Raw genomic sequence first — 138,720 nt, 5'->3', positions numbered from 1 at the left:
AGTTACTTTCATGCAGTCTTCTCTTTATGGTAGATTTGGATATTGATACGCCGACCTCCTGGAGAGTGTTCTTCACTTGGTTGGCTGTTGTGAAGGGGTTTCTCTTCACCATGGAGATTATTCTGTGATCATCCACCACTGTTGTCTTCCGTGGCCGCCCAGGTCTTTTTGCATTGATGAGTTCACCAGTGCTTTCTTTCTCAGGATGTACCAAACTGTACATTTTGCCACTCCTAATATTGTAGCAATTTCTCGGATGGGTTTTTTCTCTGTTTTCACAGCTTAAGAATGGCTTGTGTCACCTTCATGGAGAGCTCCTTTGACCGCATGTTTACTTCATAGGAAAACCTTCCAAATGCAAGCACCACACCTCAAATCAACTCCAGGCCTTTTATCTGCTTAACTGAGAATGACATAATGAAGGGATTGCCCACACCTGTCCATGAAATAGCCTTGGAGTCAATTGTCCAATTACTTTTGGTCCCTTTAAAAAACAGGGTGGCACATGTTAAGGAGCTGAAACTCCTAAACTCTTCATCCAATTTTAATATGGATACCCTCAAATGAAAGCTAAAAGTCTGAACTTCAACTGCGTCTGAATTGTTTTGTTTAAAATTAAATTGTGGTAATGTCTATAACCAAAATGAGAAAAATGTTGTCTCTGTCCAAATATATATGGACCTAACTGTATCTCTGTTCTCTAATTTTCTATATTTGTTACATGTATATTACATTGACTCGCATTGTGCATTGTGCAGTCTCCGTGTCCTCCCTGCTGATGTTGGACGCCATCTTACACTTTTCATGGCTGTTCTCTTTCTTGGCTGCGACATCTTATATTTTTCTGTACTGCCAGTCCCCAACCCCCTTTAAATAACTGAATACTTGGATCTGTAAGAACATTTCTTGTAGTATTGGAGGGAAGATAATTGATGAACTCCTCAGGATGTCATTGTTCCGGGTCCTGATACATCCGCGGAGTCACATTACGGGGAGATGTTATTACGGAGCAGCTGAGCTATTACATGTGCTGCAAAATGAGCAACGAATACAGACTGGAATAATAACCTGTCACCCAGCGGAAAATGAGCTAATTTTACATTGCAGGCAGATTTATTACTAATGATACACAGAACCTCATACTATCGGTAGACTGAAGGGGACATATGGATCATAAGAAGGGTCATAATCCCATCCGTACCTCCATGAGGGTAATAATGCCACCCGAACCTCCATGAGGGTCATAATCCCATCCTAACCTCCATGAGGGTCAAAATCCCTGTTAGATGTTTTTATATTTTGAAAAAAAAAATCTAACTTTTTTTTTAGTTTTCCTCCAGAGCTTGAACCTGTGATCACCTGTACCTACCTGGCGCTAGCTATTACAATATTCCAAAAAATGAATCAGCAGACATTATGTTAAATCGGTCGTTACACAAGCGCTAGAGTCCTAACGACGATGGTTTAATGGTCTGCACGATGCAGAGGGTTAGGTAAGGAGGTAATTAATGGGAGGACTACACTGCGAAAGGTGCAGGAGGAACGCTGGACACGTGCAATGTGGACAAGTGGAGAATTTTGTAAGATGTATACGTTGTAGTCCTAAGATTGTAAGCATGTCTCGCCCCAAATCTTTAACCTCCCAAATGAGATGACATCAAAGGTTTTGGCCTAAAGTGATTAAGATGGATGTTCTGTGAGAGCCTGGTCAGTGGCCTTAAAGAGGTTGTTTAGGCTCGGGACTCAAGTCTTTAGTCATTCTATGGGACTGTAGACTTGTGAAACCTCCGTGAGGGTCATAATTCCATCCTAACCTCTATGAGGGTCATAATTACATCCTAAACTCTGAGGGTCATAATCCCATCCTAACCTCTATGAGGGTCATAATTACATCCTAAACTCTGAGGGTCATAATCCCATCCTAACCTCTATGAGGGTCATAATCCCATCCTAAACTCTGAGGGTCATGATCCCATCCTAACCTCTATGAGGGTCATAATTACATCCTAAACTCTGAGGGTCATAATCCCATCCTAACCTCTATGAGGGTCATAATCCCATCCTAACCTCTGAGGGTCATAATCCCATCCTAACCTCTATGAGGGTCATAATCCGATTCTAACCTCCGTGAGGGTCATAATCCCATCCGAACCTCTATGAGGGTCATATTCCCATCCTATCCTCCATGAAGGTCATAATCCCATCCGAACCTCCATGAAAGTCATAATCTCATCCGAACCTCCATGAGGGTCATAATTCCATCCAAACCTCCATGAAGGTCATAATTCCATCCGAACCTCTATGAGGGTCATAATCCCATCCTATTCTCCATGAGGGTCATAATCCCATTTGAACCTCCATGAAGGTCATAATCTCATCCGAACCTCCATGAAGATAATAATCCCATCCGAACCTCTATGAGGGTCATAATCCCATCCTAACCTCCATGAGGGTCATAATCTCATCCTAACCTCTATGAGGGTCATAATCCCATCCTAACCTCTATGAGAGTAATTATCCAATCCGAACCTCTATGGTAACAGGATCACAACAAGGTCCATGCCGGTGAGTTCCTCAGCTACCAAGAGGGTTTCAACAGTTTTACCTGCTATGAAGTCCATTTGAGTAGTATACTTTGTACTGCAACATTACTTCATTTACCTCTTGGTAGAATAAAAAGTGTTTTGTTTGTATTTTTGGCCTTAAAACCTGCTGTAATGATCCTTCTCAAATAAACAGGAGCTCTCTTATGCTCCCCTATTTGTTAGCACCCGAGCATGGTCTGATAACACCTTATCTCGGCACATTTCCTCATCACTTGGGCTCACTTTTAAGTGTCTCTGTCCAAAGTTCTCTCTTTGTGCCTCAGTTTTCTATAAATAGTCACTGCCCAAAAAATGCTAAACTGACTGGGCAGAGCTCTGCATTGCAAGCATAGAGCTACAGAGTGAACGTATAATTAATGCCCAGGGGCATGAGTGTAGACCTGGCATAAAAGTGAGCAGCCTCCTTTTCCATTCCTTGAGAGTGTACATCACGGCCTCCATTCTCAGACCTGCTTCTGCTGGGTAATAAAATGCCATAAATTTTCCAGATGAGACAACCCCTTTAATTGTTGGCAAAAGTTTCTTCTGATATTAAGGGGGAGGAGGGAGATGCGTCTGCAGTTTCTTTTCCTCATCCTGCCAACATAACTCTTACACCACACCTGAGATTACTTATTTCGCCCATGCTTTGTCTAGAGACTCAAACAGTGCCCAGAAGGAACCATAAATTATCCACATAGAGCCATAAATTAGCCACATAGAGCTACAAAATACTTAATTATTACCATAGTTTGCCCTCATATTTTCACTTACCAAAGTCCACAGTGATTCAATTAGTAGCCACCTCTAAATGCCTGCATAAAGTCAAACATTGCCCAGAGAGTGCCATAAGTTGCCCATATGGAGCTACGTAGTACCCAGTGTGTGCCATACTTTTCCCACGTAGTTCTGGAGAACCTAGAATCTAATACTTTCCCGGGATTAAGCCATGGTGAAACAATACCAAATTTTTGCCAACATTATGCTGACCCCTAAAAAGTGCCCTTATTGAGTCCAATAGTGCCAGCTTTTCCCCAAGAAACCAGCACAATCAATTCACCCTATTCTTGGCCCATCTACTATTTAGCTCAGCCTCCTTGTTGCACTGTGAATGAAAGTTACACTGCCCCCGATGGCTGAAGCTGGTAAAGCTCAATCAAATCTTTAGTTTATTTTTTTTATTAATATTTTGGGTTGTTTTTGTTTATTTTTAATTGAAAAAGTGGTAATGACAATTCTAATATTTTATGATCAGAATCTTTATATCTTTTAGGCATGCTAAACCCCCATCTTATAGAATTCACATCCTTCGTGTGCCTCGGTATTCACCATCTATGCTGTATATAAAGACTTCAGTTCTCCGATGATGTTTTATAATATAGGATTTATGGCGTTTCAGCACGTTCACATAAAATTTCCACATAATAAGTGAATCTGTCACAATTATAATTTGTCGCCTCATTTCCCCAGAACAATCAATTTATTTAATGTTCATGGCTCTATTTTTATTCATGGTCACAGAGATCTGTAATTAAACCTGTTTTGTATTCTCGGGCAGCAGAAAACAAGCTTAATAGGACTGTAAATGGGATTTAACCGTGAGGCTTTCCGAGTCCGGAGTGTTACACTGATTACATTGTTCTCTGTGACTGCGTCATTTCGTCTTATTACAAAAAATAGTTCAACTTTATTGCTAATCACTTATAATAGGAAAGTTTGACCAGGCTCTAATGTTTGGTAAAATTGTTTGGATAACTGGGCATTTCTAATTCACAGTGTAGATATCATTACAAAAACAAGACCACAATCCCTTTTTTGCCAGTTGTAATACATTTAGGCTCCCCTCCTGATTTCTGTACATTGGGGGCGATGACTGGAATGTGGCTGGAGTTTCTCTTCTTCATGTGGGTCAGCAAGGGGGAGCCGAATACACTAAACAGCTCTTATGTCATCCCAGAAAGAGCCTGGAAGCCCAACTTCATAACTCTTCCCCTCTGTTTGCTATTAGTGTGACATTTGTATTGGTGCCTGCCCTTCCTGTCTCTGCTTCTGTCGCCATGCTCTTGTTCTAGGCTATAGTCCTAGTTCTGTGTATTCTGGAACTTGTAGATCTGTCCATACTGGGAGATATAGAGTTGACTTCTGTCCATGTTTGCTGCCTGCTGTATGGTCTGGGTGAGGTTGCAAGCTATTTAACCTCCTGAATTCCTGCTGCTCACTGCCAGTTATAATCTGACTTGTTTCTGTGAACTTCTTGTTCACTTTTAACCTTGTTATTTTCCCAATGGACATTCCTAAAATTGACCTCTGGTCTTGACTATGCTCCTTCATTACAATTTTATCACTACACCAACCTCATGGTTCTGACCAATACCAGACCATTCTCTTGCTCTGGTTTGTTCCTCTAGACGGCAGCTGTTGTGAACTCTATTTTTGAGGTTCCCTCTATTGGTCACAAGCGGTACTGTGTAGTGTTGTCTTTCTGCAGGTTGCAGCATCAGCTGATTCGTTATCCTTGGTTGGTTTCCAATTTAGCTCACCTGGATACTCAGTTCCTTGCCTGCTATCAATGTATTCAGTGCTCTTCAGATTCCTTGTGGCTACCTTGCTCCCAGTCTCTCCAAGACAAGCTAAGTTTTTGTTTGATCATTTTTTGATTATCAGCGTTCATTATGTTTTTAGTCCAGCTCGCTAAAATGTGATTTCCTCGCTTGCTGGTTGCTCTAGGGGACTGAGTTTCTCCCCCCACACCGTTAGTTGGTGTGGGGGTTCTTGAAATCTCAGAGTGGATATTTTGTAAGGGTTTTTTACTGACCGCATAGATTCCCTTTTCTATTTTCTGCTATCTAGTATTAGTGGGCCTCATATGCTGAATCTGCTTTCACCCCTGTGTATGTGCCTTCCTCTTACCTCACCGTTATTATTTGTTGGGGGCTTCTATATCTTTGGGGATTATTTCTCTGGAGGCAAGAGAGGTCTTTCTTTCTCTCTAGGGGTAGTTAGTTCCTCAGGCTGGCTCGAGACGTCTAGGATTTTTAGGCACGTTCACCAGCTACTTCTAGTGTGTTTGGATAGGTTCATATTTGCGGTCAGTCCAGTTTGCCACCTCCCTAGAGCTTGTCCTATGTTTGTTACTTAGCTGGAGTAATTTGTGATCCTCAACCACTAAGGATCATAACAGTATAGCAGGCCAAAAAGTGTTTAATGCATCGCAGAAGTGGGATAAAAAGAAGACCTGAGTACATTTTTTTTTTTTCCTGCCGCTTTTCCTTTGCTGCAGTCTGTTTAGCTTCTTTCATCCCCTTGAACTCTGGGTGGTTTTGAGCTCAGCTGCAGACATGAATGTTCAGACTCTGACTTCTAGTGTGGATCATCTTACTGCACGGGTGCAAAGTATTCAGGATTTTGTTATTCGTAGCCCTATGTCAGAACCAAAGATACCCATTCCTGAGTTGTTTTCTGGAGATAGATCTAGGTTTCAAAATTTTAAGAATAATTGTAAGTTATTTCTATCTCTGAGACCTCGTTCCTCTGGTGATTCCGCTCAGCAAGTTAAAATTGTTATCTCCTTGTTGCGTGGCGACCCTCAGGATTGGGCCTTCTCTCTGGCGCCAGGAGATCCTGCATTGCTTAATGTAGATGAATTTTTTCTGGCTCTTGGACTGCTTTATGAGGAGCCTAATTTTGAGAATCAGGCAGAAAAAGCGTTGCTGGCTATCTCTCAAGGTCAGGATGAAGCAGAGGTGTATTGTCAAAAATTTCGGAAATGGTCGGTGCTTACTCAATGGAATGAGTGTGCCCTGGCTGCAAATTTCAGAGAAGGTCTTTCTGAGGCCGTTAAGAATGTTATGGTGGGGTTTCCCACCCCTACAAGCCTGAGGCTTTAGCCATTCAGGTTGATCGGCGTTTGCGGGAGCGCAAATCTGCTCATCCTTTGGCGGTATTTTCTGGACAGAGACCTGAGTCTATGCAATGTGACCGAACTCTGACCAGAATTGAGCGACAAAGTCATAGACGTCAAAATGGGTTGTGCTTTTACTGTGGTGATTCTGCTCATGTTATCTCAGCATGCTCTAAACGCTTAAAAAAAATCGCTAAACCTGTCACCATTGGTACTATACAGCCTAAATTTATTTTGTCTGTTACTTTGATTTGTTCTTTGTCGTCCTACCCGGTTATGGCTTTTGTGGATTCGGGTGCTGCCCTGAATCTGATGGATTTGTCGTTTGCCAGGCGCTGTGGTTTTGTCCTGGAGCCTTTGGAATTTCCTATTCCTCTGAGGGGAATTGATGCTACGCCATTGGCTGAGAATAAGCCTCAGTATTGGACGCAAATGACCATGTGCATGACTCCCGTACATCAGGAGGTGATTCGCTTTTTCGTTCTGCATAATTTGCATGATGTTGTCGTTTTGGGTCTGCCATGGCTGCAAGCTCATAATCCAGTTTTAGATTGGAAAGCTATGTCTGTGTCAAGTTGGGGTTGTCAGGGAATTCATGGCGATACTCCTTTGGTGTCTATTGCTTCTTCCACTCCTTCTGAGGTCCCTGAGTTTTTGTCTGACTACCAGGATGTATTTGATGAGCCCAGGTCCAGTGCCCTGCCCCCTCATAGGGATTGTGACTGTGCTATAAATTTAATTCCTGGTAGTAAATTCCCTAAGGGACGACTTTTTAATTTGTCTATACCAGAGCATGCCGCGATGCGGAGTTATATAATGGAGTCTTTGGAGAAGGGACATATTCGCCCATCCTCTTCCCCTCTTGGTGCAGGATTTTTTTTTGTGGCCAAGAAGGACGGTTCTTTGAGACCTTGTATAGATTATCGTCTTCTGAATAAAATTACAGTCAAATTTCAGTATCCTTTGCCACTATTGTCTGATTTGTTTGCTCGGATTAAGGGTGCCAGTTGGTTCACCAAGATAGATCTCCGTGGTGCGTATAACCTTGTGCGCATTAAGCAGGGAGATGAATGGAAAACAGCATTTAATACGCCCGAAGGCCATTTTGAGTACTTAGTGATGCCTTTTTGACTCTCTAATGCTCCTTCTGTGTTTCAGTCCTTCATGCATGACATCTTCCGAGAATATCTGGATAAATTTATGATTGTTTATTTGGATGACATTTTGTTCTTTTCTGATGATTGGGAGTCCCATGTGAAGCAGGTCAGGATGGTGTTTCAGGTCCTGCGTGCTAATGCTTTATTTGTGAAGGGCTCAAAATGCCTCTTCGGAGTACAGAAGGTCTCCTTTTTGGGTTTTATTTTTTCTCCTTCTACTGTGGAGATGGACCCAGTCAAGGTCCAGGCTATTCATGACTGGACTCAGCCCACGTCTGTTAAGAGTCTTCAGAAGTTCTTGGGTTTTGCTAATTTTTACCGTCGTTTCATCGCTAATTTTTCTAGCGTGGTTAAACCTTTGACGGATTTGACCAAGAAGGGTTCTGATGTGACTAATTGGTCTCCTGCGGCCGTGGAGGCCTTTCGGGAGCTGAAGCACCGGTTTTCTTCAGCTCCAGTCTTATGTCAGCCAGATGTCTCTCTTCCCTTCCAGGTCGAGGTTGATGCTTCTGAGATTGGAGCAGGGGCTGTCTTGTCGCAGAGAAGCTCTGATGGCTCTGTGATGAAGCCATGTGCTTTCTTTTCAAGAAAGTTTTCGCCTGCCGAGCAGAATTATGATGTTGGTAATCGGGAGTTGTTGGCTATGAAGTGGGCATTTGAGGAGTGGCGACATTGGCTCGAGGGAGCTAAACATCGTGTGGTGGTCTTGACTGATCACAAAAGTCTGATTTACCTTGAATCTGCCAAGCGCCTGAATCCTAGACAGGCTCGTTGGTCGTTGTTTTTCTCCCGTTTCAACTTCGTGGTCTCATACCTGCCTGGTTCGAAGAACGTGAAAGCTGATGCACTTTCTAGGAGTTTTGTGCCTGACTCTCCGGGAGTTTCTGAGCCGGCTGGTATTCTCAGAGAGGGAGTGATTTTGTCTGCCATTTCCCCAGATTTGCGACGAGTGCTGCAGAAATTTCAGGCGGATAGACCTGACCGTTGTCCACCGGAGAGACTGTTTGTCCCGGATAGATGGACCAGCAGAGTTATTTCCGAGGTTCATTCTTCGGTGTTGGCGGGTCATCCTGGGATTTTTGGTACCAGAGATTTGGTGGCTAGGTCCTTCTGGTGGCCTTCCTTGTCGCGGGATGTGCGTTCCTTTGTGCAGTCTTGTGGGATTTGTGCTCGGGCTAAGCCTTGCTGTTCTCGTGCCAGCGGTTTGCTTTTGCCTTTGCCTGTTCCGAAAAGGCCTTGGACGCACATTTCCATGGATTTTATTTTGGATCTTCCAGTATCTCAGAAAATGTCTGTCATCTGGGTGGTGTGTGATCGTTTTTCCAAGATGGTCCATTTGGTGCCCTTGCCTAAGTTGCCTTCTTCCTCCGATTTGGTTCCTCTATTTTTTCAGAATGTGGTTCGCTTGCACGGCATTCCTGAAAATATTGTGTCTGATAGAGGATCCCAGTTTGTGTCCAGGTTTTGGCGGACTTTTTGTGCTAAGATGGGCATTGATTTGTCTTTTTCGTCGGCCTTCCATCCTCAGACTAATGGCCAAACCGAGCGAACTAATCAGACATTGGAAACTTATTTGAGATGTTTTGTTTCTGCTGATCAGGATGATTGGGTGACTTTTTTGCCTTTGGCCGAGTTTGCCCTTAATAATCGGGCTAGTTCTGCTACTTTGGTTTCACCTTTTTTCTGCAATTCTGGTTTCCATCCTCGTTTTTCCTCGGGTCAGGTTGAGTCTTCTGACTGTCCTGGAGTGGATTCTGTGGTGGATAGGTTGCAGCAGATTTGGAACCATGTGGTGGACAATTTGAGGTTGTCACAGGAGAAGGCTCAGCGCTTTGCCAACCGCCGCCGCGGTGTGGGTCCCCGACTTCGTGTTGGGGATTTGGTGTGGCTGTCTTCTCGGTATGTTCCTATGAAGGTCTCCTCTCCTAAATTCAAGCCTCGCTTCATCGGTCCTTATAAGATCTTGGAAATCCTTAACCCGGTGTCTTTTCGTTTGGATCTCCCAGCATCGTTTGCCATTCATAATGTGTTCCATAGGTCTTTGTTGCGGAGGTATGTGGTACCTGTGGTTCCTTCTGTTGAGCCTCCTGCTCCGGTGCTGGTCGAGGGCGAATTGGAGTACGTGGTGGAGAAGATTTTGGATTCTCGTATCTCTAGACGGAGGCTTCAGTATTTGGTTAAGTGGAAGGGCTATGGTCAGGAGGATAAGTCCTGGGTTGTCACCTCTGATGTTCATGCGGCCGATTTGGTTCGTGCCTTCCACGCGGCTCATCCTGATCGCCCTGGGGGTCTTGATGATGGTTCGGTGACCCCTCCTCAAGGGGGGGGTACTGTTGTGAACTCTATTTTTGGGCTCCCTCTAGTGGTCACAAGTGGTACTGTGTAGTGTTGTCTTTCTGCAGGTTGCAGCATCAGCTGGTTCGTTATCCTTGGTTGGTTTCCTATTTAGCTCACCTGGATACTCAGTTCCTTGCCTGCTATCAATGTATTCAGTGCTCTTCAGATTCCTTGTGGCTACCTTGCTCCCAGTCTCTCCAAGACAAGCTAAGTTTTTGTTTGATCATTTTTTGATTATCAGCGTTCATTATGTTTTTAGTCCAGCTCGCTAAAATGTGATTTCCTCGCTTGCTGGTTGCTCTAGGGGACTGAGTTTCTCCCCCCACACCGTTAGTTGGTGTGGGGGTTCTTGAAATCTCAGAGTGGATATTTTGTAAGGGTTTTTTACTGACCGCATAGATTCCCTTTTCTATTTTCTGCTATCTAGTATTAGTGGGCCTCATTTGCAGAATCTGCTTTCACCCCTGTGTATGTGCCTTCCTCTTACCTCACCGTTATTATTTGTTGGGGGCTTCTATATCTTTGGGGATTATTTCTCTGGAGGCAAGAGAGGTCTTTCTTTCTCTCTAGGGGTAGTTAGTTCCTCAGGCTGGCTCGAGACGTCTAGGATTTTTAGGCACGTTCACCGGCTACTTCTAGTGTGTTTGGATAGGTTCATATTTGTGGTCAGTCCAGTTTGCCACCTCCCTAGAGCTTGTCCTATGTTTGTTACTTAGCTGGAGTAATTTGTGATCCTCAACCACTAAGGATCATAACAGGCAGCCCTTCCATGGATGATGGAAGCAACCATCGGACACCATTGTAAGACCAGATACCTGTACAAGAGTTAAAGGGTGAAGGCCAGGGTTCTTCTGGTATCTGGCAGATGAAATGGCTTGAGCCAAGTCTGTCTGAGGTAGCCATTTTGAGCCTTAGGCTTCTGACAGATGTAATACTTAGGCCGGGGTCACACTTGCGAGAAACTCGCATGGGTCTCGCATCTCAATACCCGGCACTCAGGACCGGAGTATAAGGCTGCATGTATTTCTCTGCAGCTAAGCGCTCCAGTCCGAGTGCCGGGTATTGAGACTCATGGGAGTTTCGCGCAAGTGTGACCCCGGCCTTACTGTGTATAACTTTTTGAAAGTTTACAGAGAGCCTGTGAAAACATTGGACTACGAACTTCTTGGCCACTTTTTCCTTTTAAGATATATTACAAAGTTTAATATAGTATATTAATATATAGGAATGAATGAAGCTCAGCTGTTAAATATCATTGATTATTACAGTCTCCAGGAAGTGATTGGATAGAGTCCCCTCCCTCAGAAACCTGGGAGTGACAAGAGGGTGGCATACAGAGACTTATCAGTGTGTACAGCGCAACTATCCTGCCTTTTCTAAGCGTCCACCTATACAATAAAGCGGCCATTAACTCATCCACCTAATAATATTAATGAAATGACTCTGCTTACTCTGTCCTATTCTATACAACAAAACTGAAAAGGGAGCTTTAGTAGCTAGCAGGAAAACTGCATTATATCAAGACCTTTTTGTGTGGATAAGTACATAAAAATGACTAACATACTGTATAAGTAACAAGATGGTTCCCAACATCAAGCTTTCTTTTTTTTTTTCCTCCCTTTGGTTCAGGACAAATTTTAGCTGTAGAACCGCTTGTTTTTTTTTGTGGGACAAGTTGTAGTTTTGTATGATACCATTCACATTATTGTAAGATGAATTGGTGAAAAAAAAACACAAAGTGCACCACAATTTTTAGGGTTTTATTATTATGCTGTTTTCTTATATACATATATTTTACTAATTTAAAAAAAATCAAAATGTAAGAAAAAAATTGCGTTTGACCTATCCTGAGACTTGGTTTTTTTTTAGGAGCTGTATGATGAGTTATTTTTTTTTGTACAGTTGTCATTTTGATTGACATACAACTTTTGGAATGGATTTTATAGTTTTTTTTTCCCTTATGAAATAAGGCGCCCCCACCAAATAAAAAGCATAATGGCATGAATCATATAGGTCGAAAGGTAAAAATGAAATATTTGAAAAATTGGACATTTACGTATGCAGCGATAAGAAATATGGTTATTACATTTCTTGGGAATGGGAAAAAGAATGTGAAATAAACTATTAGATGTTTTTATATTTTGAAAAAAAAAAATCAAAATTTATTTTTTTTAGTTTTCCTCCAGAGCTTGAACCTGTGATCACCTGTACCTACCTGACGCTAGCTGTTACAATATTCCCAAACAATGAATCAGCAGACATTATCAGTGACTCACAAGCTTAATTGTGATTTTCTTTTTTTTAATTTTGATATATATATATTAAAAAAAAAACAATTGTGATCAAAGCTCCTAAGTAATACAGACAAATACATATCAAATACATTCATAATAAATGCAAAATAATACAAAGGATTTAACAGCTCGGTCTCTCGGAGTCCATCGCTCTCGGTGCGTTACTGTTAAATCGGTCGTTACACAAGCGCTAGAGTCCTAACGACGATGGTTTAATGGTCTGCACGATGCCAAATGTTAGGTAAGGAGGTAATTAATGGGAGGACAACACTGCAAAAGGTGCAGGAGGAACGCTGGACCCGTGCAATGTGGACAAATGGAGAATTATGTAAGATGTATACGTTGTAGCCCTAAGATTGTAAGCAGGTCTCGCCCAAAATCTTTAACCTCCCAAATGAGATGACATCAAAGGTTTTGGCCTAAAGTGATGAAGTTGGATGCATTGTGAGAGCCTGGTCAGTGGCCATAAAGAGGTTGTTTAGGCTCGGGACTCAAGTCTTCAGTCATTCTATGGGACTGTAGACTTGTGAGTCCTCACAAGTCATGTGACTGCAAGTTTGCACGCTTCTGGCCACATTCCGACTAGACGTGTCAGGTCTTGATCAATTGACTCATATTGAGAGATGCCGCACAAGTCTAGTCGGCATGTGACCGCACGTATGCAAATCGCATGCTTATGTTCACTCAACCAGCTGCTCACTCCCAGCTCCGTCAGTGTGACTGCAAACTTGAACCCCAAGCCTTGACAACCCCTTTAAAAAGGTGTATTTTTTTTTAGATATTTCAAGACTACCATGGGCAGGTTTTTAAAGAAGGAAAAATAAGAAGCTGACAATCCCGTAAAGGCCATTGAACTTTTTTTTGTTTTAAAAATGAATAATGGACCTAAAATAAAATAAAAAATCACCTACTGTACCCCCATTAGTTCCTTTCTTCTGCTGCTTGTGGCCACAGACTGGGTGAAGCAGTGACCCTCCACCACCTGGGCCAGAAGATCATCGGGGAACATTGGTAGCAGTGCAGAGAAGGAGTGGGGGTCCGGTATGTATATGGTTTGGGCAGATTGTTTATTAAAAAAAAGTGGACAATCCCTTCAAGGCTGCGGACTATTTTTTTTTTAAGAATGGGACCAGGACGACCGTTAAATTAAAAAACCCCTCATCTACCGGACCCAAGTTGTTCCTCGGCACTGTTGCCCGTGGCCACTGATTGGCTGCATCGTGACCTTACATCTGAGCCAATCCCTTCAAGTCTACGGACTATTTTTTTTATTTTAAGAAAGGGACCAGGACGACCCTTAAATGAAAAAAAAACCCTCATCTACCAGACCCGAGTTGTTCCTCGGCACTGTTGCCCGTGGCCACTGATTGGCTGCATCGTGATCTTACATCTGAGCCAATCTCTTCAAGGCTATGGACTATTTTTTTTATTTTAAGAATGGGACCAATTTGACATTTATGAAATATCTTAAAAATATTTTAGCAATGATAAAGTCCTGTGAAACCTCTTTAATGACAGCGAAACAGCAGGACCGCATGGCCATTTATAATGAAAATGCTTTTTGTTTTCCAGCCATGGAACGGGGACTATATTTTTGAAACAACCTCCAGTCCCAAAAACGACCTGGTGCCATTCCCATTTTTCATTTCATATGGATGAACATGTTTAGTGATGGCCCCATGGAAAAGTTTGGCAGCTCAGGGTCACAAGAGTTCTTGTGGTGGGATCTGGCCATAGGACTAACCTTCTGTGAGGAGAGTTGTCCACTTTTGGGGTCAATTTTTTTTTCTTACTTAAATGTATTAATTTGGGGATAAAAAATCACTTTTGTAATTGGGTTTCAATAAAACTTTTGCACCATTTTGCTTTTACAGGTTCTTTGTTTTCCTCCACAATCAACTTTGATGCAATCATGAATCAGCCGAGAGGAGTTGCGAAACAGGCAGATTAGAGTTACAAACTCCCTGTCGGACCATCATTATGAGCTCACTGAATGATTCTCGGTTAACTAATTCTGGGGCCAGCATTAGACAGTGCAGCACGAAGGGTATAAAAGGCAAATGATGCAAAATTGTTAATGGAACCCAATTGCAAAAAACGTTTTTAGCCATAATAATGGGTATTTAATTAACAATAAAAATGTCAGGAAAGCTGGAGAACCCCTGAAAGTGATTTTTTTGGTAATGATCTCCAAAGCTCTATTTTGCACTACATTACTATGAAAGACATGGCATGAATTTGTGACATGCGCTAATGTTAATAATTTCCTTACTTGTGTCGAGCCTATGGCTTATGTAGCGGATACGCAATGATTTTTCCCATTGTTGAGATGTGCATCGATGATCCAAAGTAATGAGATATTGGCTAAAATTCCATTTTTCTGTAGCGCTCGTAAACAGTCTGTCGGTGGCGCTGTCGAGAAGGGGCGCATCCACATGCTGTCTGGAGTCGATAGACCAGCACACATGCGGGGCTCTCTCCATTTATTTCTATGCACATTTGTGGATACCTCTACTTTACAGACATCTCAAAGGGTCTCCGTTCTCCAGATAGTGAGATAGGCCATAAACATGCCAGTTGGGAAGACCCCTTTAAAAAGCAAATCTATACAGACGAAAGTGATCCTATCTGTTCCTGAACTCATCAGATACTTTCAATAAATTCCGTATTTTCTCCTTTGCTTCTTAGGCTTAAGGCTGAATGGATCTGACAAATATTTGAAAACCATTTTTCTCAGAATTGTTCTAGGAAGAGTTGTCAGGTCTTGTCCTCTACCAACTAAAGGAGACAATACAACCAAGGAAAAAAACTCCTTCCAGTAAGGAACGAGGAATTTTTCTTTTTTTTTTTTTTTTAGATATACAGTACAGACCAAAAGTTTGGACACACCTTCTCATTTAAAGATTTTTCTGTATTTTCATGACTATGAAGATTGTACATTCACACTGAAGGCATCAAAACTATGAATTAACACTTGTGGAATTATATACTTAACAAAAAAGTGTGAAACAACTGAAATTATGTCTTATATTCTAGGTTCTTCAAAGTAGCCACCTTTTGCTTTGATGATACAGAATAATCTTTAAATGAGAAGGTGTGTCCAAACTTTTGGTCTGTACTGTATGTTTAGGCTTTCTTAAATTGCTCAAAAATCTACAATGTGTTGTAAACCTCTTGAGAACGTCAACCACCTCCAAAGTTAGGTACATGATCCAGTTGGTGGGCCAAACCAAAAATCGAGCAACATGAAAACGAGTTTTAGGGCTCCTGGATCTAGACCTCTGACATTAAAAATTCTAAGAGTGAGGCTCATTAATATGTCCCATTTTTTATATGACCCCTTTGGTGTACATGGCTTCATGGGCAAGATTCATAAACGGGCAGTGATTCATTCCCAGTTTACAAAATCAAGCCCCAGGAATTAACACCTCAGGCAGTCTATCCTGATTCCCTACGCCTTACAGAACCTTCATTGTTCTCTTCTAGTTATTTCTCATTAGCATACAATATAAAATATTTAATAAAAATTATCATGGAGGCAGCAGATTGCATAGGTCTTTCGATTTTCCATCTTTGATTCAACACTGAACCAAAAAGTCAAAGAGAAATATGGTTGTAAGCTCCACTAAGGCAGGATTCAATTAGGATGGAGATATCAATAAGTGTGGGACTAGTTTTCGACAGGATCTCAATAGCTTGATAATAATCTGGGGCTGCTTATAAGGCTCTGAAGATTGAGACCGAGAAGACTTATGGAGATATTTGTCAATGGTTTCATAGGTTGAAGGTAGACATAAGTCCATTGAATTCAACCTATAGCCTAAGATGGTGATGGTAGACCATAAAAGATGAGATCTACAAGAAGAACCTATGGCGGTCTATGAAGATGGAAGGATAGGAGACGTATGAAGATGTATATCTTTGGTGGCCAACAAATGCTGAAGCCTAATTATCTATGGTGGTCTAGGAATATTGAAGGTTATAAGACTTATTGAGATATTTATCTATGATTGCCTACAAAAGATAAAGCCTAAAATAATAATCTATGATGGCCTATGAAGTTCAAAGCCTAAAAGAGTTAAGGAGATGTTTATCTTTGGTGGCCTATGAAAGATGAAACCTCAAATAGTTATCTAAGGTTGGTTTATGAAGATTGAAGGCTAGAAGACTTATTGAGAAAATGTATTTATGGTTTCCTACAAATCATGAAGCTTAGAATAGTTATTTATGATGGTCTATGAACACTGAAGCCTAAAAGATTTATGGAGAGGTTTATCTTTGGTGGCCTACGAAAGATGAAGCCTAGAATAGTTATCTATGATGATCTGTCAAGATTGAAGGCTATAAGACTTTTTAGGACATTAAACTATGGCAACCTATGAAGGATTACGACTAGAGGATGTATCTATGATGGTCTATGAGGATCGAACGCTAGAAGACTTAGGAAGACATTTATCTATGGTGGCCTATGAAGATCAAAGGCTAGAAGACTTATGGAGATGTCTGTTTATTGTGGACTATGAAGGATGATACCTAGAATAGTCATCCATGGTTGTCTATGAAGATCGGATGCTAGAAGATTTTTGGAGAAAATGTGTCTATGGTTGCCTACAAAAGATCAAGCCTAGCATAGCTATCTGTGGTGGTCAATGACGATTTAAGCCAAAAGGACTTATGGAGATATCAATCTATGGTGGTTTACAAAATATGAAGCTTTGAATAACTTTCTATGTTAGTTTATGAAGATCAAAGCCTAGAAAACTCATGGAAGCGCTTATATACAGCAGCCCTTGAAAAATGAAGCCTATAAGACATATGATGAAATAAGTCAAATGAACATATGAATATATGGTGGACTGTAAAGACTGACACCAAGATGACGTAAGAATCTAGGATGGCCAATGAATCTATGACAATTCGGGGGTAGAAGACCTACATAGACTTATGAGTTTATGGTGGCCAGCAAACACTGAAGCCAAGATGACTATGTTTTCACGTAAGCCTAAAATGATATGTATATATAGGCATGTATGTTAGATTTAGAGCCTCTGAAGAATGGGTAGAAGCGAATTTATGATGGCTAATGAGGCTATGAAGACAAAACTTAGAAGGCATATAAGTACACTTGCCATCTTTCTTGGAAAATCCAGAAGGTAACCAGAAAAGGGTGACACCTCCAACATTCCTGGAATATTTGGCAAGTCTCTCAGGCACCAAAGAAGCCTCAAAAATAGCTGTCCCTGAATTTTTTCTGTGTGTTCCATCAAGTTTCAGACCTACCCTCATTGAAATGGGCATGTCCTGCAAAAAAGCAGACTGAAGCCTAGAAGACATGACTATGATGACCCACGAGCCTATATAATTAAAGCAATAGTAAACATATAGACTATATGGTAGCCCAAAGAGAAAAGATTTTTTGTTTGCCATTCCACTAATGCTTATACTTGCTATCACCAAACCATGCGTGTCAGATACATATTTCCTCTACAATGGTGGAGGGAGTCGAAGCCCACACAACTGTTTATTCATTAATTCAAGGGTATACCATTGTGAAATAGAAAAAAAGACTTGTTTCTATGGGTTACAGTGTATAGTCCTCTTGCAAAATTCTACAGACATGATTAGGAAGGCTTGGTAGGTCCGCCCGTAAAACCATTAAATCCACCATCCCCTCATCCCAGAACTGTGGGATGATATTTTTGTACAAACAATGGCTCCTCTACTTAAGACCGTTCACAAAAGAACATATTTAATTCTTTTTGGCAAAAATAAAGATCCGTACTGGCAGCCAAGATTTTACGCTGAAGATCTTTTTGAAGAGTTATAAATGCAAAATAAAGAATAAAACATTCATTCTTTTCCAGAGGAAGTCATGGAAAATTGCTCTTCTTTCTATCACTGTCATATGATTTCCATAAAAATCGATGATTAAGATCTAAGAGAAGGTCTCGGTTGGGTCAAGGACAACCCTCTTTCTGAAAAAAGTTGCATTAAAAGTGGAGCTAGCATTCCAAATAATTATAATCTTCAGTTTTAGACTGCGACCGTTGTCTTCTGCTTCCTCGTTGATGCTTTTCTATCTACCATTAAAGAGAAATTTAAAAAAATTCAAGAAGTAGAACATAATTTCAAGCATGGTTCGCAGCATGTTGTTATATTTGTATATTAGAGGGGTTATGTTCCAAGTTTGTATCGAAGACTTATCGACGGGACTCACAACTTTGTGTTCTCCTCTTGGCCGCCTGCCACCGAACCTTGGTGACTTGCGTATTGGTCCTCTGCCTTCGATGGCCAGAAATGTAGTAACATCAACCAGAGGGAATCCATCTGGTGAAAAGGCCTTCAGCCCATAGTGAATGTTTTTTTTCTTTTTTATTCTTTTTCCTGCCGATTAGTTAAAATTACAACAGTTCAAATAACTGATGGTTTTTCCTTCTCCCGGCAAAGAAGAGTCTACATTGTTCACCAACGCGTTTTGCCTGGCCTCGCTGATGAGGCGGCACGCTAAGTCCAGGAAGAGTTTCTCCACGTTGTCTGATTCTTTGGCCGAGGTTTCTAAGTAATACATGTTTTGGGATCCAGCAAATTCTTCAGCTCTTTGTTGGGAGACCTCTCTCCGCTCTGCCAGGTCGATCTTGTTTCCTGTATTTAGAGGTGAAGAACAAAGTGTGATGTGAAAATGTTTATGGTCCATGAAGATTGGAACAAAATAAAAGTGTTAATGTGAAGGAATTAAATTCTGTACCTATTAACACAGTATTGTTTTTGCTCTACGAGTTCTAGAAAACCAAATAGTGAGGGCGATCAATGAGCGCAACAGGCTGCCACGAGAGGTGGTGAGTTCTCATTCAATGGAAATCTTCAAACAGAGGCTGGACAGACATCTGTCTGAGATGGTTTAGTGAATCCTGCTTTGAGCAGGGGGTTGGACACGATAACCCTGGAGGTCCCTTCCAACTCTAACATTCTAGGATTCTATGAAATAGCCAAAAACTATCACAAAGCTGCTGTTGAAAGAACTGTTTTAGTATAATTATCCTTCTTATTTAGTACCTTGAGTACTCAAGGGTGTACTGAAGTAAAAAGGGCACACATTAGATATCTATTTTCGAACCTATGTTATTTATTTATTTTTTTACAAAAGCCTATAAAATAATCTTAAATTAAAGGGCAACAACACGTTTATAGACTTTTTTTTACTTAAATTCATGTATTCTTTGCTAAAAGCAAATTTGGCATTTCACTAAAAAATGTTGCACTGTTTGGCTATTACAACTAATTACTTTCTGAAGAACAAGTAGACTAAAAATCTGTCAGTAAGCTCATTTTGACGTTCATTTTTTAACTCTTACCTGTCTCTTTCATAACTCTTCTATGCTGTTTTATGACCACGGACCACATCAAAGTTGAGCTGAACTTTGATGTGGTCATAAATCAGTGCAGAGTAGCTCAGAAAAAGACAATCGTTACCAGCTCACCATCAGATGGGCTCACTTATGAATGTCAATTAACTCATTCTACAGCCAGCAGTGTTCAGGGAAACAAAAGGGTGCAAAAATGGGAAGCAAGGAAGTGTTGGCATGGGAGAAGGTGGGGTATACAATATGGTGGTTTTAGGGTTAGGTTCCTGACTTACCCACTAGCACAGTGATGACTTCATTATTAGCGTACTGTTCAATCTCCCGCAGCCATTCCGGAAGGCAGCGAAAAGATTCCTCGCATGTAATGTCATAGGTTAAAATCAACGCGTTGGCACTGCGGTAATAACTTTGGGTGATGGAACGAAATCTCTCTTGGCCGGCGGTGTCCCATATCTGGAGCTAAGGAGCCCAAAAGAAAAGAAACGCAGAGGACCATTAGCATTGCCAAAATTAACAGCGGATATACTTAAGCGAGTCTGCTTGAATAAAAAATACACCGTAAGCTTCGGCGGAGTCCAGCTGGCAGAGATAATACGATCCAGCCGCTCTGTTCCGCAAGATTTGTAGTGACTCTTAGGAAAATTTTGGACCAATTCAGCAAAACAACGAGCGACTTCTTTCAGATGTGCACAGAACAGGCAGGATCCGATTACGATTGCAAAATGGACACAAACCCCCATCAGCTCCCTGACGCCAGAATGAAAGACTCATCCAAAATAAAGCTGCATCTCTACCGCCACCTATTGGACACAAATAATCCATAATTCAAGCTGCCTCCAATAGGTGGCACTAGAGAGAGAGCTTTCCTTCTTCTGGAGGAAGCGCTATTTTGCATCATTTTCCCAGGGAGCATTGCCTGACCAGTAATATTCACTACATCAGCTGGCGGCCTTTATTAAGAGGCATGAGGACAAGACTCAGTAAGAAGCCGCAATCAGGTGCTCTTCTCTTCTTATCAGAAGTGTCAACACTAATGTCTTGATCTGTATAGTCAGAAAAGTTATGGTCCTGGCTCCAGCACCGAGCCTTGATCCCTTCTCCCATGACCGGCTCCCTCTGTACTAGTACGTGCCAGCTAACTCTAGTAACCTGTCAAGCAACTCTGTTGTCTTCACCCAAGGCCTTTTACGGCTGACTCAGGCAGCCATGAGTTGCTGGAGTATTCAGGAAGTATGGCACCTTGCTACCATGGCTTTTTTGCAGGATTTAGCCTCATCTTCCTCTTGACTGCTTCAGTCAGGTGGACATTTATTCTCCCTCTGCAACTCCTGCCTGCTTTCCTAGCTCAGTCCAGTGACTATTGCAGCTATTGCTCTCTGGGCTCTACTGTGCTCATCTCTGCTATCAAAGTACCAGTTTAGTTATTCGCTATTGTTTTGTTGGTGCTTTTACACACTATTATTCTATTTTTCTCCTGTGGTTAACCATATCCCTGCTGCAAGATACCTGACTGCATATACGTCTCTGCTATTCCTGTGATTAACCGTTACCTGCTGCAAGATAACTACCTACATATACGACTGTGCTATTCCTGTGGTTAACCGATACCTGCTGCAAGATAACTACCTGCATATACGACTGTGCTATTCCTGTGGTTAACCATTACCTGCTGCAAGATAACTACCTGCATATACGACTCCGCTATTACTGTGGTTAACTATTCCCTGCTGCAAGATAACTACCTGCATATACGACTGCTATTCCTGTGGTTAACCATATTCCTGCTGCAAGATACCTGATTGCATGCAAGTACTTCTCTACTACTCTTGTATGTATCTGTTGTACAGTTGCATCTAATGCTTGCTCATCTATATTCATGCATACTCTGCCGTCAAGGTTTTCACTAATGTAAATGCCGTCTACCAAGTACTGCTCTCCTATTCCGCTGCATCATCTCTAGCGGTGAGGATGTTATGTCTTGTGAGCCCTGCACCTAGTCGGTGCTGGCGTCACTGTGCCCTGGGATGGTGAGTGCCGACAACACTGGAATGGCACCGACACGGGAGGTGAGTATACTTTTTTTATTTTAACAGGGGCAAACATAGGGAATGAGAAGGGGTTGTCCTAGTAGTGGACAACCCCTTTAACACACTGCTTAAAATGTAGAAAAGTGTGTCTGTTTTCTTCTAGAAACAGCTCCACAACTATTCACCACTATACCGCACAAAAAATAATACTGCTATACTGTGCACATTAATTGTACCACTTTATAGTACACATAATACCACTGCTAATGCATACGCAAAATTACTACCGCTCTACTGTAAACATTTGTGTATGATATGGCTATATTATTGATGTGTACAGTATAGTGTTACCATTTATATGTACAGTATGATAGAGCAGTATTATTGATAACTGTATTTATTTCACATAAATTGTACCACTATACTGTACACATCAATAGTACAACTATGCTAACATACACATAAAAATATCTGCCAAACTAAAATATAGTCACTATATCGTACATATCAATAGTAACACTGCACTGTACACATAACACAATTATTATATAAGTATAAATAATGCTGCTATATCAAGCACATATATTACACCGCCATCCTATAGAGAGAAATTTATATCATAAGACTGTACATGGGTTGTCATGTATTGCAGCTGTGTTTCGAGAAGGTTTTTGTGCCTCTTTAAGGCAACTTTTTATTAAGGAGGAGGGTCCTAAATTTATATAATTTACCTATACAATATTGCATCATTTTCATGATATAATCGGAAATCTTACCTTTATTTTTTCACCCTTTATTTCCACTGTTTTAATCATAAAATCTACCCCGATGGTGGCCCCCTGGCCTGGTGGGAAGAGACCCTGTAAATGAAACAGACGGCCTATGAACGATTGATGAGTGCAGGATGCCCCCTTTACTTCCATATACCTGTATAAAACACATCAATCTGTACTTTTTCTATTACGTCCCTTATACAGGGACGAGTGGTACCTATGAAGGGGCATACTGTGCCCTTCCACTGCCAAATTATATCCAATGGCAAGACAGACTGCTCCTTCGGCTGCTTTCATACCTGTTCCTATGCAGAGCGCAGCAATCAGGATAAGTTTGTCATCAGCTACTGTGCTCTGCATAGGCAGCGACTGAGAAGACAGAAGCTGAGCAAAACAGTACTTAATCATGCGCAATGTGTATGTGCTGCGGTTTGTTCTCCTGCTGCACATTGCTTCGCGTCTCACACAGAGACCGGGACATACTGGGAGAACCGTGCCAAATTTAAAAGTGCCCACTATAAAAAAAAAAAAAACACAATAAATTTTATGTTTTTACACACTTTTTCCAACGCTAAGTAGGTCTTGGGATAGTGCTGGAATTAGGGACAGGTTTAGGGCTAGGGTTGGGGCTAGAGTTAGGATTAAGACTGGGATTAGTGCTAGGGTTGGGGCTAGAGTTAGAGCTAGGGATGAGCTGCAATTAATGCTTGGATTAGGGCTAGGGTTGGGGCTCAGTTAGGGCTAGGATGCGGGATAGGCCTGAGCCACAATTAAGGCCAGGATCAGAGCTAGTCTTGGAGCTACAGTTAGGATTAAGACTGGGATTAGTGCTAGGGTTAGGGCTACAGTTAGTGCTAGGATTATGGATAGGGATGAGCTAGAATTAAGGCTAGGACTACAGCTAGTGTTGGGCTACAGTTAGGGATTGGGATGAGCTACAATTAAAGCTTGAATTAGGGATAGGACTAGGGGTTGGGGCTATAGTTAGGGCTAGGATTAGGGATAGGGATGAGCTACAATTAAAGCTTGAATTAGGGATAGGACTAGGGGTTGGGGCTATAGTTAGGGCTAGGATTAGGGATAGGGATGAGCTACAATTAAGGCTTGAATTAGGGATAGGGGTTGGGGCTATAGTTAGGGCTAGGATTATGGATAAGGATGAGCCACAATTAAGGCTAGGACTAAAGCTAGTGTTGTGCTACAGTTAGGGATTGGGATGAGCTACAATTAAGGCTTGAATTAGGGATAGGACTAGGGGTTGGGGCTATAGTTAGGGCTAGGATTAGGGATAGGGATGAGCTACAATTAAGGCTTGAATTAGGGATAGGACTAGGGGTTGGGGCTACAGTTAGGGCTAGGATTAGGGATGAGTTACAATTAAGGCTTGAATTAGGGATAGGACTAGGGGTTGGGGCTAAAGTTAGAGCTAGGATTAGGGATAGGGATGAGCTACAATTAATGCCTTTTTTAGGAATAGGGCTAGGATTAGGGATAGGAATGAGGCACAATTAAGACTAGGATTAGAGCTAGTGTTGGGGCCACAGTTAGGATTAAGACTGGGATTAGTGCTAGGTTTGGGGCTACAGTTAGGGCTAAGATTAGGGATAGGGATGAGCTACAATGAAGGCTTAGATTAGGGATAGGGCTAGGGTTGGTGCTCCAGTTAGGGCTAGTTTTAGGGATAGGGATGATCCACAATTAAGAGTAGTGTTAAAGATAGTGTTGGGGCTACCGTTAGGATTAAGACTGGGGTTAGTGCTAGGGTTGAGGCTACAGTTAGGGATAGGCTTGAGCTACAATTAAGGCTAGGATTAAGAGTAGCGATAGGGTGGGGGCTACAGTTAGGGCTAGAATTGGGATTAAAAGGAATCTGTCAGCAAGTTTTTGCTGTGTAATCTGAGGACAGCATTAGGTAGTGGTCTAAAACAGAATTCAGTGAGTTGTCATATCTAAGGCTCTGTGCTTTTGTTTACTCACAATGAAGGTTTTATCACTAGGACATTATCATTTGCTATGACTAGCTGGTGTATGAGCACTCGTCCATCTCCGCCCCCTCCTGTGATAAGCAGCTCATTGTCTATAGACAATGTACATACAAAGCCTGATGTGGGCGGGGACAGCTTTCTCAGCTCTGCTGCATTGCTAAATCTAAGAAATCACCCTGTGTCATAACTGTAAACTAAGTGATACATCATTGGATTCAGCTTGCTCTCTGATCAGGTAGCATAAACCTGCAGACAGATTTCCTTTAAGACTGGGATAAGGGTTAAGGTTTGGACTACAGTTAGGGGCAGGGCTAGGGCTGGGATTAGGGTTAGGGTTACATTTAGAGATAGAGCTAGGGATTAGGGCTAGGATTACAATTAGAGCTAGGGTAATAAAATAGATCTATAAAAAAACAATTAATGGCATTAATAATAAAAAGTAAAGCAAATACAACAATGTCTAACTATTTATTCTTTTACATTTTATGTTGAATTATAGCAAAATGCAGAAAAAAAAACCCTAAAAAGGGCAAACGATAATTACAAGTGCTTCAATACCTGACTGGTGGAAGGGACTCAGGGAGCACTAACTATTCACAGGTTAGGAGGTGCAAAATACTTGACACCCCGCACTATGCCGGGTGACTCCCTCCTTCAGCATCAGACACCAACATATTACCGTAACATGGTGACAATAACATATGGCCATATCTAGTCAGAAAGTCAAGGGAAAACTATAAACTATATTAATGCCGCGATTTTTACCACCATTGGCCAGTGTATAACCGCCAACCATGACAATATCCATCATGGTCCTTACCTGAGTAAACCGCCGCACCAGACAGGTCTTCCCTACACCGGCGTTCCCTATGAGTACAATCTTGAATAGAAAGTCATAATCTTCCATACTCATTTACACAGCTGTGGAGGGAGAGAGGAGCGGTCAGTACATCGGCTACGGACTGAGCACACACTACGTCGCGTGGATGATGACTACGTGTCGCCTAATTCCGGGGCTGTTGTGAAATTGGACTGGGAACTTTATCCCTCCAGACAAACAGGACAAAGGTCTCCCTCCGCATCGACGCGCGTCGTGGGATTGATTGCACAGCTAATTATTGCATGGGGTTATGTAATTAGCACACATCCGGCCTCAGGAGGTTTCAAACCTCCAGTATTGCGTCTGTCATCGATGATTGTGATTAAAAAAAAAATGAGCATCTGCTTTTGGGAAAGCTGGGTGACAATCAATATGGACGCTACTAGAGCCTCGAAAGGATTCACCAGCCAACTTTCGAGTGGCAGAGATGCCCAGTTCTGCAGCTATATGTGAACACAGAGGCGAAATAGCACATGTTTAAGTAAATTTAATGTACAGGAGTCTGGGAAAGCTGGGTAACAATCAATATGGCAGCTACTACAGCCTCGACAGGATTCACCAGCCAACTTTCAAATGGCAGAGATGCCCAGTTCAGCTATATGTGAACACAGAGGGGAAATACCACATGTTTAGGCAAATTTGCTGTTCAGGAGTCAGGGAAAGCTGGGTAACAATCAATATTATTGTCATTGTAGGTCGCACTAGACTAGTCACCCAGCATTCCTAGGTAACAGGTGAAAATCTGACTATTCATGTAACAATATGGAAGCGTTGACCACATGATTAGGCAAATTTGCTGTTTCGGGAAAGCTGGGTGAGTGCACAATATGGCTATATAATGTTATAGGGCTCATAAAAATCATCACCCAACTTTTCTAGATAAGCAAGTTGAAAATCTGTATTGCGTGTAGCGATTTGGAAATGCTGGGTGCAAGATTACAAGATTAAACAAAGTTACTGTTCAGGAGTCTGAGAAAGCTGGGTGATAACAAATATGGTTGTCATTATAGGTCTCACGAGAGACTAGCCTAGCCTAGTTAAAAGCTGAGAATCTGCCTAGTCACAAAGCAGTCTGGAAATGTTGGATGTATGTTTACATAAATGCTGTTCAGGAGTCTAGGAAAGCTAGGTGACAACCAATATGGCTACTATTATAGATGTTACAGAATCATCACCCAGCTTTTTTAGAAACCTAATTGGCAGAACTGCTTATTTTTGGGGGTGAGAGACCAACAACCACATAATTAGTCAAGTTTGATCTTCAGGAGTCTGAGAAAGCTGGGTGACATACAATATTATTGTTGTTAGAACGCCTGGCTGCAGTGGAAAATCCGTGAAGTCATGAATCTATATGAGAATAGAGAGATGTATCCCCAGGTGATTAGGCAAATTGCTTACATTTTGCTGTGAGGAGTCTGGGAAAGCTGGGTGACAACCACCATTGCCGCCATTACATCTCTCACAGGGATTGTCATAGAGTTTCCCTACATAACCAGAGTGACAAATGTGCCCAGGCATATAGCCATATGGAAGGGTTACATGTATGACAAATTTGCTTTTCAGGTGTCTGGGAAAGCTTGGTGGCTACCATTATCCCACTTTCCTATATACTAGAGCAGCAAATCTGCCTAGCTGTATTGGAGAGAGGGGGATATATTCCCAAATATCTGGGCAAATTTACTACTCTGCAATCTGGGGAAGCTGGGTGAGATCTCCTATGGGACATTCTGACATATTGGATTCACCCAGCTTTTCCTAAAACAAATACAACTATTTAATGTCCAAACAAATCCATTTGGTCAGGGCAATACACCCATGAAGCAGTACGAGCGCTTGGTTTGCGCTTGTTTTTGCAGGAATTGTAGTGACTTTAAATGAGACCATTTATTTTACCATATAATGTACTGAAAATGAAAAAAAAAATTCCAAGTCCAGAAAAATGGTGAAAAAAACCCCTCTGACATTGCTGTTCTGGGTTTTACAGAGTTCATTGTGCACTAAAAGTGACCCGGCAACATGATTCTCCAGGTCAGTACAAATACGGCGATAACAAACGTGTCTAGTTTTTTTTATTATTATTATTACTATTATTATTATTTTAGAAAAAAATAATTAGAATTTAATTTTTTTATTTTTTTTTAAATTGTGTTGCCATTTTAAGAGAGCTCTAAGGGTACCGTCACACAGTGCAATTTTGATCGCTACAACGGCACGATTCGTGACGTTCCAGCGATGCATTTACGATATCGCTGTGTCTGACACGCTACTTGTGTTTTGCTTGTTGAGCTGTAGATTTTATTGGCATCATTTCGGAGTACCGTATATCTGATATTTAAAACTTTTTATTGCATTTGTGTGGTGAAAAATGACAATTCTGGCATTATTTTTCCTTACATTTTTCACCATTTGGATTAATTACTTTTATATACTGATAGATTGGACCGTTATGGATGGGGCAATACTGAATGTTTTATACATACATTGCAGTACGACGTCAAAAATCAAATAAAAACTAAAAAAAAAAAAACTTACGGAAAATCCAAAATATATCAAAAGTAAATTATATATAAATATATATATATACATAATATACTGTATTTTTATTCCAAGTTCCATTTTCCAAGTTTAAAATAAGAAGAACATATGACATTAAAAAAATTAAAAATGCCTAAATTATATCACTGCAATAGTGATATATATATATATATATATATATATATATATATATATACATACACACACACACACACACACACATTACTATTTCAGTACGCAGTGCAAAATAAAGTAAAATTGAAAATTAATACATAAAAATTCCAAATATATTACAAAGGTTAAAATATATAAATATACAGTATATATATATATACACACACACTGAAACATATATCATATACACACTCATATATATATATATATATATATATATATGTATGTATATATATATATATATATATATATATATATATATATATATATATAAAATACACACACGAATATATATATATATATATATATTATATATATATATATATATATATATACGCGAGGACTAAAATGGCAGCAACTGGGTACCTCTGTAGGCCTCCCGCTGCCATGGCAGCCCCTTATCACATAGTAGAGGTGCCAACAGTCACCTTTATCCCCTCCTTATATAAGAAGGTGCACCACAAGAAATGAGAATCCTCATCGCTGTGCAGCATTTGTGCAAGAAAACTCTGTCTGCTGTCCAAGCAGGATTGGCGCTATGGGCCCCTATACACAGAGAGGGCCCACTACTTGCCCCCTTTAGTATATGCTATAAGTGGTCTTCAGGGCTGCATGCGGTTTCACTTCTGGTAGCCAGTGACCAGACAGGAGAAAATGCAGAGAGCACGGCCGTAGTACACACCTGACTTCTGCCTCCGCGATGAAGCTTACAATTCAAATAACACTAGGTGGTGCTCAGCGGAAGAGACAAGGATAAGTGCACCTTCGCTTCTGTTCTCCTGCAAGGCTCTTGCCCAGCGCAGCCTAGAGTAATTCACAGTTCCGTAAGCGATGGCAGAAGCAGTCAGGCGGGTACTACTGACCGACCAGTGCTATGGATCAGCTCTTGTTCTGGGATCTGGCCATCCATCCTCACTTTCACAGGTTTATAATCTATACTGTGTCCTGACCCCAGCGTTACTGCATTCACTTCATCCTGCTCCAGGACCTGTGGTGATATCGCAGTCATGTGACCGGTCATGTGATCTTAATGTCACCACAAGTCCTCTACCCGGCGGGAGTCTAGAAGTCATCAAGAAGAGGAGACAGACTGGTAAGAATTCTACAGTGTCTGCCTGTCTATCTATATATCTATTGTCTATCAATTATCTATCTATCTGCTCTGTGTGTATACATATATGTGTGATATATCGTTTATGTATGTGGCATCCACAGTTATAAATCCCGGGAGCGCAGACGTGAGCAGTGTACAGTGTAAGATGTACTCTATGGGGACAGATTGATCTATTCGTTCTCTCCCGTTCGTTCTTCCTCAGCCGGTTAAAGAGGCCGGGAAACAAGCGCCAAAGGACTTCAATATTGATGATCACATTTGTTTAACAGCCTGAACTCAGCACATGTAAATGCAACATAAAGGCTTACATGATGGTGCAGTACAGTATGTAGGCATCTGGGGCCCCACTTTAGCCTTTTGACCAGGTCCCCACTTGACTAAAACCGGCCCTGCCAAGCATGACCCTGCGGAACTGGACGGAAGAGGGAGAGTTTTAGGAAGGAAGAGTTTAGATGGAACACTGGGTTATGTGACCTTGATGACGCAGTTCAGTACAAAAGGCCAGCACGCCAAAACGGGAGCAGATTTGATACCAAGTCAAGGAACAGGTGAGACGTGTGTCAGGGGAGACACTGAGGCCGAGATGACCGGCCATGGAAGAATATCCGAGGCAGCGGGTTGTGGTGCGACTGGAAGCAGAATCCAGGTGGCACCAGACGAGCCCCAGAACCTAGAGTACAATGTTCAAGACCCAAAAACCAGACTTCTGCCGGTCAAGACCTGGAGTCCAGACTACACCAGTCAAGAGCCAGGTCCCTCCCTTCATCTCACCAGGTACGAGACATCCGCCGTTGGACAAATATCGAAGATCCAGGAGGAGTCTCCTCTCGGAGTTGGATGCCTGTGGTGGTGAACGTGAGAGGAAAGTGATCCGGACTGTGGCTTAGCACTGACGTACGGTACAGGTGTTGGTCTGGGCTAGTACATCGGACGGAGCAGGGGCCGGTTGAAGTGAAGGTGGCCCAACGAGGAGGACTTGTGGCCTAACGGGGAAAAAATGGAAACTCCTGCCAGGGCCTGTGTTAGATAGAAGAAGAGATAGAGCTGTGGCCTATATCCATTGGGATTATTACTGGACTGCACCACATCGACCTCTACATTTTATCTCTTCTTGCCTTGGCTTTTATATAGGGACCTATGACAACCAATTAGATTCCAGCTCTCATTTCTCAGAGGACCTTTAGAAAATGAAAGCAGCATCCTTACTAGTTGCTATGGGTGACCTCTCCACTTTTCCGTATTTACTAGTTTTGATTAATTTCCAATGGTGGAAATCGAGGACAAAATCCAATTGTGAATAATCGGCGTGCTTCTCTGTCTTAGCCGCCATGTCTGCAGCCAGTACTGTGTCACTGATTGTATATAATGTCACTAATAAGAGCAGACAAACTCCTCGTCAATAAGCCGCCCCGGAAAATCCCACACGACCTGATTTCAATTAGTCTGCTAAGTAAATAGTTCGTATTACGCTGTCACTGTGATTAGTGTGATGAAGTACACGGCGCACCATGTCATTTAATACGACAAATGTCGTCTATCGGCAGGTAACCTTGGTAACAGTATTCAGAGGATGACGCCATCGGCATATAACACTGACAATACCCATCCAGAACAATGATGGAACTAAGCGGATGGATAGATATACAGATATCTTGGCCCTATCCTGGATCTCGTCATACCTAACAGACCGGACATTCAGCGTCTCCCACTCACACACCACCTCCTCACCTCGCCCCCTATCTGTCGGAGTCCCACAAGGTTCAGTCCTAGGGCCCCTGCTCTTCTCCATTTACACTTTTGGCCTGGGACAGCTCATAGAATCTCATGGCTTTCAGTATCACCTCTATGCTGATGACACACAGATCTACATCTCTGGACCAGATATCACCTCCCTACTAACCAGAATCCCTCAATGTCTGTCCGCTATTTCATCCTTTCTCTCCGCTAGATTTCTAAAACTTAACATGGACAAAACAGAATTTATCGTCTTTCCCCCATCTCACACGACCCCCCCAACGAACTTATCCATTACAGTAAATGGCTGCCCACTCTCCCCAGTCCCACAAGCTCGCTGCCTCGGGGTAATCCTTGACACTGATCTCTCCTTCAAACCACATATCCAAGCCCTTTCCACTTCCTGCCACCTTCAACTCAAAAATATTTCATGGATCCGTCCATTCCTAAACCAAGAATCTGCAAAAACCCTAGTCCATGCCCTCATCATCTCCCGCCTCGACTACTGTAACCTCCTGCTCTGTAGCCTCCCCTCGAACACTCTCGCACCCCTCCAATCTATTCTAAACTCTGCTGCCCGACTAATCCACCTGTCCCCCCGCTATTCCCCGGCCTCTCCCCTCTGTCAATCCCTTCACTGCCTCCCCATTGCCCAGAGACTCCAGTTCAAAACCCTAACCATGATATACAAAGCCATCCACAACCTGTCTCCTCCATACATCTGTGACCTCGTCTCCCGGTACTTACCTACACGCAACCTCCGATCCTCACAAGATCTCCTTCTCTACTCCCTTCTTATCTCCTCTTCCCACAATCGCATACAAGATTTCTCTCACATATCCCCCCTACTCTGGAACCCTCTACCACAACACATCAGACTCTCGCCTACCATCGAAACCTTCAAAAATAACCTGAAGACCCACCTCTTCCGACAAGCCTACAACCTGCAGTAACCACCGATCGACCAAACCGCTGCACGACCAGCTCTATCCTCACCTACTGTATCCTCACCTACCCTTGTAGATTGTGAGCTTTCTTTTGAGCTGCTTTATAAGTGTTTGGGTTTTTTTTAAGGCAAAAATGATTTATTCGTTGATTAATGAATTTTAAAAAAATTGTAAGAAAATCTCACAAAAAAAACGCAAAAAAAGAAGCATTCACAGACATTAAACTTCAAGAAAGATTAAGAAAGTGTTAAAAGAAAAATCTTTGGGACAAAAGAAAAAACCCTCAAGCTGTATCCACTTGATAAACTCATCATTTTTACCAAATTAACAAAACATCATGTGAACATACCCTTATCGTTCACGAGTTCTATTCGTGATAGCACTGATACTTATGATCACCTATGGGGATGTCACCTCCGAAAGAACGGTCCATGGAAAATTTTGGAGACATGCCCGATCATATCAAAATCCTCAATACAAGTCTACGGGTCCATGAAAAAAAAAATCAGACGGAACTCGGAAGTAATTAATCAGAAAGGAGAAGGTGGGGAATTTTTTTTTCTCCACGTATAAGAAAAACTGATGACACTCGGACCACACTCTGATCAAAGTCTGTTCAGAATGATCGATCTTTTACGTGGAATACACTGATGTCTGAATGAGCTGTCATCATTACTGCTAAAAATGACACATTTTGTTCTAAACCAGTTATTTATCTGCAAAAAATTCTGCCTGAAGATTGCGGGATATCAAACGAAATTTCCTTAAACCTTTCTATCAGCCGGCTGCGGATCCTTTCATACTAAGCCATCTACATCTGTACTTGTGACATACTGTAACATTAAAGATGATCTGTAAGAAATCTCAGTCGCCCTCGTTGTGACCACAGGCAGGATAAAGACTTCATGTCTGCTGCAATGACATAAAGAATATTTCTTGAAGATTATAAGGGCTGCACTAGGTTAGAAATGCATAGTTGATTCCTTTCAGAAAGAGCGCCACGCCTGTCCATACACATAAATAACACTGCAATCCGATAAACATAAATAGTATTGCATCATACACATAAGTAACACTGCTATCCAATGCGCATAAATAGCACTGCAACCCTATAAACAAATAGTACTGCATCGTACACATAAATTACACCGCTGTCCAAAACACATAAATAGCACTGCAATCCTATAAAAATAAATAGTGCTGCATTGTACACATAAATAAATAATTTAAAAAAACGGCATGGGGACCCCTCTATTCTTGATAACCAGCCTTGCTGAAGCTGACAGCTGAGAGTTTCAGCCCCCAGCTGTGAGCTTTGCCTGGCTGGTTATAGAAAATACACCGGGTTTTCCAGTCATTTATTTAGTTATAGCGCAGGTGGTGGGTGAGGAATACCCCCATCATCCGCTCCTGTTGTCTCTGTTCTTAGTGGCAGCAGGTGTAGCTTGATGGGAGTAATAGTCCCAAAAGCCCCCACCTGCTGTCATTGTTCTGACTTGAATATAACTCTCATCATTCTCCTCTGCTTGCACCGATCGCCGGGAGAGCAGAAGAGAATGAAGAGAGCGTCTTCAGCACCCGCCGCCGGGGAACAGCGCTTACTGTAGCGCTTCTTCCCCAGTGCCGATGCGTGTCACAAGGATGACATCAATGTGTGCTTTCTCCGTGTGCACATGTGCGGGACTTTTTGCGGCCCGTGCTGATGGGAAAAAACGGAAATGTCAGCGTGTTTTGCCCACGGACACACAGTCCATGGAAACACACTGACGTGCACAGACCCATTCATTTGAATGGGTCTACGTGTGTCAGTGTCTCCGGTACGTGTAAAAACTGTCACCACACGTACCGGAGACACTGATGTGTGAAAGAGGTCTAATAGACGGAGACTCGTGGATGGGGGGTCAGCCGTGCGCCATGTTCCCAAGCTGAGTCAGAAGCATCTGATTTCTCCTGTAATGAATCAATGAAGCATTTCATAGAGCGAAGAGTGTAAGGGTATAAATATCTTCCCGTAATTGCTAAACGGTGTCATGTAGCCGAGCGCGCGTTGCGCAGATTATGCCGTGGCTGCCGTTATTTCTTAGCTACTTTAATATATTGTAGTGCAGCGGTAGCGCCCTATGCAGTGATGAGACAGTGACCCAGCAAAGTTCCAACACAAAAGTCTCTTTAATGTTCAACTCACAGAAATACACAGTACAAGATATCCTCCGGATCGCAGCCGGGGAACCATATCCTTCAGTTTGCAGCCGATAAACACGCCAGTACACCTTTGACACCAGTAGCTGTGGGCGACTACACCGCCGCTGTGTACGTTGTGGGTGCTAGACCTTCCAGCTGCCTTAGCTGTTTGGCTCTGCTTGCCTGTGTTGCTTCACACAGGTGGAGCTCTGCTGAGCCTTCTGCTCTGTACTGCTGCAATCACCACACTGACACCGACTCTGAACCTGACACACCCAAACCCTATACCGCAGAGTTTGTAACTGGAATCTGTGGCCTTCAGCCACATGGAAAACCCGAGCTGGGAATGAAAATGGTTGCACCAATACCATACTGTAGTCTGTTTCAAAACACAAAAACCCTAAACCTGCCTTGGACAACCAACATGTCCAAGACCTATACTCACTTTTTATTCCGCATTGCATGGCCTCAATACGCCTCTGTGCGCATCCTGGGGGGAACACACAGCGACCCCTACATGTGACACCGGTCACTGCCTCACAATATTTAATTGGAATAAGCATAATTTACAATAATATACGCCCCTAAATAGTAACACTGACTGCAAATAATAGCAATTAAAGGGACTGTCAGCACAGAATGACTGTCCAAACCAAGCACAGGCACTTGGTGCACCATGGCGGAGCCAAATATCTAGGTGGAACTTCCCACCTGCTTTTTTTTCCTCCATCTGCACCACTCCCCCATCTCACCTCTTCTTTGATTGATAGCTCTGGCTTCATAGAGAGGGGTTGAAGATAGATGGAAAACAAGCTGGTGGGAAAAATAGAGCTTAACTGCAGTACCAGACAAGGCCACACAACATAGATGGCGCTGTGTCTCTCACTGCAGTAAAGCTGATTGCACCTGATGCCCGAGAGTCAAGTGGGTTGGCCACATTAGGGTGGGAGAGGGGGTAAAGAATTGCAGTTTCCAAAATGTATCCAGGGCACTCCTGGAAAACGTAGTTTGGTTTTAACATATTGGTAGACATCCAAATAAGTAACAATGTTCTTTGTGGTTTATCACACCAAGTGCAATCATTCCAGCCAATAGCCCGGCGAACCGCACCATAAAGGGGTGAAATTTAGCAAAAACACACCCAAAAACTGCCCATATTGGGGATTTACCTGGGTGGAGCTTAATGGTCTCAAAGTGGGAGTTATAAATGTTGGTAAGTAGACACAATGTAGACACATGTCAGAAACTTTTTGGGGTGAATTACTTAATTAGTAAGCGGGGGATATACAAGGTCCTTTTCCTTGTATACCTAGTTTTCCTGCTGACTTCCTGTCTGCTACGTACACATGGTTACATGTGTTCATATGGTAGTCACCGAAACAGGAAGTCAGGTGGGTCCCAGTCTTCTAGAACTACTGTAGCTCTCAGGGGGGCTCCGAGAAAAGGAATAAAGGTGGATCCCGGCACATATGTGACCCTAAATAATCAGATTCTACGTGGTTACGTCAATGGAGTTCCACTTTAATAAATCCAGACATTGGTATCAGGTGAGCACTAGGCGTTAAACCTCAGGATGTAAGCCTTCACTCATCAGGGTCCTCATTATACCTCGCCGAATAGTGATCATACCTTATAATTATTCTTCAGCACAGAGTGATCTCATTATGAAGTAGTTGCCTGGATACACACAATGCCGTATGTTCTACAATAAAAGGAACGTCGTACTGCGCTCTTAAAGGAGTCAGGGAATTCAATCTTCATGCGATTGATCCTATAGCAACGTTCATCAGGAGAGTGTAAAATGTGGAATACCTGGGATATGACTGCATTTAATAATCCACCAAAAGATTGCAGCAAGCACTGCAGGAGCTAAGATATATGCAAACATTGAATATGTTACATTTAAACTGCATTACTGCTCTACTTATAAAAGGAAGGAACTTATGGGCAAATCATGTGTGTGTGCCCATCAGCCATGACTAGACAGTGTCCTTGTCGTGGCTGGTGGGCACACACATCATAACATGACATAGTCACTGCCTTGTCATGGCTGGTGGACACACACATAACATGACAAAGTCACTGCCTTGTCTGGGCTGTTGGGTACAACACGATAAGGCAGGGACCACCAGCCACGACAAGGCAGCAACCTTTTTCTGCAGACACCCAAACCATTTTGATCAGATATGTGTGATGCCCCAGGGTCCTGGTCGTCACAATAGCAATGCTTTCCTCACGGGGAGAGTGATGTTACGTTTGGAAGCGATGAAGGACAACTCTTATCAGGTAACCACCATACACACAACATGTTCACACTCCAGGCCACAAGGGGAGCTTTTGATCCTAATCTCTAGGTGTCTCCCCTATATATATATTGTGGTTTGGAGGGAAAGATGGGAATTCTGTCAGAGGACAGAGGAGAGTGCAGACCGACGTAGAGTGTCAGAAGGTCTGAAGGGGCTGTGTAGTCTGATATACTACAGCTCCTAAAGAAAGAGACATACAGAAGGAAAGGACAATGTTCAGTGAGCGTGCAGGAGAGCGAAACACAGGAGAGGAGATATCAGGGGAGACCAGCTACGAGCAGGCTGCCTCCTTCTGAAGTGCAGATAACCAGTAGCCAGAACACCGAGGTTGTAAGGGACTCTAAGACTTGCAGCAGAGACCGACACAGTTACCTGTCCGCCACACACACCTGAGACACAGTAACTCATAGAGCCCGGGGCGTGATAGAGTCCCTGTAAAAAGGCTCAAGTTACATGTCATACAGGTATTGTCCTATCCTATATGGGGACAGAGAAGAACCGTGAGGACCTTATCTGAAGCCATAGGCAGTAAGGGACTACAACACCACCGCGCTAGAGGAAGGATTTCAACTCCACCTGGTAAAGGGGACTCTGGATTCACTTCCAAGCCGGCCGGACCCTGTCTACCCTGTAATCTGGTGCCCTGGACTGTGGCTGCCTGAAGTCTTCAGTAAACCAGGTAAAGAGACTGCAAACCTGTGTCCTCCTTCTTTACTGCGCCATTCACCATCTTCCATCTACACACTGGGAGCCCTGGGGATACACTTCACCTGTGGGAGGTTATACCATCTAGCTGCCATAACATCACCCCAGATGACCCCTTAAAGCAGCGCCGGTCCCCACTGACCGAATACCACAGGTGGCGTCACGAACATAAACTTTATTCAATTTCCCCTTTTACATGGGCGCCCAGGGCCACGGACCGGGTCGCCACCGTGACATCCCCCTGTGAACACCGGACCCGGTACCGGGTACCCCACGGCCCTGGTGGGCGACTCATGTGCCTCTCCTGGGCCAAAAGTGTACAAATTTAAAGAGCAGGTGGTATCCAGCAATGATTTAAAAAAAAAGCTTTCGGTTGATGGGAGAAGCTCAGCCAAAAATGGAGGCAGTCGTCATCACCAAATTTATTCTACAAAAAACTGACCCGAACCAAACAGAATGAAACAATGAATGAATATATACAAACCATCGTATTAATTTTCTATATCATACAGTCAAAGCAGCTTGCACATCTTCACATTTGCTTCATCCTATTAGGTTTTTTTTTTCTTTCTTTGTATTTCATATCACCGACATCCTGACATTCCTTTTTTTTCTTCACCGATACATAAAGTTAAAGGGGTTTTCTATGATTGCCGTCTATGATGTGTATTGATAGTCTATGCTTAGCGGGGTACATGTGGGGTGGGGGTTGCCTGGTTGCTAGGGAATCCCCACATGTAATCAAGCTGTCTAGTAGCCACATATCATCCAGCTGCGGCAAGGAAAACTAAATCTCCGAGCAGTCACAAATACTCGGAGACCACCCGAGCGTGCTTGGGAAAACCCAAGCAACGAGAACACTCGCTCATCACTAGTAGTTATATTCTTGTAAATAGGAGCAGTATTATCTATATATATAATTGTCTAAGGGTTTTTCCGTCTGTCTGTCTGTCTGTCTGTCTGTCTGTCTGTCTGTCTGTCTGTCTGTCTGTCTGTCCTGGAAATCCCGCGTCTCTGATTGGTCGAGGCCGCCAGGCCTCGACCAATCAGAGACGGGCACAGCATGGCGACGATGATGTCATAATGAAAATCCCGCGTCTCTGATTGGTCGAGGCCGCCAGGCCTCGACCAATCAGCGACGGGCACAGTATCGACGTAGATGTCATAATGGTTGCCATGGCGACGATGATGTCATAAAGGTTGCCTCGACCAATCAGCGACGGGCACAGTCTGCCGCGAATTCTGGAATCATCATTGTCCATATACTACGGGGACATGCATATTCTAGAATACCCGATGCATTAGAATCGGGCCACAATCTAGTAGTAGTTATATTCTTGTACATAAGGGCAGTATTATAGTAGTTATATTCTTGTACATAAGGGCAGTATTATAGTAGTTATATTCCTGTACATAGGTGCAGTATTATAGTAGTTATATTCTTGTACATAGGAGCAGTATTATAGTAGTTATATTCTTATACATAGGAGCAGTATTATAGTAGTTATATTCTTGTACATAGGGGCAGTATTATAGTAGTTATATTCTTGTATATAGGGACAGTATTATAGTAGTTATATTCTTGTACATAGGGCAGTATTATAGTAGTTATATTCCTGTACATAGGTGCAGTATTATAGTAGTTATATTCTTGTACATAGGAGCAGTATTATAGTAGTTATATTCTTATACATAGGAGCAGTATTATAGTAGTTATATTCTTGTACATAAGGGCAGTATTACAGTAGTTATATTCTTGTATATAGGGACAGTATTATAGTAGTTATATTCTTGTACATAGGGCAGTATTATAGTAGTTATATTCCTGTACATAGGGGCAGTATTACACTAGTCATATTCTTGTGCATAGTAGCAGTATTATAGTAGTTATATTCTTGTACATAGGGGCAGTATTATAGTAGTTATATTCTTGTACATAGGGGTAGTATTATAGTAGTTATATTCTTGTACATAGGAGCAGTATTATAGTAGTTATATTCTTGTACATAGGAGCAGTATTATAGTAGTTATATTCTTGTATATAGGGTCAGTATTATAGTAGTTATATTCTTGTACATAGGGCAGTATTATAGTAGTTATATTCCTGTACATAGGGGCAGTATTACACTAGTCATATTCTTGTACATAGTAGCAGTATTATAGTAGTTATATTCTTGTACATAGGAGCAGTGTTATAGTAGTTATATTCTTGTTCATAGGGGTAGTATTATAGTAGTTATATTCTTGTACATAGGAGCAGTATTATAGTAGTTATATTCTTGTACATAGGAGCAGTATTATAGTAGTTATATTCTTGTACATAGGAGCAGTGTTATAGTAGTTATATTCTTGTACATAGGGGTAGTATTATAGTAGTTATATTCTTGTACATAGGAGCAGTATTATAGTAGTTATATTCTTGTACATAGGAGCAGTATTATAGTAGTTATATTCTTGTATATAGGGTCAGTATTATAGTAGTTATATTCCTGTACATAGGGGCAGTATTATAGTAGTTATATTCCTGTACATAGGGTGTTGTGAAATTGGATTTTGGGCTCCCCCGGTGGCCACTGGTGGAATTGAACTGGTGTGCATCATCCTCTCTGTTCACCTGTTTCCATTATTTGTGGGAGTCGCTATTTAGCCTTGCTCCTCTGTCACTTCCATGCCGGTCAACATTGTAATCAGAAGCCTTTTTGTGCATGTTCCTGCTGCTAGACAACTCCCAGCTAAGTTGGACTTTTGTCCTTGTTTGTTTTTGCATTTTGTTCCAGTTCACAGCTGTAGTTTCGTTTCTGTGTCTGGAAAGCTCTTGTGATCTGAAATTGCCACTCTGATGTTATGAGTTAATACTAGAGTCTTAAAGTAATTTCAGGATGGTGTTTTGATAGGGTTTTCAGCTGACCATGAAAGTGCCCTTTCTGTCTTCCTGCTATCTAGTAAGCGGACCTCAATTTTGCTAAACCTATTTTCATACTACGTTTGTCATTTCATCTAAAATCACCGCCAATATTTGTGGGGGCCTCTGTCTGCCTTTCGGGGAAATTTCTCTAGAGGTGAGCCAGGACTATATTTTCCTCTGCCAGGATTAGTTAGTCCTCCGGCCGGCGCTGGGCGTCTAGGGATAAAACGCAGGCTACGCTACCCGGCTACTGTTAGTTGTGCGGCAGGTTTAGTTCATGGTCAGTTTAGTCTCCATCCTTCCAAGAGCTAGTTCTTATGTTTGCTGGGCTATGTTCTCTTGCCATTGAGAACCATAACAGTTTGACCGGCCAAAAAGGGTTAAATTAATTGACAGAGAAAGGAGAGAAAAGAGAAGTCTGCTGAAGATATTTTTTTTTTTTTTTTCCCTTCAGTTCTGAGTGTGCTTGTTATTGAATCTCTTGCAAGTCTGCCTATATTGCAGCCTTTCTCTCTCTCTCTCTCTCCTTCTAATCCTGGAATGGCTCTGTGTTCACCTGTTTAAAATGGATATTCAGAGTTTAGCTGCAGGTTTGAATAATCTCACCACGAAAGTTCAAAATTTACAAGATTTTGTTGTTCATGTTCCTATATCTGAACCTAGAATTCCTTTGCCTGAATTTTTCTCGGGGAATAGATCTTGCTTTCAAAATTTTAAAAATAATTGCAAGTTGTTTTTGTCCCTGAAATCTCGCTCTGCTGGAGATCCTGCTCAGCAGGTCAGGATTGTGATTTCCTTGCTCCGGGGCGACCCTCAGGATTGGGCTTTTGCATTGGCTCCAGGGGATCCTGCGTTGCTCAATGTGGATGCGTTTTTTCTGGCCTTGGGGTTGCTTTATGAGGAACCTCAGTTAGAACTTCAGGCGGAAAAGGCCTTGATGTCCCTATCTCAGGGGCAAGACGAAGCGGAAATATACTGCCAGAAATTCCGTAAATGGGCTGTGCTTACTCAGTGGAATGAGTGCGCCCTGGCGGCGAATTTCAGAGAGGGTCTCTCTGATGCCATTAAGGATGTTATGGTGGGGTTCCCTGTGCCCGCGGGTCTGAATGAGTCCATGACAATGGCTATCCAGATCGATAGGCGTCTGCGGGAGCGCAAACCTGTGCACCATTTGGCGGTGTCTACTGAGAAGACGCCAGAGAATATGCAATGTGATAGAATTCTGTCCAGAAGTGAACGGCAGAATTTTAGACGAAAAAATGGGTTGTGCTTCTATTGCGGTGATTCAACTCATGTTATATCAGCATGCTCTAAGCGTACTAAGAAGCTTGATAAGTCTGTTTCAATTGGCACTTTACAGTCTAAGTTTATTCTATCTGTGACCCTGATTTGTTCTTTATCATCTATTACCGCGGATGCCTATGTCGACTCTGGCGCCGCTTTGAGTTTTATGGATTGGTCCTTTGCCAAACGCTGTGGGTATGATTTGGAGCCTCTTGAAACTCCTATACCCCTGAAGGGGATTGACTCCACCCCATTGGCTAGCAATAAACCACAATACTGGACACAAGTAACTATGCAGATTAATTCGGATCACCAGGAGATTATTCGCTTTCTTGTGCTGTATAACCTACATGATGTGTTGGTGCTTGGATTGCCATGGCTGCAATCTCATAACCCAGTCCTTGACTGGAAAGCTATGTCTGTGTTAAGCTGGGGATGTAAGGGGACGCATGGGGACGTACCTGTGGTTTCCATTTCATCATCTATTCCCTCTGAGATTCCTGAATTCTTGACTGAATATCGTGACGTTTTTGAAGAACCTAAGCTTGGTTCATTACCTCCGCACCGGGAGTGCGATTGTGCCATAGATTTGATTCCGGGTAGTAAATACCCTAAGGGTCGTTTATTTAATCTGTCTGTGCCTGAACATGCTGCTATGCGAGAATATATAAAGGAGTCCTTGGAAAAGGGACATATTCGTCCTTCGTCATCTCCCTTAGGAGCCGGTTTTTTCTTTGTGGCTAAGAAAGATGGCTCTTTGAGGCCGTGTATTGATTATCGGCTTTTGAATAAAATCACGGTTAAATATCAATATCCGTTGCCACTGCTGACTGATTTGTTTGCTCGCATAAAGGGGGCCAAGTGGTTCTCTAAGATAGATCTCCGTGGGGCGTATAATTTGGTGCGAATTAAGCAGGGGGATGAGTGGAAAACCGCATTTAATACGCCCGAGGGCCACTTTGAGTATTTGGTGATGCCTTTTGGTCTTTCAAATGCCCCTTCAGTCTTTCAGTCATTTATGCATGACATTTTCCGTGATTATTTGGATAAATTTATGATTGTGTATCTGGATGATATTTTGATTTTTTCGGATGACTGGGACTCTCATGTCCAGCAGGTCAGGAGGGTTTTTCAGGTTTTGCGGTCTAATTCCTTGTGTGTGAAGGGTTCTAAGTGCGTTTTTGGGGTTCAGAAGATTTCCTTTTTGGGATATATTTTTTCCCCCTCTTCCATCGAGATGGATCCTGTCAAGGTTCAGGCTATTTGTGATTGGACGCAACCCTCTTCTCTTAAGAGTCTTCAGAAATTTTTGGGCTTTGCTAACTTTTATCGTCGATTTATTGCTGGTTTCTCTGATGTTGTTAAACCATTGACTGATTTGACTAAGAAGGGTGCTGATGTTGCTGATTGGTCCCCTGCTGCTGTGGAGGCCTTTCGGGAGCTTAAGCGCCGCTTTTCTTCCGCCCCTGTGTTGCGTCAGCCTGATGTTGCTCTTCCTTTTCAGGTTGAGGTCGACGCTTCTGAAATCGGAGCTGGGGCGGTTTTGTCGCAGAGAAGTTCCGATTGCTCCGTGATGAGACCTTGTGCTTTTTTCTCGCGTAAATTTTCGCCCGCCGAGCGGAATTATGATGTTGGGAATCGGGAGCTTTTGGCCATGAAGTGGGCTTTTGAGGAGTGGCGTCATTGGCTTGAGGGGGCTAGACATCAGGTGGTGGTATTGACTGACCACAAAAATCTAATTTATCTTGAGTCCGCCAGACGCCTGAATCCTAGACAGGCGCGCTGGTCGTTGTTTTTCTCTCGGTTTAATTTTGTGGTGTCCTACCTGCCGGGTTCTAAGAATGTTAAGGCGGATGCCCTTTCTAGGAGTTTTGAGCCTGACTCCCCTGGTAATTCTGAACCTACAGGTATCCTTAAGGATGGAGTGATATTGTCTGCCGTTTCTCCAGACCTGCGGCGGGCCTTGCAGGAGTTTCAGGCGGATAGACCTGATCGTTGCCCACCTGGTAGACTGTTTGTTCCTGATGATTGGACCAGTAAAGTCATTTCTGAGGTTCATTCTTCTGCGTTGGCAGGTCATCCTGGAATCTTTGGTACCAGGGATTTGGTGGCAAGGTCCTTCTGGTGGCCTTCCCTGTCTCGAGATGTGCGAGGCTTCGTGCAGTCTTGTGACGTTTGTGCTCGGGCCAAGCCTTGTTGTTCTCGGGCTAGTGGATTGTTGTTGCCCTTGCCTATTCCGAAGAGGCCCTGGACGCACATCTCGATGGATTTTATTTCGGATCTTCCTGTTTCTCAGAAGATGTCTGTCATCTGGGTGGTGTGTGATCGTTTCTCTAAGATGGTCCATTTGGTTCCCCTGCCTAAGTTGCCTTCTTCTTCCGAGTTGGTTCCTCTGTTTTTTCAAAATGTGGTCCGTTTGCATGGTATTCCAGAGAATATCGTTTCTGACAGAGGTACCCAATTCGTGTCTAGATTTTGGCGAGCATTCTGTGCTAGGATGGGCATAGATTTGTCTTTCTCGTCTGCTTTCCATCCTCAGACTAATGGCCAGACCGAGCGGACGAATCAGACCTTGGAGACATATTTGAGGTGTTTTGTGTCTGCAGATCAGGATGATTGGGTTGCTTTTTTGCCTTTAGCGGAGTTTGCCCTCAATAATCGGGCCAGCTCTGCCACCTTGGTGTCTCCCTTTTTCTGTAATTCGGGGTTTCATCCTCGATTTTCTTCTGGTCAGGTGGAATCTTCGGATTGTCCTGGAGTGGATGCTGTGGTGGAGAGGTTGCATCAGATTTGGGGGCAGGTAGTGGACAATTTGAAGTTGTCCCAGGAGAAGACTCAGCTTTTTGCCAACCGCCGGCGTCGGGTTGGTCCTCGGCTTTGTGTTGGGGACTTGGTGTGGTTGTCTTCTCGTTTTGTCCCTATGAGGGTTTCTTCTCCCAAGTTTAAGCCTCGGTTCATCGGCCCGTACAAGATATTGGAGATTCTTAACCCTGTGTCCTTCCGTTTGGACCTCCCTGCATCTTTTTCTATTCATAATGTTTTTCATCGGTCATTATTGCGCAGGTATGAGGTACCGGTTGTGCCTTCCGTTGAGCCTCCTGCTCCGGTGTTGGTTGAGGGCGAGTTGGAGTACGTTGTGGAAAAAATCTTGGACTCCCGTGTTTCCAGACGGAGACTCCAGTATCTGGTCAAGTGGAAGGGATACGGTCAGGAGGATAATTCTTGGGTGACTGCCTCTGATGTTCATGCCTCCGATTTGGTCCGTGCCTTTCATAGGGCTCATCCTGATCGCCCTGGTGGTTCTGGTGAGGGTTCGGTGCCCCCTCCTTGAGGGGGGGGTACTGTTGTGAAATTGGATTTTGGGCTCCCCCGGTGGCCACTGGTGGAATTGAACTGGTGTGCATCATCCTCTCTGTTCACCTGTTTCCATTAGGATGTGGGAGTCGCTATTTAGCCTTGCTCCTCTGTCACTTCCATGCCGGTCAACATTGTAATCAGAAGCCTTTTTGTGCATGTTCCTGCTGCTAGACAACTCCCAGCTAAGTTGGACTTTTGTCCTTGTTTGTTTTTGCATTTTGTTCCAGTTCACAACTGTAGTTTCGTTTCTGTGTCTGGAAAGCTCTTGTGATCTGAAATTGCCACTCTGATGTTATGAGTTAATACTAGAGTCTTAAAGTAATTTCAGGATGGCGTTTTGATAGGGTTTTTAGCTGACCATGAAAGTGCCCTTTCTGTCTTCCTGCTATCTAGTAAGCGGACCTCAATTTTGCTAAACCTATTTTCATACTACGTTTGTCATTTCATCTAAAATCACCGCCAATATTTGTGGGGGCCTCTGTCTGCCTTTCGGGGAAATTTCTCTAGAGGTGAGCCAGGACTTTATTTTCCTCTGCCAGGATTAGTTAGTCCTCCGGCCGGCGCTGGGCGTCTAGGGATAAAACGCAGGCTATGCTACCCGGCTACTGTTAGTTGTGCGGCAGGTTTAGTTCATGGTCAGTTTAGTCTCCATCCTTCCAAGAGCTAGTTCTTATGTTTGCTGGGCTATGTTCTCTTGCCATTGAGAACCATAACAATAGGGGCAGTATTATAGTAGTTATATTCTTGTACATAGGAGCAGTGTTATAGTAGTTATATTTTTGTACATAGGGGCAGTATTATAGTAGTTATATTCTTGTACATAGGGGTAGTATTATAGTAGTTATATTCTTGTACATAGGAGCAGTATTGTAGTAGTTATATTCTTGTACATAGGAGCAGTATTATAGTAGTTATCTTGTACATAGGAGCAGTATTATAGTAGTTATATTCTTGTACATAGGGGCAGTATTATAGTAGTTATATTCTTGTACATAAGAGCAGTATTATAGTAGTTATCTTGTACATAGGAGCAGTATTATAGTAGTTATATTCTTGTACATAGGGGCAGTATTATAGTAGTTATATTCTTGTACATAGGGAGCAGTATTATAGTAGTTATATTCTTGTACATAGGAGCAGTATTATAGTAGCTATATTCATGTACATAGGAGCAGTATTATAGTAATTATATTTTGTACATAGGGGCAGTATTATAGTAGTTATATTCTTGTACATAGGAGCAGTATTATAGTAGTTATATTCTTGTACATAGGAGCAGTATTATAGTAGCTATATTCATGTACATAGGAGCAGTATTATAGTAATTATATTTTGTACATAGGGGCAGTATTATAGTAGTTATATTCTTGTACATAGGAGCAGTATTATAGTAGCTATATTCTTGTACATAGGAGCAGTATTATAGTAGTTATATTCTTGTACATAGGGGCAGTATTATAGTAGTTATATTCTTGTACATAGGGGCAGTATTATAGTAGTTATATTCTTGTACATAGGGAGCAGTATTATAGTAGTTATATTCTTGTACATAGGGGCAGTATTATAATAGTTATATTCTTGTACATAGGGGCGGTATTATAGTAGTTATATTCTTGTACATAGGGAGCAGTATTATAATAGTTATATTCTTGTGGTGTAGAATATTAGCTGCTCAACAGGGGGCGACAAAGAACACATGAATTATAACATCTTTAGAAATGTTTTCTGCGTTACTAATGTGACATGAGCTGTGATATATATAAGCACCCAGCCTTTTTGATTAGTTATAGGAGGAATAGTCCAAAAGATGAGGGTCAGTACATCCTAAGACACTGGGTGCGGGAGTGAAAGATTTTTTAGGCATGACAGTATGAACTGTGAGCGCCGAGAGAGCTTGTATCTTATCTCCCGCCTGGGATGGACACATTCCTGATTCTACAAGTATTTCACCACTGCCTGCAGCAGAACATGGAGTTTCCTCTGCCCTACATTCTTCTACAAGACCAATTACAGCATGTGGACTTCTTCCCTATCTTTTCTGCATTTTCTATATCGTCAGCATTTTCGTCTGGTCATTTTAATCTCTTCTCATAAATCAATAGCACACATGAAAATGCATTTTGTAATATATATTTTCCCTAGATTGTCTGTGTGTTCCTCTAGCTCCTCCCTATAATGACTATGTGTTCCTCTAGCTCCTACCTAGAATGTCTGTGTGTTCCTCTTGCTCCTCCCTAGAATGACTGTGTTCCTCTAGCTCCTCCCTAGAATGTCTGTGTTCCTCCAGCTCCTCCCTAGAATGTCTGTGTTCCTCTTGCTCCTCCCTAGAATGTCTGTGTTCCTCTAGCTCCTCCCTAGAATGTCTGTGTTCCTCTAGCTCCTCCCTAGAATAACTGTGTTCCTCTAGCTCCTCCCTAGAATGTCTGTGTTCCTCTAGCTCCTCCCTAGAATGTCTGTGTTCCTCTTGCTCCTCCCTAGAATGACTGTTTCTCTAGCTCCTCCCTAGAATGTTTGTGTTCCTCTAGCTCCTCTCTAGAATGTCTGTGTTCCTCTAGCTCCTTCCTAGAATGTCTGTGTTCCTCTAGCTCCTTCCTAGAATGTCTGTGTTCCTCTAGCTCCTCCCTAGAATGTCTGTGTTCCTCTAGCTCCTCCCTAGAATGTCTGTGTGTTCCTCTAGCTCCTCCCTAGAATGTCTGTGTTCCTCTAGCTCCTCCCTAGAATGTCTGTGTTCCTCCAGCTCCTCCCTAGAATGTCTGTGTTCCTCTAGCTCCTCCCTAGAATGTCTGTGTGTTCCTCTAGCTCCTCCCTAGAATGTCTGTGTGTTCCTCTAGCTCCTCCCTAGAATGTCTGTGTTCCTCTAGCTCCTCCCTAGAATGTCTGTGTTCCTCTAGCTCCTCCCTAGAATGTGTGTGTGTTCCTCTAGCTCCTCCCTAGAATGTGTGTGTGTTCCTCTAGCTCCTCCCTAGAATGTGTGTGTGTTCCTCTAGCTCCTCCCTAGAATGTTTGTGTTCCTCTAGCTCTTCCCTAGAATGTCTGTGTTCAACTGTCTCCTCCCCTTCATAGAATTTTAAAAGCACCAACTGTCATGTCCTATCTCAGTATTGGGAAGATCCCTCTTCACTGAATGTAGATTTTACCCATAAAATAAGAATGTAAGAAGTTCTGGAGGTGAAAAAACTTATTGTCATGTACACCAGAAAGCTTCTTCAGGGTCTGAAGGTGCCATAAACTCAGCAACCCTTACTGTCCGCTACCTGGACAAATCTTTTTGTAAATAAAGTATTCCTCCTTGTGAAATAAAAAATACCTTGTCCTTGCCTCTCTTCTGGTGTTAGCCAACTGGGCAAGGATCTTTAGAAGAAGCCCACAAACAGATGAGGACCACCGTCCCTTGGCTAAATAGACTAGATTTATATATCAGGGGAAAAGGGCCACACCTCAGGAATGGTGAGGTCACAGGAACAAAAGAAAAACAGAAGTAAAAATTCAAGTGAACAGCGGCATTTACACCAGACAAAAGTAAAATAACATATTTCTGGCAAATCAGTGGTCCTCTACAAAGTGTTCACTAAATGATTCTCTGCCTGTAATGTTTCCTCCATCTTGGTTAGTCTCCATCCTAAGGACACAGGAAAGTAGAGTACAGGAGGGAAGATGAACTATGTTTGGCAACTGTAGGGAGGTTAACAAATCCTTCAAGCCTACAAAAGCCTCTCTGAACCATCCAGCAAGAAAAAACGTTTCAGGAACAGAACATCTCGCCTACCATTAAGCATGTGGGTGGCCCAATCAAGCTTTGGGATTATGCTGCAGCTAATGGTGCAGGGAACATTTCATGGGTAGAGGGAAAAATGGATTTAATGAAATTTTAACAAATTCTTGATGCAAACATAACGCCATCTGTAAAACAGGTGAAGGTGAAAAAAGGAAGAGGATGGCTTCTACAAATGGATAACGATCATAGCCACATATCAAAATCCACAATGGACGACCTCAAAGGACGCAAACTGAAGGTTTTACAATGGCCCTTACAGTCCCCTGATCTGAACATCATTGAAAATCTGTGGCTAGACCTCAAAATAGCAGAGGAAGCAAGACGAACCAGGAATCTCACAGAACTGGAAGAATTCTCCAAGGAAGAATGGAGGAAAATCCCTCAGACAAGAATTGAAAGACTCTTGTCTGGCTACAAAAAGCGTTTACAAGCTGTGATACTTTTAAAAGGGGGCGCTACTAGGTACTAACCATGAAGGGTGCCCAAACTTTTCATTGGGCCCATTTTCCTATTTGTAATTTTTTAAATGTAAATTATGAATATATATATATATATATATATATATATATATATTTTTTTTTTTTTTTTTTTTTTTTTCCTTGAATAAAATACAAAGGAAATGTGTCATTAAGGCTACTTTCACACTAGCGTCGGGAACAACCCGTCGCTGCGCGTCGGGCCGACGTTCCCGACGCTAGTGTGGTCTCCGCCGCACAACGGGGGCAGCGGATGCATATTTCCCACGCATCCGCTGCCCCATTGTGATGTGCGGGGAAGTGCGGGGAGGTGGGGGCGGAGTTCCGACTGCGCATGCGCGGTCGGAAAAAGCGGACCGTCGGGAGCAAAAAACGTTACATGTAACGTTTTTTTCTCCCGACGGACCGCTACCATACGCCCAAACGCCGCCAAACGCATTCACCGTTTGGAAATGCGTCGCAAATGCGTCGCAAATGCGTCGCTAATGTTACTCTATGACGAAACAACGTATCCAGCAAAAACTTTTGCTGGATGCGGCGTTTCGCAAAAACGACGCATTTGCGACGTATTGCAGTTAACGCTAGTGTGAAAGTAGCCTTACTTTAGGCCTTTTAGAGATTATTTAATCTTCAATCTGTTCACAATAACAGTAATTTTGACCAGGGGTGCACAAAATTTTACATGCCACTACAAATATATATATGTATATATATATATATATATATATATATAAGTTGTCCCTCTTCTCTTAAAGGGGTGATCTGGCATCTGACGACGTTGAGTCTGCACATACCTGTCCGGATGCATGCATGATCATCAGGAATCTCACATGCATCCCGGCAAAGTATGTGCAACTGCGACATCATTAGCACTGCTCATCCCCTGATGCAGAAGTAAGCAACTCCGAACAACCCCTTTAAGAGAAATGTGCAACGCCTGCGATCATCCTCCAACCTAGGATGGATGAGAAGGGAATGATAAATGCACCCCACTTCGTCCAATATGGCTTTACATAGGACTGCAAATAACCCTAGCAGTGCAGCCCCCTAAGGGTTACTTGACACACTCAGCTCTGCTACATCTGCATGCAGCGCCCTACTGCATCATTCTTTAGCCGTTACACTTTAGATGTGACCTGGTGGAGTAATCAGGTTGCCCGGGCATTAGCCGCTCACTCATGCGCTTGATTGCTATCTGTGTAAGTCGCTCCTGGGAGAAATTTCACCATTAAACACGTGAAAACGACCTGTCAGCGCGCTCAATAGTCACTCACTGCAGCGGATTGATCTGCGGTGGAGCAGGGAGCGACCGCAACCTCATGTGCAACGTATTTGGCATCCATAGAGCCCCTTTTGTCACCCCCAAATTTTGCAGACCCAAAGCCCATATTAATCCAACGACTGGCTGTCCAGATTTCTTAAAGGGACAGTACCCCAAATCGATATTCAATGCAGCGTCCCTTAAACTGCCTGGAGAAGATTAAGTGAATCATTTCCCACATGGGGGCGCTTCTAGCACAGAAAGAGTTAAATTATTTGGACACCACCGCAGTTAGCACGCTAAGTGTCGAGGGATCGATACAGCAAATCAATAGGCATCTCCCTGCCTTTAAAGGCCAGTCATGGGCGAGAGGATGGAAAAAACATTTTCGCTGTGCGCTGTAGAGGAGTGCTGTGCAAATTATGAGCGGTATTTACATCAGAGGTGTATCAGGGGGGGTCAACGGGGGCACGTGCCCCTGGCGCAGCTGGCAGGGGGGGCGCAGTCGGGCCGCCTAATGCAGCAGTCCAAAGTGTCTCCATCGGCAGGTGCATTCTGGGTTGTAAACGTCTTGATTATGTTGTGCACAGTGGACAAAAGAATATCAAGATCTCTTGAGATGGACTTGTAACCTTGAGATTGTTGATATTTTTCTAGAATTTTGGTTCTCAAGTCCTCAGACAGTTCTCGTCTCCTCTTTCTGTTCTCCATGCTTAGTGTGACACACACAGACATACAATGCAAAGACTGAGTCAACTTCTCCCCTTTTTATCTGGTTTCAGGTGTGATTTTCATATTGCCCACACCTGTTACTCGCCACAGGTGAGTCTGAACAAGCATCACATGCTGGAAAAAAAAGTTGTTTACCCACAATTTTGGAGAGATGCTGTAAGGAAAACACACATGCCCCCTTACCCTCAGGTCAGTCAGGGAACTCCACCTAGGAGGATAATTAGTCGACGGAGAGGCTGTCCTCTCACATACTGGTTATTGGGGCACTCTGCACTGAGGGTGGTATATACATCATCAGTCCCAGGCCGGAAATATATATATAAACCTTCAGTCCGTCACGGCCAGGATCCCCCAATAACACCAGAACAGTATGCTGCCACCAGTTCCTCAGTTTTTCCGTCTGTCTGTCTGTCTGTCTTTCTGTCTGTCTGTCCTGGAAATCCCGCGTCTCTGATTGGTCGAAGCCGCCAGGCCTCGACCAATCATCGACGGGCACAGTATCGACGTAGATGTCATAATGGTTGCCATGGCGACGATGATGTCATAAAGGTTGCCTCGACCAATCAGCGACGGGCACAGTCTGCCGCAAATTCTGGAATCATCATTGTCCATATACTACGGGGACATGCATATTCTAGAATACCCGATGCTGTGCGATGGGCACAGCATGGCGACGATGATGTCATAAAGGTTGCCTCGACCAATCAGCGACGGGCACAGTCTGCCGCGAATTCGCCTCGACCAATCAGCGACGGGCACAGTATCGACGTAGATGTTATAATGGTTGCCATGGCGACGATGATGTCATAAAGGTTGCCTCGACCAATCAACGACGGGCACAGTCTGCCGCGAATTCTGGAATCATCATTGTCCATATACTACGGGGACATGCATATTCTAGAATACCCGATGCATTAGAATCGGGCCACAGTCTAGTTAGATATAAGACCGGTCTGTTAACAAGCTTAGATGGAGTCAGAAACCAACCCCAGGTAGCGTATAAGTACTAGCTGGGCTCACGGCCTTAAGAAATCAGGTTTCGGGATAAAATTAAATTGATATTTTAATTTTAATAAATATATAGAGTAATATACAGATATTACAACCAGAAGTACTGTTAAAATGAGGGTATAGGTTGGGGATAGCAGTTAGCTGTATGTGTCACGCTACCGGAGCTTATCACTTGTGGATGGAGGGGAAGCGCTTGTATCCACAGGCGCCTTCTTAGCTTCTGGTCCGTCTCCACACGTGACGCGACGTGGCTTACATGGCAGAACATGGCTTTTAACCCCTAGCTCACCCCCTCCAATACTCGCCACGGCCCCTCTGGGTTGGACTGACCTCCTAGCTGAAATAATTCCCAATATCTAGGATGGGTCATAACTTCCTAGTTTGAGGTCCAAAAGGGATGACTGATGTCTCAACGGGTTAGTTGGGGCTGGATCGCTACAGAGAGTCCAAACTTGGGTCGCCTAAGTGGTTCTGGAGAGCCAGTCTCGATAGCTCATAATCTGGGAAAGCTAGAGAAATATGGGATGCAGGGGTGCATGCAGAGGGCTCCTGAGGTTCTGGTGGTATATTGGGCTTGACCCCTGAGATGCACGGTGCTTTCAGAATTCATCTCTAGATGTTGGTGCCAAAGAGTCTAGAGTTTTCCGTTGAAGTATAATTGATGCTGGCCGCCTTGCACAAAGGACAGCAGGGGGTCTCAGCTCTTTTCCCCCCTACTTTCATTAACATGTGGCCTCTAATTCTCTGGCTATTTGGCAAAACCTCTGCTCTTTTGGGAATTGTGCACAAATCAGGAGTGGAGGGAGATCTCTGGATAATCTATGGGGCCTGAATTCATAAATCCAAAATGGCGTCTCCCTCGTCCTTCACAGATGCCAACAATTTTTTTCCCCCATTTTGGGGGGTTTATGCAAAATTATTTTCAATTTGCCTTTTTTTGGCAATATCTGAGCTATGATCCATTGAAGTTACAGGCCCAAAGCGTGAGGCTGCACTACTGAGAGATCCTGATGTCATCATGTCCCTTCAGATTTTTAGCATTTCTGATTTCTACATATATCAATTACCACACATACACACTAACATAGCTCCCAACCGTCCCTCATTGTGCGGGACTGTCCTGGTTTTGAGCCTTTGCCCTGCTGTCCAGCACGGGACGCTCTGATCGCGCAGACAGCAGGACCGACACCCCCCCTTGTGTTAAGCCATGCCCCGGGCCCTTACCCTTCCGTATGGCTGCCTGCTTTCTGTGCACAGGACCTGTGATGAGGTCACAGGAGGGGAGGAGTCAGGGGTCACATGATCGGGACCTCCATGGATTGCAGGACTCGGCTGCCTGTGCTGGTTGCCAACTTGCCACATGGTACTGCAGCCACAGAATAAGGTAAGTAAAGCCTTGTGTGGGGTCAGGAGGTGTACAGTGTGGATGTAGCAGAGCCGTGTGTGTACAAGGTGTATGGAGCAGAGCCGTGTGTGTGCGAGGTGTATGGAGCGGAGCCGTGTGTGTGCGAGGTGTATGGAGCGGAGCCGTGTGTGTGCGAGGTGTATGGAGCGGAGCCGTGTGTGTATGAGGTGTATGGAGTGGAGCCGTGTGTGCGAGTTGTATGGAGCGGAGCCGTGTGTGTATGAGGTGTATGGAGCAGAGCCGTGTGTGTACAAGGTGTATGGAGCAGAGCCGTGTGTGTGCGAGGTGTATGGAGCGGAGCCGTGTGTGTATGAGGTGTATGGAGCAGAGCCGTGTGTGTGTGTGAGGTGTATGGAGCGGAGCCGTGTGTGTATGAGGTGTATGGAGCGGAGCCGTGTGTACGAGGTGTATGGAGCAGAGCCGTGTGTGTACGAGGTGTATGGAGCAGAGCCGTGTGTGTATGAGGTGTATGGAGTGGAGCCGTGTGTGCAAAGTGTACGGAGCGCAGCCGCGTGTGTAGGAGTAGCTATGTGTGGCCATTATATGGTACAAAGTATCATGTGCAGCCAATATACAGTATGGAGCATCATGTGCGGTCATTATACAGTATGGAGCATCATGTGCGGTCATTATACAGTATGGAGCATCATTTGTGGTTATTATACAGAATGGAGCATCATGTGGGGCCATTATACAGTATGGAGCATCATGTGGGGTCATTATACAGTATGGAGCATCATGTGGGGCCATTATACAGTATGGAGCATCATGTGCAGCCAATATACAGTATGGAGCATCATGTGCAGTCATTATACAGTATGGAGCATCATGTGCGGCCATTATACAGTATGGAGCATCATGTGCAGTCATTATACAGTATGGAGCATCATGTGCGTTCATTATACAGTATGGAGCATCATGTGGGGCCATTATACAGTAAGGAGCATCATGTGTGGTCATCATACAGTATGGAGCATCATGTGCGGCCATTATACAGTATGGAGCATCATGTGTGGTCATCATACAGTATGGAGCATCATGTGTGGCCATTATACAGTATGGAGCACTGTGTGGCCATATTTTTTTGTTTATAATTATTGTATATGAAACAGTGTGATTAGCAGTGCTAAATGGGTGTGGTTGGGACGTGGATATGGGTGTGACTAATTATGAATGGGTGTGGTCAGAGGCGTGGCCTAAAATTTGCCGCACACTTTGTCCCTCTTTCCCATCTTCAAAAGTTGGGAGGTATGCACTAATAACAATCACACAGGCACCCCAGGAAGGATTTTGATATGATGTAATCAGAATCTCGCAGTGGTGCAGCCTCAGGCTTTCAACCTGTAATTCCCATTGATCAGATCTCAGAATAGAACAGGTTTCCTTGATTTGTCGTATAATCTGAAGCTTTATCTCAGATGCTGGGTTCTTTCTCGACAGACATTTGCCCCAAACCCCTTTGCTTAGGAATGAGGGAGAGTGCGTCTCCCACACCATGGAAGTCGTAAGAACATATTCTGAGATCACAGGACATAAAACAGGCCCACACCACCCCTAAAGCTATGAGCAACATAACAAATCACACAGGGGAGGCGTAGAGGCTTATCTGAGGACTCCAGGCTTTAGGCAAAAGGACACGTAGAAGACATTCCCTACACTGCTCGACAGGACATATCATGGAGGCCCAGCAAAGCCCTTCATTTCCAAGGAGGACTCTAATGTACGGGTTTGGGTGCAATAACATTACTCCAGCTCTCTCCCTAAACTCAGGATAGTACAGAATAAGTAATGGACAGTAACTCCTCCAGCAGAATAGTGAGTGCAGCTCTGGAGTATAATACAGGATGTAAGTCAGGATCAGTAATGTAATGTATGTGCACAGTGACTGCACCAGCAGAATAGTGAGTGCAGCTCTGGAGTATAATACAGGATGTAACTCAGGATAAGTAATGTAATGTATGTACACAGTGACTGCACCAGCAGAATAGTGAGTGCAGCTCTGGAGTATAATACAGGATGTAAGTCAGGATCAGTAATGTAATGTATGTACACAGTGACTGCACCAGCAGAATAGTGAGTGCGGCTCTGGAGTATAATACAGGATGTAACTCAGGATCAGTAATGTAATGTATGTACACAGTGACTGCACCAGCAGAATAGTGAGTGCAGCTCTGGAGTATAATACAGGATGTAAGTCAGGATCAGTAATGTAATGTATGTACACAGTGACTGCACCAGCAGAATAGTGAGTGCGGCTCTGGAGTATAATACAGGATGTAACTCAGGATCAGTAATGTAATATATGTACACAGTGACTGCACCAGCAGAATAGTGAGTGCAGCTCTGGAGGATAATACAGGATGGAGCTCAGGATCAGTAATGTAATGTATGTACACAGTGACTGCACCAGCAGAATAGTGAGTGCAGCTCTGGGGTATAATACAGGATGTAACTCAGGATCAGTAATGTAATGTATGTATGTATGTACACAGTGACTGCACCAGCAGAATAGTGAGTGCAGCTCTGGGGTATAATACAGGATGTAACTCAGGATCAGTAATGTAATGTATGTACACAGTGACTGCACCAGCAGAATAGTGAGTGCAGCTCTGGAGTATAATACAGGATGTAACTCAGGATCAGTAATGTAATGTATGTACACAGTGACTGCACCAGCAGAATAGTGAGTGCAGCTCTGGAGTATAGTACATCATCACAAGTCATGTTGGTGCAGGGATGGGTATATGACATATTTTGCATTTTTACGTCTTCGCCCATTATTACCAGGCCCCTGCCGTCTTCCTCCGCATTGCAGGCCCATGACTGTGCAGCGTGATTAATATTACATGTGCAGCAGTCAGGCGCTTCTATGACAAGGATCACACGGTGCTGTTGGGAACATCTCTCCATATCTGGTGTCATCCGCTGCTGATATAACCGGCCCCGACACTTATAACACACGGGTTCCTTCTTCTCTCCACTCTCCCTTTCTGCCATGTCAGGGCAATCACTGAACAATGCTGTAAGAGAAGACTACACCACGCGGGTACAAAGTGACGACTCTGGGGCCACTGCGCGGGTACAAAGTGACGACTCTGGGGCCACTGCGCGGGTACAAAGTGACGACTCAGGGGCCACCGCGCGGGTACAAAGTGACGACTCTGGGGCACGTGTTCTGCGGGGAAAGTGAAGAGTGGGAAGGTGACGCTCCCATTGACAAGTACGGAGTATTAACCCTTAAAGATGATGTTATTAAAAGGCAATACTGGGGCCCCTGCACTATATATAGGTGCTCTTCAAATGCAATTGGAGTCTGACAGCTCTCCTGTGTTAGTAACTTAAAAAGCTAAAATTTTTGTACAACTCTGCATGGTGATGTTCCTCCGTTATTCCTCCTGGGAAGGCATGTGCATAAACTAACAACGCGTTTTTACCATGAACATGCAATTTTTTACGCGGTCTTGATGCATGTAATATGTGGTAGCAATAGGGTGTGTTTTCAGTGCATTTCCACTGCAAAAAACATCCCCCAAAAAAGCATCAAAATCTGGAAAAAAAGAAACTCACAGCGAAAATGAAGCACATGATGCTTTTTCTAACACATAAAATACCACATGTGCACACTAGGCGCATTTTCTTGCTGAAAATACAAGATTGTTGCAAGCAGATTCGAAGTATTTTTTTTTATTTTGCAGCAGAATCTGAGCCAAAAAAACTCCATGTGGATGTACCGCAACAGGTGGACGTACCGCAACGGGTGGACGTACCGCAACGGGTGGACATACCACATCAGGTGGATGTACTGCAATGGGTGGACGTACCGCAACGGATGGAAGTACTGCAACAGGTGGATTTACAGCAACGGGTGGACGTACCGCAATGGGTGGACATACCCCGCATCAGGTGGATGTACCGCATCGGGTGGATGTACCGCATTGAGTGGACGTACCGCAACGGGTGGATGTACCGCAAAGGGTGGACATACCGCAATGGGTGGACATACCGCAATGGGTGGATGTACTGCAATGGGTGGATGTACCGCATTGAGTGGACGTACCGCAACGGGTGGATGTACCGCAAAGGGTGGACATACCGCAATGGGTGGACATACCGCAATGGGTGGATGTACTGCAATGGGTGGATGTACCGCATTGAGTGGATGTACCGCATCGGGTGGATGTACCGCATCAGGTGGATGTACCGCATCGGGTGGATGTACCGCATTAAGTGGACGTACCGCAACGGGTGGATGTACCGCAAAGGGTGGACATACCGCAATGGGTGGACATACTGCAATGGGTGGATGTACTGCAATGGGTGGATGTACCGCATTGGGTGGATGTACCGCAACGGGTGGACGTACCGCAACGGGTGGATGTACCCCAATGGGTGGATGTACAGCAACGGGTGGATGTACCGCAATGGGTGGACGTACTGCAACGAGGGGATGTACCGCAACGGGTGGATGTACCGCAACGGGTGGACGTACTGCAACGGGTGGATGTACCACATCGGGTGGATGTACCGCATTGAGTGGACGTACTGCAACGGGTGGATGTACCGCAACGGGCTGGAGGACTAAAGTTGGCTTTGTTGAATGACATATTACAACACTTTTTTACTAACCTGTATACACTCTGCTTAATGAGAGAGGGGTGAGCAGGGGCTATGAATATTTACGAAGCCCGGATGACTCTGAGACAAAATGATAGCGCCTTTGATGCTAAAAATGGCTGCAGCTGGATCCAACTACCAGGGAATGAGGAGCAGAATCAACTGGTATAGAAGAGGGGTGGCGGGTTAGTAATCCTGATGCACCACTGACAACAAGAAATGCAGCCCTGACACCCCGGATTACCACAGTGTACAGGAACGGGCCTAATCGATCTCTCCATCATGTCACATTGACCATTCAATTACTGCAGAGAGCGGCGGGCATTGTGTCAGAGTGTGGGAGGCAGACAATGCCATGGAGAGAAGTCGCGCAGCACGCCCCGCGGTCACCAGTACATGATATCAAATACGCCTTCTGTATAGCACTATGGTTGGCCCAAGGCTCACTCTCACTCTCACATAGAAAATAAACTGTCCTTTTTGGGACCGGCACACCTGAAATTTGCAATACCAGAACAGTCCTAGCAAATCCAGGATGATTTACAATTTCAACTGAATTTCCAAAAATGAATGTTACATATACAGTATATATATGGTTTCTTGTAGACAGCATAAACCAAACTTGGGAACGTAAACAGGGCCCTCTGGGCAAAACAGCAAATCAAAGTAACAAAAAAACACATTCCTTTTCCTAGCAGGGATCAACCCCCTCACAGGTAGCAATGTCCATGGTTCAGGTTTAGCACACACTTTCCTGGAGCGCTCTCTCTCCAGGCACATACTGAACACTGAAAGCTCTGGCCATCAGCCATTTAAGCCCAGACCATGTGACTTTTCCATCATGTGATTGATAACATGATCTCAACATCACACAGGTGGAGATACGTGGACATTCTCCCTCCCGCTGTATAAATGTCCACTAAAACCAGCCCATAATATAACCTCCAATAAACCGTCCCAACACATAGTGTGCTGGAGGAGACTATTTTGGTTTTATATCACTGATGCCATCATGCGCAGTGACAGGTATCTCCCCTCCATCACTTCACCAGTGGCTCAGTCACTATATATATACATATATATATATATATATATATATATATACACATATATATATATATATATATATATATATATATATATATATATATATATATATATATATATATATATATACACACACACACACACACAATTATATATGTATACACAAATAATGTATATACAGTGGGGGGAAATAAGTATTTGATCCCTCGCTGATTTTGTAAGTTTGACCACTGACAAAGACATAAACCTCATCATCAACTACAAGAAACGTCTGACTGCTGTGCTTGCCAACAAGGGTTTTGCCACCAAGTATTAAGTCTTGTTTGCCAGAGGGATCAAATACTTATTTCTCACTGCAAAATGTAAATATATTTATATAATTTATACAATGTGATTTTCTGGATTTTATTTTTAATATTTTATCTCTCAATGTTAAAATTAACCTACCCTTAAAATTATAGACTGTTCATGTCTTTGTCAGTGGGCAAACTTACAAAATCATCAAGGGATCAAACACTTATTTCCTTCACTGTACATAATTTTTAGACAGGGCAACTGGCTAATTTTTAGACCTGACAGTCTTAAAATGTGCCAAATTTATCAAAGTGGTTCATGCGGTTTGATACATCTGCCTAATTTTAAGACGAGACTCAGGTCTACGTTTACACCAGCTATTAGTTGGCTTACCTTGTGCCAGAAATGTGTGGCTCAATTTTGGTGCATTGGGTCACTCAAAAAGTCAAGTCCTATTCACAATTAGCCATACCTATCTTCACCTAGGCCACGCCGCATAATTGAACAAATCATAAAAAGAGTCTTAAAAAACATCACAAATCATGAAAGATGGGTTTTAGCACAAATTACACCAGAAATATGACACATTTAGCTTCATAAATTTGCACTGTAGCGTCTATAAACATTACATGCAGGAAATCCTCAGGAAATGTATTTTTTACCCATTCAGAAAAAAAGTCTGCGCCTCCAGCTTCCCCATCTGCTCACAGAAAGCTTGTGAGTCCGACCTTACCACCAGATGAGAAAGAAAGCTTGTGAGTCCTGTCCTCCCCCACTCATAGAGAAAGCTTGTGAGTCCTGTCCTCCCCCACTCATAGAGAAAGCTTGTGAGTCCTGTCCTCCCCCACTCATAGAGAAAGCTTGTGAGTCCTGTCTTCCCCACTCATAGCCAAAGCTTGTGAGTCCTGTCCTCCCCAACTCATAAAGCTTATGAGTCCTGTCCTCCCCCACTCAGAGAAAGCTTGTGTGTTCTGTCCTCCCCAACTCATAGAGAAAGCTTGTGAGTCCTGTCCTCCCCAACTCATAGAGAAAGCTTGTGAGTCCTGTCCTCCCCCACACATAGAGAAAGCTTGTGAGTCCTGTCCTCCCCCACTCATAGAGAAAGCTTGTGAGTCCTGTCTTCCCCACTCATAGCCAAAGCTTGTGAGTCCTGTCCTCCCCAACTCATAAAGCTTATGAGTCCTGTCCTCCCCCACTCAGAGAAAGCTTGTGTGTTCTGTCCTCCCCAACTCATAGAGAAAGCTTGTGAGTCCTGTCCTCCCCAACTCATAGAGAAAGCTTGTGAGTCCTGTCCTCCCCACTCATAGAGAAAGCTTGTGAGTCCTGTCCTCCCCACACAGAGAAAGCTTGTGAGTCCTGTCCTCCCCACTCATAGAGAAAGGTTATGAGTTCTGTCCTCTCCCACTCAGAGAAAGCTTGTGAGTCCTGTCCTCCCCAACTCATAGAGAAAACTTGTGAGTCCTGTCTTCCCCCACTCAGTCCTGTCTTCCCCACTCATAGCCAAAGCTTGTGAGTCCTGTCCTCACCCACTCATAGAGAAAGCTTGTGAGTCCTGTCCTCCCCACTCATAGACAAAGGTTATGAGTCCTGTCTTCCCCACTCATAGTCAAAGCTTGTGAGTCCTGTCCTCACCCACCCAGAGAAAGCTGTAAGCAAGTAGGATGGACCCAGAAGTAACGAAGAACCTACCTAATTCCACAGACAAGTCTAGGGAGGACATTCCCTTTAAGATGAAGAATAGGTTTTTAAAATGATCCAACACTGTAATCAAAACTGAACTTCCACAATATAAACCACAAGGCGGCGCTGTATAAGAAACAGCCTCACTTTACAGCAGCTGGAAAGAGTTCTACCTGGCAGGACTATGATTGTAATCATCTGCGTTTCTAATAATTACAAAAAATAAATTATATTCAATATATATATATATATATACACACACATACATACACATCTATATACTGTAAAGCTTAGGGTCTCACTTCTTGCTATTTCCCTTTTTTGTATATTCGTTCCCATTAGGCAAGAACTTTTATAAGGAGCCGGTAGAATAATAAGACAGACAGCTCCTCAGGAGCGGGGACGGACGTGCTTCTCGCTTCACAGGCCACCATACAAATAGCAGCCCGGGCTCATCAACATGACGACGGTGGTAAAACACAGAATATTTGGCTTCATTTCCGGCAAAAACCAGAGGGGTCACTAATTATTTCTATTCATCCATGCAAAACACTAACAAAAAAAGTCAAAGAAAAAAGGTTTATTGATTCATTTCACGGAGCCAGAGAAGCCGCCTGCAGGGAGCCCATGCTGCGGGGAGCCCATGCTGTGCAGAGATGGGGCCGACACTGGTCAATGGGTAACAATGAATTCAGCCAAAATAACAGAGGGCATGTAATAAAGCGAATTCCCCTAGAAGAACATTTCATCATACAATGCTCTGTGTGTAATATTCTCTGCTCACATCCGAAGCAGAGCACAGCACACAGTGCAGCATGGCGGCATGCAACAAGAGCACGCTGAGCTGGCAGCCACCACTTGGGGGAGATAGCTATACATGTTTATATTGGGAATGTGTCATCATCAGAAAACAACCTATTGTTTTTATGTTAAATGTATTTTTTATTAAAAATGTTAGTTAATTCAATTTTCAATATCTTTATCAGTGTATATAAAAAACATACACTGCTCAAAAAAAGGGAACACAAACAACAGAATCTAACTCCAAGTAAATCAAACTTCTGTGAAATCCAACTGTCCACTTAGGAAGCAACACTGATTGACAATCACTTTCACATCCTGTTGTGCAAATGGAATAGACAACAGATGGAAATTATTGGCAATTATCAAGACACCCTCAAAAAAGGAGTGGTTCTGCAGGTGGGGACCACAGACCACATCTCAGTACCAATGCTTTCTGGCTGATGTTAACGTCACTTTTGAATGTTGGTTGTGCTTTCACACTCGTGGTAGCATGAGACGGACTCTACAACCCACACAAGTGGCTCAGGTAGTGCAGCTCATCCAGGATGGCACATCAATGTGAGCTGTGGCAAGAAGGTTTCCTATGTCTGTCAGTGTAGTGTCCAGAGGCTGGAGGCGCTACCAGGAGACAGGCCAGTACACCAGGAGATGTGGAGGAGGCCGTAGGAGGGCAACAACCCAGCAGCAGAACTGCTACCTCCGCCTTTGTGCAAGGAGGAACAGGAGGAGCACTGCCAGAGTCCTGCACAATGACCTCCAGCAGGCCACAAATGTGCATGTGTCTGCACAAACGGTTAGAAACTGACTCCATGAGGATGGTCTGATGGCCCGACATCCACAGATGGGGGTTGTGCTCACAGCCCAACACTGTGCAGGATGCTTGGCATTTGCCACAGAACACCAGGATTGGCAGATTTGCTACTGGTGCACTGTGCTCTTCACAGATGAAAGCAGGTTCACACTGAGCACATGTGACAGACGTGACAGAGTCTGGAGACGCCGTGGAGAGCGATCTGCTGCCTGCAACGTCCTTCAGCATGACCGGTTTGGCAGTGGTTCAGTAATGGTGTGGGGTGGCATTTCTTTGGAGGGCCGCACAGCCCTCCCTGTGCTCGCCAGAGGTAGCCTGACTGCCATTATGTATTGAGATGAGATCCTCAGACCCCTTGTGAGACCATATGCTGGTGCGGTTGGCCCTGGGTTCCTCCTAATGCAGGACAATGCCAGACCTCATGTGCCTGAGGTGTGTTAGCAGTTCCTGCAAGATGAAGGTATTGAAGCTATGGACTGGCCCGCCCGTTCCCCAGACCTGAATCCGATTGAATACATCTGGGATATCATGTCTCGCACCATCCATCAACGTTACATTGCACCACAGACTGTACAGGAGTTGGCGGATGCTTTAGTCCAGGTCTGGGAGGAGATCCCTCAGGAGACCACCCGCCGCCTCATCAGGAGCATGCCCAGGCGTTGTAGGGATACAGGCACGTGGAGGCCACACACTACTGAGCATCATGATGTCTATGATGTGTTTTATTGTTCTGAACACATTCCACTATGCAATGAATAAAAATTTGCAACTGGAATATTTCATTCAGAGATATCCTGGATGTGGGATTTTATGGTTCCCTTTATTTTTTTGAGCAGTGTACATTTTGCAATTTTCACACTGACAACTAAGTCTTATACTAGATTCACAATTCCTAATCCTTACAGAAGAATTTACAGAAGTCATATTATCATCACAGTCTGAATTACAATGACTGATAACACCTCTATATACAGTATATAACACAGGATCCACCATTCACAATAGGTGATGTCACAGCTCACCTCCTCCTCCTGTACAATGACTGATACCTCTATATACACTGTGTTCCAAATTATTATGCACAAAGAGTTTAGGAGTGATAAGGTTAGAATTTTTTTATTTGTCATTTAAACTCATTGATGGTGATGTGTGTCAGGGCTCTTTATATCACTGAAATCAATTGCAGATCCCTGTGCACATTAGTTTGGCCGGTGTGTCCAAATAAAGGCAAGACTACTTAAGAAGGCCGTTCCACATTATTAAGCAGCCTACATTTTTTGCCAAAATGGGAAAGAAAAAGGATGTGTCGGCTGCTGAGAAGCAACAAATTGTGGAGTATATGAATAGGAGGACACGGAGTTTTACTGAACATTCAATTTATTAAATTCAAAGAAAATACACAAAAATATATATCAATTTTACATAATAAAAATGGATAATACATATCAAATGCAATTAGTGAACTACCCAGGTAAGTGTAAAGGACCTATGGGCCACACAGAGAGCCAAAATGAGACCTGCTTACATTCAAGAGTAATGACATCCCCAATTTTCAGTATCGTTTGTGTGATTAGACCATACACCTGTGCCTCAGCACATTACTGGTGGGCCACTATTCACTATATTACCATCTTATTAACTGTCTTGGTAAATGTCCGCATAAAAAGGTTTAATTCTCTAAATATTTACCCATGTGGTCTTTGTCGGCTTCCTGTGTGGACCTCAGTCTCCCCAACGCGCGTTTCGCGTGCTAACAATAGCCTCGCTTCCTCAGGGGAAGCCCCCTGAGGAAGCGAGGCTATTGTTAGCACGCGAAACGCGGGTTGGGGAGACTGAGGTCCACACAGGAAGCCGACAAAGACCACATGGGTAAATATTTAGAGAATTAAACCTTTTTATGCGGACATTTACCAAGACAGTTAATAAGATGGTAATATAGTGAATAGTGGCCCACCAGTAATGTGCTGAGGCACAGGTGTATGGTCTAATCACACAAACGATACTGAAAATTGGGGATGTCATTACTCTTGAATGTAAGCAGGTCTCATTTTGGCTCTCTGTGTGGCCCATAGGTCCTTTACACTTACCTGGGTAGTTCACTAATTGCATTTGATATGTATTATCCATTTTTATTATGTAAAATTGATATATATTTTTGTGTATTTTCTTTGAATTTAATAAATTGAATGTTCAGTAAAACTCCGTGTCCTCCTATTCATATAAATTATGTATGAGTTGTCTGAATAAGTTGGACAGTAGTATATAGCTGGTACTTTGCTTAATGAAATTGTGGAGTATTTAGGTCAAGGCATGACTACAATCAACATTGCCAAGACACTTCATCGTGATCATCGCACAATCAAGAAGTATGTAGCTGATTCCCAGCACACACGTGTGCGTGCTGATAAGGAAAAATTGAGGACAGGCAATTGCGTAAGGTTAAAAGAGCAGCTGCAAAAATGCCTTGTCATAGCAGCAGACAAGTTTTTGAAGCTGCTGGTGCCTCCAACATCCCCAGAACAACAAGATGCAGGGTCCTTCAGAGGTTTGCAGCTGTGCGTAAGCCATCCTGTCGACCACCTCTATCCACTGCACACAAGCAGAAACGGCTCCAGTGGGCCAAACGATACATGAAGACTGACTTCCAAATGGTTTTGTTCACCGATGAGTGCCGTGCAACGCTCGGTGGTCCAGATGGATGGAGTGGAGGATGGACACCCATGAAAACACGGCTAAGGCGCCAACAAGGAGGAGGTGGAGTAATGTTTTGGGCTGGAATCATGGGGAGAGAGATTGTCGGCCCCTTTATGATCCCTGAAGGGGTAAAGATGAACTCCATAATCTATGTGGAGTTTCTAAAAACACTTCCTGCCATGGTTCAAGAGGAAGAACCGTGCTTTCCGCAGCAAGATCATTTTCATGCATGATAATGCACCGTCTCATGCTGCAAAAAACACATCTGCATCTCTGGCTGCTATGGGCATAAAAGAGGACAAACTTATGGTGTGGCCACCATCTTCCCCTGACCTCAACCCCATTGAGAACCTCTGGAGCATCATCAAAAGGAGTGTCTATGATGGCGGGAGGCAGTTCACATCTAAGCAACAGCTCTGGGAGGGGATTCTGTCCACATGCAAAACAATTGAAGCAGAAACCATCCAAAAACTGACAAATTCAATGGACGAGATAGTTCAGAAGCTTCTTTCCAACAAGGGGTCCTATGTGCAAATGTAACATCACCTAGAATAAAGTTTTCACTTGAAAACTGTTTGATTTCATTTTGTAATAAGCTGATGATGCTTATAACTTCACAACTGACCATTTTTTTGTTCAAAATAAAAAAAAAAGGTTGAAAACTCTGCTGTGCATAATAATTTGGAACATGCATTTTGAGTGTTTATTTTTTTTTAAAAGATACTGTTTTCATAGGCAGTTTGTTCCAAAACATTGCAATTATACTAGAATAGTAGATGACTGGAAAATAACAATGACTGCAATTCAGATAGGTAATTTAGAGAAAATAGGAGGAAATATTATTTGCATAATAATTTGGAACACAGTGTACAGTAGATAACACAGGATCCACCATTCACAATAAGTGATGTCACAGCTCACCTCCTCCTCCTCCTGTACAATGACTGATAAACCTCTATATACAGAAGATAACACAGGATCCACCATTCACAATAGGTGATGTCACAGCTCACCTCCTGCTCCTGTACAATGACTGATAACACCTCTATATACAGTAGATAACAAAGGATCCACCATTCACAATAGGTGATGTCACAGCTCACCTCCTCCTCCTGTACAATGACTGATAACACCTCTATATACAGTAGATAACACAGGATCCACCATTCACAATAGGTGATGTCACAGCTCACCTCCTCCTCCTGTACAATGACTGATAACACCTCTATATACAGTAGATAACACAGGATCCACCATTCACAATAGGTGATGTCACAGCTCACCTCCTCCTCCTGTACAATGACTGATAACACCTCTATATACAGTAGATAACACAGGATCCACCATTCACAATAGGTGATGTCACAGCTCACCTCCTCCTCCTGTACAGTGACTGATAACACCTCTATATACAGTAGATAACACAGGATCCACCATTCACAATAGGTGATGTCACAGCTCACCTCCTCCCTTTCCCTTCACAATGACTGTTGCTCAGATTAGAGCATGCTCAGATGCTGCTATTATGACTTGTTTTTGTTGTTAGAGATCAGATAATATAATAGTAATGACCGTCCCTCTAGTCCGCTGTCTTCAATGGGATCACAAAAGGCTGAAATAGCCATACTGTATACTGTATATGGATGTTACTGCGCATGAGAGGTGTAAAAGAAAGTGATCAAAGGCGGCAGGGTTGTTTTAGTTGATTTTATTTTTTGTTTAGTTTCTATAATTTCAAAGAAGACCATTATATTCAGCCTGAAATGGCTGATAACAGGGAACAATAGATTACATTCATCTATACAGCAAGCAGAGAAAGCGGAATATGTATTGAAACTTGTGTAAAGGATACCAGGAGGAGTCATCTATATCAACTTATCAGATTTCAGCTCTGAAGTCCATTTTTTAATTAAATCTGGATGTGCAATGCTAAAACAAAAAAAAAAAGTTCTCCCTTAAATAGATAAGAGGTAGGAAATAATCAGGTCCCGGAGGAATCCAGCATCAGGAGAGATGACACGGCATGCTTAATGAGCGCTCTTTGGCTCCAAAACCTTCTGAGAGTAATGCGATGGCTGTGCTGCTGCAGAACATCGCGTTTCGCTCAGATTGTTCCCAGAAGTGGTGACCCGTGCTGGGATGACTCACGGCCCTCATGTACTCAGTCCTCTTGTCTTAGTTCATCACCTAATGTTTCTGATAAAGGGACATGGTTTGAACTGTCTGATTCACCGTTGTTTTGTCTCTAAAGGGATGGTCTGGATTTATAGCTACCCTATTATATAAATAATGGTGGACCATATCCAGATATAGAGCCAGATTCAGAAGGATCTACTGCAAACAGTTTGTAGTCACTGTCCTCCATGCCTAGAAAACCAGCTACCACATATACACTGTAGAGGTGGTCACTATCCTAGGTCTTTAATGGAGACCTCTTCTACAGTCGTAGCTATCTACAGGGCACCACTCTTCGATAACCAAGACTTCTACTCAACAGGTTACTTCCTACTTCCCTGCTATGTTCTACTGCACCACTAAACCGGTGAACACCAGCAACTACCAAGCTTCGTGCCCACACTTGGACATTTTTCTGGAACGTGAGGATCCCAGATAAAGAAATAAGCTCTTGGAAAAGTTACCAAACTTGTTGGGTACTGAAGAAACCTCCTGAAACATCTCAGAAGGTTTCCTACATGTGACGAATGGCATGCTTGATCTTCATACAGTCGTAGGGTCCAAACACACACTCAAGGGGTGTGAACAAGGTTGGAAGATGTGGTCTGGAATGGATGGAGGCTATGCAAAAATAACAACATTACGGCACTTAAGAATTTCCCACAAGGCAGGTAAAAAATGTTGGCAAGAAGTCCATGGTCAAGCTGCCTGCCTTCAACCACCTAGGATGCATCTTCTCTACCTCAAATGGGGTTCATTGATCAAGATACAGGCAACTTGAAAAAAAATTGGACAATTCAAGGTTGCAAAATATGCAACAGGATCAGATCCAGGTATATGTGGTTCATTGGGCAACCAAAAGTTAACTGAAGGACATGGCCTACACAACCCAAAAAGACTTGGGTTGAGGCTTTTCTCCAGGTAAAGCAGTTGAACTTCTTCAGTACTGTCAAGGACCTAAGACTATTTAGATTTCCAAAGCCGAACTCTATGGAAATGCCGAGGAATGAATAGATAGATAGATAGATAGATAGATAGATAGATAGATAGATAGATAGATAGATAGATAGATAATAGGTAGATAATAGGTAGATAATATATAGATAGATAATAGATAGATAGATAATAGATAGATAATAGATAGATAGATTATAGATAGATAATAGATAGATGATAGATAATAGACAGATAGAAAATATATAAGTAGATAGATAATAAATAGATAATATATAAATAGATAGATAATAGATAGATAGATAGATAGATAGATAATAGATAGATAATAGATAGATAATATATAAATAGATAGATAATAGATAGATAATAAATAGATAGATAACAGATAGATGATATATAAATAGTTAGATAATACATAGATAATAGATAATAAATAGATAATAGATAGATAGATAAATAATAGATAGATAATAGATAAATAGATAGATAATAGATAGATAATAAATAGATAATAGATAGATAGATAGATAGATAGATAGATAGATAGATGATAATCTTTATTAATAATAATAATCTTTATTTTTATATAGCATTAACATATTCCGCAGCGCTTTACAGTTTGTACACATTATCATCGCTGTTCCCGATGGGGCTCACAATCTAAATTCCCTATCAGTATGTCTTTGGATTTGGATGATCGATAGAAATAGATAGATAGAAGATCGATAGATAGATAATAGATAGATAGATAATAGGTAGATAATAGATGATAGATAGATAGATAGATAGATAGATAGATAGATAGATATCCAGAGGATTTGGGTGCCAGGTAGATAAATGTTGGACCTACATATGAAATGCTATTTATCTCCTTTCTTCCCAAAGAAGGCTATATATCGAGGCTTCTCGGAGAAGGCAGCGTGTTACAATTTCTCTTCTTCTATTCCCAGCACGGGCTTTACCTCATATCGAAGCAATAAAAAGACTCATTTTCACAATGTTTATACAGAGCAAGGAAAGAACTGAGCATAATTCTCCGGTAGCCGAGCTACAATCACAAAACCTGCTGCGACATCAATCTTCTAAACATAAAATACACAAAAAAAAATCCCGAAGTTGGAGACAAAACAATCGCACCAAAGCGTGAGAATATCAACATTAGAGCGAAACTAGCCAACTGGAACTGCGGCTCAATGGGGACTATGTACAGAGCCGTCTTCTGATGTCCAATGTCTGTCTGCAAGGAAAGAACTAAACGTATTACAGAGGGTTACTTAAAGGGCACAACTTGGGGGGGGGGTTGGCTTTTCGCAAAATTCACTCCTGGACTCCTGGACTTCACTGCTAACCATTTAGACATACCCAAAGAGTTTACCAGAGGGAGATGGCTTCCTCAGTCAAGCCCAATGGCGACCGAATGATGCAGTGCAGATGTGTGGTGATTTAAGGCTGCAAAATCTGAGCTGAGAACTCTTGTCTCATTACTCTACACCATCTTTTCTCCTTTTAAACCCCTTGCTGATGGATTTAGGTTTGCCTAAATAATGTAGCTCATCTAACGGAAGTCTCTTCGATATCCCACATCTCTCCACTTAGGGTACAGCAGTCATTTTTGCAGCCATGGAGTTGGCCACTGGCCCGAACTGTGTGCTCTCCTCTCCTGCTCCAAGCAGAGGAAGCTTTGCCTCTGCAGCATCGGAGGAGCACAGGTGGCACTAGTGAATCTGACCAGATCCGGGATTCTGGCCAGTTTTAGGGCAGCGCTTACAAGCTGTATACAAAAGAGCTTGTAAATTCTGCAGTAGTGGCCACAGGCCAGTCACAAAGTCATGCAGGTATCATAGAATGATCATATCTTTCTTGAGTCACCTCTACTCATTTTTTTGAGGTTTCTCTTGTTAGATTATACACTGACAACAGTCTACTAGACTTGAGTAAAAAATAATCACTCTCCAAAGTCATGGTCAATCCTCAGAATGGAAGAAAATGGAGACTTGAGACCTTTCTGGTTCCACTAAACCCCATACTCCCACCAGTATCTATCAGAACCCTAGTCCTGAACTTTAATCAAGTATTTGGTGCTCAAAAACTCTGCTGATATGTCCAGGAAAAACACTAAAGCTAATTAGCTGGGCCTAGACCAATGGAGTGTCTATTCCCCTGGACAAGTCCAGCCTCCGATGCTGTAATCACAACCCCCTCGGAGCAGGGAGGAGATCATGGCTTCAGTGTAGATTGGAAATCAGCTGCACAACATCCTACACTGAAGATGTGACATGAGATATCAGGTGTCTATGGCCTCTAAGGCCAGACTACTCCTGGATAATTTGTCATTTACTAGTGGCTATATAAAAATGTTTTTCCTGCACACATCAGGCAAGTTTTAGAACGATAAGGACTATATGATAATTTTGGCCACTTGAGGTCCTTAGAGGACAATTAGTTCTTATTTTTAAGAAGGTCATTATCACACACAGTGTAGGAAAGACTAAGTTCAACATGAAGGGAACCCAACCCTAGGGAAGGGGGGAGTGGGGACCACTAGGCAGATCTAACGTCACACTGCCACAAGGGTCTCTATATAGGTTCTGCACCTATCACAGAGCAGGATACCTAACCCCTGCCTGACCCTGGTGATGAGCCCTATATTGGGAAGGACAGGTATGAACTAGTCAATCCCCACTACCACTAAAGACAGATGGCATACACAAACAAGGGGAACACTTAGCTTGAGTAGACAGAGAGAAACACAGACTTTCCAAACACCAAAGAGAAAGATAGCTGACTGCTATAGCTCCAAACCTCAACCGTGAAATGGAAATATCACTGGCAACTCCCAGCAGCAAGCTGGGAGTATATAAACACCAAGGTCCAGGTGTGTCAACTGGAGACGGGGGAGGATGCCACTGGGTCCTAAAGTGAGAAGCACTAAGAAGGAGTCTGCAAAGCCTACCGCTGAGACGTTCTGCAGCTAGATGCAGTGCGACTGTTTGCAGTCTGACACACCCGTGATAGTCATCTTGGAAGAAGAACTGTTTGTCATGGAACCTCCATACTAAGGAGGAATACCATGAGAACCTGACCACCAAAACAATGACATTATTCGTGCAATAGATATAACCCAAAAAAAAATATATATATATACTGCTCAAAAAAATAAGGGGAACACTTAAACAACAGAATATAATGTAAATCACACTTCTGTAGGATGTTGTTAAAATATACAGCTGGTATAAATGAAAGGCAAAACCAATTGAGGCAGAGGAAGTGATCAGTTAATGAAAAACAGCAGCTGTGTAAGTGTTAGTGAAGAATAAATGGTTAATTCACTCAATATACACTGCTCAAAAAAATAAAGGGAACACTTAAACAGAATATAACTCCAAATAAATCAAACTTCTGTGAAATCAAACTGTCCACTTAGGAAGCAACACTGATTGACAATCAATCTCACAAGCTGTTGTGCAAATGGAATATACGGCAGATGGAAATTATTGGCAATTATCAAGACACCCCCAATAAAGGAGTGGTTCTGCAGGTGGGGACCACAGACCACATATCAGTACCAATGCTTTCTGGCTGATGTTTTGGTCACTTTTGAATATTGGTTGTGCTTTGACACTCGTGGTAGCATGAGACGGACTCTACAACCCACACAAGTGGCTCAGGTAGTGCAGCTCATCCAGGATGTCACATCAATGCGAGCTATGGCAAGAAGGTTTGCTGTGTCTGTCAGCGTAGCGTCCAGAGGCTGGAGGCGCTACCAGGATACAGGTCACAGACACAAAAAGAGGACTTAAAAATCCTTCAGAAAATTGAAAAAAAAATCACAGAGAAAAAAGCAGAGATGTTTACCTGCTGAAGCCTCCAAACAAATGCACTAGCAGGGCGCATCAGACCCGATTAATGATGGCAAAAACACAGGTGCAAAAAATACCGATGAAACAACCACTTTCAATCCAGTGTTGGCTGTTTGGCATTAGTGCACAAAAAGATAAGAGATAATAGTCTGTATGTGGCATTGTTCACACAGGCAATGCAGAGCATCTGATTTACAGCCTATTACTAATGCACATACAGGCGGGCCGCCCAGTGCTACAAAATGCATGCTGTGTGAATAGAGGCCTACAGTTTACAGAGCCATCTTGGTCCGATGATACAGGTCAGTACACCAGGAGACGTGGAGGGGACCGTAGGAGGGCAACAACCCAGCAGCAGGACTGCTACCTCAGCCTTTGTGCAAGGAGGAACAGGAGGAGCACTGCCAGAGCCCTGCAATATGACCTCCTGCAGGCCACAAATGTGTATGTGTCTGCACAAACGGTTAGAATCTGACTCCATGAGGATGGTCTGAGTACCCGATGTTCACAGATAGGGGTTGTGCTCACAGCCCAACACCATGCAGAACGCTTGGCATTTGCCAAAGAACACCAGGATTGGCAAAGTTGCCACTGGCGCCCTGTGCTCTTCACAGATGAAAGCAGGTTCACACTGAGCACAAGTGACAGACGTGACAGAGTCTCGAGATGCCGTGGAGACCAATCTGCTGCCTGCAACATCCTTCAGCATGACTGGTTTGGCAGTGGGTCAGTAATGGTGTGGGGTGGCATTTCTTTGGAGGGTCGCACAGCCCTCCATGTGCTCGCCAGAGGTAGCCTGACTGCCATTAGGTACCGAGGTGACATCCTCAGACCCCTTGTGAGACCATATGTTGGTGCGGTTGGCCCTGGGTTCTTCCTAATGCAGGACAATGCCAGACCTCATGTGGCTGGAGTGTGGCAGCAGTTCCTGCAAGATGAAGGCATTGAAGCTATGGACTGGCCCACCTGTTCCCCAGACCTGAATCCAATTGAACACATCTGGGACATCATGTCTCACACCATCCACCAAAGTCACGTTGCACCACAGACTGTCCAGGAGTTGGCGGATGCTTTAGTCCAGGTCTGGGAGGAGATCACTCAGGAGACCATACGCCCCCACATCAGCAGCATGCCCAGGCGTTGTAGGGAGATGATACGGGCATGTGGAGGCCACACACACTGCTGAGCATCATTTCCTTGTATTGAGGCATTTCCACTGAAGTTGGATCAGCCTGTAACTTCATTTTCCACCTTGATTTTGAGCATCATTCCAACTCCAGACCTCCGTGGCATATTAGTTGTGATTTATGTTGATCATTTTTAGGTTTTATTGTTCTCAACACATTCCACTATGTAATGAATAAAGATTTACAACTGGAATATTTCATTCATTGATATCTAGGATGTGGGATTTTAGTGTTCCGTTTATTTTTTTGAGCAGTGTATATCACCCATCATGGCAAGTTTTGACATCTTATAGAAAGCTTTCTAGCACCTCTTCACTTTCCTAGAGATTATGAGGTGGAGGGTCAAAAGGGGAAATAAGCGCATTCCAAATTTTTTTTTTATTGTGACCCCTTCTTCCCCTCTAAGACTAACCCAAGAGAAGCCTCCTGCTACTTACTATAAGGCCCTACACTATGACTCCTCGCCAGATATGAATGAATTTCTAAAAATGTGATGTGTTCGATTCATAGGAATAGGCCAAAATATTTGAATAGGATGGTATTGATTCCTTAAGAATCATAAGTAACTCAAAAAGATATTTATTAATATCTGAGGTCTCTTCAGACCCCACAACACAATAAACTGAGGTAGGGGTTAAATAACAATTAACGACTATACTCACCTGTCCTACATCCATTCCTCACCTGTCCTACAGCTCTGCTTTTGGACCTACAGTCTTCCCTCCATCATTTGGTCTTTCACCTTCCATTCTTCGATTTTCCCAACCTTGATTAAGTGTCACACAATTATATGGGTGTATCCTACGTGACCTAAGACCTAGTCATTGATGAAGGATCTATAGACTGTATGCTGGTAGATCAGAAGACCCGAAGACCGGACGATCCAAAGGACCATAGTTTGGAAGATCCAAAGGATGGAGGAGATCAGAAGACTGGAAGATCCCAACGAACTGGTTTGAGCTACTGAAATAATGAAAAGTTCAGATTCTATTGAATCTGAATTTTTCAGGAAATTTGTGACAAATTTGATTAGTTGTGAATTGATTAACGCAGCTCTTCTGATCATATATGGATGACTGGAAGGTCCCTGTGTTTCAGATTGTGCCCAATTTCTCTGGCCCTTCAGACTCAGGTGGTTACCCCTCAATGCCTTAGCTTACATGACTTTACGGGCATATGATGTTGGGTCCAGGTAAAGGTTTCCACCTCTTTGGGCCTCTGGCACCATCTAAACTGGTCTCATAAAATGCAATATATAACAACCAAACAGAAAAAATGGACATCTCTCTTTCCGTGTTGTCATTATGACTGTTCTCGATAAAAGCCGCCACATGCTTTGCACTGAGAACTGATGATTCATGTCTTTAATGAATATCTCTCCGAGCCTCGGCACAGGCTGCTGACGCACACGAAGCATACAAATGAGAAGGAAGATCTCACTGCGGAGCGAAAAGATGCTGCAAACACAAAATCACCGCTGCTATAAACATAATACGAGCAGAACGTATCTGTAAATATGGTGGGTTCTGGGGCGATCGCGGCTCCGTGCAATCCTCTCACATACAGAACTTTCATTACTTTCCTTTCCTCATCAAATGGAAAGCAACAGAAGAATAATTTTTCCTTGAGATGAATAAACTCCTCCAAGCTCCTCGTCCAAATCCTTCTCCAGTTTCTGCAGGAGAAAAAAAGTTAATTTCCTGCCAAGATAAATGGCCTGAACCTTACACACTTCCCAGTAGAGGAAACAATAAAAGAATCTTGAAAATGTCTTAAACGAGATGGAATTCTTGGTCAAACCAGGATGCAGAAGGCTCATCGGCCACTTCAGCTCTAGGGGGACTGAAGATGGGGACCATCACAAATCTTAATGTTGTATAGCAGTAATATTTAGACGTTGTGTAGCACTGGGCTATGTGTGAAAAGTTTAAAGCATTCCTATCATCTCACCAAAAACATATTCTTGTTGCCCTCATCCCCCACAAAAGGGTAAAAACTGCTGTTGGTGGACATACTAGTCTGATATATCCAGGAACATTCACAATTCTCATGCACTTTCAATTGCTATTTACTATTTTTCAGTGTTATTTTTTCTTATTCTTGGTTTTCTCCAGCACAATATGTGCTGGAACTTCCCATGTATTCATTCAGTATGCATTAGATCTGCTCTGGTCAAATACCTTGCCTGCCCTAAACTGAAAGCCCACCTCTCAGTTAGGCCTGTACGTAGTTTGACAGATAAGAGAGCAAGAGCATAGAGAAAAAGATCCTCCCCACTTCGCTCTATCTTTTTGAAGAGTAATAAACACACACCCCCACTTCCTGTAGAGAGACAATGAATTGCCCCTACTTCCTATAATGAGACAAAGACCCACCCCCAGTTTCTGTAGAGAGACAATTAATTTCCACAATTTCTTTAAAGAGACAAAGACCCATCCACACTTTGAGGAAAGTAACAAAGACCCGCCATCATCTTCCTGGAGAGAATCAAAGACCCACCTCCACTTCCTGTAGAGAAACAAATACCCGACCCCATCTTCCTGTAAAGAATCAATGACCTGCCCCAATTTCCTTTAAAGAAATAAAGACCCATCCAAATTTCAGGAAAGTAACAAAGACCGCCGCACTTTCTGGTAAGAGACAAAGACCCGCCCCCGCTTCCTGTAGAGAGAGAAAAAAATCAGCCCCCATTTCCCGTAAAGAATCATTGACCTGCCCCAATTTCCTTTAAAGAGACAAAGACCTGTCCCCATTTCCAGGAAATAAATAAAGACCATCCCCACTTCTTGTAGAGGGACAATGAGTTGCCTTCACTTTCTGTAATGAGACAAAGATCCACCCCACTACCTGTAAAGAAACAAAGACCTGCCCCCACTTCCTCTAGAAAGACAAAGGCCTGGTTCCAATTGTTATAAATACCAAGATCCCCCACTTCCTGTAGGGAAACAAAGACCCACCCCTACTTCCTGTAGGGAAACAAAGACCCACCCCTACTTCCTGTAGGAAAACAAAGACCCACCGCAACTTCCTGTAGGGAAACAAAGACCCACCCCTACTTCCTGTAGGAAAACAAAGACCCACCGCAACTTCCTGTAGGAAAACAAAGACCCACCCTACTTCCTGTAAGGAAACTATGACCTGCCCCATTTTCTTTAAAGAGACAAAAACTTGCCCCCACTTCCAGGAAAGATAAAAAAACCGCACACACTTCCTGTAGACAATGAATTGCCCCCACTTCCTGTAGACAATGAATTGCCCCCACTTCCTGTAGACAATAAATTGCCCCCACTTCCTGTAGACAATGAATTGCCCCCACTTCCTGTAGACAATGAATTGCCCCCACTTCCTGTAGACAATGAATTGCCCCCACTTCCTGTAGACAATAAATTGCCCCCACTTCCTGTAGACAATGAATTGCCCCCACTTCCTGTAGACAATAAATTGCCCCCACTTCCTGTAGACAATGAATTGCCCCCACTACATGTAGACAATGAATTGCCCCACTTCCTGTAGACAATGAATTGCCACCACTTCCTGTAGACAATAAATTGCCCCCACTTCCTGTAAAGAGGCAAAGACCCGCCCCCACTGTAATTTGTCTCTGTCTTTGCTGCTAGAGATGGATTACACTAGTTAATAGGCAGACAGCAAGTTACACAGAAAGGGGCACACCAGGAGGCCGGCTTTTTGGGGTAATTTTGGGGGTAAAACAGCATAATCTATGAAGTATAATCTCTAAAATGATTTGCAGATTTATCACATTATCTATCAAATGAGATCAAAACGTCTGAAAGAACAGAGACCGCTTATTTAGGTATGGGAGGCCGTGGGATTGGAATAAATTATGTCCATGTATTTTGGTCCTCTCTTCTCATGCAGACTAAAACAAGTCTGTGCATAATGGAGAGGAAGTCTAGTGTATGGTAGATAGATTTTCTAGTGATCCGTTCTGAAAGTTAACGTCAGGTCGTGTTGGTGTAGGGAAATAAACTGGTGTATTATGGGACTCTATAGTATACAGTATTACGGCCGTAGATAGAGAGGACACAAGAAGTTCTATAGATTGAGGATTTTGAGCTCACAACATGCCGCCCGGTACAGGCGCCGAACAAGGATCTGACCACGAATGAGCGTTTCTGAATTACCGTTTACTTTAAATACAATATGGTCCTAATTTGCTGCAAATAATGAAGCAGAACAACAGCAGCACGTGGGGACAGTGAGGACATGTGAAAGCCATTAGCTACAGGACATTAGCTGCCAGCGGAGCGTCCTCCTGTGCAGAGCGCTAGGTAAGGAAAGAACGTGAGGGACTGAGTGTGACTTTCTATGGGGTTAGACAGGATAGTGGAATATTATGTCCCTGCCATGGGGGCACTCTGACTGTAATGTTTGGGGGGCACTCTGACTGTAATGTTTGGGGGGCACTCTGACTCTAATATTAGTGGGCACTCTGACTAATATTTGGGGGGCACTCTGACTGTAATGTTTGGGGGCACTCTGACTGTAATATTAGGGGGCACTCTGACTGTAATCTTTGGGGGCACTCTGACTGTAATATTTGGGGGGCACTCTGACTGTAATATTTGGGGGGCACTCTGACTGTAATATTTGGGGGGCACTCTGACTGTAATGTTTGGGGGGCACTCTGACTGTAATATTTGGGGGGCACTCTGACTGTAATGTTTGGGGGGCACTCTGACTCTAATATTAGTGGGCACTCTGACTGTAATATTTGGGGGGCACTCTGACTGTAATGTTTGGGGGGCACTCTGACTCTAATATTAGTGGGCACTCTGACTAATATTTGGGGGGCACTCTGACTGTAATGTTTGGGGGCACTCTGACTGTAATATTAGTGGGCACTCTGACTAATATTTGGGGGGCACTCTGACTGTAATGTTTGGGGGCACTCTGACTGTAATATTAGGGGGCACTCTGACTGTAATCTTTGGGGGCACTCTGACTGTAATATTTGGGGGGCACTCTGACTGTAATGTTTGGGGGCACTCTGACTGTAATATTAGGGGGCACTCTGACTGTAATCTTTGGGGGCACTCTGACTGTAATGTTTGGAGGGCACACTGACTGTAATGTTTGGGGGCACTGACTGTAATGTTTGGGGGCACTCTGACTGTAATGTTTGGAGGGCACTCTGACTGTAATGTTTGGTGGCCCTCTGACTAATATTAGGGGGGCACTCGGACTGTAATATTAGGGGGGCACTCGGACTGTAATATTAGGGGGGCACTCTGACTGTAATGTTTGGGGGACACTCTTGACTGTAATATTAGGGGGCACTCTGACTGTAATATTTGGGGGGCACTCTGACTAATATTAGGGGGCACTCTGACTGTAATGTTTGGGGGCACTCTGACTCTAATATTAGGGGGCATTCTGACTGTAATATTTGGGGGGCACTCTGACTGTAATCTTTGGGGGCACTCTGACTGTAATGTTTGGAGGGCACTCTGACTGTAATCTTTGGGGGCACTGACTGTAATGTTTGGGGGCACTGACTGTAATGTTTGGGGGGCACTGTGGCAGTCACTGTTATGGGTGCATGGTTGACGTCACAGTTATGAGAGGATCTGTAGGCGTCACTGCTATGTGGGGCGCTGCGCCTAGGTGTGTTGTGTGCACTTTATGCTTTGTCGTTGCTACGGAGGCAACACGGCTGCATGGGGCACTGGTATTGGGGTTACTGTACATTATGGTTGTGGCTATTAGGGAGTAATATGGCTACCACTGTAATATTAGCCCTGAGAACTCTGTGGACCTTAAAAATGGCACCATTGAGGCTGTGGCACTATGGCTATTTCAGCTATGGGGTCTGTAGGGGTTTATGCAGTTGGGTAGCTGCTTGGGTATATGTGGCACATGGTTTTACATCAAAACAGGATGTATTTTAGTGTCCATCATAAACTTTACTGCTCCAGAACGAAAGCAGCCTTCCTTCAGTATCAATGGATAACATAAACAGTCCTTTATTTCAGGCAAAACTATACAACATAAATGTAGCAGTCTCACCAACCTCGATATTGCCAGCAGCAGCTCACACTTGAATTAAACGTGTTCACCAAACAAACTCCTCTCCGTTTGGCTCCAGGACACCTCTTTTTGCAGAGCAAACTAACCAGCAGCTCTGCCTTTCTCCAGTCTTAACACACCTCACAATGCTGAGCTAACCCAGGTGCTGTTAATAGACCTGAACCCCGCTCTGGATTCCATGATCGATTTTTTTCAAGTCAGGTTCGTTTCATTACTCAAAAAACCCCGACCCAAAATCCAGTCACATTAAACCCTTTCCATAACCTCGTATTACTGGTACAGCTTACATTACCGACACATTTCTACCATCCAGGACCTTACCTCCTGCTTTCCTACAGGACATTGTTATGGGGGCACTGTGGTTGGCTCAGCTGTGGAGCACTATGCCTGGTTTTGGTATGGGGACACTGGGGCTGGTACTGTTGTAGAGCACTATGAATGGTTCAGTTATGGGGACACTGGGGCTGGTACTGTTGTAGAGCACTATGAATGGTTCAGTTATGGAGTCACTGGGGCTGGCTCTGCTGTGGAGCACTATGCCTGGCTCAGTTATGGGGGTAAAATGGCTGGCTCTGCTGTGGAGCACTATGAATGGCACAGTTATGGGGGGCAGTGGGCCTAGCTCTGCTGTGGAGCACTATGCCTGGTTCAGTTATGGGGGCACTTTGGCTGGCTCTGTTGTGGGGTACTATGACTTGGGGACATTATGGCTGGCTCTGTTGTTGGGTACTCTGCCTGGCTCAGTTATGGGGGTACTGTGGCTGGCTTTGTTGTGGAGCACTATACTTTGTTCAGTAATCATAGCATTGTAGCTGGCTCTTTTGTGGGGCACTATGCTTGGTTCAGTTATGGGGTCACTGGGGCTGGTGCTGTTGTGATGCACTATGCCTGGTTCAGTTATGGGGTCACTGGGGCTGGTGCTGTTGTGATGCACTATGCCTGGTTCAGTTATGGGGGCACTGGGGCTGGTGCTGTTGTGATGCACTATGCCTGGTTCAGTTATGGGGGCACTGTGGCTGGCTCTGTTTTGTAGCACTATACTTGGCTCAGTTATGGGGGCACTGGGCTGGCTCTGCTGTGGAAAGCTATAATATACCTGTTTCAGTTATGGGTGTACTGGGTCTGGTTCTGTTGTGGGGCACTATGTCTGATTCGATTATGAGGGCATTTTGGCTGGCTCTGTTGTGGGGCAGTATGCCTAGCTCAGTAATGGGGGCATTGGGGCTGGCTCTCTTTTGGAGCACTATGCCTGGTTCAGTTATGGGGGCACTGTAGCTGGCTCTTTTGCGGGGCACTATGCTTGGATCATTTATGGGGGCACTGTGGCTGGCTCTGTTTTGTAGCACTATGCCTGGTTCAGTTATGGGGGCACTGTGGCTGGCTCTGTTGTGGAGCACTATGCCTGGTTCAGTTATGGGGGCATTATGGCTGGTCTGGCTCTGTTGTGGGGCACTACGCCTGGTTTGGTTATGGAGGCATTATGGCTGGGCTGGCTCTATTGTGGAGCACTAGGCCTCGTTCAGTTATGGGGACACTTTGGCTGGCTCTGTTGTGGGGCACTACGCTTGTTTCAGTTGCGGGGGCACTGGGGCTGGCCCTTTTGTGGGGCACTAGACCTAGTTCGGTTATGGGGTACTATGGCTGTCTCTGTTGTGGGGCACTATGCTTGATTCAGTTATGGGGGCACTATATCTGGCTCTATTGTGGGGCACTAGGCCTGGTTCAGTAATGGGGGCACTATGGCTGGCTCTATTGTGGGGCACTAGGCCTCGTTCAGTTATAGGGGTACTATGGCTGTCTCAGTTATAGGGGTACTATGGCTGTCTCTGTTGTGGGGCACTATGCGTTACTCAGTTATGGGAGCACTGCGGCTGGCTCTGTTGTGAGGCACTATGCGAGACTCAGTTATGGGGGCACTATGTCTGGCTCTATTGTGAGGCACTATGCTTGGTTCAGTTATGGGGGCACTGGGGCTGGCTCTGTTGTGGAGCACTAGGCCTCGTTCAGTTATGGGGACACTTTGGCTGTCTGTTGTGAGGCACTATGCTTTTTTCAGTTGTGGAGGCACTGTGGCTGGCCCTTTTGTGGGGCACTAGACCTAGTTCTATTATGGGGGCACTATGGCTGTCTGTTGTGAGGCACTATGCTTTATTCAGTTATGGGGGCACTATGTCTGGCTCTATTGTGGGGCACTATGCTTGGCTCAGTTAAGGGGGCACTGGGGCTGGCTCTGTTGTGGGGCACCATGCTTGGTTCAGTTATGGAGGCACTGGGGCTGGCTCTAATGTGGGGCACTAGGCCTGGTTCAGTAATGGGGGCACTATGGCTGGCTCTATTGTGGGGTACTAGGCCTGGTTCAGTAATGGGGGCACTATGGCTGGCTCTATTGTGGGGTACTAGGCCTGGTTCAGTAATGGGGGGGCACTATGGCTGGCCCTTTTGTGGGGCACTAGGCATGGTTCAGTTACGGGGGCACTATGGCTGGCTCTATTGTGGGGCACTAGGCCTGGTTCAGTAATGGGGGTACTATTGTTGGCTCTGTTGTGGGGCACTATGCTTGGTTCAGTTATGGGGGCACTGGGGCTGGCCCTTTTGTGGAGCACTAGGCCTGGTTCAGTTACGGGGGCACTTTGGCTGGCCCGTTTGTGGGGCACTAGGCCTGGTTCAGTTACGGGGGCACTATACCTGGCTTTGCTATGTGGGCACCATGGCAGTCACAACATGAGACACTGTGTTAAGGACTTGGCTCAGGTATGGGGTCACTGTGGTCACTGTTGGGGGGGCACTGCATGTCTGTGTCTATCTCTGATACTATAAGGGTGCAGTGTCTTGTATTGACAGGTGGCTTCTCCTTAATCCTATTGCTTCCACCTTACAAATGTATGACTACCCTGCTGACTGTCCACGCCCCTTTAAGCACAGTGAGAGGGAATCTCTAGCAGGGATGTGATCAGCGTGGGGATTATTGACAGTTGCATGTACACTCACTGGCCACTTTATTAGGTACACCTGTCCAACTTCTTGTTAACACTTAATTTCTAATCAGCCAATCACATGGCGGCAACTCAGTGCATTTAGGCATGTAGACATGGTCAAGACAATCTCCTGCAGTTCAAACCGAGCATCAGTATGGGGAAGAAAGGTGATTTGAGTGCCTTTGAACGTGGCATGGTTGTTGGTGCCAGAAGGGCTGGTCTGAGTATTTCAGAAACTGCTGATCTACTGGGATTTTCACGCACAACCATCTCTAGGGTTTACAGAGAATGGTCCGAAAAAGAAAAAAAATCCAGTGAGCGGCAGTTCTGTGGGCGGAAATGCCTTGTTGATGCCAGAGGTCAGAGGAGAATGGGCAGACTGGTTCGAGCTGATAGAAAGGCAACAGTGACTCAAATCGCCACCCGTTACAACCAAGGTAGGCCTAAGAGCATCTCTGAACGCACAGTGCGTCGAACTTTGAGGCAGATGGGCTACAGCAGCAGAAGACCACATCGGGTACCACTCCTTTCAGCTAAGAACAGGAAACTGAGGCTACAATTTGTACAAGCTCATCGAAATTGGACAGTAGAAGATTGGAAAAACGTTGCTTGGTCTGATGAGTCTCGATTTCTGCTGCGACATTCGGATGGTAGGGTCAGAATTTGGCGTAAACAACATGAAAGCATGGATCCATCCTGCCTTGTATGGAGCATCTTTGGGATGTGCAGCCGACAAATCTGCGGCAACTGTGTGATGCCATCATGTCAATATGGACCAAAATCTCTGAGGAATGCTTCCAGCACCTTGTTGAATCTATGCCACGAAGAATTGAGGCAGTTCTGAAGGCAAAAGGGGGTCCAACCCGTTACTAGCATGGTGTACCTAATAAAGTGGCCGGTGAGTGTATGAGGTCTTAAATATCTGGGTTAATAGCGGCGGCCTGCTGTGATGTGATGGGCTGGAAAGCAGTTCTGAAAATCGTTACGGCGCGGAGCGGTCACACAGATGTTAATGATTTCTGGCACATTACTATTGGCTTGACCTTGTCAAAAAGATTTAAAAAAAAATCCGGAGCAGCATAGTAACGAAAGCAATGTGGATCAATGGGCTGATAAATCCCCCCAAAAAATACAAATTTACGAACATTAAAAAATAAAAATATTTGCCTGTCCAATCCATCACCACTGTGGGGTCCCCACCGGTCTCTGTTTTCTTCTCAATATGGTTAATATCACTCACATCCATGTGACTACAGCAGCCAATCACTGGCCTCAGTGGGCTGGCGCCATATCTGTACCAGTGATTGACTGCAGCGGTCACGTGGAATTAAAGTGACATTTTCAATTTTTCCCCTTGCAACTGCCAGAGGAAAAATTTTATCAAAATTGTACGAAATCATTAAAATTATTCTGACTGTTGTGGGCAAAATCATAATAGAGGGTTTTATTATTAACGGCCAACGTGGCGATGATCGTTATGGGGCGAAAAAATTCAATTTTTATCCCGAGTGAAGAAATCCAAACATTTAGTCAAAAAGATTTTTTTTTTAGTGATCACAAGAAATTGTCTCATGAAAAAAATTTCTCTAGTCCATTCATGGTGAGAAGATGGAGAATCCGCCATAGAAAAGCTTCTGGAATGTCGGCATCTTTGGGTCTTCTCTGATGTTCCATAAAGGACAGGTTCTCTCACAACAATCGCTGAGAACATCTTGGCTACACATGTGAAGGCAGACGAAAGTGTCACTCACAGCTTCAAAGGGAACATTCTCAGGGGAGATGATGGGGGGTGACAAATTATTACCAGGTTCTGGTAATGTTTGGTCCCCGGGGCTGGAATGTCAGGAGCCGGGGGCGATGAAATCTCCTGTGTAATATCAGTATGATAATATGCGATGCTACAAAGGATTCTGATAACACCGGCTGTCCTACAGGTTCACACAAACACAAGACAGTAAATGAAGTATGTTCACACATAAAAGCAGATGATATCAAGTATTTGTATAGAGGTTTACGCCAAGAACATCATAAATCCAAAAAACTGAAAGATCTCAAAGATGTTCTCCATATACAGTATTTAAATTAGTTATTTGAATATAACTACTATAATACTGCTTGTTATTAATATGAAGAAAAATACTATAATACTGCCCCCTATGAAGAAGAATATAACTACTATAATACTGCTCCTATGTACAAGAACATAACTACTATAATACTGCACCTATGTACAAGGATATAACTACTATAATACTGCTCCTACGTACAAGAATATAACTACTATAATACTGCCCCTATGTACAAGAATATAACTACTATAATACTGCTCCCTATGTACAAGAATATAACTACTATAATACTGCTCCCTATGTACAAGAATATACTATAATACTGCCCCCTATGTACAAGAATATAACTACTATAATACTGTCCCTATGTACAAGAATATACTATAATACTGCCCCCTATGTACAAGAATATAACTACTATAATACTGCCTCTATGTACAAGCATATAACTAATATAATACTGCCCCTATGTGCAAGAATATAACTACTATAATACTGCTTGTTATTAATATGAAGAAAAATACTATAATACTGCCCCCTATTTACAAGAATATAACTACTATAATACTGTTCCTATATACAAGAATATAACTACTATAATACTGCCCCTATGTACAAGAATATAACTACTATAATACTGCTCCTATGTACAAGAATATAACTACTATAATACTGCTCCTATGTACAAGAATATAACTACTATAATACTGCCCCTATGTACAAGAATATAACTACTATAATACTGCTCCTATGTACAAGAATATAACTACTATAATACTGCACCTATGTACAAGGATATAGCTACTATAGTACTGCTCCTACGTACAAGAATATAACTACTATAATACTGCCCCCTATGTACAAGAATATAACTACTATAATACTGCCCATATGTACAAGAATATAACTACTATAATACTGCTCCTATGTACAAGAATATAACTACTATAATACTGCTCCTATGTATAAGAATATAACTACTATAATACTGCTCCCTATATACAAGAATGTAACTACTATAATACTGCTCCTATGTATAAGAATATAACTACTATAATACTGCCCCTATGTACAAGAATATAACTACTATAATACTGCCTCCTATGTACAAGAATATAACTACTATAATACTGCTCCTATGTATAAGAATATAACTACTATAATACTGCTCCCTATATACAAGAATGTAACTACTATAATACTGCTCCTATGTATAAGAATATAACTACTATAATACTGCCCCTATGTACAAGAATATAACTACTATAATACTGCCTCCTATGTACAAGAATATAACTACTATAATACTGCTCCTATGTATAAGAATATAACTACTATAATACTGCTCCCTATATACAAGAATGTAACTACTGTAATACTGCTCCTATGTATAAGAATATAACTACTATAATACTGCTCCTATGTACAAGAATATAACTACTATAATACTGCTCTTATGTAGAAGAATATAACTACTATAATACTGCCCCTATGTACAAGAATATAACTACTATATTACTGCCCCTATATACAAGAATATAACTACTATAATACTGCCCCCTATGTACAAGAATATAACTATTATAATACTGCTCCTATGTACAAGAATATAACTACTATAATACTGCTCCTATGTACAAGAATATAACTACTATAATACTGCCCCTATGTTCAAGAATATAACTATTATAATACTGCTCCTACGTACAAGAATATAACTACTATAATACTGCCCCTATGTACAAGAACATAACTACTATAATACTGCCCCTATGTACAAGAACATAACTACTATAATACTGCCCCTATGTACAAGAATATAACTATTATAATACTGCTCCTACGTACAAGAATATAACTATTATAATACTGCTCCTATGTACAAGAATATAACTACTATAATACTGCTCCTATGTACAAGAACATAACTACTATAATACTGCACCTATGTACAAGGATATAACTACTATAATACTGCTCCTACGTACAAGAATATAACTACTATAATACTGCCCCTATGTACAAGAATATAACTACTATAATACTGTCCCTATGTACAAGAATTTACTATAATACTGCCCCCTATGTACAAGAATATAACTACTATAATACTGCCTCTATGTACAAGCATATAACTAATATAATACTGCCACTATGTGCAAGAATATAACTACTATAATACTGCTTGTTATTAATATGAAGAAAAATACTATAATACTGCCCCCTATTTACAAGAATATAACTACTATAATACTGTTCCTATATACAAGAATATAACTACTATAATACTGCCCCTATGTACAAGAATATAACTACTATAATACTGCTCCTATGTACAAGAATATAACTACTATAATACTGCTCCTATGTACAAGAATATAACTACTATAATACTGCTCCTATGTACAAGAATATAACTACTATAATACTGCCCCTATGTACAAGAATATAACTACTATAATACTGCTCCTATGTACAAGAATATAACTACTATAATACTGCACCTATGTACAAGGATATAGCTACTATAATACTGCTCCTACATACAAGAATATAACTACTATAATACTGCCCCCTATGTACAAGAATATAACTACTATAATACTGCCCATATGTACAAGAATAGAACTACTATAATACTGCCCATATGTACAAGAATATAACTACTATAATACTGCCTCCTATGTACAAGAATATAACTACTATAATACTGCTTATATGTACAAGAATATAACTACTATAATACTGCCCCTATCTACAAGAATATAACTACTATAATACTGCCCCTATGTACAAGAATATAACTACTATAATACTGCTCCTATGTACAAGAATATAACTACTATAATACTGCTCCTATGTACAAGAATATAACTACTATAATACTGCTCCTATGTACAAGAACATAACTACTATAATACTGCTTCTATGCACTAGAATATAACTACTATAATACTGCCCCTATGTACAAGAATATAACTACTATAATACTGCCCCTATGTACAAGAATATAACTACTATAATACTGCTCCTATGTACAAGAATATAACTACTATAATACTGCTCCTATGTACAAGAATATAACTACTATAATACTGCTCCTATGTACAAGAATATAACTACTATAATACTGCCCCTATGTACAAGAATATAACTACTATAATACTGCTCCTATGTACAAGATTATAACTACTATAATACTGCCCCTATGTACAGGAATATAACTGCTATAATAGTGCTCCTATGTACAAGAATATAACTACTATAATACTGCCTCCTATGTACAAGAATATAACTGCTATAATACTGCTCCTATGTACAAGAATATAACTACTATAATACTGCTCCTATGTACAAGAATATAACTACTATAATACTGCCTCCTATGTACAAGAATATAACTACTATAATACTGCCCCTATGTACAAGAATATAACTGCTATAATACTGCCCCTATGTACAGGAGTATAACTTGTTATGATCCTAGTGGTAGAGGATCTCAGAAGTTCCAGCTAAGTCCGCAAACACAAAAACCAGCTCATAGGGAGGTGGTAACTTGGCTGACCGTATATCTGATCCTAGCGCAACAACTAGAAGTAGCCAGGGAACGTACCTACGTTGATTCTAGACGTCTCGCACCAGCCGGAGAACTAACTAACTCTTTCAGAGAAAATAAGACCTCGCTTGCCTCAAGAGAAAGAACCCCAAAGTTATGATACAAGCCCCCCACAAATAATAACGGTGAGGTAAGAAGAAAAGACAAACGTAAGTATGAACTAGATTTAGCAAAGAGAGGCCCACTAATTAATAGCAGAAAATAGGAAGAGAACTTATGCGGTCAGCAAAAACCCTACAAAAATATCCACGCTGAATATCCAAGAACCCCCGCACCGACTAACGGTGTGGGGGGAGAATATCAGCCCCCTAGAGCTTCCAGCAAAAATCAGGAATCACATTGTAACAGGCTGGAACAAAATAGCAGCAATGAAAATAAACAAAAATAAGAAAGCAGGACTTAGCTTATCTTGCAAAAAGCAGGAGACCAGGAGTCAGGAGCAAACAGACATAGACTGACTACATCGATTCCAGGCACTAGACTGAGTTTCCAGGAAGTCTAAATAGGAACACCCAAGGCCTAATGAACCAGGTGGGTACCAACCTGGAGAAAGACAATCCAAGTGTCATACCGCTAGTGATCACAAGAGGGAGCCAAGAAATACAGTTCACAACAATAACTACTGTAATACTGCTCCTATGTACAAGAATATAACTACTATAATACTGCCTCCTATGTACAAGAATATAACTGCTATAATACTGCCCCTATGTACAGGAATATAACTACTGTAATACTTCCCCTATGTACAAGAATATAACTACTATAATACTGCCTCCTATGTACAGGAATATAACTACTATAATACTGTTCCTATGTACAAGAATATAACTACTGTAATACCTCCCCTATGTACAAGAATATAACTACTATAATACTGCCTCCTATGTACAAGAATATAACTACTATAATACTGCTCCTATGTACAAGAATATAACTACGGTACTATAATATTACTACTCCCTTTGGGGAAAATAAAGTTTAATTTTACAGATATTAAAAATGTTGTTTCTATATTTATATTAATAACAGATTGTGGGAAGTCATTGTAGAGCCCAATTTGTAGAGATGTAAACATTGCTGGACTCTAAATCATGTCCATACTGAACATAGCAGACATGTGATAATCCCTGTAGTCCATTTCCCCTCCCTCTGACTATGGACATGTCTTGGATTTTACATGGTGGATGACTTCTTCCCCCGTGTCAGTAGAATTATGATTGCGGTGACAGCGTTCCTATTTTATTGGAATGTAGTGTGCGCAGTTTCTAGGATAAATTTTCCGCCTGTCCTTACCCTGCTGCTTCATCTTCAATGAGAAAGAAGCTTTTCTGCCAATAAATGCTCCTCGAATCGTTCTGCCAAAATTGTATTTTCATTCTAGATTTATTCTTCACAACCTTCTGAAGAAGATCTAATTAAGCAATTAGTCAGAGTAGTAACGATTAAGAAAATGGAGGAGGATAGACAAGGAGAGAACACAGCAGGATTAGTCTTCAAGAGGTGAAGGTGACTATGACCCCAAGGGCAGAGACAGACACTTCGAGGATTGTATGGCCCTGGTGACCAAAATTAAGGGTTGACTAGAAATGTTGATGGATGGATACGTGACTCTTAGACTTGAATTATGGCACCTTCTACTGAATCAAGTGGCTCCAAACTGATCCAATGATGGTTCCTTAGAAGCACCCACAATTCTTACCATTAATTGGGAACACAATGGGGCTACACAACCGAGAAGGTATAATGCTTTTTCAGAGGATCCGACTTATGGGGCCTCACCATGAGTAGACAACGCACTTTCAGCCCTTTGCTGCTAAACTGACCAGTCATTGGATACTGGAGAAACTTCTGGTTTATTCTAACAATGCCAAGCAATCTTCTCGAGAGGCCATCAGAGAATCAACAATGGGGTTTCAGCTCCAAAAGCCCAACACTACTGTCTCCATGCTTGGGATCTTTTACTGTTTGACATCATTATGGACCTTTTAGAGAGAAAAGTCAAGTGACAATAACCTCAAAGCGAATGATCTGAGGCCATAATGTCTGCTTTGGTAAGGTCCAAGGGATACATGGATGCAAACGCTGTAGAGGCACTAGGTTTCGAAAACAGGGGTTACATCGCAGGCATTCTGCTTTCCTCAACTCAGGACCTCATGGCATCAGACGATTCATTTTTTTCACGTCTGTCTAACTATAAGAATATTCGTGACCAGATTCATGGGGGATACCAAAAACCAAATTTGATGCATGGGCTACTTATGTAGAAATTCTTGCAAAGTAGGTAGGTAAGTATTAGGGGTCTGATTCATTATTGCATTTCTAGTTTTTTTGCCCAGATTTTGGCGTTTTTAGGTTGTTGTAGTTTGTGCCTGTATTAAAGTCTATTTTATATATGTTCAACTATTGCCTTCCAGATGACAACCTAAATAACAAAAAGATGTATTGACCACATGACTGTACAAGGCGTACCAGACTGATGGATGCCCGAAGGACGCTACTCATTGACTAAAGAAAAAAGACACTCAAGGACTTTTATCTACCTACTTAGATGATAGATGCAGGTAAGATCTGGATCTCTACCCACAGGAGTGGTCTGCACAACCGGACCATAGTACATGTATTATTTCACATTTTGTTTTCTTGCTATTATTTTTTTTTCTTTACCAGAGATCTCTGCGTCTCCTCCAGATCTACTGCATGTAAGAATCTAAAGAACCTATAAAGATTACCAAAGCAAGGAAACATTTCAAGCTGAAAAACATGTCTTTATATTACTGGAACAGATGTTCACAACGCTACTGAAATACCAAAGCTTTCCAAATATACAACATATGTCCAACTGTGTATATAAGAGTATGTATAGAAACATGTAGATAAAAGTGCAGCCGCTAAGTGCACACATTACACTACTGATCCTGAGTTACCTCCTGTGTTATACTCCAGAGCTGCACTCACTATTCTGCTGGTGCAGTCACTGTGTATATACATTACATTACTGATCCTGAGTTACCTCCTGTGTTATACTCCAGAGCTGCACTCACTATTCTGCTGGTGCAGTCACTGTGTACATACATTACACTACTGATCCTGAGTTACATCCTGTATTATACTCCAGAGCTGCACTCACTATTCTGCTGGTGCAGTCACTGTGTACATACATTACATTAGTGATCCTGAGTTACCTCCTGTATTATACTCCAGAGCTGCACTCACTATTCTGCTGGTGCAGTCACTGTGTACATACATTACATTACTGATCCTGAGTTACATCCTGTATTATACCCCAGAGCTGCACTCACTATTCTGCTGGTGCAGTCACTGTGTACATACATTACATTACTGATCCTGAGTTACATCCAGTATTATGCTCCAGAGCTGCACTCACTATTCTGCTGGTGCAGTCACTGTGTACATACATTACATTACTGATCCTGAGTTACATCCTGTATTATATCCCAGAGCTGCACTCACTATTCTGCTGGTGCAGTCACTGTGTACATACATTACATTACTGATCCTGAGTTACCTCCTGTATTATACCCCAGAGCTGCACTCACTATTCTGCTGGTGCAGTCACTGTGTACATACATTACATTACTGATCCTGTGCTGATCCTGAGTTACCTCCTATATTAGGCCGGGGTCACACTATCAGTATTGGGTCAGTATTTGGTCAGTATTTCACATCAGTATTTGCAGCCAAATCCAGGAGTGGGTGATAAATCCAGAAGTGGTGCATATATTTCTATTATACTTTTCCTCTGATTGTTCCACTCCTGGTTTTGGCTACAAATACTGATGTAAACTGTTGACCAAATACTGATAGTGTGACCCCGGCCTTATACTCCAGAGCTGCACTCACTATTCTGCTGGTGAAGTCACTTTGTGCATACATTACATTACTGATCCTGTACTGATTCTGAGTTATATCCTGTATTATACTCCAGAGCTGCACTCACTATTCTGCTGGTGCAGTCACTGTGTACATACATTACATTACTGATACTGAGTTACATCCTGTATTATACTCCAGAGCTGCACTTACTATTCTGCTGGTGCAGTCATTGTGTACATACATTACATTACTGATCCTGAGTTACATCCTGTATTATACTCCAGAGCTGCACTCACTATTCTGCTGGTGCAGTCATTGTGTACATACATTACATTACTGATCCCGAGTTACATCCTGTATTATACTCCAGAGCTGCACTCACTAGTCTGCTGGTGCAGTCACTGTGTACATACATTACATTACTGATCCTGAGTTACATCCTGTATTATACTCCAGAGCTGCACTTACTATTCTGCTGGTGCAGTCATTGTGTACATACATTACATTACTGATCCCGAGTTACATCCTGTATTATACTCCAGACCTGCACTCACTATTCTGCTGGTGCAGTCACTGTGTACATACATTACATTACTGATCCCGAGTTACATCCTGTATTATACCCCAGAGCTGCACTCACTATTCTGCTGGTGCAGTCACTGTGTACATACATTACATTACTGATCCCGAGTTACATCCTGTATTATACTCCAGAGCTGCACTCACTATTCTGCTGGTGCAGTCACTGTGGACATACATTACATTACTGATCCTGAGTTACATCCTGTATTATACTCCAGAGCTGCACTCACTATTCTGCTGGTGCAGTCAATGTTTGCATACATTACATTACTTATCATGAACAAATTTTAAAATACAGCTATGATTATACTCTAGAAATAAAATTACAGTTCTGCAGACTTAAGAGCTGCATTCTCCGTGCCTTCACTATGTGTTTAGTTTATGCTCAGTTTTTCTTCTGCTGACTTGTACTCTGAGAAGTGTCAGCCATACACTGGGCAAAAAAACAAGAAAAAATAAAGCATTAGCTCTTAGTTCAGTCTCAGTTCTCAGGTTCTGTATCTCACCTCTAATTCACTTCAATGGTGATGTCACGCTGTGCCGGACTTCATTAAAGAAGGGGGGCATCAAACTGTCCCTGGAACTGAGACCCTAACTATCCCTGTTCCGGGGAAACTCTTGAAGGTGGAGAGGCCCGAGTCTCCGACCTTACTATGCTCCTGTTAAACCCTGATCTCTCCCCTCCCCATGAGGCATGGGACAGATATGTGGAAGGTAAACAAGACACAAAGACAAAACAGGGATAACAGAAAACCTCTATCATACAAAAGCACTAACCAACAATAGGGAGGAGGATAGGGACAGGGAGGAATATACTAAATGGGAACAGGGACCAGGAGATAATCACACACATACTACCACAAAGCACAGATCACTACTACAACAACTCTACTACAATAACTTAGCTTTAGCACACAGCAGAGGAAGACGAATCTTTCACCAGCAGGGATAAGAAGGTCTGACCAGCTTACACAGGAAGAGGTAATGACGAGATCAGAAGCAGCTGAAATGGAGCTGCATGTTTCTAACCAGCATAAAAAGGGCCGTTAACTTCTTCAGCACCAAAGGAAACTAAATCCATTTAATAAGGACACAAATCACATCATCTCTAAAGAAGACCTAATGACCTATTATATAAACCAGTCATCAATATATAAGTCTTGGAAAACCTATTCAACTCCTTTAAAGGGCTTGTCCGTCTTTAAGCTACAAGTCTGCAGTCACTCTGTCTGATTGCACCTGCAACATGACATAACAGTACATCATGGAGCGGTAAAGGGGTTAATGATAATACAGTACACAGTGAGCTCCCGCTAGTGGTGGCCGCAGGAAATCAGAATCTTATTGTTTCGATCTCTCTATAAATGATAAAGTGTCCGTATCACAAATGGTTAATGTTTACCTTCCGGCAATACGTTGACGAAGTACAAGCTTGTTTTTATATCGCCAATTTTCAGCTAAATCGAATCATTTTCAGCAAACAAACCCCCTAAACAAAATTAAAGGGAAATTACTGAGCGTTGCTCCCAGTGGTCTTCATTAGTTTTTCAAGCAGCGGTAATTTGTCAGCAGTCCTTTAATAAGAGGATCGTAGGTACAAGCGCTCGGCACGGGGGCCTTCATGCCCAGAGCATATGGATAGAGAAACCAAGCCCTACAGACCGCCATATGAAACAAATCCCCCATATTCTGCTTTCAGACTTTGCCTTTTTTAAACTGAAAAATATATATATAGTTTCTATTCGGGCAGTATAAAATGCACTTGCAGCCAGATAAAAAAATATCCGGAAGTCTGGCAGATCTTGTTTTAAGAACGATTATAATGTCCTGGACTTTATTCTATTCTATCCAGAATCTTAAAAACGTTACTGCTTTCTTTCACATATAGCGCCACATCTGTCCAGAGGTTGTGTGTGGTATTGCAGCTCAGTCTCAATTACTGCAAAGCAGTTGCTATACCATGCACAGGACAGGAAGAAAGCAGCCACACTTGTCTAATCGTGGACTATGCCTTTAAGGAGGATAACTTTAAGGGGAACTCCATTTCTGATCTCTCAAACATTCTACATTCAGTTCCGATAGAATTCACAAGAATTCCATTAACCCTTTAGGAATGTGGTACATTTTGACCCTTAAAACAAAGTGCATTTTACCATTTTTTTTGCTGTTATTTTTTTGTGTTGATTTTAAATTTACTTTTATTTTGTATTTTACTATTGTTGGAAAATTTATATATTCCAAAGCATTTCTGTCTGCGTGTAGCCAAGTATTAGGGAATAGGTCAAGAGATTTAAAGGGTTATTTAAACATATAACCAGTTATCCTTTACCTAAAGGATAGCGGATAACTTGCTCATCACTGAGGGTTTCAACCTCTGGGACCCCCCAGATCAAAGTTTTTGCAGAATGGAGCAGAGATGTGCATGTTCGGCCTCCGCTCCATTCATTCTCTATGGGAGTACAGCACTCACCTATTTCCGAACACTCCTACATTTTTTTTTGAGAAAGACTCTGCCATACTTCTCTGGCAGTGGCTTATCTTCCAGAAAACAAAAAGATCAACCTCTTTTCTTAAAACTCTGCTATGCGTCGTTCCTGTTATTATTCCCGGAAACGTATGAATCAGGCATAACAGAGGCACAACATATAAACAACTCATCTTATCAACCGCACTTCTCTAAGCGGTCACCTTTAAGTTTACCGTCCCTTTAAATTTCAAAATCTAAAAAAAAAGATGTCTGATTTACAAATAAAGCTGGAAGAAAATAACAGAGATGGCAGAAAGGAAATGAGAGCAGAGGTGAAAACACAGAGCTAATTTAGTAGGAAGGGAAGGAACTGGGGATGTCTTTGTAGGAGTTGATGTTGCCTGCAGATCTGTGAGTTACCAGCCCTAGGAACATTTCCTTCCAACCCAACCCCCAACACTGACCCATGAAGTGCCGCAATCTGCCGCATCCACTGCCAGGGTCGGTTCCTCCACTACATTGCCAAAAGCTTTGATAACATTATTACCGGCTTATTGTATGGACCTCAGGGGAAGGCGGATAAACCGTTATCAGATATAACTCAATTCAATATTATCTGAGAAACCCGCTCCAGTCACAGGTTACACTAATATCAATAACGCTGTAATCCATCCTAAATTACGGTACATGGTCAATACATTTGTGTGATTGTGTCAGAAAGCAGAAAATACCACTATAATACTGCAACTAAGTGAAAGAATATAACTACTATAATACTGCCACTATGTACAAGAATATAACTACTATAATACTGCTCCTATGTACAAGAATATAACTACTATAATACTGCCCCTATGTACAAGAATATAACTACTATAATACTGCCCCTATGTACAAGAATATAACTACTATAATACTGCCACTATGTACAAGAATATAACTACTATAATACTGCTCCTATGTACAAGAATATAACTACTATAATACTGCCCCTATGTACAAGAATATAACTACTATAATACTGCCGCTATGTACAAGAATATAACTACTATAATACTGCTCCTATGTACAACAATATAACTACTATAATACTGTCCCTATGTACAAGAATATAACTACTATAATACTGCTCCTATGTACAAGAATATAACTACTATAATACTGCTCCTATGTACAAGAATATAACTACTATAATACTGCAACTAAGTGAAAGAATATAACTACTATAATACTGCCACTATGTACAAGAATATAACTACTATAATACTGCCCCCTATGTACAAGATTATAACTACTATAATACTGCTCCTATGTACAAGAATATAACTACTATAATACTGCCCCTATGTACAAGAATATAACTACTATAATACTGCTCCTATGTACAAGAATATAACTACTATAATACTGCTCCCTATGTACAAGAATATAACTACTATAATACTGCTCCTATGTACAAGAATATAACTATTATAATACTACCCCTATGTACAAGAATATAACTACTATAATACTGCTCCTATGTACAAGAATATAACTACTATAATACTGCCCCTATGTACAAGAATAGAATTACTATAAAACTTCACCATTGTAACATGGATTTTCAAAATAATACAGTATCTTTATCAGGTCTAAGAGATCTATTTAGTAATCTAGCAGTTTGCAGTATGAAATCTGATGACAGATCCACTTTCGATCACAATGTTGTTACTCTGATCCAATCACACATATATCACATCCCAAGGAGACTAAGACTAACCGCTTACCTAAACAGTGCAACATGTAAGTGTACTCTGCACCAAGCCACGTTTCGCCACAGCTTTGTCGGGAGGCACAATACACAGGATATCAATCTGTCTATTCAGCTTCAGACTCTATAGAAAACATCTTCTTTGATGACATGGGATAATTGAAATAAAGTCTTAAAAACGGAGATGACGATGACACAAAGATTCTCTAAAGTGATGTAAGAGGAAACTTCAAACAAAATAATTCATGGGTAATTTCCTGGGTAAATATTACCATCCCTCTGTCCCATCAGTAAACTGAAGTCTATGAATTGTCTTTTTCTACAGTTGTTAACATTTCTTTTCTACTCACATCTGTTTCCCTGTAATTATTTAGGAAATGTTGGAACTACTAACTGCCTATCCTGATCCACAGTTTGTGCCATAAATATTTGATAGATGAAGGTTCCACCACTGGGACCCACATCTATCTCGAGAGCAAGGCCTTATCTAACAATGTGAGGAATGGAGAGGTTGCTGTGAGTATAGGAGTTCCAAAAATTACTGAGCCAGCTTGCTGATGATTTTCAGAACTCACATAGGAATTAATAAAGAGCAGACCATGCGTGGTACCTCTCCATTCCTGGTGGTGCCCAAATCTCAGGAAAAATGCCAGTTACACAAGTGGTACTTCCCCCCAAAAAAATAGCAATGAAGCCTATGGAGGGTGAAGGGGCGTGCAACATATTTATTCTTTATTGACCCTCCGGTGTGCCACCTCAACCCTGTGCCACCATTCCTGGACCTAAAGGGCACTACCATGGCTGGAGCTTAGTCCTCAGCAGAATTCTTAAGTACAATGAATGTCTAGAACAACTCTAAAAGACTAAAGCTGGTCCTCATGGGTCATTTTTTGGTTTAATGAGCTCCATTATCACATCAGAACCAGATTTTATGGGAGAATGCTTGAGTCCTCTAGTGGATCAGTAAATGACGTTTCGTTCACCTCAAGAACCTTATTTGTCTTGACGAGAACCTGGACCTATGAGTCTATATATTTTGGGTTGACCAGTTCTTCTATGCATGACCTTTGGTAGACCTCTAGTCTGGCTGGACAAGAGACATAGCAAGTCAAAACCTGAGTTTAGGGAAGATACAATAATTCTTCTGGTGGGCCAGTACTATTCCTTGATGTTGACCTTCACCTCCTTCTCCTCACTCTCTTTCAACTTTATGGCTGGATTGACTTCATTTTCTTGTGATGATCTTTACCTACACAAAGATCTTGAATTCTTTGGTGACCCAGTGCTACTCTGCCCAACCATGGATCTAAGGAGCAGTATTGCAGTAGAGCGCCGACATCAACATCAGAACATTGTCCCTCAGGAGCAACCTTGGGTCCTATGTTGGCCCTCTAACCCAGCATAGCGAGGACCAAAGGTAAACCTGATTATACCGGACCTGATAGGAATAAAATTAATCATAATCCCCCAGATGGATCTGAGGCCTTTTATGAAATCACAACACATTCGTCAAAGCCTATTGTCGGTGCCGAGCGCCCTGCCGAGCTTCATAACGCGCCCACATTGTACCGTTTAATTATACATACATTGCAAGCAGGTTACATTCCAAGCTGTCGGGATGCCACAAGCTCCGCACAGGATCCTAACTCTTCTAATATCACTTCTCTTAGATCCGTGCTGTCATCTGCTGCAACAAACTGTACATAATTCCTACACTGCAAGGTACTCAAGACATCCGACAGATTACAAAGCGGAACATTTTGGGATTTTTGCATTTTAACTGCTGGGAAATTAAAGGGGAATTCTACTAATTCTTTAATACAAGCATGTTCCAAAATATGTCACATCGTTTCAGATAATATACTCTTCATTGTTGGACGCTTCAAACGAACACCCACCACGTGCTACAGATCCTCTACCTATACTGGTGGTTACCATTGGAAGATTGTAGATACAGAGTTCCATCCTCTAGGCTATTATATTAGGAAACGATCAAGTGGGGGGCATCACTTTATTAAATGGAAAAACCAAACACGACAATTTCCTGGACCATCAGGAGTGCCAAAGACATAATGGCGCCTTCATTCTGGAACATAGTAATGGTCAGACTTCCGATTACTTAGACACTGGTGATATAGCTAATCAATATGCCGCCATGCCATGACGCTATTATACCGCTATATCCTTTTCTTAACTTGAGACCTCACATCTAAAGGGCAAGTCCTCATTGTACATGTTGAGAACCACAGTTGTAGAATTCAGACAAAGACTACAGGTTGGTGTCCTGATTCTGAAAATATCTACTGTACTTGAGGACCGATGTCTAGAACCACAGTCCTAGAATTCAGACAAAGACTTCAGGTTGGTGTCCTAATTCTGAAAATATCTACTGTACTTGAGGACCGATGTCTAGAACCACAGTCCTAGAATTCAGACAAAGACTACAGGTTGGTGTCCTAATTCTGAAAATATCTACTTTACTTGAGGACCGATGTCTAGAACCACAGTCCTAGAATTCAGACAAAGACTTCAGGTTGGTGTCCTAATTCTGAAAATATCTACTGTACTTGAGGACCGATGTCTAGAACCACAGTCCTAGAATTCAGACAAAGACTACAGGTTGGTGAAAACTCTTATCATATGATGACGCCTATCTGGAGACAACTTACATTGGCGGAAATTCAATATGTCCGTAATATGGAACGCATGCAAATTTCTCAGCAAAACTCGGTATGGAGACCAAAGTCATGTGATGGTATAATAGATATGTGAAAGCAGCCAACTTGTTTTTTGCGGTAACGTTTACAGACTTGGGCTCTGCTCACCGTAGAGTTTTTGACCCGATTTCACCCTCTGAGGTCAACAATTCAGTATTTAAGAAGAAATGGGCTCAGGATCTAGCAGTCAGCAACCCCTTGTGCTCATTTAAGTCCAGGGATGCAGAGGGACAACTAAATCAGATCTTCTACTGAGGACCTAAACACCGTGGATCTCAGCTTTCTTAAAACTTATGAGTATAACACTGTTAGGACAGGAATTCGGGTCAACTTATTTTTCAAGGTCTGATTCATACAACTGTGCAGCATTTTAAGGTCTGTAGTTCAGCCATGATTGTTGGCCCAATTGATGACCTTAGGACTAATTGATGACCACATAAGTACATGTGGGGGTTGTCTGGTTGCTAGGGAATCCCCACATGTAATCAAGCTGGCTAACAGATGTAAATCATTCAACTGCAGCGCAGAAAACGAAATCTCCGAGTACTTACAAATAGTCGGAGGACACCCGAACATGCTCGGGAAATCTCGAGTACAGAGTATATTCGCACATCACTACTTAGGACCTGTACTTACAGCAGCATAAAGCTAGATCTACTAGAGAGGACCGAAAAAAAACTATGTCTAGTATCTCAGCTTTCTAGACACTCCTGAGCATTACATTGGAAGATTATGAGTTCATGCTGCAATTTAGGGTGTGTATAGGGGCCACCATTCTTGGTCTACCTGATGACCTTAGGACCTGACTTACAGCGGCATAGTGCTAGATCTACTAGAGAGGACCAGAAAAAAAACAGTGTCTCATATCTCAGCTTTCCAGACACTCCTGAACATGACATTGGAAGATTAGGAGTTTATGCTGCAATTTAGGGTGTGTATAGGAGCCACCATTCTTGGTCCACCTGATGACCTTAGCACCTGTACTTACAGCAGCATAGAGCTAGATCTACTAGAGAGGACCAGAAAATAAAACAGTGTCTCATATCTCAGCTTTCTAGACACTCTTGAGCATGACATTGGTAGATTAGGAATTTGTGCTGCATTTTAGGGTCTGTATTGCAGCCACAATTCTTGGTCCACCTGATGACCTTAGGACATGTATTTACAGCAGCATAGAGCTAGATCTACTAGAGAGGACCGGAAAAAATGACAGTGTCCCATATCTCAGCTTTCTAGACACTCCTGAGCATGACATTGGTAGATTAGGAATTCATGCTGCATTTTAGGGTCGGTATTGGAGCCACAATTCTTGGTCCACCTGATGACCTTAGGACATGTATTTACAGCAGCATAGAGCTAGATCTACTAGAGAGGACCGGAAAAAATGACAGTGTCCCATATCTCAGCTTTCTAGAGACTCCTGAGCATGACATTGGTAGATTAGGAATTCATGCTGCATTTTAGGGTCGGTATTGGAGCCACAATTCTTGGTCCACCTGATGACCTTAGGACATGTATTTACAGCAGCATAGAGCTAGATCTACTAGAGAGGACCGGAAAAAATGACAGTGTCCCATATCTCAGCTTTCTAGAGACTCCTGAGCATGACATTGGTAGATTAGGAATTCATGCTGCATTTTAGGGTCGGTATTGGAACCACGATTCTTGGCCCACCTGCTGACCTTAGGACCTGTACTTACAGCAGCATAGAGCTACCGTAGATCTACTAGAGAGGACAGAATAAAAACCAGTGTCTCATATCTCAGCTTTCTAGACACTCCTGAGCATGACATTGGTAGATTAGGAATTCATGCTGCATTTTAGGGTTTGCATGACAGCCATGATTAATGACCTGACCGCAGATGTGTTGTCCTGAGCTTACCGCAGCATAGGCATAGGTATAAGATGCTGTAAATTCAGATCAACTGACGGGAGACAAAATTCAGCCACATTTTGGTCGCCTGCCCTATCAGAGATTCTAGTGTTATTTTTGGCTATAGGTACGGGTTCAACATCTCACGTGTCATCTTCTCCGTGGGTTTACCACAAGTTTCTTGAGGTTGTCTTAATGTCCTCTGTGGTTTGCCACTAGAACACCACTAATCACAACTTTGCTGTAGAGTTTCCTGTGGAGCTACAATTAGGAAGCAGGAAACGTGCTGGACGGGAACTGTACCATGTAACGCCGGCATCGCAGATAGATGAATGTCCGACTTACAGCTAAAGCTGAATGACATTTGTCTTTCTCAGGCAACATGAACCCATTTTAGTGTGAAGTTTCTGCTTTTTCGACTCTGGTTTTTACGTTTAATATGATTTTATTTTATTTTTTTCCATCCCAGGCCGATATAGATCAGGAAAGGCCCCGAATTAAGTGTAAAACCTAAAAGGAAAAGTCATTGAGGAAGAGGAGGAAAGAGCAGAGCAGAGCCCGGGTGACCCTGTGACAATGACACAGTTTTCAAAGATGGAGGCCACTCCATGTACCCAGCTTGAAAGAGGCCAATGGTAGACTGGCTGATATAGGTAAGCATATACTGTATGAACAATTTGTACGGGTTTGCAAATTACACAAGGTGATAAATAAATATTGGACAACAGGATCTATTGAGGGATCATATAGAGAAATGGTGCATAAAAGATCAGATCACAAAAAGAATTATTTAAAAAGCAGAAACCTTTATTATACAAATCACATATAAAATATTCACAGCTGGACCAAAAAATCTGGGAAGAATAGGCTGTGTCCCTGCATCACTTGCGAGCTCTGGCGATGAGCCCGCATGTTTTCTGGCAAAGCTGACAAGTGCCCCTAACAGCCGCGGGTGGAATCGCAATCCACCCGGAGCTGTTAACATGTTAAATGCTGTCAATCTCTGACAGCGGCATTTAACATGGCCACGCCGGAAGCACGTCACTAAATCTGCTCATCGGCGCCCATGTCACATGACCACCGATGGGATAGCATGACAACCCTGGGTCTTCAGGAGACCCCTGCAATTGTCATTGCTGATCTGCTACGAGCGCCGCCAACGGCAAAACTGGCACGAAAAAGGCTCTTGACAAATTTTTACTGCAGCAGCTTCGACTAGAAAAACCACCGGCATCTTAAAGACGCTTTGTGAGCGTACCCTATAGGTATACAATATAGTCTTTTTTTGGTGAGTGTTCTTTTTAGAGGAAGCTGAGCAGACCTTCCAAGTTTTTGATTTTTGAGAAGGATCTTAGCTTCTTCTCCATAAAGACTCCAGGTCCACATAGCCAGGGAACCGAAACTGAGAGAAAACTTTTCAAATCCTCCTCCGAATCTCAAAACTCTTCAAAAACTTGAGTTTCCGTTCAGTTTCTGCTTCAAAAACTCAGTAAAAAGACCCAAGGGTCAAGGGTATGTGAACACTTAGTCTTTTTGCTGATTTTTCAGGACAAAAACTGAACAGAATCTCCAAGTTTTTGAGGAGCTTTGCATTTTTTTTAGCAGGATTTGTGGAATTTCCTATTAGTTTCTGCTCCGAAAAGACTCTGGGTGCATAGCCACTCTCCAAATTCCTCCTCAAAACTCAACTAAAAATTTGACATTTTCTCTCAGTTGCAGCTCCAGCTAAGAGACTCAGTTTTAACAAATCCTTAAAGGGGTTGACAGCAATTCCATAAATTAGGACCAATTGGTGATCAGTTGATGATTGTAGATATTGTGTATGAAAATCGCCTATGATCAGACGTTACTGCCAAGAGAATCTGCAGATGGCTGAGTGTTTTTCCTACAGTGGCCACTACAGGAGAAATGTGGTGTTGCATGCAATTTCTTTAAATGATTGGGCAAGTAAAACATGATGGGATGGGTCCGCCAACAAAGTAGTGCTCTCTGCACTAATGGAAAAGGGTCACGAAGTGTGAACCCTCCTCTACAACTTTCATGTGCTACAGACATGGATTGGAAAAAACACTTAAAACTTAATATTTTTATTTTTGAGGGCTTCCTTGATGTGATCAGAAATCTCTAGATCCTGAAAAGAGTTGTAACTGCCTCCATGGTGCTGCATATATACGGGAATAGATTGGATTAGAATAAATGAAAATCTGATTTTCTTTCTGCATCTCTTTCATTCCCTAATTGTACAGTCAGGGAGACACCACGCGTTTCAGGTTCCCGGCACATAAATGTTCTGCACATGTCCGAACAAGAAATGCAGTTTACAGGACAACGTGATTTTGTGAATTGCCTTACTTTAGAATTTCACCGATTTAACATTATTCTGTACCTATAGAAGTAACAGAACCGAATCAACGCTTTCTGACCACGGAATGAGGACTAGTACAAGTTATCCAACCTTCCAATATAATTTGTGCTTGCAAACATTCTCGCTGAAAGGGTTACTCCCAACTTCATAAATGGATATTGATGGATTGTACTTGTAGATACAAGTAATTTTGTAATTTTCTGCTTTTTAAAACTTTCAGTCATTTTTGAGATATTAACTTTTCTTATGTTTACAGCTCGTTGGCATGGACACCGACCACCGCTGCTAGACAGCTGAACATGCGCAGTGCTTATAGCTCTTTTCGACAGCTTGTACGCACTCTTTCTAGAGCTCGCACGCACTCTTTCTACAACTTGTACGCACTCTTTCTACAGCTTGTATGCACTCTTTCTACAGCTTGTACGCACTTTTTCTACAGCTTGTACGCCTTCTTTCTACAGCTTGTACACCCTCTTTCTAGAGCTTGTACGCACTCTTTATACAGCTTGTACGCACTCTTTATACAGCTTGTACGCACTCTTTCTAGAGCTTGTACGCACTCTTTCTACAGCTTGTATGCACTCTTTCTACAGCTTGTGCGCACTCTTTCTACAGCTTGTACGCACTCTTTCTACAGCTTGTACGCACTCTTTCTACAGCTTGTACGCACTCTTTCTACAGCTTGTACGCACTCTTTCTACAGCTTGTATGCACTCTTTGTACAGCTTGTACGCCCTCTTTCTACAGCTTGTGCGCACTCTTTCTACAGCTTGTATGCACTCTTTCTACAGCTTGTACGCACTCTTTCTACAGCTTGTACGCACTCTTTCTACAGCTTGTATGCACTCTTTCTACAGCTGGACAGGATCTCTGTAGCGCGCTGGTACATTCAAAACCCTAATTAACCTCTTAACGACATCAGCCGTTCATGCCCCCTACCCTGCAGGTTTTAGCCGTGTATTACATCTCCACCAATGGGCATGCCAGTGACGTGGTTGCAGGTCGCCGATGGGTTGTTATAATAGCCGGGGGTAAGCTGATAACCCCCGTGCTTCTCATTATGGAGCTTCTTTGAAACCCTGCCTGTTGCCAGACTTCAAAGGAGATTGTGATTTCTACTATATGTGGCAATGCTGTTGCATCGCTGTATAAAGCGCAAGAAATTGGACGATTGCAACTACAATTCCCGTAAAGGGGCTAACAATAACAGTAAAAAAAAGTTTTAAAAAATATGAAAAAAATAAACTAAATAAAAGGTCACGTCACCCCCTCTTTTCCTCCATTGAAAATAAAGATTTTTTTAAAAAATACACATATTTTGTATTGCTGTGTTCAGAAAAGTCTGAGCTATCAAAATAGAAAAACAATTAAACCAATCGTTAAAACCCGTAAACTGAAAAAACTCAAGAACCCCAAAATTAGGTTTTTTGGTCTCTGTTTAGAGGTATTTGGTAATATTCTTAAATTTTGGGAAAGGATCTTGGAGATGGGAATATGCTTTAAGTAAGCGTCCCTATACTCTGATATTGAGGGGGATCCCAGTGAGTAAACTTGATCATGTTTTGGGGGAGATGGAGGGGGTTATAGTTTTTTTCTAATAAAAAATTACAAAGAAAAGTAGAAAAAAAATGCTTAAATTGCCTTTAATAGTAGTTTGATCTTAGAATTGAATCCATGCTATATATATATATATATATATATATATATATATCTTATGATAAGTTACCTAATTTAGCCTTTTTTATTTTACAAGCGCAGCCCTGAGTCTACGCAAAATCGCTCACTGGTGTTTACAAAAGGCCGCCATTTTGATGTTGGACCCAGTTGATGCATCCATGGCAACCAATCAGATTCCACCTTACATTTTTGCCATGCAGGTTAGAAAATAAAAGCAATTATCTGATTGGTTGCTATGGGTAACACTTTCACTGCTTAGCAACCATAGCAAATGTAGGCCTAGTGTGTCAGGAATAGTCGTAATTGATAACACTCCAGACTTTCACGCCACAGTTCAAGAAAACCAGGCCGTAATAGGGAACATATTTGAGTTAATTTGCAATAAAGTTGTATTTCCAATAATTTTTTTAATTATTTTAAGGGCGTGTATTAAAAATAGAAGGAGAGTTAAATCTTTATAATAGTTTATGTAAATTTCTGAATTTCTCCATTGATATATATGTCAAAATTTTTCTGTCGTCCTCGGAAACAGACTTTATTTTTACTCCACCCACTGACCTGTAACCTGTCAGGGATACGCACCGGATGGGTCACACAGACCCCACCGCTGCCACCATTTTGTCAATTAACTGGTCCCTATCATCAGGACAATTACATAATTGACTGATGAATGATGGATGAGTACGTGGCTGCTTCCACTACTAGGCCGGTTATTATTGAATTCACAGTGAGTGTATGGTATATACACCTCCAATACACCTCCAGCTCATGGAATATATATATATACCCCAGTACGGTCACTGCCATCTCCATAAAAACAAAATGAACTACTAGCTGCCACCACCACTCATTTATACAGGCCGATTAGACACCCATGACAGATAGCGTATGGCTTCAGGGGTGCGGTTTACAGAGCAAGAGGAACAAAGCTATTACATTTTATATATTTAATCCAGGAAAGGCAGGCAATGTTTATAAAAAAATATACCAAAGATGTTACAAAATGGTAACATAAGGTATATATTGTCCCCTTGCTATTACTGTCCTATATGTATTTATTTCTCAATTGGACAACAATTGGGGATTTTTTTGTGCACCTAAATTTTTGTTGCTTAAATTTTTGTTGCTTATTTCTCTGCGCTTTACTTCATCTCTTTTTATAGCTCATTGTTTTCCCACCTGTAGTGCTGTAGGTGGCTTATAGGGGTAGCAGTGGATAGCCGCCGTAGAGTGGGGGCGCCAGAATCGACTCTATCAGGGTGCCAACCTCCACTGTCAGGCAGGGAGAGCAGTTAAGTGCAGGGATAGCGTCAGGATAGGTGCACTCTTTGATCCTGTTTTTTCATGTCACTGGGATTCTGGTATTTTAAGAATTATTTAATAAAAAGTATTTTAAGGGATTACATGTTCACACAGTCTAAAATATTCCCTAAATTTAGATATTATTACTTTACTATTTCAACATAAGGTATATACAATTACATAAAAATAAAAAGGATAACAAAAGAAAATTATTAAACCTTATGTCATGGAAATGGCTCACAGCTCAGTGAAGGGAAGTGCTACTTAGGAAAACGGACTGAATGCACAGCAAGCTATATTTTCCAAGACTAACGAATGACCCAAACCCAAATACGGCTTTTTATTAGCTCCCCTTGATGAGCTCATGTGGTGGTTAATTGTGTGATGTGATAGGTCTGTTTGAATTTTATGAGATCCTCAACTTACAGAATACCTTCGCCCCTAACGGTCCCAGGTCTAGTAGATATTTTCATCATGTTTCTTATTACGATTTCATCTGTACATAGAAATGAAACATGGCCTGGATAGCATGATCCATCAGACCATTATTAAGTTGGCGGGATTCTGCCGGCCTTACGGTGATGTGTGTGAATGCGTTGCCGAGATCTGAATCTGAGCATGCACCGCCCCCGGCGTCTATTTTCCCAGAGGCCACTGCATAGCAGGAATGGATCTGCACGGGCCTCCGGGCATTCGCGAAATGCCGGCGGAGCCCCATTGCCCCACAGAACACCACCACCACCGCCCCATCCCACAGAGCATCGCCACCCAACAGGCCACGGCCACCCAACAGGACACCGCAGCCCCACAGAGCACCGCCGTCCCACAGAGCACCTGTTGCATGCCGGCGGAGCCCCGCCACACCACAGAGCAGCACCACCACACCAGCCTGAGATGGGATTTCCTGGAGGCCACCGCACCAGCCTGGACCACCGAACAACCCCTGTGACCACTCCTCCACCTGTGCCAAAACCCCTCCCCGGTAAGCTGAATTCGGACTGTAAGAAGGACCCCCAATTGACACATTTTTTTTCTCCCTATTTTCCTTCTGAAAATTTGGGGTGCGTCTTATAGTCTGAAAAACACGGTATATCGGATTGATGCAAACTCCAATATTCATCACTGACCACTAGCTCCAAAAGGTCTGAGAGCCGTGCTTTGATCAGAGGAAGCTTATGCCTGGGAAGCGTACTTCCCCACCTTTGCGTAAATAAATCTCAGTCTTGGTGTCTTCCTCCCAGGAAATCTCCCTGCTGTAACTACCTGGTCACTGCAGGTTTCCTTTACTTCAATGGAGATGGAAGAGTCAGCTCTCTCTCTTAATTTCCCCTGCTTTAATTAGTTTCTCTCTTCCTCAGTTATAATTAATCCCATAGGTTTAATGTGAAGGTGATATGTCCCCTCTCTGGAGATGTATTTATGGATTTTAAGTTTTCCTCTATAATATGACCTAATGACAGCGTTTCCACAATACACTGCTCTATAATAAAAGTAGCCCATCACATCTCAGAATTAGCTTTATAAAAGAATGTGTTATGTCTCTTACACAAGTCGCCATATTGTGCCGGCGCTATAAAGTTACTGCAATTTCCGTGGAATGCAACTTTCATGGGGGCCAAAAGGTTCATTAAGTGGAAGACCTCCCACCATATATATGGCTGCAGAGAGGAAACTTATTCTGCAGAGACTTCAGGGGGTTAATTGGTTGCAGATTTGTGCTTGTCTGCTCACTAAAGACTATTTCATGCAGAGGAAAAAAAATAAAAAATAATGAAAAAAATATAAATTAATAACGAACTAATAAAACAATAAACAATGAAATAAATATAACAAAAAATAAAATAAAACAAATCTAGAATTATAAAAACGAATTAATAATAGATACAAAATAATAAAACAATCATACAAAATAAAAATTAATTCCAATGTCAAATGGGATTAGCAGAAATTCTGGATTAGAAGACAGTCATGGAAACATATAAAAAGGCCACTTTTACGGAGAACTGGGTTGTTGCGTATTTAGTGTGAATTTCTAAAATGAAATCTGCAGCGTTTCTGCATGAAAAATCAGAGTATATTTTCACACTTTGCCCCCGATTTATCAGAACTTTTAAGAGTAAAAAAGTTGGAAAAATAAAACAAGTTAAAATGATGCGACTTTTGGCGTTCTTGCGCCGCTTTCGCCCAGCTCCGACAAAGTGTCGTGACAAAGGTTTTTAAATCCACAGCATGTCAGTTCTCCATAGACTTTACCCAGAGAGAGAAATCAGCAGCAAAATCCGCAACAGATTTTTTTTTCCCATCACATGTGGACTTATCATTATAGCTACAGCACTGCTTTTTTGTTTACAAATACAAACAGCAGAATTCTGAATGCAGCTCCGGATGTAAATAGAGAAAAACAATATGAGATAAAGTATCTGAAAACTCTAAGGGAATAAAATAAACACATTTTTCTCATAAACCTACAAAAATCTTACTCCATCTCAGGTTTCACCCTCGGGCAGCACATAGTTTGGAACCTATTTGAGACAGACCAAAAAATGTGCAATTCTAGAACCTATGGGCGCGATTGATCATTTGAAAAAAAACATTTTTGGTTACTTTTTTTTTTTAAGACTTGTGACATTCGTTGCCTTTTTTTTGCATCAAATTTTTCAAAATGGTGCACGTGATTTATGAATTTGCGCCTTTTTGAAATCAAAAAGTGGCACAATGCGTTATAGTGTCGCACGCGATTCTAATTTTTGCGCATAAATTTCTGCTGTACAAAAAAAATCACCTAAGGATCGGGTGGCGAGGGAGTGGAGTACATTTTCACCCCCCAAAAAAAGTTTGAAACTTTTTAAAAAGTTGCTAGAAATGTTTGAAATACATTAAAAAAATTGTCAGAACTTAAAAAAAAAAGTTTGGCACAAAACAAAATACCGTAAAAAAATTAAAAAAGGAAAACGAGATAAAAAATAGATCCAGGTGCAATAATTAATCGGGAACGATATTTTACCGGATTGTACCTGTGTTTTCTGTTCCGTGAGATAATCCAGTAATTATAGGTAAATTTATCCAACTCCAGGAATAACACGCGACCAGCTCAGCTACATCTAATTGTGCGGTATTAATCATTACGGTATTATTCCCGGTTCCGTAAATAAATCGAAAGCTTTTTCGACACACAAGTATTCAAACTATGCAACATAAAAATAAAATACACAAATCACGGGGGCCTCAGCTCTAGGGAAGGGGGGATGGGGAAGTCAATGTTTGTTTATCTGCACAAAGCGTCCATAGACAGTATGTAGCAGAGCTGATTGTGCAACATTTGGGGCGGTTTTACATGATTCAGAAAATCACACATGGAGGCAGATACAGGGCAGAGAGTTGATAGCGGAGTGCTCCTTAAAGGGATTGTCTCATCAGCTGCAGTGGAAAAATATACTGTGAGCATCCATTTATTTAAAGGGAACCTGCCAGTACATTGTTACATATAAAAATATCGGCATCGCTTTTCCACTGGTTAAAATGAGACCTATTTTGTAAAGATCCGATGTTCCAGTCATGAGATATCCAATGTAGAAGCCATATGGGATGCAAATCAGGCCAGGGGGCGTGTCAAGGATTAGTTCACTCCCCCAAGAGCACTTCCAGCCTGATTTGCATATATCTTATATTCTCAATTTCTCCGGACTGGTGCATCACATCTCTACAAAAAAAATATCATTTTTATTGATGGACAATGGCCTTTCCAGCCATACACCTACTTCCATAGTAAAAAAAAATGCAACAGGTTCCCTTTAAGGATTAGTAGAATCAGGACCCCCCACTGATTTATATAATGAAAGGCCCATCCATCCATTATGGAGCACTGTGGCCCCAGCTGTCGGCCCTCCATCAATCTTTTGATTGTTGAGGGTCCTTGCATTCGGACCCCATCAATCAAATTGTCACTCATTTAAAGGGATCTTCCTCTTTAAGCCAGTGAGAAACCTGAAGATCAAAACTAAGGACAGGAACTTATGGGGACACATAATCGCCCAAAGAGTCAGGATACTAGAGAAAACAATAATAATAATTATATTATTATAAAAAAGTAAAATAATGAGTAAACACAATAAAACTAATCATAAAAAATAATTGATGAATGTGGCAACAAGTTTTATTTGCCCTATTACCTGTCACAACTCACTTTGAAGTTTCCATAAAGTCGCAAAGCCTCGCAATAATAGAAAAGAATATGTGCAAAAATCATTTAGAACACATTATGAACAAATAAAAATAAAATGATAATAAAGAATAAATAATTACAGAAAAATAAAAAATAGTTATATATAATACAGAGAAATAAAATAAATAGTAATATATATATATTTTTCCTGTATTATTATTTTTTCTTTATCAATTATTTCTGTAATGTATATATATATATATATATATATATATATATATATATATACACACATATATATAGTAAAATAAAAAATAATATATATGTATATGTATATATATATATATATATATATATATATATATATATATACATATACATATACATACACACACACTCACTGGCCACTTTATTAGGTACACCTGTCCAACTTCTTGTTAACACTTAATTTCTAATCAGCCAATCACATGGCGGCAACTCAGTGCATTTAGGCATGTAGACATGGTCAAGACAATCTCCTGCAGTTCAAACCGAGCATCAGTATGGGGAAGAAAGGTGATTTGAGTGCCTTTGAACGTGGCATGGTTGTTGGTGCCAGAAGGGCTGGTCTGAGTATTTCAGAAACTGCTGATCTACTGGGATTTTCACGCACAACCATCTCTAGGGTTTACAGAGAATGGTCCGAAAAAGAAAAAAAATCCAGTGAGCGGCAGTTCTGTGGGCGGAAATGCCTTGTTGATGCCAGAGGTCAGAGGAGAATGGGCAGACTGGTTCGAGCAGATAGAAAGGCAACAGTGACTCAAATCGCCACCCGTTACAACCAAGGTAGGCCTAAGAGCATCTCTGAACGCACAGTGCGTCGAACTTTGAGGCAGATGGGCTACAGCAGCAGAAGACCACACCGGGTACCACTCCTTTCAGCTAAGAACAGGAAACTGAGGCTACAATTTGTACAAGCTCATCGAAATTGGACAGTAGAAGATTGGAAAAACGTTGCTTGGTCTGATGAGTCTCGATTTCTGCTGCGACATTCGGATGGTAGGGTCAGAATTTGGCGTAAACAACATGAAAGCATGGATCCATCCTGCCTTGTATGGAGCATCTTTGGGATGTGCAGCCGACAAATCTGCGGCAACTGTGTGATGCCATCATGTCAATATGGACCAAAATCTCTGAGGAATGCTTCCAGCACCTTGTTGAATCTATGCCACGAAGAATTGAGGCAGTTCTGAAGGCAAAAGGGGTCCAACCCGTTACTAGCATGGTGTACCTAATAAAGTGGCCGGTGAGTGTATATATATGTGTGTGTGTGTGTAAATATATAGATGATTATAATAAAAATAATAATTACCCATAAGAATAATAACAGAATAATAGCAATAAAATAAATTGTAAATAAATAAAATAAAATCATGATAAAGAAAAAATATAAAATAATAAAATTAGTAAAATTCACAGCATACAAAAAATAGTCTATCAGAAACAATAATCATAATAATGGTAAGAAACTAAAATGAAATAATGATAAAGGAAAAATATAAAATAATAAAGAAAAATAAAAATAAATTAGAACATACACTCTATCAAAAATATATAGTAAAATAATAATAATTAAAAAAAATATTTGTCATAAAGGAAAATATAAAAGAATAATAATTATTATTATAATAAAGAAAAAAAAAAATATATATATATATATATATATATATATATATATATATATATATATTATAAATATTTATTTTAAAAAAATCAAACAAAATGAAGACTAATAACCAATGTCATAATAGTACATGATTGAACGATATTGACAGTTCCATGGGGGCTCGTTGTAAAGGATATTATTAAAAGTCAATGGGATACTACACCTAACAATGTAAATATATATATATATATATATATATATATATATATATATATATATATATATATATATATATATATATATATATATATATATATATATATATATATATATATATATATATATACATACCTATATATACACACACACACATATATATACATATATCTCCAAAGTGGAGGATACAGAATCCCCCTTTAGGTTCACTGTATGATCGGCCACAGCCCTGAATGCCCAGCCTTACCATGAACATGAACCCGCCGGCCCATAAAGTGCACTATATATATATATAACAGTACCTGTCAGTAAGTAAGTGCCCCCCTGATCCTATGATAATAACACCAATAATACCAATGTGACAGCCTAAGGGTATCCAGATGCCGCTCTCCTCCTGCCAAGGATCCTGCAGCCAAATATTTTTCCGCCTGTCGAAAATAGGAACAGCAGCGAATGGCCAGCGCCGGCTCGTGCAGCATTGCGGAGGGCAGCAGCTGGCACCTGGAAGTTGGCAGGCATCACTGACCGGGGTGACATGTCCTGCAAGGGCAACGTAGCAGCATCATTGCATGCGAAATGCAAGAAGACAAAGGCATAGACTCACCTTGAGTGGGATGCATACACGGCGAGAAGAATAGGGCGTAAGATGATGGGATCAGCAGGTCATGGGGCGACAAGAAGGCTCCTGCCTACAGGGACAATGCTGGACTGTGCGGTGCTGCTAGCCCTGTCCTCTGCTCCATGCACAATGACTGCCCTGGAGTTCTCTCCTCTCCTCTGCTTTCTTGTAATGACATCATTCCTCAGGACCACAGGCCAATCAATGTGCTAAGGGAGAAGCCTGCCGCACTGCATTGTGGGAGCTGTAGTCCTGCAAGGCTGGAATTCTTAGTCTGGCCTATGGGAGGATGGAGACTGGAAGACTACACTTCCCAGGGGCAGGCCCAGACTTGGCAGCATTGGGCACCCTGACAGCAGGAGGAGGCATGGAGATTTGGGACAGGGAGAGGATCCACAGGGAAAGCTGGGAAGTTTCCTGATATAGAAGCAGGAGAGAATATAAGGGATTTATTAGAGGAATCCAAGGACAATTCCTTTAAAATAAATATTTAAAATAAATATGTAAACATAAGACATTGAGCCGCCATTACCGGTCCTACATCCAGGGCAGACTCGGCGTTCCTAAATTCTCCAAAAATTCGATTTAGCCGTTTCTTCATTCTGTCCGATCTTGGGAAAGCTGAGAGAGCGTTAGTACAAATTTTTATATATGTCGTCACTCAACTTTCCCAGTGTCGTCACTCAACTTTTCCAGTGTCGTCCCTCGGCTTTCCCAGTGTCGGCACTCGGCTTTCCCAGTGTCGTCACTCGGCTTTCCCAGTGTCCTCACTCGGCTTTCCCAGTGTCCTCACTTGGCTTTCCCAGTGTCCTCACTCGGCTTTCCCAGTGTCCTCACTCGGCTTTCCCAGTGTCCTCACTCGGCTTTCCCAGTGTCCTCACTCGGCTTTCCCAGTGTCGTCACTCGGCTTTCCCAGTGCCGTCACTCGGCTTTCCCAGTGTCGTCACTTGGCTTTCCCAGTGTCGTCACTTGGCTTTCCCAGTGTCCTCACTCGGCTTTCCCAGTGTCCTCACTCGGCTTTCCCAGTGTCCTCACTCGGCTTTCCCAGTGTCCTCACTCGGCTTTCCCAGTGTCGTCACTCGGCTTTCCCAGTGTCCTCACTCGGCTTTCCCAGTGTCCTCACTCGGCTTTCCCAGTGTCCTCACTCGGCTTTCCCAGTGTCCTCACTCGGCTTTCCCAGTGTCCTCACTCGGCTTTCCCAGTGTCCTCACTCGGCTTTCCCAGTGTCCTCACTCGGCTTTCCCAGTGTCCTCACTCGGCTTTCCCAGTGTCGTCACTCGACTTTCCCAGTGTCGTCACTCGGCTTTCCCAGTGTCGTCACTCGGCTTTCCCAGTGCCGTCACTCGGCTTTCCCAGTGCCGTCACTCGGCTTTCCCAGTGTCCTCACTCGGCTTTCCCAGTGTCCTCACTCGGCTTTCCCAGTGTCCTCACTCGGCTTTCCCAGTGTCCTCACTCGGCTTTCCCAGTGTCGTCACTCAACTTTCCCAGTGCCGTCACTCGGCTTTCCCAGTGTCGTCACTCACCTTTCCCAGTGTCGTCACTTGGCTTTCCCAGTGTCGTCACTCGGCTTTCCCAGTGTCGTCATTCGGCTTTCCCAGTGTCATCAGCTATTTTCTGAGACTCATACATTTTTTTAAAGTGCGTGATGAAGTTTTTACAGAGTTTTTATCGGTACCAGTTTACGATACATAGGACGTTTTCATCCATTTTTATTTTTAATTTTTCTGGAATGAGGTGGTGGCGATCTAAAACAGATATTCAGGGGTTTCCAATTTTTTGTTTCCTTCCTACCACATTTACCTTATGTGTTAAATAATGACATATTTTTGGATAGATCGGACTTTTGTCAGTACGATCAACGAAATAATCATACACATGATAGTTTACATTGAAAAAAAAAAACTAAAAAATATATATATTCACTTTTTAAACCCCCAAAATCACTTTACAGCATAAACTAAAGTCTTTGGTAAAAATAAATAATAATAATAAAAATAATAATAGTAAATTCAGGGCAAAATCAATTTTTTTTTCAGAATCTGTTTTAAAAAAATAATTATTATAACTTAAATGCTAAAATTTACACAAAAAAAATAAGAAAAAAAAAGTGGAAAACAAGACAGACGATGGGACCAGATGGCGGTATAACACATGCAGACCGACTTTCATCCTCACAGATTGGAGCCTGGTCTGGACATAGCTGACTGCCCAATATAGTACAAATACGGTATCAGAACCGACAAGTCTGATGGATTATGTAGCTATGAAGGTATTACGTGGACACTGTATAGAAGTATTATGTGAGCACTGCACACAATTATGATTTGGTCACTGTACGGAAGTATTACACGGGTTCAGTCTAGAAGTTTAATGTGGGCACTGTATGGAAGTATTTTATGGGCACTGTATTGAAGTATTATGTGAGCCCTATATGGAACTATTATCTGGGAACTGTACAGAAGTGTAATGTGGGTATTGTATACAAGTATTATATTGGCACTGTATAGAAGTATTATCGTGCAGAATTCTACTATGTAGAATTGTGATTTGTAAAATGTATAAAGTACTATGTGAGCACTATACAGAAGTGTTATGTGGACATTGAATAGAAGTATTATCTGGGCATTCTATATAAATATTTTCTGGGCACTGTATAGAAGTATTATCTGGGCACTGCATAGATATATTATCTGGGCACTACATAGATATATTATCTGGGCATTGTATAGAAGTATCTGGGCATTGTATGGAAGTATTTTCTGGGCACTGTATAGATATATTATCTGGGCACTGTATAGATATATTATCTGGGCACTGTATGGAAGTATTATCTGGGCACTGTAAAGATATATTATCTGGGCACTGTATAGAAGTGTTATCTGGGCACTGTATAGAAGTATTATCTGGGCACTGTATAGAAGTATTATCTGGGCACTGTATAGAAGTATTATCTGGGCACTGTAAAGATATATTATCTGAGCATTGTATCGAAGTATTATCTGGGCACGGTAAAGAAGGGTTATGTGGGCACTATATAGAAGTATTATGTGAGTACTGGACATTTGAATTATCTGGGAACTGTATAGAAGTGTAATGTGGGCACTATATATAAGTATTATCTGGGAACTATACAGAAGTGTTTTGTGGTCAGAGTGTTGAATTATCATTTGGGCACTATATAGAAGAGTTATGTGTGAATTGTATGGAAGCATTATTTGGCCATTGTATAAAAGTATTATGCTGTCACTGCATAGAAGGATTATGTAGGCACTGTATAGCGGTATTATCTGGACACTGTGTATAGGTATTATCTGGACACTGTATAGTGGTATTATGCAGGAACTGTATAGAAGTATTATCTTGACACTGTATAGAAGTGGTTTGTGAGCACTGCATATAAGTATTATGCAGAAACTGTACAGAAGTATTATTTTGGCCCTGTATTACAGAATTATGTGTGCACTGTATAGAATTATTATCTGGGTACTGTGTAGAAGTATTATGTGTGCACTGTATGGAAGTATTATGTGTGCACTGTATAGAATTATTATCTGGGTACTGTGTAGAGGTATTATGTGTGCACTGTATAGAAGTATTATGTGTGCACTGTATAGAAGTATTATGTGTGCACTGTATGGAAGTATTATGTGTGCACTGTATAGAATTATTATCTGGGTACTGTGTAGAGGTATTATGTGTGCACTGTATGGAAGTATTATGTGCACCCTGTATAGAAGTGTTATGTGTGCACTGTATAGAAGTATTATGTGTGCACTGGATAGAATATATTATCTGGGTACTGTGTAGAAGTATTATGTGTGCACTGTATAGAAGTATTATGTGTGCACTGTATAGAATATATTATCTGGGTACTGTGTAGAAGTATTATGTGTGCACTGTGTCTAAGTATCATGTGTGCACTGTATGGAAGTATTATGTATGCATTGTGTAGAAGTATTATGTGTGTACTGTGTAGAAGTATTACCTGAGTACTGTGTAGAAGTATTATGTATGCACTGTATAGAAATATTATGTGTGCACTGTATAGAATTATTATCTGTGTACTGTGTAGAAGTATTATCTGAGTACTGTGTAGAAGTTTTATCTGAGTACTGTATAGAAATATTATGTGTGCACTGTATAGAATTTTTATCTGAGTACTGTGTAGAAGTATTATGTGTTTGACGTTTATAAGTGTCATGTGGGCACAGTTCTGATTCGCACTGTTACGTACCCTACTATGGTGGTTTTACTCTTCATTGCCCTCTTTAAAATAAGCCAGAATAATTTTAAGTGAATCGTTACTGTATTTGTATTGAATTTGTATTCATTAGCCTTCTGACTGAAGGCGTTTTTAATCACAGCAGGACCCTACCCCTCCACAGAGATATAAATTTCAGTCTAAGGCTGCTTTCACACATCGGGGTTTTTTTTTTTCAGGCACAATCCGGCAAATCCGGAAAAAAACGGATCCGTTTTTTACACGCCGGATCCGTTTTTTTCCCATAGAGCTGTATTAGCGCCGGATTGTGCCTGAAGGACATGCGTCCCCTGCAACGTTTTTTCTGTCCGGCGAAAAAGCCTGAAGGGACGTTTCCGTCAATAAACGGATGTGTGAATGAACGATTCCGGCTACCGAATCCGCTTTTGCACATCGGGCATGCCCAGAAGCTGTGGTTTCGACTCTCTCTCTCTCTCTCTCTCGAATGCCGGATCCGCCTAAAAAAAACGGATCCGGTGCATCAGTTTTTCACACCGGATCCGTTTTTGAGCAAATTTGCCGGATTTAGCCTGAAACAAAAAGCCTGATGTGTGAAAGCCGCCTAAGAGAATTCACATTAGGTTCCCATACAGATGAAGACTTTATTCTAAGAGAGGAACGGCATTGTTAGGTCTTGGAAACAACAAAACGCCTTAATGTGACTTCCAGGTACACATGAATTGGCCAATGTATGCACTAAGCATTCTCAATTTTTCATATTTCTAGTGCAGTAATGCAATTCAATTTTCATATTTCATCTTTGCATGCTATGGCGCTACAGAGTGCTGCTTTGTTTGACTGTTTACTGTATTACAGTCCCTTAGGCCATGTGCACACGTTCAGGATTTTTCGCGTTTTTTTCGCGTTTTTTCGCTATAAAAACGTGATAAAAACGCGAAAAAACGCTTACATATGCCTCCTATTATTTACAGGGTATTCTGCATTTTTTGTGCAAATGTTGCATTTTTTTCCGTGAAAAAATCGCATCGCGGAAAAAAAAGCAACATGTTCATTAAAAATGCGGAATTGCGGGGATTCCGCACACCTAGGAGTGCATTGATCTGCTTACTTCCCGCACGGGGCTGTGCACACCATGCGGGAAGTAAGCAGATTATGTGCGGTTGGTACCCAGGGTGGAGGAGAGGAGACTCTCCTCCACGGACTGGGCACCGTATAATTGGTAAAAAAAAAAGAATTAGAATAAAAAATAGTGATATACTCACCTTCTGATGGCCCCCGAAGTGTTCCCGCCTCTCCGGTGCATGCTCTCTCTTCCGTTCCTATAGATGGTGTGGTTCAGGACCTGTGATGACGTCGCTGTCTTGTGATTGGTCGCGTGACCGCTCATGTGACTCACGCGACCAATCACAAGCCGCGACGTCATCGAAGGTCCTGAACCACACCGGCATCTATAGGAACGGACGCCGCTGAGGAGATTGGCTGTCTGCAGAGGGTGAGTATAACCATTTTTTTTATTTTTTTTATTATTTTTAAACATTCTATCTTTTACTATAGATGCTGCATAAGCAGCATCTATAGTATAAAAAGTTGGTCACACTTGTCAAACAGTATGTTTGACAAGTGTGACCAACTTGTCAGTCAGTTTTCCAAGCGATGCTACAGAAAACTTTAGCATTCTGCAAGCTAATTACGCTTGCAGAATGCTAAAAAAAAACGCGAAAAAAAACGGAAAAAAAACGCAAAAAAAAAAATGCGGATTTCTTGCAGAAAATTTCCGGTTTTCTTCAGGAAATTTCTGCAAGAAATCCGGACGTGTGCACATACCCTTAATGATTGATCAGTCACCAGTGGAGATAACTGCAATCAGTGCAGCCTGTAATGGCTGATAACAGGGAACAATAGGCTATATTCAATTGAACAGCATCAGTGACACATAAGGTTAAGAGGTTCTTTAACGAATGAAATAAATTAGAGATGATGACAATAAATAGTGCCGGAAAAGTGACGTGTGCAGTATTCACAGGATCTGCGTCTGATGGAAGCTCTTATCTAATACAACGAGCTGATATTTATCTGAGCGATGTCTGAACACGGCCGCATCTGAGCATTAAAGAAATGTGAAAGATCCCGAAGAGACGCCTGAAGTCACATAACAGAACTGTTGTGATATCTGCGCTGAGGATCACTGTGAGACTCAGGATCTGGAAGATTCTCCTCCAAGTTCTGTAACATCAGAGGAAAAGTCATAGGTCTGCGCCAAAAGAGAGAAAACTGTCTCACTAACGCCACCTGTTGGTGTTACCTTGTAAGTCCATATACATCGTTCTTAAAGGGAATGTATCACCTAGTTGCTTTTAACTAATTAAATTAGATGTTAATCGGATACTTAGGCTGGGGTCACACTTACCGTATGGAAAATCGGTCCAAGTCTCCCTGCCGAGAATTGCAGGAGTGTTCACCGTATGGTCATCCGTGTGTTATGTGATTATGTGATTTTCTCGCACCTATGTATCCATATGACATCTGATTGCAATGCGATTTTAACATGAGCTTTTTCATACAGCAGTTCTCTGTCATTTACACATCATTTTCAAAGGAAATATTGTTCAAAACACACACACACATCTATAATATAACGCTGGGAGCGTCACTCTGTCCGAAGCCTTTATAGACTGCGCAAGCGCCGGCGCAGTCTGGACCCCACAGAGCGACGCTCCCAGGAGATCGCGGTGTGCGTAAGCACTGAACGCACACCGCGATCTCCAACGGAGAAACAGGGACGAGCCAAGAGGGTGAGTATGCTATATTTACCTGTCCTCCGTTCCACCGATGCGTGCTACTCCGTCCTCCACCTCCTCCTCTGCCTGCGACGTTCAGTTCAGAGGGCGCGATGACGCGCTTAATGCGCGCCGCCCTCTGACTGAACAGTCACAGGCAGAGGACCCCGGAAGACAGAGGCGCGCAGCAGTGGAATGGAACGGGGGACAGGTAAATATAGCAAGTGCCGGGGGCCTGAGCTAGCGGCGACTCCAGCACCTGACCCCCACAGCGCGCCGGTGTCCCCGCTTGCTCAGGCCCCCAGCACTCGGCGCCCAGCACAGCCGCCCGCACTCACCGCCGCCACGCACTGCCGCCCGCACTCACCGCCGCCATGCACAGCAGCCCGCACTCACCGCCGCCACGCACAGCCGCCCGCACTCACTGCCGCCACGCTCAGCCGCCCGCACTCACCGCCGCCACGCACAGTCGCCCGCACTCACCGCCGCCACGCACCGCCGCCACGCACAGCCGCCCGCACTCACCGCCGCCACGCACAGCCGCCCGCACTCACCGCCGCCACGCACAGCCGCCCGCACTCACCGCCGCCACGCACAGCCGCCCGCACTCACCGCCGCCACGCACAGCCGCCCGCACTCACCGCCGCCACGCACAGCCGCCCGCACTCACAGCCGCCACGCACAGCCGCCCGCACTCACAGCCGCCCGCACTCACCGCCGCCACGCACAGCCGCCCGCACTCACCGCCGCCACGCACAGCCGCCCGCACTCACCGCTGCCACGCACAACCGCCCGCACTCACCGCCGCCACGCACAGCCGCCCGCACTCACCGCCGCCACGCACAGCCGCCCGCACTCACCGCCGCGCACAGCCGCCCGCACTCACCGCCGCCACGCACAGCCGCCCGCACTCACCGCCGCCACGCACAGCCGCCCGCACTCACCGCCGCCACGCACAGCCGCCCGCACTCACCGCCGCCACGCACAGCCGCCCGCACTCACCGCCGCCACGCACAGCCGCCCGCACTCACAGCCGCCCGCACTCACCGCCGCCACGCACAGCCGCCCGCACTCACCGCCGCCACGCACAGCCGCCCGCACTCACCGCTGCCACGCACAACCGCCCGCACTCACCGCCGCCACGCACAGCCGCCCGCACTCACCGCCGCCACGCACAGCCGCCCGCACTCACCGCCGCGCACAGCCGCCCGCACTCACCGCCGCCACGCACAGCCGCCCGCACTCACCGCCGCCACGCACAGCCGCCCGCACTCACCGCCGCCACGCACAGCCGCCCGCACTCACCGCCGCCACGCACAGCCGCCCGCACTCACCGCCGCCACGCACAGCCGCCCGCACTCACCGCCGCCACGCACAGCCGCCCGCACTCACCGCCGCCACGCACAGCCGCCCGCACTCACCGCCGCCACGCACAGCCGCCCGCACTCACCGCCGCCACGCACAGCCGCCCGCACTCAACGCCGCCACGCACAGCCGCCCGCACTCAACGCCGCCACGCACAGCCGCCCGCACTCACCGCCGCCACGCACAGCCGCCCACACTTAGCACAGCCGCACTCGGGCAGTAGAGCCGGAGAGAGAAAGATGAGAGCAACATATGGCAGAATGGAAACAGGAACAGGCAGAATGGGTGCAGCACATTACAACAGAATGGGGGCACAGGATGGGAGCAGCACATGACAGAATGGGGGCGCACACACGACAGGATGGGGGTGTAGGATGGAGCAACATATCACAGGATGGGGGCGCAGGATGGGAGCACATGACAGGATGGAGACGCAGGATGGAGCAGCACATGATAGGATGGGGGCGCAGGATGGAACAGCACATGACAGGATGGGGGCGCAGGATGGAACAGCACATGACAGGATGGGGGCGCAGGATGGGAGCACATGACAGGATGGGGATGCAGGATGGAGCAGCACATGACAGGATGGAGGCGCAGGATGGGAGCACCACATGACAGGATGGGGGCGCAGGATGGAGCAGCACATGACAGGATGGGAGAGCAAGATGGGAGCAGCACATACCAGGATGGAGACCATATACCAATATAAATGCTCGCCACCCGGGCATAGAACGGGTTCAATAGCTAGTATATATATATATATATATATATATATATATATATATATATATATATATATATATATATATATATATATATATATATATATATATATATATATATATATACACACACTACCGTTCAAAAGTTTAGGGTCACTTAGAAATTTCCTTATTTTTGAAAGAAAAGCACAGTTTTTTCCAATGAAGCTAACATTAAATGATTCAGAAATACACTCTATACATTGTTATTGTGGTAAATGACTATTCTAGCTGCAGACGTCTGGTTTGTAATGCAATATCTTCATAGGTGTATAGAAGCCCATTTCCAACAACCATCACTCCAGTGTTCTTATGGCACTTTGTGTTTGCTGTGTAAGAAGGCTAATGGATGGTTAGAATACCCTTGAAAACCCTTGTGCAAGTATGTTAGTGCAGCGCCCCAGAGTCCTGGTCGTTGCAGTAACGTCGCTCTGCCACTAAGGGGAGTGATGGTACGTCTGATTGCACTAAAGGAGTTCATCTGACCAGGTATCACAGTCACACATTACACTACACTACACTGGAGCGGGAAGCGCCAGGTGAACTACGAGATGGCTCCCTGCCAAAATGGGGTGTGGTGATCATCTACCAACCCCAGGAAGGAAAAGGCTTTGTTCAGGAGATTGGGGCAACAATAAGGGTTCGCATTACCCGGGACGAAGTAGAGCCCTGCCTGTGCGGAGACGGTGCCAAAGCCATCCTGAAGCCTGGAGACGTGGTGACTTATCGCCGATATCTCAAGGGGAGTCGCTGGTGGGCTCGAGATATGCAGAGATGTACGGCCGTCCTGGCGGTCTCCAGAACCGAGGGTGAAGAACTTGCCGCTGAAGCGGCTGCCGCAGCTTCCGCCGCCGCCAGTATTATCCACCGTCCCACTCAGACACTCATTGCGGCGCACGACCTGGTCGTGCAGAAAGGACAAACTCATAGCGTGCACCTGGCGCCGGGGGTGGACCTGGAGTCAAGCCTTCCTAAACCGCAGAGGGCCACCTGTCACGTAAGGCCCTGGTGGAGGCCACCTCCCGATTTATCGGAATAAACCCCGATGTCATGAAACTGTAAATAGTTAACCGTTTGTTTCCTGCTGTTGATGCTGCTAATACCCAACCAGGGTTGTCCTTAAAGGGATCCCTTAGTTAACCCGGGATCCCTATTGTTTTTGCTTTTGTTCATCATTGTTTACAAGCACTGCTGAATCATGGACGGTGAATGGTTCACAGACTGATGCTGTAAATAGTTTGCACCTTCTTAAAGGTGCCCTCTACTGGTTTTACAAAGAAAAGAGCTTTTTGAAGACACTGTTCCTGAAAACAGCGCAGAAGTTCTTGCTTTAAACGGACTTGCAACTTGAGAGTTGCACTACCTCAAAGAGACTTGGTTTCCCTCTTAAAGGGAATGTCTAGTAGTTGTACTTAGCTAAATCCATAATGTTGCCTAACCCCTTAGTGACAGAGCCAATTTGGTACTTAATGACCGAGCCAATTTTTACAATTCTGACCACTGTCACTTGAAGAGGTTATAACTCTGGAACACTTTATCGGATCCCGCTGATTCTGAGATTGTTTTTTCGTGACATATTGTACTTCAAGTTAGTGGTAACATTTCTTCGATATTACTTGCGATTATTTATGAAAAAAATGGAAATATGGCGAAAATTTTTAAAATTTTGCAATTTTCAAACTATTTTTATGCCCTTAAATCAGAGAGATATGTCACGAAAAATAGTTAATAAATAACATTTCCCACATGTCTACTTTACATCAGCACAATTTTGGAAACAAAATTTTTTTTTGTTAGGGAGTTATAAGGGTTAAAATTTGACCAGCAATTTCTCATTTTTACAACACCATCTTTTTTTTTTAGGGACCACATCACCTTTGAAGTCATTTTGAGTGGTCTATATGATAGAAAATAACCAAGTGTGACACCATACTAAAAACTGCACCCCTCAAGCTGCTCAAAACCACATTCAAGAAGTTTATTAACCCTTTACGTGCTTCACAGGAACTGAAACAATGTGGAAGAAAAAAATGAACATTTAACTTTTTTTTGCAAACATTTTACTTCAGAACCATTTTTTTTAATTTTCACAAGTGTAAAAACAGAAATTTAACCACAAATTTTGTTGTGCAATTTCTCCTGAGTACGCCGATACCCCATATGTGGGGGTAAACCACTGTTTGGGCGCACCGCAGAGCTTGGAAGAGAAGGAGTGTCGTTTTACTTTTTCAATGTAGAATTGGCTGGAATTGAGATCGGACGCCATGTCACGTTTGGAGAGCCCCTGATGTGCCTAAACAGTGGAAACCCCCCACAAGTGACACCATTTTGGAAACTAGACCCCTTAAGGAACTTATCTAGATGTGTGGTGAGCACTTTAAACCCCCAGGTGCTTCACAAAAGTTTATAACGTAGAGCCGTGAAAATAAAAAAATCGCATTTTTTCTACAAAAATGATCTTTTTGCCTCCAAATTTTTATTTTACCAAGGGTAACAGGAGAAAATGGACCCCAGAATTTTTGTACAATTTGTCCTGAGTACGCCAACACCCCATATGTGGGGGTAAACCACTGTTTGGGCGCATGGCTGAGCTCGGAAGCAAAGGAGCGCCATTTGACTTTTCAATGCAAAATTAACTGGAATTGAGATCAGACGCCATGTCGCGTTTGGAGAGCCCCTGATGTGCCTAAACAGTAGAAACCCCCCACAAGTGACCCCATTTTGGAAACTAGACCCCCATGGAACTTATCTAGATGTGTGGTGAGAACTTTGAATGCCCAAGTGCTTCACCGAAGTTTATAATGCAGAGTCGTGAAAATAAAAAATATTTTTTTTTCCACAAAAAAGATTTTTTAGCCCCCAAGTTTTTATTTTCACAAGGGTAACAAGAGAAATTGGACCCCAAAAGTTGTTGCTCAATTTGTCCTGAGTATGCTGGTACCCCATATGTGGGGGTAAACCACTGTTTGGGCGCATGGCTGAGCTCGGAAGGGAAGGAGCGCCGTTTTGGAATGCAGACTTTGATAGAATTGTCTGCGGGCGTTATGTTGCGTTTGCAGACCCCTAATGTACCTAAACAGTAGAAACCCCCCACAAGTGACCCCATTTTGGAAAATAGACCCCACAAGGAACTTATCTAGATATGTGGTGAGAACTTTGAATGCCCAAGTGCTTCACAGAAGTTTATAATGCAGAGTAGTGAAAATAGAAAATATTTTTTTTTTTCCACAAAAAAGATTTTTTAGCCCCCAAGTTTTTATTTTCACAAGGGTAACAAGAGAAATGGGATGCCAATATTTGTTCTCCAATTTTTCCTGAGTATGCTGGTACCCAATATGTGGGGGTAAACCACTGTTTGGGCACACGGCAGAGCTCGGAAGAGAAGGAGCGCCATTTTGGAATGCAGACTTTGATAGAATTGTCTGTGGGTGTTATGTTGCGTTTGCAGAGCCCCTGATGTACCTAAACAGTAGAAACCCCCCACAAGTGACCAAATTTTGGAAACTAGACCCCCTAAGGAACTTATCTAGATAGTGGTGAGAACTTTGAATGCTCAAGTGCTTCACAGAAGTTTATAATGCAGAGTAGTGAAAAAAAAAAATATTTTTTTTTCCACAAAAAAGATTTTTAGCCCCCAAGTTTTTATTTTTACAAGGGTAACAGGAGAAATTGGACCCCATAAGTTGTTGTCCAATTTATCCCGAGTATGCTGATGCCCCATATGTGGGGGTAAACCACTGTTTGGGCGCACGGCAGAGCTCAGAAGGGAGGGAGCATCATTTGACTTTTTTAGCGCAAAATTGGCTGTCGTGTTTGGAGACCCCCTGATGTACCTAAACAGTGGAAACCCCCCAATTCTAACTCCAACCCTAACCCCAACACACCTCTAACCCTAATCTCAACCCGATCCATAATCCTAATCACAACCCTAACGATAATCACAACCCTAACCCCAAAACAGCCCTAATCTCAACCCTAACCATAACCCTAATCAAAACCCTAAATCCAACACACCCCTAATCCTAATCTCAACCCTAACCTCAAACCTAACCCTAATCCGAATACACCCCTAACCCTAATCCCAACCTTAACCCTAATCCCAACCCTAACCTTAACCCTAATCCCAACCCTAACCCTAATCCCAACCCTAATGCTAAACGTAACCCTAATCCCAACCCTAATCCCAAACGTAACCCTAATACCAACCCTAATCCAAACCCTAACCCTAATCCCAACTCTAACCCTAACTTTAGCCCCAACCCTAACCCTAACTTTAGCCCTAACCCTAACCCTAAATTTAGCCCCAACCCTAACCCTAAATTTAACCCTAACCCTAGCCCTAACTTTAGCCCCAACCCTAACCCTAGCCCTAAGGCTACTTTCACACTTGCGTCATGTGGCATCCGTCGCAATCCGTTGTTTTGGACAAAAAACGGATCCAGCAAATGTGCCCACAGGATGCCTTTTTTGCCCATAGACTTCTATTGCCGACGGATGGCCACACGTCGCGTCCATCGTGCACTGGATCCGTTGTGTTTTGGCGGACCGTCGTCACAAAAAAAGTTCAATGTAACCTTTTTTGTGTACATCGCATCCGCCATTTCCACGCATGCGTGGCTGTAACTCTGCCCCCTCCTCCCCAGGACATAGACTGGGCAGCGGATGCGTTGAAAAACTGCATCCGCTGCCCACGTTGTGTACAATTTTCACAACGTGCGTTGGTACGTCGGGCCGACGCATTGCGACCGCCCCGTACCGACGCAAGTGTGAAAGAAGCCTAAGGCTACTTTCACACTAGCGTCGTACTCGGCCCGTCGCAGTGTGTCGGGACGACGTACCGACACTAGCGATGTTTGTAAGCGCCGCACAACGGGTGCAGCGGATGCTGTTTTTCAACACATCTGCTGCCCCATTGTGAGGTGCGGGGAGGCAGGGGCGGCGTTCCGGCCGCGCATGCGTGGTCGGAAATGGCGGACACGTCGCACAAAAAAAGTTACATGTAGCGGTTTTTTGTGCCGACGGTCCGCCAAAGCACGACGCATCTGTCGCACGACGGATGCGACGTGTGGCAATCCGTCGCAATGTGTCGCTAATGCAAGTCAATGGAGAAAAAACGCATCCTGCAAGCACTTTTGCAGGATGCGCTTTTTCTCCAAAACGGCGCATTGCGACGGAAGCCAAAAAACGCTAGTGTGAAAGTAGCCTAACCCTAGCCCTAATCCTAACCCTAAATTTAGCCCCAACCCTAACCCTAAATTTAGCCCCAACCCTAACCCTAACCCTAATTTTAGCCCCAACTCGTCTCTCCTGCCGGCCGGCAGATGGCAGCAGATGGCGGGCGCACTGCGCATGCGCCCGCCATTTTCTTTCCCGAGGAAGAAGCCGGCCGGCAGGAGGAGACGCAGGAGGACCCAGGGACACCGGTAAGTATGATAGGGTCCCCGAATCCCCTATTTCTCTGTCCTCTGATGTGCGATCACATCAGAGGACAGACAATTACAGATCGCTTTTTTTTTGCGGTCGCCGGTAAACAGTTAATTACCGGCGATCGCAAAACAGGGGTCGGTAAAAACCGACCCCGATCATGTTCTTTGGGGTCTCGGCTACCCCCGGCAGCCGAGACCCCAAAGATCTTCCGGGGGCCGGGCGGCAGGCGCACTGCGCATGCGCCCGCCATTTTTTCCCCGGAAAAAGATGGCGGCGCCCATCGGGAGCCACGAGGAGCACCGGGGGAGATAGGTGAGTATTGGGGGGCTATCGGGGGCCATCGGGGACCCTATTTCTCTGTCCTCTGATGTGCGATCACATCGGAGGACAGAGAAATTAAATGGTAAATCGCGTTTTTTTGTTGCGACCGCCGGTAAACAGTTAATTACCGGCGATCGCAACTCGGGGGTCGGTAAAACCCCCCCGAATCATGTTCTCTGGGGTCTCGGCTACCCTCGACAACCGAGACCCCAGAGAAAATCCGACTCTGGGGGGCGCTATTCACTTTTTCCACAGCGCCGTTAATTAACGGCGCTGTGGTTTAAGTACCCTTAGGGGCCGCCGTTAAAAGGCGTATCGGCGGTCGTTAAGGGGTTAAAGAAAGTTGGTTAGCAATAATGTTTTACATAGTAGTATGTAGCCAGAGAGATAGAGATAAAGAATAGGAATATTGATGATGACGTATGAATAAAATTAAAGTTGAAGTGATTATCGGAACTAATGGTAGAGAGCCAAGGAAAGATGCAGTAGGCCCGTGGGGGTAGACCAGAGAGTCCTGCATTGGAGAAAGAGAGCTCAGGAAAATGTTGATTTGCACTTTTAGTCTTGTAGTACGCCTTTAGTGGGTACCTGCCTTACGCCTTTAAAGGAGAAGTTAAATTATTGTTCAGAATTTGCACTTAGTAGATAGAATACCCGGCTGGGTAATGATGGTTATTTATAGTCAGTCATTTAATAAGTGTTATTTAAAAACTTTAAATATGTTTCTGTTTGCAACGTTCAAGTGTCCTCACCTCCCATAAAGGGAAGCACTGTTAAATTTACTTGTTCATTGCATTTCAAAATTTTTTATGTCTTTTACTAACATGTATTGTTGTTCTTCTTCCCAGTCCGGGAGTACTGGATTTAACCGGGGGGGGAGTGCAGCGCCCCAGAGACCTGGGTCATTGCAGTAACGTCGCTCTGCCACTAAGGGGAGTGATGGTACGTCTGATTGCACTAAAGGAGTTCACCTGACCAGGTATCACAGTCACACATTACACTTCACACTCTGGCCACCAGGGGGAGCAAAGGGTTCTATGTATTAGGCCACTCCTCACACTTGGGTAAAACTGGGGGCTGGATAGGAAGTAAGGGAGAAGCTGACTGGGTTTTGCCCAGGTAACACCAAGTGAGAGAAGAGGTTGTTTGGGAAGATTCAGGGGGGTTCCTGTCAGGGGTGGGATCCTGACAGTGGCCTAGCGAACAGGACAGATCGTTACGGAGGCGTGCCTGCACTACTTTGCGGCGGTATCTTAAGAAAGGACAAGAAGCAAGGTATATTGTGGAGAAGTGAGAAACGAGATCACAGCACAAAGGCGATAGAACCAGTAGGAGTCGTGCCCCGAGATCGGCAACATCCTACTGAGGCGCGTAGCCGGTGGCCGGAATGCCGAGGAAGTATTGGGCTCTAAGCATTACTTCAAACAGCGGCAGGACAGTTAATTATAGGTTGGCTGTCTCACCTAATTCACCTAATGAAGACAACGGAGGCAATTGTGGGAGAGGGGCGTCTCTAGGGTCCCTATAAAATAACTCCAGGCCTACCCCATCATACGGGTGCGTCCTATCCATATCATCTGGGGGACGGAGAGAGAAAGAACATCAGAAACATACATGACAGTTGTGAGGACTATCCCGTGGTGCTCAGCAGGGAAGTACTACAACACCCAGGCGCTAGTAGGTAGGCACTGATTTCCACCTGCAAAGGGAACTCTGGATGTGCCTTCGGACCGGCCGGTCTCAGCCAGCCCTGTTAGCAGTGCTCTGGATTGCGGATCCCGAAGCCTTCAGTAAAGAGGTAAGGAGACTGCAACCCTGTGTCCTCGTTATTTCATTGCACCACGCACCACCACCTTTAATTGGACGCCCCTTAGCAGGGTCACGGACCGGGTCAGGCCACCGTGACAACCCCAAGACCGAGACAGAGAGGCCCGGTACTGAGTACCCCTCGGCCCTGCGTTTAAGGGCGTTCCATTAGCACAGCTGAAAACAGTTTGGCTGATTAAAGAATCTATAAACCTGACCTTCCTTTGAGCTAGTTGAGAATCTGGAGCATTACATTTGTTGGTTCCATTAAATTCTCAAAATGACCAGAAAAAAAGAAATTTCATATGAAACTTGACAGTCTATTCTTGTTCTTAGAAATGAAGGCTATTCCATGCGAGAAATTGTCAAGAAAATGAAGATTTCTTACAACGGTGTGTACTACTCCTCTCAGAGGAGAGCACAAACAGGCTCTAACCAGAGTAGAAAGAGAAGTTGAAGGCCCCGCTGCACAACGGAGCAACTAGACAAGTACATTAGAGTCTGTAGTTTGAGAAATCAATGCCTCACAGGTCCTCAACTGGCAGCTTCATTAAATAGTACACGCAAAACGCCAGTGTCTCCGGGATGCTGGCCTTCAGGGCAGAGTGGCAAAGAAAAAGCCATATCTGAGACTGGCTAATAAAAGGAAAAGATTAATATGGGCAAAATAACACAGACATTGGACAGAGGAAGATTGGAAAAATGTGTTATGGACAGACGAAGCCAAGTTTGAGGTGTTTGGATCACACAGAAGAACATTTGTGAGACGCGGAATGCCTGAAAAGATGCTGGAAGAATGTCTGATGCCATCTGTCAGGCATGGTGGAGGTAATGTGATGGTCTGGGGTTGCTTTGGTGCTGGTAAGGTGTGAGATTTGTACAAGGTAAAAGGGATATTGAATAAGGAAGGCTATCACTCCATTTTGCAATGCCATGCCATACCCTGTGGACAGCGCTTGATTGGAGCCTACAACAGAACAATGACCCAAAGCACACCTCCAAATTATGCAAGAACTATTTAGGGAAGAAGCGGCAGCTGGTATTTTATCTGTAATGGAGAGGCCGGCACAGTCACCAGATCTCAACCCCATTGAGCTGTTGTGGGAGCAGCTTGACCATATGGTGGGTGGTGGGCAAAAAGTGCCCATCAAGCCAAACCAACTTGTGGAAGGGGCTTCAGGAAGCATGGGGTGAAATTTCTCCAGATTACCTCTGAAAATTAACTGCTAGAATGCCAAAGGTCTGCAATGCTGGAACTGCTGCAAAGGAGCATTCTGTGACGAAAGCAAAGTCTGAAGTAGAAAATTATTATTTCAAATAAAAACCTTTTTTTCGAACCTCGTCAATGTCTGGACTAGATTTTCAAATCATTTGGCAACTCATTTGATTAATAAAAGTATGAGTTTTCATGGAAAACACAAAACTGTCTGGGTGACCCTAAACTTTTGAACAGTAGTGTGTGTGTGTGTGTGTGTGTATATATATATATATATATATACACAGCTCTGGCAAAAATTATATATATACAGCTCTGGCAAAAATTAAGAGACCACTGCACAGTTTTATAAAAATCCGCTTCTCTCCAAGTCTGACAGCCGTTATTCTATTCCAGGGTCAGTTGAATTCCCACCAGAGGACACCTCATTCTACATAATGTGCTTCTGATTAGTTGATCACCTGAACCAAATCTTATTTAGTGAAGGAAAGTATAAAAACCCTGCTGTGGTGTTCACAATCCTCTTGCAATAGGACAAGCTGGATGGCAAAACAAGTGCTAGTAATATCCCAAAAGTAATAGGAATGAAAAAATAACTTTTAACCGTGCCAAAGGAGTTGAAAAGAAAAGTCTTGAGTGAGGAAAAGAAGGCCTCAATTCTGGCTTTACTAGCAGAGGGACACAGTGACACATGTTGCCTCCATCCTTAAAATATCTAAGACGGCAGTCCATTACAACAAGGTCAAGCAGCAGACATTGGGGACAACAAACCAAGTGGCGTATCCAGGGGGGGCAGCCGGGGCATTTGCCCCGGGTGCAGCCGACAGGGGGGCGCCAGCGGGCCGCTTGATGATGCGGCGGTCCAAGGAGGCTCCTTGTCGAGTCATACCCAGGGGTGGGCAGGGGAGGGGGAGCGGGGGCTGTCTAATTATACTCACCTGCTCCTGGCGTGGTCCCTGCACGTCCCTGGCTCCCCGGCGCCCCAGCTTCTTCCTGTACTGAGCGGTCACATGGTACCACTCATTACAGTAATGAATATGTGGCTCCACCTCCCATAGGGGTGGAGCCGCATAGTCATTACTGTAATGAGCGGTAACGGTGACCGCTCAGTACAGGGAGAAGCAGCAGCGCCGGGGAAGCAGGGACTGCACCACGCCAGGAGCAGGTGAGTATAACGGGGAGGGGAGCGCAGCATGATATTCACCTGCTCCTCGTTCCAGCCGCTGCTCCGTCTTCAGTGTCTTCTGCAGTGACGCTGAGGTCAGAGGGCGCAGTAACGTGGATAGTGCGTGCCTTCTGCCTGAATGTCAGTGCAGAAGTCAGGTGAATATTGAAAGTGCCAGGGGCCTGAGCGACGAGGGGTGAGTATGTGATTTTTTTTTTTTTATCGCAGCAACAGCAAATGGGGCAAGTGTCTGTATGGAGCATCTTATGGGGCCATAACGTTTGTGCAGCACTATATGGGGCCATAACGTTTGTGCAGCACTATATGGGGCAAGTGTATGTATGGGGCCATAATCAGCGTTTGTGCAGCACTATATGGGGCAAGTGTCTGCATGGAGCATCTTATGGGGCCATAATTAACGTTTGTGCAGCACTATATGGGGCAAGTGTCTATATGGAGCATCTTATGGGGCCATAATTAACGTTTCTGCAGCACTATACTGGGCAAATATCTATATGGAGCATCTTATGGGGCCATAATCAACGTTTCTGCAGCACTATATTGGGCAAATGTGTCTATGGAGCATCTTATGGGGCCATAATCAACGTTTCTGCAGCACTATATTGGGCAAATGTGTCTATGGAGCATCTTATGGGGCCATTATTAACCTTTATGCACGATTATATGGGGCTCCTCATTCAATATGGATATTCAAAAACACTTAACCTACTGATGTCTCAATTAATTTTACTTTTATTGGTATCTATTTTAACATTATGGGGATTCAGGAATGTACCTTGGCTTGGTCATACACTTTCAATAGAGTTAAGGTTCAAATGGGGGAGGTTTGGGGGGGGGGGCGCCAAACTGATCCTTTACCTCGGGTGCAGGAAAGGCTAGATACACCTCTGAACAAAGCTACAGACCAGCAGAGGGCGAAAACAACTCTCTACTGACCTGGATGACCGTCATCTTATTCGAATGTCACTCAGCAACCGCAGAATGACATCAAGTGACCTACAAAAGGAATGGCAAATGGCAGCTGGGGTGAAGTGCATGGCAAGAACAGTTCGTAACAGGCTCCTAGTCATGTAAAGCTAGAAAAAAGCCTTTCATCAATGAGAAACAAAGGAGAGCCAGGCTGAAGTTTGCCAAAGACCATAAAGATTGGACCATAGAGGACTGGAGTAAGGTAATCTTCTCTAATGAGTCTAATTTTCAGCTTTGCCCAACACCTGGTCCTCTAATGGTTAGACGGAGACCTGGAGAGGCGTACAAGCCACAGTGTCTTGCACCCACTGTGAAATTTGTTGGAGGATCGGTGATGATCTGGGGATGCTTCAGCAAGGCTGGAATTGGGCAGGATGTTCTTTTTGAAGGACGTATTAATCAAGCCGCATACAAGGTTATCCTGGAAAAACAGTTGATTCCTTCTGCTCAGGCAATGTTCCCCAACTCTGAGGAATGGATTTTCCAGCAGGACAATGCGCCATGCCACACAGCTAGGTCAATCAAGGTGTGGATGAAGGACCACCACATCAAACCCCTGTCATGGCCAGCCCAATCTCCAGACCTGGACCCTGTTGAAAACCACTGGAATGTAATCAAGAGGAAGATGATAGTCACAAGCCATCAAACAAAGAAGAACTGCTGGCGTAAGGTCACCCAAAAGCAGTGTGAAAGACTGGTGGAAAGCATGCCAAGACGCATGAAAGCTGTGATTAAAAATCATGGTTATTTCACAAAATATTGATTTCTGAACTCTTCCTGAGTTAAAACATTAGTATTGTTGTTTCTAAATGATTATGAACGTGTTTTCTTTGCATTATTTGAGGTCTGCAAGCAATGCATTTTTTTGCTATTTTGACCATTTCTCATTTTCAGAAAATAAATACAAAATTTATTGCATGGAACTTCGGAGACATGTCGTCAGTAGTTTATAGAATAAAAGAACAATTTACATTTTACTCAAAAATATAGCTATAAAAAGAAAAATTGGACAAACTGAAAATTTTGCAGTGGTCTCTTAATTTTTGGCAGAGCTGCATATGTATATATATATATATATATATATATATATATATATATATATATATATATATATATATATATATATATATATATATATATATATATATATACACACATATAAGATAGATAGATAGATAAATTAAAAGCCGGAAAATCATCTGCCGCGTACAGTATAGTCACAGAGTAACAAGTTAGAATGGAATAGATAGAATAGATATTCTCATGGCGATCTGCTGTGAAGACACTGAGTTTGAACTGCGGTGACCTCATCACTGACTTTTTCTCATGGTCCAGAGGTCATCCCAGTTCAGTACAGCTGGGAGCGCAACCTCAGTGACGTCACTGAAGCTGCGCTCCCAGCAGCTCATTCACCAGTGGTTCTCAGCCTGGACAGTCGCATCTTGGCACCTTCCTGGTTGAAAACGAATTATCCCCCAGACATGGATTAAGGCGTGGGACAGAACGACCGACAGGCATGGTATATTGTTGCTTTTTTATTTTACTTTTATTACAGGAGATCGTGGGCTTCGGTGGAATTAGGTGAGGTCATAAGCATGGTTTAATTAAGAGTATCAAAGGAGTCTGTGTCTTTCTTTCAATTAAAGGACTTTTTTTCTGGGTGTCTGTGTTTTCTTACAATGTGACTATGGGGTTAGTAATGGGGGTGTCTTATTGACGCCTCTCCATTACTAACCTCGGAGCTTGACATGGTGACATCAACCGCCCCAACTATTACCCCATTTGCCACCGCTACAAGGCAAGTGGGAAGAGAGAGTCTAAGTGCCAGATTGGCGCATCTTAGAGATGTGCCTTTTCTGGGGGGCTGAGTGCTGATGTTTTTAGCTAGGGGGGGCAATATCCATGGCCCCTTCCTAGGCTATTAATATGAGCCCGCAGCTGTCTGCATAGCCTTTGCTGGTTATTAATGATGGAGGGACCCCAAGTCATTGTTTTTTGGATCTCCCATTTTAATAACCAGCAAAGGCTATGCAGACAGCTGCGGGCTGATATTGATAGCCTGGTAAGCTCCATGGGTATTACCCCCGTCCCCTCGTATCTTCCCTATCCAACAACCCCAAACAGTTATTGAAAACCTTTAACTCCCTTCTCCGCCCCCCCCCCATTGCCCCCTACAACCTCCCTCATCTCTGCTGAGGACTTTGCCACACACTTTAAAAATAAGATCGACCAGACAAGGCAAGTCTTCATTGTTCAACCACCACAACCCCTTTGTATACCAGACCATAACCTCCCTATCCAACATCACTGAAGGGGGGCTTAACTGTCTCCTCTCCAAAACACACCTTACCACCTGTGCGCTCGACACCATCACAACCTCACCACCAATAGTATCCCATCCCTAACCCACCTCTTCAATCTATCACTAACTTCTGGCACCTTCCCTTCTGCTTTCAAACATGCTACAATCACGCCTATCCTTAAAAAGCCAACCCTCGATCCAACTGCTATGTCCAGCTATAGCCCAATATTGCTGCTCCCATTCGCTTCCAAACTCCTGGAGCAGCACGTCCATGCTGAACTTTCCTCCCACCTCTCGTCTAAAGGTACCGTCACATTAAGCGACGCTGCAGCGATAGCGACAACGATGCCGATCGCTGCAGCGTCGCTGTTTGATTGCTGGAGAGCTGTCACACAGACCGCTCTCCAGCGACCAACGATGCCGAGGTCCCCGGGTAACCAGGGTAAACATCGGGTTGCTAAGCGCAGGGCCGCGCTTAGTAACCCGATGTTTACCCTGGTTACCAGCGTAAAAGTAAAAAAAACAAACAGTACATGCTCACCTGCGGGTCCCCCAGCATCTGCTTCCTGACACTGACTGAGCTCCGGCCCTAACAGCACAGCGGTGACGTCACCGCTGTGCTTTCACTTTCACTTTAGGGCCGGATCTCAGTCAGAGCAGGAAGCAGACGCTGGGGGACGCGCAGGTGAGTATGTACTGTTTGTTTTTTTTACTTTTACGCTGGTAACCAGGGTAAACATCGGGTTACTAAGCGCGGCCCTGCGCTTAGTAACCCGATGTTTACCCTGGTTACCAGTGTAAAACATCGCTGGTATCGTTGCTTTTGGTGTCAAACACAACGATACACGGCGATCGGACGACCAAATAAAGTTCTGGACTTTATTCAGCGACCAGCGACATCACAGCAGGATCCTGATCGCTGCTGCCTGTCACACTAAACGATATCGCTAGCCAGGACGCTGCAACGTCACGGATCGCTAGCGATATCGTTTAGTGTGACGGTACCTTAACTTGCTCTTTGAGAATCTACAATCTGGTTTCCGCCCCATCACTCAACTGAGACAGCCCTGACCAAAATTACTAATGACCTTCTTACAGCCAAAGCTAATGGACAATACTCTGTACTCCTCCTTCTAGACCTGTCCTCAGCCTTCAAAACAGTTGACCACTGCCTCCTACTACAGATCCTCTCCTCCTTTCGCATCAAAGACCTCACCCTATCCTGGATCTCCTCATACCTTTCCAACCGCACCTTCAGCGTCTCCCATTCCCACACTACCTCCTCACCCCACCCTCTCTCTGTTGGAGTCCCCCAAGGCTCTGTTCTAGGACACCTACTCTTCTCAATCTATACACTTGGCCTGGGACAACTCATAAGGTCCCATGGATTCCAGTACCACCTTCATGCCGATGACACTCAGATCTACCTTTCTGGCCCAGACGTCACCTCTCTGCTGTCCAGAATCCCCGAGTGTCTATCAGCCATATCCTCCTTCTCCTCTCGCTTCCTCTAACTCAATGTGGACAAATCTGAACTCATCATCCTTCCTCCATCTCGTAGATCTTCCTTACCTAACTTATCTATCACAAGTAACGACATCACGCTTCCCCCGTACCGGAAGTCCGCTGCCTCGGAGTAACCCTTGACTCTGCCCTATCCTTCACACATTCAACAACACATCCAAGCTCTTTCCACCTCCTGTCGCCTCCAGCCCAAAAATATCTCCAGAATCCGTCCTTTCCTCAACCGTCAATCTACTAAAATGCTTGTGCATGCCCTCATCATCTCCCGCCTTGACTACTGCAACATCCTTTTCTGCAGCCTCCCTGCTAACACCCTTGCACCTCTCCAGTCCATCCTTAACTCTGTTGCCCGACTAATTCATCTCTGTCCTCACTACTGCTCTGCTTCCCCCCTCTGCAAATCTCTTCACTGGCTCCCATTCCCTCAGCGTATCCAGTGCAAATTGCTAATACTGACCTACAAAGCCATCCATAACCTGTCTCCTCCATATATCTCTGAACTAATCTCCCGATATCTTCCCTCACGTAATCTCTGGTCCTCCCAAGACCTCCTTCTCTCCTCCACACTTATTCGCTCCTCACCCAACCGCCTCCAAGACTTCTCCCGAATATTCCCCATCCTCTGGAATTCTTTGCCCCAACACATCCGACTATCAACCACATTCGGATCCTTCAGACGGAACCTGAAAACTCATCTCTTCAGGAAAACCTACAGCCTGCACTGACCCTGCTGCCTCCTCACCACTACCAAAGCTACCGCCTCACCAACACCGGAGCTCCTGCAACCCTCAACCTATTGTCTCCTTCCCCACCATCCTGTAGAATGTAAGCCCGCAAGGGCAGGGTCCTCGCCCCTCTGTATCAGTCTGTCATTGTTAGTTTGTTTACTGTAAGTGATATCTGTAATTTGTATGTAACCCCTTTCTCATGTACAGCACCATGGAATCAATGGTGCTATATGAATAAATAATAATAATATAGAGGTGTTATCAGTCATTGTACAGGAGGAGGAGGTAAGCTGTGACATCACCTATTGTGAATGGTGGATCCTGTGTTATCTACTGTATATAGAGGTGTTATCAGTCATTGTACAGGAGGAGGAGGTGAGCTGTGACATCACCTATTGTGAATAGTGGATCCTCTGTTATCTACTGTATATAGAGGTGTTATCAGTCATTGTACAGGAGGTGGAGAAGGTGAGCTGTGACATCACCTATTGTGAATGGCGGATCCTGTGTTATCTACTGTATATAGAGGTGTTATCAGTCATTGTACAGGAGGAGGAGGAGGTGAGCTGTGACATCACCTATTGTGAATGGCGGATCCTGTGTTATCTACTGTATATAGAGGTGTTATCAGTCATTGTACAGGAGGAGGAGGTGAGCTGTGACATCACCTATTGTGAATAGTGGATCCTCTGTTATCTACTGTATATAGAGGTGTTATCAGTCATTGTACAGGAGGTGGAGGAGGTGAGCTGTGACATCACCTATTGTGAATAGTGGATCCTCTGTTATCTACTGTATATAGAGGTGTTATCAGTCATTGTACAGGAGGAGGAGGTGAGCTGTGACATCACCTATTGTGAAT

At 43.1% G+C, this 138,720-nt stretch overlaps 1 protein-coding gene across 1 annotated transcript; it reads right to left on the bottom strand.

Moving 5' to 3' along the window:
• Window positions 1-17,771: 17,771 nt before the first annotated feature.
• RAB30 (RAB30, member RAS oncogene family) lies at window positions 17,772-113,424 on the bottom strand. The gene is made up of 5 exons (XM_077298658.1): window positions 113,237-113,424; window positions 25,241-25,341; window positions 22,439-22,522; window positions 19,911-20,094; window positions 17,772-18,916 (listed from the first exon to the last, which is right to left on the bottom strand). The coding sequence occupies exons 2-5, from the start codon at window positions 25,331-25,333 to the stop codon at window positions 18,666-18,668; spliced, it is 612 nt and encodes a 203-aa protein (XP_077154773.1). The 5' UTR covers window positions 25,334-25,341; window positions 113,237-113,424; the 3' UTR covers window positions 17,772-18,665.
• Between the last annotated feature and the right edge of the window lie 25,296 nt (window positions 113,425-138,720).

This window comes from Ranitomeya variabilis, chromosome 3 (assembly GCF_051348905.1).
Source record: "Ranitomeya variabilis isolate aRanVar5 chromosome 3, aRanVar5.hap1, whole genome shotgun sequence".
NCBI classification, from domain to species: domain Eukaryota; kingdom Metazoa; phylum Chordata; class Amphibia; order Anura; family Dendrobatidae; genus Ranitomeya; species Ranitomeya variabilis.
Note: the sequence above shows the minus strand (reverse complement) of the source record. Positions and strands in the feature narration are given on the sequence as shown.

Coding starts and splice junctions, on each gene's coding strand:
- RAB30 (XM_077298658.1), bottom strand. CDS start 25,333: ATGAGTATGGAAGATTATGACTTTCTATTCAAGATTGTACTCATAGGG. Junction 22,523..25,240: donor TGGTGCGGCGGTTTACTCAG/GTAAGGACCATG, acceptor TTTCATTTACAG/GGTCTCTTCCCACCAGGCCA. Junction 20,095..22,438: donor TAAAGGGTGAAAAAATAAAG/GTAAGATTTCCG, acceptor TGGGCTCCTTAG/CTCCAGATATGGGACACCGC.